General features: G+C 46.4%; 5 protein-coding genes across 10 annotated transcripts in view; 3 read left to right on the top strand and 2 right to left on the bottom strand.

Moving 5' to 3' along the window:
* Positions 1–20,265, top strand: part of igl (IQ calmodulin-binding domain containing protein igloo) — a 175,171-nt gene extending 154,906 nt beyond the window's left edge. The window contains exons 3-5 of the mRNA XM_077628586.1: positions 12,375–12,572; positions 16,265–16,376; positions 20,085–20,265. Coding sequence (XP_077484712.1) covers positions 12,375–12,572; positions 16,265–16,366 — 300 coding nt within the window. The 3' untranslated portion in view covers positions 16,367–16,376; positions 20,085–20,265. The remainder of the gene's footprint in view (positions 1–12,374; positions 12,573–16,264; positions 16,377–20,084) is intronic.
* Positions 20,266–25,181: 4,916 nt separating this feature from the next.
* On the bottom strand, positions 25,182–52,183 carry Nnp-1 (Ribosomal RNA processing protein 1 homolog Nnp-1). Its single transcript, XM_077669174.1, has 10 exons — positions 51,925–52,183; positions 51,757–51,836; positions 51,495–51,638; positions 47,966–48,160; positions 46,763–46,827; positions 44,454–44,679; positions 38,795–38,892; positions 34,285–35,920; positions 32,950–33,043; positions 25,182–25,429 (listed from the first exon to the last, which is right to left on the bottom strand). Exons 1-10 carry the CDS (start codon positions 52,046–52,048, stop codon positions 25,266–25,268), a joined length of 2,826 nt encoding a protein of 941 aa, XP_077525300.1. The 5' UTR covers positions 52,049–52,183; the 3' UTR covers positions 25,182–25,265.
* Positions 52,184–52,388: 205 nt separating this feature from the next.
* On the top strand, positions 52,389–94,941 carry LOC144136653 (uncharacterized). Of its 5 annotated transcripts, XR_013315651.1 has the most exons (13): positions 52,603–52,865; positions 53,182–53,224; positions 61,118–61,264; positions 63,448–63,554; positions 66,734–66,860; positions 70,093–70,207; positions 71,754–71,962; positions 74,029–74,127; positions 85,201–85,439; positions 87,414–87,524; positions 90,759–91,016; positions 93,306–93,395; positions 94,171–94,941. XR_013315651.1 is itself a non-coding variant. In XM_077669169.1 (12 exons), exons 1-11 carry the CDS (start codon positions 52,722–52,724, stop codon positions 90,984–90,986), a joined length of 1,569 nt encoding a protein of 522 aa, XP_077525295.1. In that variant the 5' UTR covers positions 52,389–52,721; the 3' UTR covers positions 90,987–91,016; positions 94,171–94,941. The 5 variants fall into 5 exon arrangements, 4 of the variants coding, with proteins under 4 accessions (XP_077525295.1, XP_077525299.1, XP_077525298.1 ...); XM_077669169.1 differs by lacking the exon at positions 93,306–93,395 and having other exon boundaries at positions 52,389–52,865; XM_077669171.1 differs by lacking the exon at positions 93,306–93,395 and having other exon boundaries at positions 90,759–90,986.
* Positions 94,942–98,345: 3,404 nt separating this feature from the next.
* Pex3 (peroxisomal biogenesis factor 3) lies at positions 98,346–101,648 on the bottom strand. Its single transcript, XM_077669168.1, has one exon. It carries the CDS (start codon positions 101,508–101,510, stop codon positions 100,380–100,382), a length of 1,131 nt encoding a protein of 376 aa, XP_077525294.1. The 5' UTR covers positions 101,511–101,648; the 3' UTR covers positions 98,346–100,379.
* An 8,727-nt stretch (positions 101,649–110,375) lies between these two features.
* LOC144136651 (uncharacterized) lies at positions 110,376–124,050 on the top strand. 2 transcript variants are annotated; one of them, XM_077669167.1, is made up of 5 exons: positions 110,376–110,420; positions 110,719–110,922; positions 112,632–112,796; positions 118,867–118,918; positions 122,148–124,050. In XM_077669167.1, the coding sequence occupies exons 3-5, from the start codon at positions 112,641–112,643 to the stop codon at positions 122,636–122,638; spliced, it is 699 nt and encodes a 232-aa protein (XP_077525293.1). In that variant the 5' UTR covers positions 110,376–110,420; positions 110,719–110,922; positions 112,632–112,640; the 3' UTR covers positions 122,639–124,050. The 2 variants fall into 2 exon arrangements, with proteins under 2 accessions (XP_077525293.1, XP_077525292.1); XM_077669166.1 differs by lacking the exon at positions 110,376–110,420 and having other exon boundaries at positions 110,820–110,923; positions 112,660–112,796.
* Positions 124,051–143,750: the final 19,700 nt, after the last annotated feature.

Raw genomic sequence — 143,750 nt, 5'->3', positions numbered from 1 at the left:
AATTCAATGAACGTAGAATCACTGTTTGTACAATACTGTGAGAAACTGACGCACGTTTGCAAGCACGTTTTCAAATTTTTACATTATGTACCGTACATATGATACGCAGAGCATCGCAGACTCAAAAAGTTTTCCACGGACAACCCTGCTTTTGCTAAGCCACGCGCACTATCTGCTCATTCCATTAATAACCGCTCCTCCTTCGATGAAAGGAATGAGAAATTATAAGGCTTGTCTTCGGTCATTACAGACATTTCATGAATGGCGTCATGACTTGCAGCCGTCAATTTCACTCCTAAACACGAGTGAAAGTCACCAGTAATGTTTCTGACTTCGTTAAAACCTTACGCAAAGAGCCGCTTTAGGCTTGGCATCGCAGTTTCGCCTTGGTGCTTTCTCTTTTTGTTAGTTTAATATTTTTTCATTTCCTTGTAAAACAATTACATGAAACCAGAAGAGGCAGCTGCAGCAGTTATAACTCGGTCATCAACTAAAAATGTTTTTAAAAAAACACATGCAGAGTTGCCCTTTATACGGAGAAAAGTTAGAAGTTGTTCTCTGGTTTTAAGTTCAAGAGTTCAAGAGTTGAAATTTCAGTCTGGTATTGCCGGGTTCTGGTTAGAGCACACCACAACTGCGGCAGGAATTGCTTTTCCCTGTGTTTCCTCGCGGCTCAAAGTTCAGCTCAGTTCGAGTGTCCGCAACAAAGAAGAGGATCAGTGCTATCGCTATTGTTTGAAGCTCTCGAGTCTCCCATCTGGACTTCGGATTGCGCCAGTCTTCAAAACAACCGGCATCTCGAATATCCTTCGAAGCGTGTCGTTTCTTCGAAGCGTAATGCGTAGCTGCTGCGTTGCAATCCTGTGTTGATATAACAGGGCGCTGGCGTCAAAAGTCTTGTCTGTGCGTGATTTAAAACCAGCGCTCAGTAATTGCTCCTGTTGTTACTGTTGCTCTTTGTCTTCGTTTCTATGGGAAATTTTTCGAAGAAACCCAGTCCTCTTACGAGCGCAATTTCGTCTTCCAAAGCCTGGAGGGATTTTAGAGACGAAGATAACATGTTTTTGAATATAACTGCCATCACCATCAGAGTTACGTTAATGGTGATGATGGCGATGATTACGACGATTGTAATGGCGTGTCCTCCGTGGTGTGGCATAAAGAGTTTAAGTATTTAAAATTTCAACCACACAGTCATACCGTAGAGAATAATATGGTAATTTTTTTATTTATTTAACATTAAAGAACTCAAAAACAGCCAGCACACATATAGACTCAGAAAAAGTTTTTGAGAGGCATGCAGAAGCATACTGTGCCGTAATTTCACTATTTTTCACCAACCTTACAGACAAAACGGTAAACTCGCCCGAAAAACTTAAATGGACGCTTAGGAGAAATTTAAGTTGGCCGATATTTTTACTGAGAACAATAAATTCTCCCTTTAACTATACTAGCCATAATTGCTTGGCCAACACAAGAACCACTTTCCGCGAAAACAGTCTCATGATGAGTGTCCCCTAGTCTCCTCCTCAATGCGGCTATGAATGCATCTTTCTCTCAAAAAGTGAAAAAAAGAAATCAATATTTCCCCTCTAGAACAAAAACAACCAGCCTGCCGGGTTACCTTTTCATATGGCCAAATGTTGTGATCTTCCGAACCTGCGTTATTTAAGCAACGCGTAAAGTACATACGAATCACGTATTGAGAAATTTCAGTTCATTAGCTTCCGGTAGAGGGAGGAGAATAAAAAACTTCGTCATAAAAACCACCGCAGATGCGCCAAGCGAGACACGGCGCAACTTCCCGCCCGGAAGGGCTATTCGAATTCGGGTCACGCTCGTGACAAATCTTCGTAATGCGAGCCACCGGCAGCCCCACTTTGCCGAGGATTTTCAGCCAACCAACGTCACTTCGACCAAAACAGCCGTCGCCACTCTCTTTTGTATTATACACGCGTGTGGGGAGCTGCCAGCCGAGGCCAATAATTCCTCCGTGACAGCCAAAGTAGGCCTGCTCCGGCTCAGTAGAATTAATGAAACGACGGCGGACCGTGCGGCTCCGCTATTGGCTTTGCGGAGCACAACTCGGGAGCTGGTTAAGTCGAGTGACTCTTCGGTGTTAGAGCGCCGAATGCGGGTCACATTCGCAGGTACAGCGCGTCCGGATGTGTCGGTTACCTTTCGCGCGTGGCTGACTGTGATCGATTTTATCCAGTCGCACAGTTTCGGTACAGCCCAGCTGAGATAGTTCACACGGGGCTATTCTTCGTGCAACGTCAGCCAGTGTAATGACAGAAACAGCTACCTTTTTCAGCGACAGCAATATGAGAAGCTTTTTCTGGAACAAAATGGCGCCGTCATTGTTGTGATTTCTCATAATCGAAAACTACCATCAGCGCACGTTAAACATTCCCATGTGGTCGAAATTATTCCGGAGCCCTCCACTACGGCACATTTTTCTTCCTCTCTTCTTTCACTCCTTCGTTTATCCATTCGCTTACGCCGCGGTTCGGGTGTCCCGAGATGTGAGACTGACACTGCGCCATTTCCCTTCCCCAAAAACCAATTTTAATTTTTTTTTTCAATAAAATTTTCTCTACCTCATTTTCTTCATCATCTCCCTCTTATTTTTCTACTTCTTCAGCTCCTTCACCTTCTTTCTCAACTTTCTTCCCCAAATTTCCGGGAAAAAGAAGAAGCTTAGCGGAATTTCATGGCCTTTCTTCTTTCCACTGTGAAGTATTATTTATCTTGTTCTTTTCGACGTTCTTTCTATTATCAATAATCAGTCGTGACCGAGCTTAGGTCACTTGCAATGACAGAACGCCCGGTATTTTTAGTTTTGCGTACGCTAAGGGCTACATTTCCGCATTTATTTATACTTCTACGAATGGTTGTGCGCTCGTTTCTTTATTATTGCGTATAGTCGCCATCCCCGGGTGAAGAATAGTTTGATCGTTTCGATTGCTTCATTCTTGCTGTTTTTTTTCTTCAACATGTTCAATGCCGTTACCGGCGTGTTTTTTCACTGGTGTCATTTCTTGCTGCAATTACGTTTGCTTGACCAAGAGGCAGCCATTAGCTCCGGCTATTAGCTCAGTCGATTTTCGCATAAAATGATACATGTTACCAAATATAAAACACCAAACTATAAAATTTGAAGCAAAAAAAATGTATCCCTGCCCGGAACGAAAATTAAAGTGCAAACATAAAGAAATGCAAAGACAAAGTCCATCAGGGAATCCCAATTCCTATTCTTAATTTTGCTAATGACCTGATTCTTCTTTACGTCTCCGCGATAAAACTTAGCTTCTTAATAATGGGCCACAATGTGTAATTTCCGGAAGCGGAAATGCGTCGCCACTGATGGGGCCTCTACCGCAATGTGGTGCACTGCTGAAAAAAAGCATACGCCGAGACTTTTATTTTAATCCAGCATCTTTTAATTCTATTCCTTCAACAAAAAAAAAGTGCAGCTCAGCTACCAAAACTCACCGAACACTTCTCGTATATGTGTCAATGTCTTAGAACCATAAATTCGAGTAAATCAAACTCGATACGCCTCTCTTGTGTGACAAAATTTTCTCGCCAAGCGAACAGCAAGCTCGACGACGTGTGGGGAGAGGCACTTCGTCAACAAGGCGGTAACTTTTGAATCTCCGTGCATCACTGAGATTCAGGTCTGAAGTGTTGACACAGCTGGCAAAGTGAGCGCATTTGACGAGCTCATCAACCGTAGGCCAGCACAAAGCTGTACACATACAAGCTCCCGAAAGTGCTCGAACACGCGCGCATACATATATGCAAGCAAGCCAGCACACTCGCGGTCGTCGTCTTGCATTTCGGTGCTCGCGCGAGACTCCATCGCGGCGCTGAATACAGGATTCGACACTCAGCCGCCCTGCGTGAGAAGGAACCGACGCAAACTCGTAATGCGCGAGTGCATTTGCGCGGCACCTCTTCCCCTATTTTCCTCCTTCCCCATATCGGGAACGTGCGCGCGATGCCACCGACAGAAGTGGCGCCGTGGCAGCGGCTAAATGAGCCGGAAGTGGGCCATTCAGATCGCGCACTTTCGGAGACGGCGACCGAGGGAGCGATACGCCGTGCCCTACACGACGCCCTCGTTTGCCGGCTTCCCCGTAGACAAAGCCACTGTGTGCGCGCGCGCCCCCTTTTGCGATCTGTAATTGCGCCGCTATATAAGCTTTCGAAAGACGGCGTCTTCGTCCCGGGTAGCTCGCTGCATGCCCTCTGCAGTGGATCCTGCGACCTCGAGCTTCGTCGCTTGGGAGGCGGGAGAACAGTGTTCCACTTTTAACGCGACAGCGTTAAGGGCCCCTGTCGTAGAAAAGCCGGTGTCGTCGGCGTCGGCGGCGTTGGCCGTGAGCGAAAAATCCCTCCTTCTCCTCCTCGCAATGTACGCCACTGCCCCAACAGATAGCGCGCGACGACAGCGCCTCCCGCTCGTCTCGTTCGGGCGCAGTGGGGCCGTGCGGGCACGCAGGAATCACGCGCTGAGCGGCGAACAACGCAGCGCACATCCAAAGCGCGTTCACCACGAAGCTTGCGGCTTGCTGCCCGTTCGTTCGGCGCGGAAGCTATGCTGGCGTTCGTGGCATCGGGTTTGTCGAGAACGATGTGCCGACGAACTACGACTGCAACTTGAGTCCCGCGCGTTTCGGCAAGACGGCTGGCATCGCTTCTACGTGGTTTGCCGCTCCGCGCGTCCGTTTCAGCGTATGTAGCAGAGCGATTTGTCTAACGGGCAAGGCGTCGCGCCGAACGGGCGATGGCGTTCCGTGGACTCGCTGGCAGTGCTGCAACACGCTGTCGCGTTCCACTCTTAAAGGCGAAGCTTAAGCGTCCTCCAATTTTTTGTTACTTTTTTGTATTTTGTTTTTCGGAATACTCGCGCCAATCTGGGTACTTTGCAATAGAAAAAGTTTCAACCAGACGCGTCACTCTGTGCTCGCCTGGTCCATCTACGTTACACGACTCCTTTTGTATGCAAAGCGGAACAGTCCCAGGCCGCAACTCTTTGCCGAGAGAAAGGTGCTGTTCGCGGGGTTCGGGAGATCGATGGCACTGCAGAGCACTGCCGCAGATGAATCGGATTTCACGAAGAGCACGCGAGTCTGAAAGTGGGGGAAAAAAGTGACTCCGCTCCTGTTAGAAACCCAGCTACGCGGAGCTGATTAAATCAACCTCTAACGACGTTCAGCGACTTGAAAGGCCCGTCAGACAGGCGATGCAATCGCCGGCGTGGCTTTGCAAAATTAGGTTGCCCGGTATGGCAGTGTCTTTCTTTTGGACCAACTCCTGTACATGTGCCAATAGTTCGAGGTTTTTTCTTGGAGCCATAGGTGCCGTGTAGTGAAGTTCACGGGTTGTCAAGCAATAATGGCTACAAAGGTTCCGCTAACCCGGTACGGCTGGTTTTAACACCGAGAGCAGAAAACCAAAGGATTGATAAAATTTCAAGCCAAAAAGAACATGATAGAAAAATGTGAAGATTTTTTTTTTCATCCTCACGTAACCTAATAGCATTGGCGTATCAGCCTTCGCGAGCCTCCTGGCGTAGGAGCTAAGCGTGAGGGCTTGTAAAGACAACTGAAGGCCCACACTTTCTTTCTTCTCCCCAAAATCAATACATATTTTATCTTACGTTAATCGGCTGTAAAAAACAGATATGAAGCACTCTTTTTTGTTGTCACACCCTGCCCCGCACGCACGTACAGTTACTTAGTAATTCCGCTTCTTATTCCTTCATTCATAGCCACACGTTATTTCAGACCACCTATCTCAACTAACATTTCTCTTAACCAAATATACGGCTTGCTGAAGAAATGGTGCCAACATTAGAGTTCCAACTGGTCACAAGAATATGAACACGGATGTAGTTTAAGCTCGTTTGCCTTAAATAAAGAGGACAGCAGCCGCACTAAGATTAAGCTCCAATCTTGTGTCCACTATCGTCCCACATGCGGAAACATGCTTCCACGAAACGAACTGAACTGAAGAAAGTCAGCCGCTGCACATTCACTGCATCCAGAAAAAGTGAAGCGCGCGCCAATGAAGCAATTGATTCTTCACAAATGAACACCGAAGATGGTGGACGCTTAACCTCGTACGGCACCTCCTTCCCGGTTCGTGGGTTCCTTAATGGTTTTGCCATGGGCAGTTGACCACAGCACTCTACTGCACGACGCAGCTACACCTAAAAAAAAGCTATTCTAAATATGAAAAACAGTTTCCGCCTCCTTCTCCTTAGTGATGTGTCGACCCTGAAGGAAGAATAAAGCACTTTTCACACAACTGAATCTATGAAGCCACATGGCCTGTGTTTGGGAGGATGTGGGAAGGAAGTTGAGTTTTGAGCCAGTGCGAGGAAGCGATTTCTGTTTATCGTAATCATCATTATCGTCATGGGCTTGTCTACGTCTCCTGCGGGATAAAGGCCTCTTAAAATTATTTCCAATTAGTCCTGTCCAGCTAGAGCGGTGGCCACAGTAGCAGCAAAGCTATCCAATCTCTCCACAAGACTTTCAGTTGCCTCTGGGTACGTTTTTATGAACTTGAAATCTACTCTGATACCCTAAGAGACAGACTTCCTGTTTATAGACAAGCAAGAGATTCCCATATACTCATCGGCAGTTTTTTTTATTTTTTTTATTTATAAAACATACAATTACATTGGTTAAACAGTACGTTTTACACGAGGAGGCCCCCAAGAAAAACTGCCGGGGGGGGCTCCTAACGATAAACGCATTACTAGGTAATACAAAATGCAGCAGTGGTAAAATTGCCATATTGACTGAAATTTTATACTGTCAATCGCAAACAAATAGCCAAACGCAGTGAAAAAAAAAACACTTTAATTAGTTAATTAGGCATCAGTCAATATCCTCATGAAATTCTGTTTAATGCGAGTCTGATATGAATGTAAAGCATGTGATGATTTGTTTAAACGGCTAAGTGTTCCTTAGGGATATGTCAGCAAATTTAGTGGTAAATTTGCCATATTTTGTTCTAACCTTATGTTATAACCTCTTTATGTAATCGTAACGAAGAAATTAGGCTTAGTACCTATTTATTAAATTGAAGATCGCCTGAAATGAGCTCTTCGTGACCATTCGTTGTGCGCTCCTTGCATTCCTCTAATCCTACACACAAAGAAAAATGTTCTCGAATCTCCAATGTTCGGTTCACCAGCTGATTAAATTTCAGGGTGTGGGCGAGCAAAAGAGGGCAGCTTATTTCCTTCTTATAAATATTCATGGATCGCCTCCACCAACTCGCAACTTTGTCGTCCGACCAGAGGCAAAAACTTTTTTGATCACAAGTCCGAAAGTCTTTTCCTCGATTGGTACGCCATCGCCCGATGAGGACATCCTCCCGCTGGCGAATCTCTTCCTTTTTATTTTCTTTTTTGCCGCCTTGAACGAGAACATTCCACGAATGTCATCTGTGTTCTTCGCATTCTCTCGCACCCCTGCCACCTTCTTTTTTTTTTCCCCTCTTTTTCCTTCTTTCAACGAACGAACCAATAACGTCAGGTTTAGACAAGCGCCCTTGATTTGCTTTTTAGCGAGGCCAATTTTGAAAACATAAGCCTCAGAATTGAGAAAAGCTCGTTCCTTCGCACCAGGTCCGACGTGAAAAGGATCCCTCTCTCCTTTGCCGCCGAGATGAAGAAATTCACGCAGTCGCCTAGCCGTTGAGGCCACACGCCAGCGGCCACGCCGAGAAAGGTTTCTTTCTTTTTTCTTTTCTTTTTTCGATGTCGCGGTCGAAAGAACACGCTCGACAAGAAATGGGAGATAGCTTTTTGTTCTGGGCTTTCGGAGGATCGCCCACCCGAACCGCGTCTGTTGTTTTGTTTTTAGAACCCCAAGCGCCCTCGACAAGGACCGGCTCCACGCCCCTAGTCTGTCAAGTCAAGCGGACGTTTATATTATTCGCTCGGGCCGAAGGCCGTGTCCGGTTTATCGAACGATCCGGGGAACAGGGAACCCGGCATTTTTGCTTAACTTATTACGTTGTTCCTCGGCACCCTGGGCCTCGAAGCTCTCCTAGCGGATTTTCGAAGTTTTTACGAACAACATGCAGACACCGCAGTGGATTAATGGCTTACGGCGGTTTGATTCCCCGCACAATTTAACGTGCTCCATCACTGGCTGTGGTGGGTGCGTTTGTTGTAGCCGAAAGCAACGCGAAAAGAATACACGTGTGTGCATAGAGAGAGTGTTTCGTTTTATTCAGTGCAGATTTGGCCTAAAAGTAAAGATTAATAAAGTAAGCTCAAGCATTCTACACCACTAAGCACTTATTATTATAAAATAAGTGATTAATTACCTTTAGTTACTGAATTTAATTTACGAACATCTTTATTGATATACTGAGATGAGACAGCAAATAACAGGCTGCAACAGCGGGGAAAGACCGGGTGTATAAATAGTTCTGTTTCGTATTAAAATGTCAACTACAAGCTTAGAGTCTGTCCTTCCGTTCTTCTATGTGTCCGTGTCCTTTTGCGCAACCACGAATGCCTACGGCCAGCTTTGTCACAAATGTATCCTCAACTCAACGCAACCACTGATGTATTCCTTAGATTGCAATAATTAACGTCCCGACCGCGAGCGTGCCATTGAAACGAGGTTCGAAACAGGACAATTTCGAGTTAATTCTCAATAAACCATTATCTTAAGAAATCGCCTAAAGTCGTCGGTGGCCGAGAACCATGCTGTCGAACTGGAACTAAACTGAAATGAAAAAACAAAAAAGGAAGATTTATTTTTGGGCGCACTGGACTTTATCTATTACGTCACATCTTTTTTTCTTTTGTGGCCGAATCAGGCGAATCAACATACCCATGTTATTTTTGGTGCAAGTAAACTCGCTTCTTATACAATTTTATTGGTGCATTCGCTTTACTGCTCTACGTAATACAGGCCCGAACAGTATGATATTATTACTGAGAGGATTGAGCCCTTACAATGAGCTACCGCCCAGCGAGGCGCCTGTATTGCTGTGGTTTCTACGGTATCTCGATGAAAGGCAAGCCAGCCCCCTGACGAGAGACCTTCCTCGTGAATTACATAGATCGATATGTACCAAAGGCTTCAGAAACTTATACGGGTGCACATACAAAGGATGCGTTCTCCAAGCACTTGGTCGGATTTGGTGGAAGATTCGAAGTGAAGGGGAAACCTGAGTCATCGTTTTTCCACAGCTTAGTCCCGAGATGACGGGCACACAGAGGACTCTTTGCAGCCGCGGTGATATTAACTTGAATGCCACGCAGTAAAAAAAAAAAAGGGAATGTCAGTTCAGTTCGATTAAAACGTTCGTTCTTTCTCTAAAAAACAACAACTTAAAAGCTGAAAACAAATGCGACCACTGCCAGTAATGAAAAAATGCCTGTCCTATATCATATATACAACGTGCTTCACCTAAGACTTTCTGCCATTTTTAAAACTAGGGTTTTTTTTTGGTTAGAGGTGCGCTTTTTTCGGCATAGTAATGTCAGCGTGTAGCACATCAGGATGCAGACAAGACGTGCTAACCAGCTGGCTAGTTAACTAGTATCGAATAGTTAACCTTTTAACTATTACTGTTAGGCTCCCTAATTATTGAGAGGCATGTGGCTCACCGTAAGTAATATTCATATCAGTTTTTAGAATTTGGAAAACGCGGTTACCCTCGGCGCTGTGGTCCAACAAATTTTGGCTATTTCGACGAGTTAGTGCACTGCAGAGGTTACTTTGCCTCCAGGCTTCTCGAAACCGCATGTATTTTGGTGCGATGTAGCCAAAATTTGTTGGGGCACAGCGGCGAGGATAACTGCGTTTTCCAAATTCTAAAAAACTAATATGAAAATTACTTACGATGGGCTACACGCCTGTGAATAATTAAGGGGCCTAACAGTCATAGTTAGAAAGTTAACTATTTAATATTAGTTAACCGGCCTGCCAGTTAGCACGTGTTAGCGTATTCTGATATACTACACTGCTGACAATGCTATGCCGAAAAAAAGTGCTCTTCTAACTCAAAAAGGCCTATTTTCGAAATTTTCTGGTGAAAGCCCTAAGTAGAACACCCTGTACATCATGTGACGTGGACAAGACCATCTGCATCACAGAAGTCGGTTCTGCGCCCAGCACCAGCGAAGTAAACTGCCTGCTGGGAAAAAAAAAGGAAAATCCAGAAAAGAATGCACCCCCACAAGAGCAAAAAAACTCTGCTGGAGAAAATCTTTAGTATCAGCAGGACATATCTAGCGGGGCGTAAAAAATTCAGACTGATGCATTCGCGGTCCACTACTCTCAAGGCAACGGCCCCCGGTCGTGGGACATCCTGATAGCATGCAAATAAAGATGCGATCACAAACAAAACGGATCTGCAAGACTGCGAAAGCCCACTAACGACCGTACACAGCGAAAAAGCGGCCGAGCGTCCCGACTGGAAACTGCGTGCATGAGGAGCACGCCAAATTGGGCTCGAAAAGAATGAGGTGCTGCCATACAAGCTCCGACTGCGTATCGCGTCCCAGCGACACGGCGAGCCCATTTCTTTTGGGGGCTGTTTCTCTTAACTGCTTGCAGCTCAGAAATAAACAAAGGACCCGTCGAGCATTGTTTGCAAGGCGAACGAACAAAGCGGGGGACTAAGCATGTACAGCCCGCTCTCTTGTTGGCTCGCGCTCCTGTCGCCGTTGCTCACCGTGGCTCGGAAAAGCAAAGGATGATTGCGCCCCATTTCAGCTTGGCCCAGAGGATAGTGCTGCTAGTGCCAGCAGCGCTGGCGCACCAGCAACAATACCGAGTCCTGTCACTCTTTTTTTTTGTCGCTCTTTCCGGGAATTACTTATGTCATCGGTCTTCCCCTTCCCAAACTATCCGTTTTCCCCATAATTTAGTTTAGGCCGCGGCACAGCCTTCGCGGAAAAATAGTTGTACATCCTTGGTCACTCAAAAGCGGTTTTGCTTGGTGAGCCAAAATGCTACAAATGTATATTTACAAATTCTCCATAGAGATCTTTTCACATGTGCAATTTTGAGCGCAGCCATATTACCACTGGACTGCGCCAGCAGCGTTCTCATTGGCGGATTTCAAAGAGGCATCTACTGCGCGTACGCAGCACAATACAACGCGCACGCACGCTTAATCAAGCTGTGAACAGTGAAAAGGTCTATATACCCCGCCGCGAATTAGGCGTTTCACGTCCCGCGAGCCGCAAAAAAAAATATATAATAATTCACAGGGACACCTAATTACGTTACAGGTTGGCAATTTGATAGCATTGTAAGCGGTTGATGCCTGTTACCGGAAATGACGTCACTTCCGGTCTGGTGACGTCACTTGCCTCGGCCAATCAGAATCATCGGGTCTAGTGACGTTACTTCCATCCAGCCAATGGGGAGATTATACGACACATGCCACATTTTGTTTTTTTGATGAGGCTTCAAACGTTATTGCAATAAAAAAAAGAAAGAGGAGGATGTACGAGGATATTATGACTTCCAGAGAGCCACTTGGCGTCTGCAGAAACTTGAGAGAGGCGGCAGGGCTCGGCGTAAGCCGCTGTATTGGCGTCTTCCAGGTATGTATTCCGTTAAGGTGATGTTGCCTGTTCTATACCGTAGCAGACTATGGAGTAACGCGCGCCAGGCGCCCACCCCGCCCCCATCATGAAACACGTTTTCCTGCGAATCTGGCGAAATACAGCGTCTTACAAAGCGCCCTTGAGGGAAAGCGATGAGAATGGCGAAAAAACACACAAATGAGAAAAAAGCGCCAAGTGCAGAACACAGGGAAGAAAGACAAATAGAAGGACAAAGTAGAAATAAAATGGTGTCCGGCTGTATCAACCAATTTTAAATTCTACTAGGTATGAGTTAACGCTTAATGCTAAGGGAGCTAGATGGAGACCGTCATCTCGTCTCGTATCTCAGAAAGGTTCCACTAAATTTTGGCTGTCGAGCGTCTTGGTCTCTGAAAAACTCCTTTACAGCCCCTCTCTTCACTTTTCACTGTACCTTGCAATGTAAGCGATTTCCGTACCTTCTTTTACCTTACTCTACCTTCCTCTGCCATTCGTTGCTCTCACTTCACGCGTCTGCACTTCACGCTTCCCCGCTGCTTTACCTTTGTTTGCTTTAATTTACCTTGCTCACTTGTGTCCGCATTCACTCAAAGGACGCCTTGCAAAACTACTGTGTGTTTACGACAAAATTTTCACGATTGCAAATTTTTCACGAAGTCTTTCCGGACGTCTAAACGGCCGCATATTTTCACATAACCCCTCTTTCTCTTTCTCTCTTTCTTTATCACTTTGTTGATTGCGTCCACCACGATGGTGACCGCACCAGTTAGCCGATATCGACCTGGCGGACCCGAGCCTAAACCAGGCGGCCAGCAAGATCCAGGCGACGTTCCGAGGCCACCGAGTCCGCAAGAGTCCGCTGCACCAGCCCAAGGACCAGGCGGACCAGGCAGACCACCAGCAGCAGAAGCAGCATCAGGGGGAAGCCAAGTACCAGCAGGATGACGCCAAGGAGCTGCCTGACGTGAGGATGCGCCTTTCTGCCATTTTTTTTTTCCCCGCTATTGACGCAGCCTCAGCTAAGCCCCCTTTCCCAACGTTTATGTTTCTGATGCCGAAATGAAGAGAATGTGCCCGAATGAGACGTATTCTGGCATTAATGGCACCAGGGCCTGTCATGGCCTATCGCCCATTTTCACGAAACCGACGCCACTTTGCGGCGTCACCGCTGTGAGGAACTATAGAAGAAGGATCGGCGCGAGCGAAACCACGTCGTTTGGCTGCGTTGCGTGAATGGTTCGATAGCACATACAGACGTTGTTGCCAGAATTTTGCCGTAAAACTATCTCTTAGGAGAGCTGTCGCATTGATCTTTTTCGCGCCATCGAGACAGAAGAGCCGCTAAGTGCCACTTCGTGATTTTTATGGCACCAACGATGCAGAGAGAGCATACGAACAGGAAATTTCCACGCTGTGGTTGGAACGCTTGCAGGACCTGACAGCGAATTTCTTATCAGGAACCGAGCGTATATCTGTAAAAAGATGATTTGCATGGGCTACAAATGCTTATGTAAATACGAAGAGCTATTTGTTGGAAAACATCGCTGAGCACATATGACTAACGGGGACATATCAAGTGCGAATAGTTTTCTGCATGACAGCCTCTGTATTAGCAGGCCTTATTACAGAATGTTTGTATGTATGATATGGAGCTTTCTTATTCACGAAGAGGGTGGAGGGAGGAGTACGACATAACTCATGAGCTCAGTAAAACCACCCAGTATAACCAGTGTACCACCCCGTTAACTATTACTCATAGACCACCAATCTGAAGATGACTGCAAGACCAACCACAAATGCTAGTTTTGTGCGAACGCTTATCACGCTACGTATCTTACACTAATACAGCATAGCATGCCGCGATACGTGATTTGCTACTGCAACCCGCTTCCGCGACCCACCAGTGGGCACGCGCTGATTGGTGTCGCCGCGGCAGGCGTGCGCCCAGCTGGTCGGACACACGGCGCCATCTGGCGCCCTCAAGTCGATGTGCGCACGCGCAGGAGCGCCCCGCGGAAGCGGATCGCGTTATGCTATAACTCTCTAATGTCTGCGCATTCCTTAAACGAAAAAGAGTTCTTAGTGTCAATACACAGACAGGGCATAAAAGACGATATACGTTCCTAAGTTTGAACAATAACCGACGGAGTTCTTCCAAATATTGCTCCCTCGCGTGGCGGTAATCAGCAAGCAATCTTAATTGAACACAACCAAGAGGAAATAAACGCAGGTGACTGGTCTCTATTGACTGAGACCCGCAGTGCCAAGGAACATATCACTACATTTGAAAGCATCAAAGAAGAAAAAAGAAATCGAACAATCGCAGGTGCAATGAACGATTCTAGAATTTTTTTTTTATTTAATTGCAGCCGCACACGGTCCCTAATTAGCAGGTGCTGACGAGCACTCCGTTGCGCCACGTGCCGCTGTCAGAAAAAGCGACCAGAGCTGCAGGCTAATGAGGATTTCATTACTGCTCCTTCTATTCTTGCGGCCCGTCACTCGATCGCGCTCCTCTGCATCACCTCCACGTGACAAAGAGCCCTCTCCACCAGTGCAAACTATGCGCCCTCTCCAACTAGTCCGTTCTTGGAGGCGCAGTCGAAGCAGGTACCTTCGATCACACGTGATGGGTAAGAAATGTGGCTGCGCGCTGAAGAAGGAAAGAGAAGGCTGAACAATGAATTCGGTGCTCCTCACACAAACAGGGAGGGCACATCGCCGTCGCTCACGCTTCGTCGAGTCTACCGATGAGCTCTGAGCCCATGAAAAAGCCGAGTGGCTAGAGACTACCATTCTCCCCTCACAAAAAAAAAAGAAAAAATAAAGAGCTCAGTTTACTCCTGTGAATAGAGCAAGTGGAGCAATCAAACGTGAGAACACAGCAAGCAAAGAGGGCAGCAGTAAGGTTTAATTCGAGGCTTAAAATTGCAATAGAGAAGAAACGCGATTAAAGCAGCGCTTGCAGTTTGGTCTGTTAGTGTTCCATAATTGAAGCGAGCGCAAAGAAAGGAAGAGCAAAAATAAAGGTAGAAAAAAATTTACCCGTAGTCTCCCTACGTCTTTTTTTCTGTCTCCGATGAGCATACTTCACGAAATGGATGAGTGAAACTCTGCAGTTAGCTGTCGCTTGAATCTTGGTCTAACAAGGGCGAACAGTTTTAACTGGAAGCAAGGCTCTGTATTGACATTAATACATAATTAAAAAGGCTATTATGAAAAATGCACAGTGAACTGATTTAAGAACAACAAACGACAATGTAGTTAGCTAATAAAATCATGAAACCGACTTGCTTTCTTTCTTTATCATGAGGCAAAACAGCATTAGTGCCGGGCGTTCGATTATTGAGGGACAATACATCTTGAAGCTAGAGCCAGGAATTCGGGACAGCACCCAGCCAGTACCGGTAAGCCTATCGCGTTCTGTTCAGCAGCGATTCGGTCATTCTTTGTTTTTCTTACGTCAGTGATGACGTCAACGCGCTATTTTTGATGGATGGATGGATGGATGGATGGATGGATGGATGGATGGATGGATGGATGGATGGATGGATGGATGGATGGATGGATGGATGGATGGATGGATGGATGGATGGGTGGGTGGATGGATGGATGGATGGATGGATGGATGGATGGATGGATGGATGGATGGATGGATGGATGGATGGATGGATAATGCTGAACCCTTTAAATCGGGCGGTGGTTCAAGCCACCTAGCCAATATTCAACGCCATGCGCCACGTGGTGATAGTCAAGGGAACTAGAAACGCTTGGCCCGAATTCCTGGTGATGAGGCAAGTTTCCGAGAAGGCCTAAATGAATTAGCTTAACGTGCAAGGCGCAATGAAAACCACGCAGTCAAGAGACACCATTAGAGCGCTTGTGCTGTATCCTGTCGTACTCTTCGCGCCTTTTCACATTAATAACGTGCACCAACTCGCACATAAGTCTGCCATGTTGAATTAATCGATGAAAGAAACTGACTACGACTGTCTGCATAATTACGTGCAAGCGAGAGTAGTTTCACAGTACTTTAAACGCCTCAGAGGTGGAACGCCAGTATCCTAAGATGCTCAACAAAGAAAACGGTACCGCCACAATGGGCAAGTGGTTATGGGTAAACTGAACACGCCAGACAGCATAGTAGATGGGCTCGACCGAAAAGTATACTTTGAAGCCCCACGGTTCTAGGTGAAAAAAATGGAAAAAATCAAACGACCGAGTAAGTCTAAAGGTACATATAATAACGTAACCATATTTATTTGGAGCCCGATTTCGATGACAGCAGAGAGATGCTGCCGTAAAGACAGGTTGGAAAAGTCAGAGGGCCCCAAACAACTAAGTTAGCTTCACAGTCATTGCGCGAAACAAAAATGTAACAAAAAAATTGCAGACACAAGTGATGACAATATGATGACAAAAAATAGACCCACGCCCACGAATAGAAGATACTGCTACAAAACTAGCCCCAATTGCAGGGAAGAAACATGCACATCTTTAGTTCAGGAAGAAATGCTTTCGAAGCTGTTTGCAAGTTGATAGCTGTAGATTGGATTTTTTTTTCAAGAACAAATTCAGGTCGACTGCGTAGTCGCAGCGCTCAAACGGAGCGTTGTGTTGCGCAGAGCTTACGTGGAACTTTGCCTCTTTCCGCAGGAGCTTAAGGACATGGACCTGAACGATCCGGACCTGGCCAAGGCAGCTGTCAAGATACAGGCCACGTTCCGCGGTTACAAGACGCGCAACCAAAACGAATGACCACAACCAGGTGAATGCAGCTCTGTTACGTCAGCATCCACTCACTCTGGCCCAGCTGCAGCCATGGTGAACGTACACCAACTCGCCCAATTTTCGGTACTGCCCAGTTACAGCATGCGAACCGTGTCAAAGTCTACTGAATACATATAGCAACACTGATTGCGTAGCTATAGAAACTAGCGCATTTTCACGACTGAAAAAGCACGAGCCTCATGTTTTCGGACTCAAAAGCGCTTCCACTGGGCTAGAGCAGGACCTACGAGGTTGGTCAAAGGTATCCAGGCCACAGCGTCTGCTTTCGAAATGTAGATGTCTGGAAGGTGAGGATGAGTGTGACCTTCACCCTGAAGGCGTTGAGCTTCACATGCACAGTAAGGAGGTACTCACGTGACGTCGCGGGCCCCATTTTGTCGTACAGACCGCAGCTTCGGCTGTGCAGGTCGGTGCAAGCAGACACGCGCAACGGTCTTTCGCCGGGCTGCTCGTATAACAAAATGGCCACTGTAACGTCGCCGATTAAGCGGACCCTGAGGCCTAGGGACTTTTGAACAACCCGTTCATTGACGCGATCGGCGACTCGCTTATCTGAGAAAACGCAGCTGTCATCGCGAGCTAAGGCATCCTCACCATGTTTGATAAGATAGCTCAGTGACTACGGCGTAGAGCTGCTGCGTGCATATGTGTATGGTGCGATGAATTTGCACCTGTGCTCGAATAAGCAGCGCCCTTGTTGGCAAGAGCACCTACTCTCTGATCAGCTGATAGTCGATCGTACTACGAGCTTTAAAGAGAAGCGCCGGGTCCATTCACTACGACATTCTACATAAGCAGCGCTACCGCCCTCAAGCTCAAGAGGCAAGCTCAAGAGGCCTGCCTCGTTCGGGCGCATTAATGAGCGTCGCTTACGCTTTTGAATGCTGCCCCCCATACTTCAGTGCATGTTGACGCTTCGATGCCAGCTAGCTGCTCTACGGTAAGCACGGTAACTGCGGTAACTGCTACCGTACGGCAAATGTGGCTGGACAAGCCTGCCAACGGTACAAACGTCAGCGCGTTACCGTATTTACCGCACGGCTGACCGGCTACGGTAAAACTGTCTAGTGACACCCAGTCGTAGACGCAAAGGCTCTACGCCTCTCCTGGGAAATAAAATCGAGAGAGTCATTTAAAAGGTGGAAAGCTTTGTAAAGTAAACAGAAAGGAGTTCACAGATGGACAAAATTCACGTGGACACTTGATTACCTTGTCTGGTGACAATGCGTCATAGCATTAGAATAACTTTCTGACGGGCTAGTTGGTACATCTCTATTAAACAGCGTGCGCTAACAGGACGTACACAGGAAACTTGGAGACAGAGGAAAAAAGCGCAATTTCCAACTTTAATGACAGGAAAGGATGTCAGACGCTCTTTTATATCTGCTGGGGTGAGGGTGTGCGAAATGAATGACAGAGGCAAACAACTTCAAACCATGGTGAGCTTTGTTACGCCACGTGTTTTTTTTTTTGTTTTTTTGTTTTGTTTTTTGTTTTCCGCTGTTTGCCTCTGTCATTCATTTCACACACCCTCACCCCAGCAGATATTAAAGAGCGTCTGGCATCCTTTCCTGTCATTAAAGTTGGAAGTTGCGCTTCTTTCCTCTGTCTCCAAGTTTCCTGTGTACGTCCTGTTAGCGCACGCTGTTAGTTGCATTAGAAGTTGATGTCTTTACCAAAAGTGATGTCACACCAGGTCTAGTGAAGTCATCACTTCCCTTCAGCCAATGGGAAGTTTCCGCTATGGTGATGTCACTTCCCTCCAGCCAATGGGGATACATTTCTTCCCCGATGAAGCTTTAATACTATCGCATTAAAAATTACTTCTAAGCAAAAGGAAGTTTTTTTACTTCGGCTGTTTAATAAAGTTTCTAGCTAGGAAAAACGTGAAAAGGCTTAGAGAATCGGGCGCCGGCGGCAAGCCACTCCGGGAGCACAAAAGGAAGACAGCGTCAAGGGTAGAATGCAGAGCGTAGCGTAACTGAGAGCGAGAAAAGGTAAAATAAAAACTCCATTGTCCAGCCATACAAAGCGAAGCTGCGAACGCCAACATACACAGCTGCATGAGGTAGCTTAATTAGCTTTGTTTGGGAATTAGCACGAAAAACAATCGAGACAAACTTTGCTATTCCCGCTTTACTAAATGCTAATTTCCTGTTGCATATGTTTCTCTCAGTATACATGCATGACACTTGTATTTGTTCTTACGTGTCGATAGGCTGCGAAAACCTTGGCACGACGGAAGTCCCGGAGAAAAGCAACAAACCAAAAGAGCACTAAATTTTCTTTGCGGCCTGCAGCTGGGTTGCAAGCGCTGTCCGTGAAGAGAAGTGCACAGGGAACAGCTAGACACCATAGCCAAATGCTCCATCTGCATGTAAACTTGGAGAATAATCAGATCTTTTCATATAACTTTCGTGTTGCGTGAAATTTTCGCAGCCAAATTTAGATCGTGTTGTCTACCTGTCTTGATCAAAGAGCATACGGGAACAGCCAACCCAAGCTTCAACCCCCGGCACCCTTTCCGCCCGTTTTTTTTTTTCTTTCAGAAATCCACTTTCGACCCTATGGCATCGATGCCTTTGCTTTCATTACATCGGCTCGCATTACATCCAAGCTCGCGAAACCGGAGATTGACGCGAGCGCACCAGCTGGATCCTGGGAGCGTTCGTGTACTGGCGTCGCTTTTTGTGTTATTTTTTCGCAATATCAGTTCGTGGCCGCTCGAATCACGTATCAGGAACCTAATTATCTGCGCCTCCGGCGCAGCTTGTGGGCCGCATCCGATAGAACGCAGCATGGACATAGCGCATTGCTGCGGCCGCTTTTCCCGTCAGATCGATTATGCACTCCTCCCCCCTCCCCCCCCCCCCCGCCTCTTTCTCTTTATTCTATTACGAGGCTTTGTTGCCAGGCGTGCTCCACGTTGAGGCGCACGTGTGCTTGATATTTCGCAGTATATTTATTACGCCCTGTTTATCTCTCTTGCTTTCTCTCGTACACACCATCCACCTCCCAGTTTAAGGGTGAGACTCTAAGAAAAAAAGGCACTGCTGGAGTTTTGCTTGCGACTTTTTCCTTTGTCGTATAATCCAACAGAAACTAAATATACGATGTGTCTCAACTGTCTAAACAACAGTACAAACAGTAAATAATGGCAGCTTTGAGAGATGCGTATCCTAAAAACAGGATGCGTTGTGAGATAGGGGGTTGCTTTATCTTTTTTATTTTAAACCCTTGTCTGTGAACGTTTTGCAATGTTGTGCCAAGCTGCAGTATCCTTCCCACATTTTAGAAATCCTCTCTTGCGGTATACAAAAGAAAAAAAATAATTAGTGCCGTCACACCAGCCTAATTCTCTACTTCTGTAACAATTTAAAAAGATTCGGCAGTATGATTGGATGATTGGACTGGGTGTAAATGTTCGCAGTTTCCAGCTTCCACAATTAACCTACCCACTCCCTTGCAGATTCTTACAAAAGTGCAATGAAAAATTTCCATCTGCAGATATTTTTAAAAATACAAACCTCCGAGCCGTTTCTGTAACCATAAGTTTTTCACCAAAGCTCGTTGCTATTCGTTCCGGTTCGGGTGGCTTCTGCGCAACAATTTAGCAACTTCAGAACCCGCTGCATACGGTGGTAACTTATTTCTTCGTTCTTCTGCCTTCTCCCACTTTTCCTAGGATGAAGACCATCATCGAGACTTCATGGAAGCCTGCCCATATATAAATATTTATGACATAGCATGCGACTCTGAAACAATGTTCGACTTCATCTAACTCCGATGCAGGCAACAAGTAAGGAGGGTGTGGACGAAGGAGAAGAAAACAAGACGAAAAGAAAATCAAAGATTTTCCTCAGCGAGTGTCTGCGTAGCACTGCATACATTCTTCCCTCCTCCCAGGAATATGTACTGCTTTGTGTTCGCGCACTTGTCTCCGGGGATCCCGTCTATAACCTCGCGAATCATTCGGACGAAACAAATATATATATATATATATATATATATATATATATATATATATATATATATATATATATATATATATATATATATATATATATATATATATATATATATATATATATATATATATATATATATATCGCAGGAGACAGAGCCCAGCGCGTCTACTGACATTTATCAAAAACGCTGAGCAATCTTCCTTGCAAAGTGAGCATTCCGATTCCACAATGTCGCAGCCTATCTCGAAGACACAAACAGTTAATCACTCATTTGTTTCAGCGCATAATGGAAGCACAAGCATAGCTATCCTTCCTCGTTTGTTTACTTATTAATTTATCCTAGCGGAACAGTAATAAATGTATATGATTGAGCGCATAAACAGAAAAAAAAAATCAACTTAAGAGTACAATGAAAGCACGCACGCATGGCTTAATGAGAAAGAGAAAATAGGTACACAAAACAAAAAATTTGCGAATAAAAAGCAAGTAAGGAGTCACCAAAGGTATGAAAACACATAAATGCTGTTAAAACTGCAGCGTGGCTGGACAATTAACGAGTCCCGTGTGGAGTGGTTGTTTAGGCAACCTACGCAGGCAAACGCTCCAGCCTGATATGACAAGAATGAGAGGCAAATTTTAAAATACTGAAGAAAGTTTAATAAGCAGTTGATCCACGCACTAAGACATGTGGTTTGTGTAATTATATTTCCCCGCAGGAAGAGGCAAAGCGCTAAAGCACATTAATGCTGGACATATACCAAATTTAGGCAGGTAAATTTCCGATACTTGAAGCTGTGACCCTGTTTAGTGTAGGGTAAAATTTCCCTGTACAGTGCACCATACATATACACGCACAAAGAAATTATGGCGACGCTGGAGACTCTACGATTAGCAGAAGCAAAATTATAAAAATATCAAAGGGACAAACCATGATTGGCTCACACGAGAGTGTTTGGCAGTCAAGCAAGCGCAGTGTACAATATCCAAGACTACGACCAATCACGGACTCTTCTAACATGTGAACAAGGCAGAAGTTTACTGTCAGAAGTGTCTCACAGATAGGGCTGTAGAACTCCATAACTGATCAAAATATTGCAAAAATTGCTCATAATCAATACAATTATTAGTAAAATGGTAATTAAAAGAAAACTGACAGGGAACAGAGTAAATTTTTATCAAAGTCGAGTATGCTAAAAATTATTGCATCCGACAGTCATTTTACACACATTATAAATGTAGCACAGCCTTTAAAGAGCAAAACACATCGAGAGAACACCACCCCCGATTTACTGATCGAAGCTGCAGTATCGTCGCATTCTGTTCCCACAGACTATAAAAAGACCGGCGAGTCTTCGACCACATGAAGTGTATGGAGGCTTTTAACTGTGGAAGAATTTCAGCTGTGCGGTGGAACAAGATAAAAGTCATCGCGACGGGCAAAGTTCCCCTCGTCTTCAAGCTATCTCCTTAAAGCGAATGAAAACAGCCGACGCATTTCCCGCCATAGATCAGGTAACTCTTAAATGTGAAGTGGGCAGAATTCTTAGGTCGCCGTTTTCATCCTTTGAACCATATCATGCGAGCTTTCCGAAATGTAACTGAGCGTGTCATTTTTCCTTCCGGTTTTAAAAACCCTGCCTCAGATACGAGATGGCAAACTAATATAAACCAACCTCTTTTTTAAGCAGGCATCCAACAAGTATACGACCGGACATTTTATGTCTAGGCCAGCAGTCACAAAGACGACCACGTGGGAGTCATGTGCCTGTTTTTCATATATGCTGCAAATCATGCTGAATTCCCGCGCACTCGATATAGCAGCCATATGCGCACATCCTTCACAAACCTACCATGACAAATGCGTTAACACGTTACGTTGCATCATGCTGACAACTTTTGGCGCTCAGAAGGCCAGACATGAATAAGTGTTGAGTCATGAGCTTGTAGAAGAGTATTCCTTGTCTCGAGCTTTTGAGGAGAGTAAAAACGCAATTCATGTCACTTATCATAGCACAATAAGAAGAGCGTGCATTATAAGCCTTACTATTTCATCAATTTCCTTTCTAGCTTCAAAAATGCTTCCTTAACACTAGCCCTGTCTCGGAGAGTTAGCGCTAGAGAAAAAAAATACAAAACAACCTGACAAGGAAGGGGTCGCGATCCCAGCTGATTCAACACAAATGTCAGTTACCAAGTTTAAGAAGTCATGGGCCATGTCCGAGCGTTGGCAGAATATGAATGTAATCTGTACTATAATATATGGTACAAATGAAACACGGACAGGAAAATTTTAAATTCGGAAAGCAGGATAAAAATGTTTCAGAGGGGTCAAATACTCGCTTGTGTGTCACTTCAAAAGAGCACTACCACTTTTCAGCTACCATTTTCGCGTTTGTGTGTTGGCGCTTGAAATTTTCCATTCACACTTTATTTGTCCTCGATGGCACAAGACAGTCAAGGTGAAGGTTTACTTACCACATTTTCATATTTCGCAAACACTACAAAAATTGCCCCCACAAGTTTACCAGGCAGAATGAAGAATGAGAAATGGGTGCGCACCTCAATTGCATTAAGAGTTAGCTCTGCAGGATAAATACAAACTCAATGTCAGTCTCATGACGTCAGGTACATCTCCAACTTTGCAAACAAAGCGCATTCTAGTGGTATGCAAATACGAAATGCAAGTTAAAAAACGCTGTTTAGTATAAGGAGCCAAAGCATGTAGTCGGCACTTAAACTTTACAGCCCTGTCTTCTGGGTTAGTGGCTGGGCATTTGAGAAAAGCCTATTTGCTGCTTTTTGTCATGCTTGTTTGCACTCTTAGGACATTCTGCAAGATTTCATCATGGTGTTATCAAAGAAAAACGAACAGAAAAAAAGAGACGCGCATTAGATGAACGGGAGGACATGCAGGGTGTTGTTGACTGGATGGTTGTAGCTTTGCTGGTGAGAGGGCCTGTGGCTCCCCGATATTTGTTTGTTGTTTCTTCGAGTCTCGCCTTCATATGGTTCCATCAAGTCAGCATTGTGAAAGGACAAGCAGAGGTGACACCTGAACAACAAGGAACATGAATATATGCGTGTGGCCTATGATGAAAGAAAAAGAATATGATATATATATATATATATGCTACATATAATAAAGAAAAAAATGATGTCTTCATTCTTTAATAAAAGTATTATTACCGACTATACCCAGAAATGAGTTTCTTATTCAACATCTGTGCCAAGTGTTAGTGCAACTCGCCACCAAAAATACTGAGAAGTACTTGGAAGATTGCTTATCATCACCACGAAATTCATACCCATCAGCCGAGGCAAGTCATCTGCAGGGCAAAGACGTACTACTCCTGGTGACCTTTAGTGCCATCCGCAGCCACCATGGCTCAGGAAACTTCCTAACGTAGTCATTTCACCCAGCCTGCATTCCCTCCAGAGGTTTCAGTTTTCAACTGATATTCACTAGCTGTCACGGTAACAGACAACCAGCTGTCTGTTCTACACGTATGGTCTTGTAGCAGGCAAAATCTCATTTCAGAGCAGCAACTGATCATTTTGTAGCAGGTGCTAACATTTATGCTTATAATGCCAAGTAAAATTAGAAATGAAGGTGCCTCCGAATAAAGCTTCTGGTGGTAGGTTACATGTACTGCTTAGGTATGGTGCACAATCTGTAATAAAAAGAAAACAACACAACATTTTAGGGAAACAAAAGAAAAGCGATAATCTATTTGAGCTTTCTTTTTTCTTTTTGCTGGTTGCATGCGCTCAGTGCGCCGGCACCTGGCACCGTCAGTGGTTCTCCGTGGAAGTGGATCGCGCTATGCTAAATTACTCTGTTGTGGGGTAACAATACATGCAAATTAACATTTTGCCTGTTTGGCGACAAAAATATTCACAAAAATTACGAACTAAACCATATAAACGAGGGCTTTTTCACATCAGCCTACATGTCTCGGTCCCGGAGAGTGTGACGGTAATAGTGGCAATGGGTTAGACAACATATATGCGGACCACAGGGAGCATGAAAAAACACCCAAGTACTTTGTTTTTGTCTTTCATAAGATCTGATAGGTGGGACTACTGCGACTCTGTTGATGCTTGCCGAGCAACAAAAGAAACCTTCTTTGGTTGGAAATTTGGAGCTAAGCTGCAAAATTTTTGTGCGACTGATTCAAACTCATGACGTTGGCGATGGCGTCAAGGTCGGCATGTTTCCTTCATTTAACTTCTCTAGTATAGTTTTTGTTTTAATCTTTTTGTGCACTGCTGGCGATGGCGCTCCTTGATTTTTTTCACCCATTTCACGCTTATCAGGTCAATCCTTGAGGCCTTAGGCTAGGGTGGCTTAGGCTGTTTAACTGGTGCCCAGTTCGGTCGTGGCTAGTAGGCGCAAAACATGTAGGAAAAGGAATCATGAATGGAGCCGTTAAGCTCATACTTGGCATAATAATACTTATCCCGCAACGTATTTTTCACAACAGTCTTTTAACGAAAACGTCTCAGAACATGCATCAAATAGATTAAGGGATAACAGGGCTCAGCAAAAGACCTACAAGACCAGTAATGCTAGAACAAAGCATAGCATCAAATGTGTCATGAATTACTCTCAAGGCACATGAGTAGAGCTTGTTCTAACCAAAATTTCAAGAATGACGATGGAAACTGAGTTCCCGTTTACCAGAGGTGAACAGAAGGTTATAAGCTTCCCAGAACAATACCGTCATATAAGACCCTTCAGGCTCAGTGTTCTAATCTTCATAAGCCACCTAAAGATAATAAAAGGAACAAACAATTACAAAAGACAAAGGCAATTACACAATGCATTGTTTTTTATTCAATGCTTAGAACAACATGACATATCATGGTAATTAACGGAGCACTTGAAGTTCACATCCTCAAAAGAAATCAGATGCCCTAGAACGCTTTTTGGAACATGAACTTGCAGGTGCGTTTGACGAAAGCGACAGTCGTGCCTTGAGAACTCCCTGAACTGGCCTCTTAGAAGCATCGAATGGTATCTCAGGGCTGTTCTTCAATATTTCGAAATACTCCCTAGGATCTGGAAAGAATAAACAGGTAGCAGGGTCAGCTCAAGCTCGAGATTCCATTAAAGTGGTAAAGCAAACCACATTGAAATCTCCTTTGAAAGTGTCTCACCAAAGTCATGGCAAGCTTTAAATACTACTCTGTACATATTCAGGATAACACGGCAGCATTAACTTTAATATTTTTAGCTGAGACTCGTTCTATCTGACTACTGCCAAATGAATTCTGGCCCCTTGAGTTGAAAATGCATTCTGGCATTCTGCGTTAGGGTAAGGAAGGTTTAAGAAAAAAGCTCGATTCACTTGAATGAGATTAATAAATGAACACAAGGACAAACATGCACTACAAAACAATGTGCAAAATTTATACATACGGTATATACTCGCGTAATGAACCCACTATTTTTTTTTCCAGAAAACCTGACATCAATTTGGGGGGGAGGGGTCATTACGCGGGAAAAAAGGTTTAAACAGATTTTTCTGGATTGTTTGAGATTTCACATACCTCCGTCCTTCCTCCTGTCATAAACAAATGCACGTGGTCAGACGCATTGGTGCCGCTGGTTTTTAACATCTTTCACTTTGATGCAACATGGCAATTTTGCAGTAGCCGGCAGCACCGGCCAATTGCAGCGGGATAGCATGAACATACTTAACACTGGCCCTGAAGATCAGGCATGCGTTTTTGAAGGGAAAGCTTCATGGGGCTAGCTTTGGCACCTTTCACGTACGTGGAGTTTGTTTACCCTTCAGCAGAGCCACAGGTGTTCCGCCCCCCAGTTTCAAAACCAATCTTCAATTTTCTTCGAAACCAAAGGAAAGGAGTATAACTGGCTCCTTGGGACAGTGGACACCTCAGTGGCACTTTAGCCTAAGCGGTAGTGACAGATGTGCAGATGTGCGCTGTATGCGTCGGCATTCACAACATTGTAGCAGAAACACAGCAGCACTAAAATTCTAGAGGGTCCCACAGCGTTCATTGTGTCAATTGCTGTTGGCGTTGACAACGTTCCAGACTCTGGTGATTTTGAGGAAAGGAAGGTGCATAACTGGCTCCCTGGCCTCATCCTGCTTTGAGGTACCTCGGGGTGGTGAGAGAGAGATGGGGCTGCATGCATTAGCGCTGACAATGTGGCACTGCAGCAAAAGGCCGCAGCACTCATTGGGTGACCAACCTCTCACAATCAACCATTAATTTAACTGCCACCTGCCAGGGAAACAGGGTGGGCGCACTGCCTATCCAGTGTGCGAAACGGAACGCACTCAACATTACAGACACCAAGCCACGTCTAGTTGCCCGATACACCACAGCTTTTGCTCTCTAACCAGTGTTACGTCTCGCCTACCTACGACGCGCGGTATAGCCGGCGCGGATGCAACGGACGCCGCGGCTTCGTTCATCGCGGCCGCAACGCCTCCCGCCAAGCGCGTCCAGGCATGTTTCAGTGCCACGTGTCGTCGTGCGTGCGTGTGTGTGTGTGTGCATGTTTTGCCCACGCTTGTCAAAGCGCGGCAGCCGGGGAGAGGAGCTCCTCAACTGGGAGGCGAGGAGGTCTGACCGGCGCCGGCCTGGCGGACGCGCCCGTCACGCCTGAACATGTTCATGCGTCGCCGTCTTGTGCGACTCATCCCAAGCCGCTCCTTCTTGCCCTCGACTCCGAGGGTATATAAAGAGAGCTGCCCCGGACGCCAACGAGAGCCTTCGATTCCTTCCTTCGAGTAATGTGGTCGCCCTGACCGGCTGCTCTTTTGCGATGCCAGAATAAACAAGTTGTTCTGTTGCCAGTCGACTCATCCTTTGCCGGGACCTTCGGATGTTTCCAGCTTTGCCCCAGGCCGCCAGGCCAACGCTACCCTTGGGGCTTGCAACCCAAATGCAACAACTGGTTGCCAGCGGTGAGATCCCGACAACGGAGGCCAGCAGCGAAGATATGCGGTCAACTGTATGCTGAGCAGCACAACGACCATCCGGGAGCAGTGCAACGAGCCCTGTGTGATGACTGGTTGCCTGCAGCGGAACGACTGCGCTGAATTCGTGGCTGCGAGGTTTGGTGAGTGCGGGACTTTCTTCTTCTGAGTTTTGCCAGGCTTTTGTTAGTGTCAGAAACAGAGCTGGTAATTGTGGTTGTCGTTGCTGCCGGGTTAGTTTGCGGCAAGACAATAGTAGGCAGTAGAGAAAGCAGCATTCGGAGCAGCCATGGATTTGAAGTCGTTGCGCAAACCGAAATTGCTGGAGCTTGCAAGAGAGTTGGGTCTTGATGTCTCAGACAAACTCAGAAAACCAGAACTGCTAAGGGCGATTCTTGAGTTGGAGGCTGAGGATGACGAGCTGTCGGAATGCCTTGAGACCATTGAGGAGAGGGAACAAAAAGAGAAAGAGGAGCGCGAACGTAAAGAACAAAAAGAGAAAGACGAGCGCGAACGTAAAGAACAAAAAGAGAAAGAGGAGCGAGAACGTAAAGAACAAAAAGAGAAAGAGAAAGAAGAGCGCGACCGTCAACACGCTTTGGAAATGAAGCGTCTCGAGGTAGAGATGGAACGCGCTCGTAATGGAAGTCAGGCACACGGTGCAGGAGAACGGGTATCGTTCAAAATGACTGACCTGATGCGGCCGTTTAAGCTTGGAGAGGACATTGGTTTGGTCCTGGTTAACTTTGAGCGAACGTGCGAGAAGCAGGGGTTCTCTCGGGAAACGTGGCCACAGCGCTTGCTCACTTTGTTACCCGCCGAGGCGGCCGACGTAGTCGCTCGCTTGAAGAGAGAGGAGGCAGAGGATTTCGACCAAGTGAAATCAAGTCTGCTAAAAAAGTACAGGCTGTCAGCGGAGGCGTTCCGTCGGAAGTTTCGGGAAAATGAAAAAGGCAGAAATGAGTCATATACAGAGTTTGCCTACAGGCTTATGTCAAACATGCAGGAGTGGCTCAAAGAAGAGAAAGCGTTTGGTGACCACGAGAAAATTCTGCAGTGTTTCGGGCTGGAACAGTTTTATAGTCGGTTACCTGAGAACGTGCGGTACTGGGTCTTGGATAGGCCAGACGTTAGTACAGTGGCTAAAGCCGCCGAGCTAGCCGAGGAGTTTGTGACGCGTCGGGCTCGCGGAGCTAAGGACGGTCAAAAGGGTGAATTTGGCTCCAAGTCTGAGAGGCCGAAGTTCACACCCATGAGAGCAAGGGGGGACACACGTAGTGCGGATGCGAGTGAAAGCAGTCCGACCGAACGTAAGGAGACGGCGGCAGCCGAAGCCGAACGCAGAAAGCGGTTCGAGGCGAGGCAAGCGCGCGTGTGTTATACGTGCCAGAAGCCGGGTCACTTTTCGGCGCAGTGTCCAGAAACAAAAACAAAAGTCGTTTTTTTGTCATTATGTAGCACTGACGAGAACATGAAGCTTCTCGAGCCTTACATGCGAGACTTCCTCGTGAACGGGAAAGAGTGCCGAGTGCTTCGTGATTCCGCAGCTACAATGGATGTAGTTCACCCCTCTTACGTAGAACCCGATATGTTCACGGGCGAGTGCGCATGGATCAAGCAAGCCGTGGAAGCTCATAGCGTGTGTCTGCCCGTAGCAAAAGTGCTTATTGAAGGACCTTTCGGAGCACTTGAGACTGAGGCCGTAGTGTCATCTAGGCTGCCCCCCCAGTATCCGTACCTATTTTCGAACAGGTCCGATCACCTCCTGCGTGAGAAGGGGCTTTTGTTTGGTGAGGCTAGCGTTCAGGCCTTAACCAGACCGAGAGTTCGGGAGCTCGCTGCAAAGGCGGTAGTTGCGGGGCCGACGTTGTCGAACAATGAGAAAGGGTCGGAGGCGCAGCAAGCTGATATTCCGAGCACGTCAGAACTGGATAAAATTGAGCCTGTAGCGTTGAAGGCACCAGGTACTGGAGAGGAAATGCCCGACAAGGGAAAGTTAGAAGAGCTTCCGGTCGAGCTTCCGGGACTAGGCTCAGTGACGAACAGGGAAGACACTGATCAGGTCATTAGTGACTTAATCATTAAAGCACCGCTGTCAGCTGAGCAGAGAACCGAACTACACCAACTCTTACAAGAGTTTCAAGGTCAGTTCTCTGAGAGGCCTGGTAGGACTTCTGTCCTTACTCATGATATAGAACTTACCTCGCCAGAGCCAGTACGATCCAAGGCGTACCGGGTGTCACCCCGCCAGCGCGATATTATGGAGGCTGAGGTAAAGAAAATGCTACAGCTCGGTGTTATTGAGGCGGGTGAGAGTGATTATACCTCCCCCTTGATTTTAGTTGAGGTACCGGGCAAGGAACCTCGTCCTTGCGTCGACTACCGCAGGCTTAATTCCATCACTAAGGATCAAATTTATCCGATCCCTAACATCGAGGAGCGCCTTGAGAAAGTTAGTAGCGCTCAGTTTGTTTCCACCCTAGATCTTGTCAGGGGTTATTGGCAGGTTCCACTTACAGAAGAGGCTAGTAGGTATGCGGCGTTCATTTCACCAATGGGAACATTCCGTCCTAAAGTTTTGAGTTTTGGTTTGAAGAACGCGCCATACTGCTTTTCAAGCCTCATGGACAAAGTGTTGCGGGGACAGGAAGAATTCGCTTTACCGTATTTAGACGACGTAGCGATATTCTCTGCATCCTGGTCTGAGCATATGGCACACTTGCGGGCAGTGCCAACCCGCCTGCGCGAAGCGGGCTTGACAATCAAGGCTCCCAAGTGCCAATTAGCACAGGCCGAGGCTGTCTACCTCGGTCACGTGATTGGACAGGGTCGTCGCCGCCCCTCTGAAATAAAGGTGGCCGCTGTGCGAGACTTCCCGCAACCGCGCACGAAGACCGATATTCGGTCGTTCTTAGGTGTCGCCGGCTACTATCAGAGGTACATCCCCAGGTACTCCGATATCGCGGCTCCCCTGACGGATGCTCTAAGAAAAACAGAGCCCCAAACAGTCGTCTGGAGCGAGACAAAGGAAAGAGCTTTTAGCGCCCTAAAGAGCGCCCTAACAAGCCAGCCTGTGCTACGATCGCCAGACTACACGAAAGGGTTCGTTGTTCAGTGCGATGCTAGTGAGCGAGGCATGGGCGTTGTATTGTGCCAAAGGGACAATGGAGAAGTGGAACACCCCGTCCTGTATGCTAGTCGTAAGCTGACCTGTCGTGAGCAGGCGTACAGCGCCACCGAGAAAGAGTGTGCGTGTCTCGTGTGGGCCGTTCAGAAATTGTCATGCTACCTAGCCGGCTCGAGGTTTATCATTGAGACGGATCACTGCCCTCTCCAATGGCTGCAGACCATCTCTCCCAAAAATGGCCGCCTCCTGCGCTGGAGCCTCGCTTTGCAACAATATTCCTTTGAGGTGCGTTACAAAAAGGGGAGTCTCAACGGTAACGCCGATGGCTTAAGTCGAAGCCCCTAACGTAGGAATCCGCCTCAAAGTTGTTGGTTACTGATGTTTTCTTCCTGAGGCAGGATTTTTAACATATTGCTTTTGTTTAGTGTTTCAAAGTGATTATGTGCTTTCTAGTGCAATTTTCCAATTTGTGGACGCGTTCTGAGTGCTGCTTGACTACTGTAAGGAACTAGGCAGTAGTATAAAAGGGGAAAGAGCCTGGCAGAGCTTAGTGAGGGTTGTCTCGTGCTTGCTGACTGAGCGGTTGCGTTTCGGCGTAGTTCTAACGCTTGCTGGGAACGAGCACAAAAATGGCAACTCTCCCGAAGTGACTTTACAGTGTCCTATGTGATCCTGAACCCGAGAACGAGGCCTTCTCTGTGCGCTGCGCTCAAGCAACGTCGAGGGACGATCGGTTTCGATTACGAGCATCATCGAGCGACATCCCTCTGGACAGCGGATGCAGTCCCCTGACCATCGGGATCTCCTTCTCCCGGCGGGGCGGTCTGTTACGTCTCGCCTACCTACGACGCGCGGTATAGCCGGCGCGGATGCAACGGACGCCGCGGCTTCGTTCATCGCGGCCGCAACGCCTCCCGCCAAGCGCGTCCAGGCATGTTTCAGTGCCACGTGTCGTCGTGCGTGCGTGTGTGTGTGTGTGCATGTTTTGCCCACGCTTGTCAAAGCGCGGCAGCCGGGGAGAGGAGCTCCTCAACTGGGAGGCGAGGAGGTCTGACCGGCGCCGGCCTGGCGGACGCGCCCGTCACGCCTGAACATGTTCATGCGTCGCCGTCTTGTGCGACTCATCCCAAGCCGCTCCTTCTTGCCCTCGACTCCGAGGGTATATAAAGAGAGCTGCCCCGGACGCCAACGAGAGCCTTCGATTCCTTCCTTCGAGTAATGTGGTCGCCCTGACCGGCTGCTCTTTTGCGATGCCAGAATAAACAAGTTGTTCTGTTGCCAGTCGACTCATCCTTTGCCGGGACCTTCGGATGTTTCCAGCTTTGCCCCAGGCCACCAGGCCAACGCTACCCTTGGGGCTTGCAACCCAAATGCAACACCAGGTTTAGTAGTAGCTGAACCGCAGCTAATTTTTTTACGCCAGGCTAAAAAAACACACAGGACGGTGACGAGTATGTAATGCGAATGTTTAAGCCTTAGCTTACAGCATTCAACGTCTTGGCGCTCTGCCAAGTTCGTGGAGTGCACCGCCGGCCCTCACCCACCCCACTGGGGTAGCATAAGATCTCCTCAAAAGATAAACAAGTGGTGATGTTATTGGCGGCGGGCATCATCTTGGCGCACTGCCAACGCCTGCGCTGGGGACAGTGAAAAAACTTCTTCCGAACCCGCTACAAAAAGTCAAAGGCTGAAAAAAAAAAAAGGTTCATTCTGGCCGACAAAGTGGTTGGTGGGTTCATTATGCGAGTGGGTTCATTATGCGAGTATATATGGTACATATGAAAAGTATGAACTAAGTAGTATAGTCAACCAGCAACACAAGTGCATGCTCAAAACCCAGACTTCTCTGATCACATCAGAAAGCCAAGGATCATACACCCTAAAAACGCTATACAGCCCAAAAAACCCCAGAACCCAGAAAAACCCCGAACAGAGATGCCATGATGACTCTTTCAAGGGACCGGGCTAACGTTCAAGAAATAAAACTGCAGCCCTTGTCAAACTATCATGAAAAAAAAACAAACATCCCAAGAGTGTGATGCTGGACATTATAGCATCCCATCTTTATGCCACGGCGGCTCAGTGGTTATGGTGCTCACCTGCTGACCCAAAAGGCGCAGGTTCAATCTCTGTCATGGTGGTCGCATTTCGAAGGAGGTAAAATGCTGGAGGTTCGTGTGCTGTGCGATATCAGTGCACGTCAAGAACCCAAGTGGTCGAAATTATTTGCGGAGACCTCCATTACAGCATCCCTCACAGCCCAAGCTACTTTGGGACGTTAAAAGCCTATAAACCATAAACCACTAGCTTTCTGGAGTGAAACCAATCACCACATATGCAGCAGTGCATAATAAGGTAGCAGGCAGTCTCAAGCCCTGAGCTGCCTACTAATGTTGCTGATACATCCTGGATTGCAGGCACACGCAATCTATGAAAGTGCGGAGAAGGCTCAGCATAGCGACTGTTCTAAGTGCAGCTCACAATTTAAGAGGCACTCACCCTGTGCTTTGTTTTTGGACAGTGCAAAGATGACTCTTTTTTCTTCCTGAGAAGATGGTGAAGGCTTTACAGGTGGTGATGAGAACTTCCGGGACTGAAAGATATATTTAGATACTAAAGTACACATTACAGCGAGCATGCAAGATTCTGTAATGTACATAGCAACAAACAGTGCACTGCAAAAGGCAAGCTGGCACTATATAATAGCAGTGTAAAGGAGTTAGATGTAGAAATACAAGAATAACAGAAAAAATGCATGTTCACAAGGGCAAAGCCTCACAGTCCCAAGGTCTTCAAGAAGTTGGCTTCTCCTGGCAGCTTTTAAGCTTGGTGGCGAAGCCTCAAAAAGCGCCATTTCATTGTTTTTTGTATGCATTTGCATCCGAAAGTTGGCCTCGCGAACCTAGATGTCGCACGTGCCGCAATGTCATTATTTTGCAGGAAGTACGCCGCCACGACTAAATGCTCTTTACTGTAGCCTCTTCTTTAAAAATGCACAGCCATCTATGGAAGGCAAAATGGGACCGCAATTTCACTTTACTATATCTGAGTTGACAACAGCTAGGTTCTACTGTATGCATAAAAAGATGCCTGTGCACTGTGCGAGGTCAATGTAGAGGTCGAAATTAATCCTGGGCCCACCACTAGGATCTCTTCCTTCTTTCACTCCTGCTTTGTCCTTTCCCTAATGGGACTGGTGAGGTGTCCACCAGGGGTGAGCTACACTTTTCCTTTTCTCATAACCAATTTATTATTATTCATACTGCAGGGTAAAAAAGATGAGCAAGAATGTATGTTCTGATAAAAAACTGAAGGTCTGTCCATTATGCAACACTTACAGTATACAGAAAAAATTTATCCTCACTGCACATCACTATGTCACCTGCACTAAAGATGCAGTGTTTCACAAGGGAACTACAAGGTGCTTCATCCAAGCTGCCAACATCCACCCCGATATTTCTCTCATGGCTTGCAGAGACCAGTGAACCAGCAGCAGATGTCTATAGCTACACAAATACACCCCATCTTTTTTATTGGTGCAAGCTGAATGTATACAGATTCAAATTCAAAACTTTATTTCCAACGACTCGTTGGGGGTCATCAGGCAAAAAAGCTGCCCAGATGCTCAGAGTATAATCAAATCAATAAAACCTTCGCATATTAGCAAAACTTAAAATCAAATGCAAGTGTAGTGCAAGAAGCAAATTGTCAATTCACATGTGAAAGTGAGACAAAGTATAACAACAAAACCAAATACTATTCCAGGAGTGCTACAAAAACAAAGCATAAATAGGTAAGTAACGTAAAAAGCACACAGTGACAATGTCAGAATACCTTAGATAACTCTGCCTTTGTCGCAGAGACACACTTGCGAAGAAAGTATGCTGCTGGTTGCTTGGCCTTAGGAGTGCACGGCAACTTCACAGGCAGTGTTTTGGCGCTCTGTTCTCCATTTGGATGCACGGTATTTCGCAGTGGTGACTGAGGAAATTTTACACAAGCAACTTCTACAGCTTTCATCCCCTCACTCTCTTCTTTTACAGCTCCCATGCTTGGTGACCTAGCACCTCCAATTGACAGGCGCTTTTTCAGAGGCAGAGATCCTGGCTTGTCTACTGGAGAGAGCTGTAAGCCAGGTGCCTTTTCTGTCCCCTCCAGTGATTCACCAGCACAAGCCACTCCACTGGCAGGTGTGGCTGGCATAGAGGTTTGCTTAGCTTCTCCCAAGCCTGGTTTAAGTGGTGTGACCTGCCACCCTTTGGTCTCAGCAGAAAGCCTCCTCTGCTTCTTTTCCTTTCTTGCCTGCCTTCTCCCGAGTAGCTTCTGCTGTTTCTGTTCCAAAGAAACCTGAGCCTGGCCACTGGTTGGTGATTGTCCATTTTCAGAGATTTTCTTTTTGGTGACTGGCAGTTTTTGGGCAGGTTTCGGAGACTGCTGCTGTACTAGGCTGCCTGTGCTGTACTTCTGTTTCTTCTCTTCTAAGGATGTCTGAGCTTGGCCATCAATTGGTGACTTTTGGCTACCAACAGGTTTCAGAGACTGCTGCTGCACAGGGGTGCTTGGGCTTTTCACGTTGCTTTTCACATTAAGTGACTTTTTGCGTGGTGCTTTTCCAAGGATCAGCCGGTCAGCCTTCTTGGCAAGAAAGACTGTTTTCTTTGTTTCTTTCAAGGGTGAGACACCTTCAACAGGACTGGCCGTTTTCTGAGACTCACATTCGCTGAAGCCTGTGCTTTTATTAAATTCGCTGACCTGCTTTCCACAGTTTTTCAACTTTTTTTCTTCCGGAATCTTGGCTTCATCAACTGAGCTGCTCTGTGAGGCTTTACGCTTTCGTTTTCGCCTTTTCTTTTGGGAAGGAGGTGCACATGACTCTGCAACCTCCTGAAGAGCATTTTTATTGTTTTTCACTTTTTCATCATCTTGTGCAGAAGATCTTTGCTTGCGCCTCCTGTTTGCACCCTTAACATCAAGCATTTTGTCATCATCTTCCACACTTTTTTTATTCCGCTCTTGCAGTGGAGATGAACTTTTCTTATGATTCTTTCTTATGCTTTTTACCTGAAGTATTCCTTCATCCTCTCCAGAAGAATTTTCAAATTCGCTACCTGTGTCAGTCTCCTCTTCATCAGAACCCAATTCTTCCGATTGCTTTTTCAACCTTTTTGCTTTCAGATGCTTTTTCCTGTTATCTGCCTCATCACCCAATTCTTGGTCACCATCACTGTTATCCCCATTGAAGATGAACTCGTATGCCCCACTGGTGCTATCAAAACCAAAGCTGGGCTTTGTCTTTTCCCGCTCTTTCCTAAGCCTAACCACTTCTTCTCGGTCCTCTTCAAGCTCCTCCTCAAGTTCTTCCTCAAGCTTGTTGGCAGCAGCTTCAATGTCATCCTCAGTTATAGCATCCCCAACATCAACTTCCTCCACAGGGGGCCTGACCAAGCCCTCTTTGATAACAGCACGGAACCTGCGGAAACAACACAACATGTTCAGGAATGCACACCACAGCAAAATCAACATCCAGCTACAGACACAAGTAAATAGGAGCCCCTCATGGGCATATCTAACAAGACTAGCTCTAAGCTTCTTTAATTTGTCAAATAAGGTGCCACTAGTGGAACAAATCTAGCCTTGTGCAAGCCTATGTAGGCAACAAACTCGATGTGACAATGCACAGACACCCTTCAAGGTAACCATTGTGAAGCTGATTTGTTTGATAAGCTGCACAGTTTAGAGATCTCCATTCAGTTCACACAGACGCAATGCTAAAACAAAAACGAGAGAAAGGAAACAATAGTCAACATGGACCATGAAACCTGTATGCACTAGTTTACATAAATGCAGTCGCCGACCAATTTTTTGGACTCGGCGGGACCTGGAAAATGGTCCGAATAATCAAATAGCCCGAAAAATCCGTTAACTTAAAAAAAAAAAAATAACTTTTCTGCGAAAAACCGGCTTTAAAAATTGTGAAAATCGGCACTCCCCATGTTAAGCCTACATGCGATAACACCAGACTGTATGTGAGCCATAGTGAAGTATTCTACAGAGCATCGATGGGCCAGTGAGTGGTAATCTAGGAATCCTGCGGCCGGTATGCCGCGAACGAATGCACGCGCCGCGTGAAGCAAGAACAGTCAGCTTGCATGGGGCAACGACGCTCGCGAAGACCGAGACAACAAGAGAGGTAACCCATGGGAAGACACAAGCAGAAGCCAGCGCCTTCAAGTGCACTCCCCCACCACGTTTGCTGCCCTGCACAGCAAGCAGGTGGCATCGTCCAAGCCATGGCAGACGCTGCAGCTGCCCCGCTGTACCATTTTCAATACGACTGCGCGCTCTTCGTAGGCCATCTAGATGGCAACGAAAAGCATCCCATTATCTCGAATGGCAACGATGGAGAACAAATAGCCAAGCCTATCCAAGCCAGTCTGTCCGATTCATTCCATCAGCACCAGCCGACTCCATTTAAATCTAAGATGGCAAATTCCAGGCCACAGAAACGAGTTGGTTGTGACAGCGATGCCCACGTGTCTATACTAGGTTTTCTGTTGAAAAACGATCTGCACGGTATTGTTGGTGCCTATTTTAGACCGAAAAATTGAACTTTTAGACCCCACGTTCGAAATATCAGTCATGAAAATGAACACGTTCCTATGAGGTGCGCGACGGTCACAGAGCGAAGTCCGAAATATCGAGCAAGTCCGAATTATTGGAGTCCGAAAAATCGGACGGCTACTGTACCAAAACTATCGTATTTACACGACTGTAAGTCGACCCTCCCATATTGCATGTAAGAAAAAAAAAAAGGCCATGCCCATGGGGACAATCCACAATAAAAATGCATTAGTCGCTGGACTACTGGTCCACACTTGCGCCATTGTCCTCATTAGTATAGCCATCGTCATCACTGCTGCAGTCCCACAGCTCATTGTTCTAACGTTGTTGTGCAGCGAAATCCTGCACTTAGCTAATAACCACAGCATGCCGTCGTCCTGAAAAATCCCACGCTTCACAAACAAGTGCACCACAACAATGCATGGAACAGCTGAAAATATTGCCTCGCTCCAGCCGCTACACCTGCATCGCCTGTCCCAAAACTTCGAACGTACGGCACAGTGCGTAGACAGTTTCTTCAGCGCAAAGAATGACAGCCATTTTCAATGCAGTCGTGAACGAGCGCCGAACGCTTGCTAGACCCGGAGCACTAAAGACGCGTAACGAAGCACGACAGTAAAAACTGGTAAAACGTGGCCGGCAGTAAAGTCAAATGGGTCAAATAGTGCCAAAGAGAAACTATGCATGAGCAACATCAGCTCTTCCATCAGCTGCCGACACTCCCCAGAAGCGAAGCTGTTTCAAGTGACTGTGCTGCCGCGAATGAAATAGCGGCCTTTCCTCCAACAATCGACACCCCCATAATCGCCGAGTGCGCAGTTAAAAGTAAAAAAAAGGAATGAAAATTCGTCCGAACAAGAGCGCAGAATACGTGTATGCTACTCAGTAGAGCCGTAGAGCAAACATAAAATTGCACCAACGGCATAGCATTCCTGATAACTGGTTTTCCTCACCTTTACTGATGGTTCCATGTGTTGGTTTCGATTGTAAGTTAACTCCCAGTTTCAGATTTTCAAATTAAAAAGAGTAGGTCGACTTACAATAGTGTAAATACGGTACACTATAGCGTTCCAGATCAACAAATGGCCAACAGACTTTCCTGACTGTTCCACTGAGTAAAGACAATGCAGAAAAGAGGAAAAAAGAAGCTAACTGCACACATGCAGCGATTCATGTGTGCAAGCTTTCCAGCCTGGCAAGGGTAACGGTGAAGTAGGTACTGGATGCAATTTGCAATTACACACACGGGTTCTTGTAACCTGGCAGCAGTTTTCAAGTGAAAATGAGGTTATTAATCTTTTTCACCTAACATAAGTCAAATTTTCTTACGAAATAGCAACCACGACAGAAAAGGGCAAAACCCACAATTGAATGAAGGACTGCACATGATGTGCACGATTTCTGAAATTTCCTCTTGGAATGCTCAATAAATGCTCCCTTGCGAACTCTTCTTCATTTATGCTTGTCTCATTGTCAGCGTACTCTTGCTGCCAGTGTTCTGTTCTAAACGACATTTCGGCCACTTCTGTTCAGCTGGAAAGATTCACTAGGTCCTGTTAAAGGTTTACAATATTAGTACATTGCATAGTTAAATCCAAGCTAAGCCAAAAGAAATGATAACCCTAAAGGCTGTTCCGAGCAACCTACAGGCAGACAGAATATGTTAGGAAAATTAATGCTGCTAGGAATGTGACAAAACTACAAAAACTAAAAACCTACTCACTTCTTTACCATTCGGGTAATTACTGCACGATTGAGCGGCTTCAACGTGCTTGCCTTGAGTGTGTTGAAAAGCTTGTCAGCAATCATGCTGTAGTCAAACTGCAAATCGACAAAACAGAACATTAGAAAGACCTTCAGTAAAAACTAATAAATCTTCTGTGGGGAAAAAAAGTAAGACACATCTGATCTTCTGTCAAGGTGGAGCATTGCTTTCAACACCACAGCTCTTCACTGCCAAGTGAATGCACAGGTGAGCTTGCGCTACAATACTGCCGACAAAAAACTTACAACTCCCAATTTTTTGGAGATGTTTGATTACTCTAATTTCTTCGTTGACTCCGCCACAAGCCCCATAGAGTTAATCTATAACGGCAACTGAAATCTTGGGTGCAGTACAAATGACTGCTCGTTTGGTTCTTTTACAGACCTCACTCACATCCACTGCAGCACTGCGACCAACATTTAAACCACTGTTAAAACGTATTTACTCGAATGTAACGTTTCTTTTAGGTTTTTGTTTCTTGTATTCTACCCTGACATTATTATAGTATACCGTGATTTGACTGCCCTAAAGCAGTGCTGCGGTGCTACCATTTTGAAGCAAACGCAACTCTGTTTTAGCAACAAAGGTACCATGGAAGCCAAATCCCAATCCATCCAAAGTTAAACGTCATCTTTGTGCTCATTGGGATCCCATGCCTGTCATGTCAAGGCGTCGTTTTGCAGTGCGCTTGTTTCGACAGTTACTGCTTGCTGCACTCCGCACAATGGCAACATGTGCTAAGTATGGTACTCGTTTTAAGAGGAAAGTAACCCTGACAGCTGAAGAGCTCAGAAATTTTGAGGCAGCTAGACGACTAGGTGTAAACAAGTCAACCATCCACAGGAGGCAGTTGCAGCTGAAGGTGCTTTTTAAATGTGAGCCTGACCACAAAGGCTTCCCTGGCCCTCACCGTGGCCGTCACATCGAACTAAAGAAAAATCAGGGTGTCTACCAAGTCGACGTTTCCAAATTCCCCGAGTTTTCCAGGTTTTCCCCGAGTGCATTTTTAAAATTCCCTGAGTGACACAGTACTTTGTTTTATGCGAAAACAAGCTGACACAAAGACGTCTGATGGTATCTCTCTCCAGTAAGCATGTTAAAAAATACAAACGAGGATTTCATCCTATTTGAATAGTAAGGAGTAGTGTTTATTTCCTTTAAAAAAAAAGGGGAGAGATTAGCAAAATGCATAACAAATCGAATATCTTCGAAAAAATGTTAAAACAAACTGCAAATCCAATTGAACATTTTCAAATACGAACTAAAAGGAAGATGCATGCGGAAACAAATATTTTCAAATGTGAGATATTTCTATCTACTGATAGTAACCACAATGGTGTGGCACCTGAACTTTAGCGTCACAAGTGCGATTCTCTCTCGGCAAGTCTACTCAGACCAACTGCAGATTATAGAAACCTTAGTTTGTAGAAGTGAAGGAGCGACAAACCTCAAAGTAACACTGGAAAGTCAACCCCAAGTTCGTGCACAACGCTTCAGTGTTATTTCACTGCTTTAGAGAGTTTATTTTCGTTTGGATGAGGGACACTTGCATCTTGGCATCAGCCAACACTGTTTTCTCAGCTCAAGCACTTCCACAGAAGCGGTGGCACGGTTCCTTTCCCGTTTCTTCCTCTGTCCATTGGCCCTTTCTGCTCTCGTCCTCTCCAGCTCCTCTTTCCACCGTGCATCCGCCCCACAGACCATTTGGAGCATCCTCTTGGTCAGCTGAACGTTGGCAACTCCTCCTGCTGACATTACGACGTCATACACGATTCGCTGTGCGGCCAAAGATTGCTCCTTATGATTTCCAACAAGGCATTCCTCGTTAATAGAAAATCCTCGCTCGACAGACGCATTTCTGTGTGAAAGAAACAGAATCACCATCACAAATGTGAACAGTTCTTTGTTCGAACCACAGATGCCTGCCCAAAGGTATTCCAGCCGATGCATGCTCCTATTGAAATTTTTCAATGCCGCTTGCGTCGAGGCTAGGGAGCATACATGCTTGTAGGACCACACCGCCCGGTCGGCTTCTGTTCCTGTCATCCATTGGTGCTCCATTAGAACTTCAAGTGCGTCATTTAGACGCCATTCCCCGAGATCGGGAATCAGCGCACACGCGGGATCCAGAGATGACGATCCCCTCACCAGCTTAAACCTCAACGGCAACCTCTCCGCAATCTCTTTGGTGCAGTTCTTGACGAAAGTGGCGCAGTCCCTTCTGAACCCTAGGATAGCAGAATATGAAAGTTTCGGGGCCTTTCGGAGCGCATTCTTCGTAGCAAACCCAAGGCCAACCTTGGGCGTTGCAACTATGTTCGCAGTAAAGTCCACGTCCTCCTTGATCAACTTCAACGGACTGTCCGCCGCCATTATTACTTACTTCTTTCTCTACTATTCTACTCATTAGTGATCATAGAAGGTTCTTCAATGCTGCGCCAAGAAATGGAAGCATAGGTGAATTGGTCTGAAACTGAGCCAGGAACGGCTGCAGTTCCTCCGTAATGCCAAGCATAAAGGTTAGCTTTGCAGACAGCAGGGGATCATGAATGGCTGTTTCGACCACGCAGTAACTGCAACTGGTCAGTCGGTAGTTCTTGTTTCGACACAACGTACACTTTTGGGTACGGCAGAATCTCAATCGCTCTTGAAATTACACAAACATTTTCAAGCCACCGCACAGCGCAAAACTTCATAGGGTAAATGTTTCTCCCGGTTATGCATGCGTTGGGCAGGTACACATTTGAATAAGTTGTACAAAGCACGAAGAAATTCCACGAGTTGCCAACCTGTTGCTGCGTGTCCAGTTTTGAAAGCACCGTTCACACATGAAGGCCACAACTACCAACTTCGAGAATACGACGGCCATCGCTGGATTCACAAAGTTCTTGTTTGATCTCACAGAGAAAGTTTATATTTACATTTGGCCCATCCATTGAGATCTGAAGAATTTTTGATCGGGAGAGTCCATCTGTGGAAGTTTTAAAAGCGGACATGAATTCTTCCGCCCGCGTGTGCCCCAGAAAGCATGACGGCAAGTAGCACGTTTTCACTTTCTACTCTGCAACCGACCAAAACCGAACCAGCATGTCCATTTGCTCTTTTTGTGCAACTTTGATTAACGATTCGTCAAACACCACAACAAGGTGGGAGACATGGCTTACTTCCGATATGTTGAAGAAAGGTGTGAGGCCATAGACAATAGCAGGGTATATACTACCTTGTCTTTGCCAAGCTGCATTTTCTTGGCTGTAGCTGATGATGGGAACATCAAAGGGAACAGAGAAGCCGACGCCGCGGCAGCACGAAGTGATGTGTACGTCATAACAGCGCTGAGGCACCACATGACTTCAGCATTTATGGCCTCTAAGTCACGCTGAAAAATATCCTTTGCTGTACGATCGGGTTGGACGTCCATCGCAGTAGTTGAAGCACTTGAAGGATGCGCAAAAACTGACGCCACTGGCCCGGCATTGGTCACAATGGTGGTTGGTGGTGTCAAAAATGAGGCTACAGAGGGTGTCCCGGCATTGGTCACAACGGTGGCCGGCGGTGTTAAAAATGAGGCTACAAAGGGTGTCCCGGCTCCGGTAATGGCCAGTCGGTGCTTCTCACTTTCAACGTGACTTGTCACCGCTCTTCTTCCTATGTTGCCTATCGTGTTCTAAGCTGTTGTATTCGCCTTCGATTTGCCCATTCTTACCCTCGCATAAAGTTTCAAGAGACAAATAGCTCTTGTTTTTCAGATATCATAGCAATTTCCCAGGTCTTAAGCCTGACGAGGCAGCGCTCCGACGCAGTTGTACTGGCTTGGTTTTGGCTCGTCTTGTATTAGAGTGGCTACAGCAGTGTCTGCACATGTCCGTCGCGTACGTGCAATTAAAAGGGTTTTGAACGACTCGCGTATGCGTGTATTTCAGCATTTAGTATACATTTATCAACTATTTTTGTTATTTTTGCAAAATCCAAAGTAGCGATTGTGGCGCCACACATCCGTGGCGTAAGACACGAGAACCATTTCAATGGCCATTGAGATTTGCCGTGTAGCAGCGACGAGTTCGATGGCGATTGAGAATCTCGAAGACCCTCGACTCGAGGGTAATTGAAACTGGCCGTGTGACAGGTGTATAAGATGTCCCATTCCGTCCACGGCGCGCCCCGCGCGCATACAACTTTGGCGTGAACGTAGTGCGCAAAAGCCATAGTAGCTAAAACGCAACTGCACACAACGCCAATAAAAGGTTTTGTTTTCTGAAATGCCACTAAAAAACCTCTTAAGTGTTTAAGCAACAACATGTTTTCAAAAACATATTTCTTTTTAAAAGTGCACCTCTTAAGCACGAAATACTGGTTTTTGCGATGTGCAATACTTGACCAATAGAAAAGCAAGCCATCTCTTATTTTAGGCAAACTTAACATTTACATGTGTTTTTGTTCATATGGTGAAATTTATAGACAGAATATTGAATGTTAGGACATTCTTGATTATCGAACAACGTTATTTCTGCAATATTTTTTGGCCAAAAGTTGTGTTTCTGTAGTCGGTAGCTCTCCGTCCCATGATGCTTAGAGCGCCCATGATGGCTGAGGTGGTCTCGACGAAGCTCCATGCAAACTCTCATAGACGGGGCGCGCCAGTTTTCCTTCTAGGTAATATAGTGAGAAACTCTATGGTACACCATGTTCCGATATTCTAGAAACCATGGGCTACATCACAAGGCCTAGGTGATGATGCTACTTATAATGAAAAAATCGTATTCACAGGACTCATAAGAGAGCAGCATATGTTGGCCAGACCGGCAAATATTCAAATGAAAGGTTAAAAGAGCAGTTGAACAACACAATTTTGAATCATCTAGATCTTCGCTGCAAGCACTGCAGCAGATAAAGGTCAGACGAAAAAATCCACTTTCTTGTGCTGCACTGCTGATGCCAGAATCCATGAAGGTGTTCGATATTGAGAAGACAAAAAATAAATCTTGCACTGGCATTCTCTCCATCTTACTAGCGGCGATAAAGCCACAAATTCACTCCAGTATCAAAATAAAGGCGCTTTTGTTTAATGCTTGAAAATCTGCACTTATTTCGAGTGAGCAAAAAACAAACTTCGAAATGTTATTCCCGCCATCTGTGTCAGTATCGTTCTTTCACTCTACTCTGTCCAATTTCTTTTTTAATACGTTGGCCTTAGAACCCTATTAGCGCAAAAAGTGGCCGGCATTGCTGGCATGTGAAGCCTTGGGAGAAAGGAGGAACAGTGGAGAGAGATTCAGTGGGAGGCAACGGGTAGTGAGAGAAACCATATTTACTAATCAGTGTCAAGGGGTTGGGAGAGAGTGGTTAGGAAGTGTGGCATGGCACACTCAGGCAGGTGGGGAAGGGGTTCAGCGTGTCATGCAATGACTTACAAACTGGATCACTACACCCATCACCATCTAGGGGGAACACTAATGCTACCACATGCCCTGCTGAATGAATCGCACTGATCGTGTCTGACTTCTTTTTTCCCTGTTGTCACACACAGGATACCAACAAAAAATGCAGTCGTTCAACGAGTGTAACACGCTTGCTATTACTCTGCCCTTTGCACCCACAGAAAGAACCAAACACAACTCACAGGAACGGCAGGAAGATCCTGGGAAGACTCTCCTTTCTCAAGCACCCTCCCGTGCTCATCGTACATGTCTTCGTCCTCTTCTTCTTGCTCAGAATCATCGCTATCTGCCTCACGGCAACCTTTGAGTTTTACAGTGGTGGGATCTACACCCAGCTCCGCTGCCTCTCGATCCAAGTCCAGCAAGAGAAAGAACACATTCTTGCATACCGCATCCACAAGTGTCTGCCTGCGCAAGCAAAGTCTCTTATCAGATATTTCACTGTGCAAAGTGAGAACATTAAAGAAACACTGAGGACAAACTGAAGTTAGCCAGTATCGACAGATAACTGCATTCTAATGCAGTTAACAGAGCTTTTATAAGCTTGAAAAGGTATACAATAAAGTACAGGCGTCATCATCACCAGCCAATTTCGGAAGGAAACTGTGTGCGTTGACAAAGTTCTTTGTTTGCGGATCCCAGAGGCTAGGCTATATCACCATTCACTAATGGCGATCCAAGTAATTTTCGGTGCAGACCCACAAAAATTGAATAGTCTCGGTAAAATTTTGAAAAGCAATTTTCTCAGCAATTTGTATGTCCTTTTGGCTGCACAAATATTAGCAGACCCAGAAAAAACCACCGAACTGATTTTTACTAAAAACAAACAGTGGGTGGAGTTGTCGTCAGCGTAGGAACACCAAGTTTTGAGTTCCGCTCTCTTTTGTTTTGTTTTTTTCTCCCGCTAGTCAGTGCATTTTGGAGCAGCATTGCGCAATTTTAACAAGCGTCATGCTTTTGGCGTAGCTTAGAGCATAAATACGCAACTGTACCAAACTGGCGCAATAGGCGCAGCTGTTGCACCCCTGGTACATTCATATCTTGGTTTTGAATATAACACAAGGTGCACTCGGAAGCATTACTTGATCTACCCTGCAGAATTTCAGAGTCTTTGTTCTCGGTTCGCGGAATTTAAAACTTTCCGCCAGAGAAAGGTAGGAGCCTTAGCGATAACCTTCAGACTGATTCCTCGTGTGTGCACCACTGTTGCTTTTCTCGGCGTTGATCACTTGCAAATGATAGCCTCCAAAAAGCAGCAAATTGGTTTAGCACTAACAAACTAGCGCTAAATGTTAAAAAACAAAGTTCATTGCTTTCACCTCCCGTCGTAAATCTACCCCCGTAGAATGTAGTCTGCATCTCGGTGGATTACCAATTGAACGGGTTCAAAGCTACAAATATTTAGGAGTAACTCTTGATGAGAATCTACACTGGGCACCTCATATAGAAAACTTTTGCAAAAAGTTAACCTCTGGGTGCTATGCACTAATTAAAGCACAAAAACATTTTGACAAGAACACACTACGAATGATATATTTCAGCGTTTTCCATAACCATTTAATATACTGCATTGAATCCTGGGGTTTCACCTTCGCATCTTACTTAGCAAAAGTTAGCACTCTCCAGAAAAGGGCTGTCAGAATAATATCATATGCACCGAGAGCAATACCATCCAAACCTCTTTTTGATGAATTAAACATAATGCCCTTCACCAATGTACGTGAGTACAAAACGGCCATTTTAGTCCGCCAGATAATTAGCACGAACTCTCCACATCCTTCTTCCATATTCATCTCTCCCAAACGTGACACTAGGCAGGCACAGCACAATAATTTTAATTTACCCATAGCTCACAACATATACGGGCGGCGCTCAATTTCTTTTATCGGGGCTAAAATATGGAATACCGTGCCGTGTTACATGAAATACACGTCCAACTTTGTTTCTAAACTAAAACGCCACTACCTTAACAAGCAATCTGATGCACCAAGCTAAACACGTGTTGTTGCTCATAGCAATGCTCCATATAGTGATTGTTTAACTCTGACAATGTTTGTAATGGATCCATCACTAGCCATAGCGGCTAAGGATCCAGATGACTACACAGCATTTTGTGTATCAATTTCTGCGTGAATAAACGTTCTGATTCTGATTCTGGGCAGCAAGTTTGTGGTGCTTCTGACATTCACAGTTTCACATCACTCAGGCCATCAATAAGGCAAACATCGAAAGTAGTGTATCGGTACACACAATGTACCATACTTATCTTTGCTCTAATGCCTACATACGAACGCCATGATGCAATTTTTCCACCACCCATGTGCTCTGATTAGCTACTGGGGCACCTGTGAGTAAAAACCCATGCAGGACTTGCTTGCCGGTGCTTGAACATGAAGATGATAGACACCCAAGAAGCAGAATTTTTCTGCAGCAGCCACTGTACTAACAGTCACACGAAATAAAGAAATCAAGCTTCTCAGCCTTGACTTACTCATTTGACTGCGTCAAAATCTCCAAGAAAGGCTGCAGAAAAAGCATGGCTTGCTCTGGTGTCAACTGAAATGAGAAAACATGAAAGCAGGCATTGCAAAAACCAACCAAATAAGAAAAACCAGTGATGGTCTACGTAGCTGCACATGAGCTGCAAGGGACGCTACAGACAAAAGGGCTCCGGATTAATTTCAGCCATCTGGAGAAGAGGGCTCCGGATTAATTTCAGCCATCTGAAGTTCAGACACTGCACTGACATTGCACAGTACATACGCATTTTTGTGTTGTCATGCTATGTTTTCTGCAAGCAGGGCAGCCAGGTTAAAAAACACTTGTGAGAAAAGCTGGCATTTTTATTCAAGGTTTTTGTCAGTTTTTAGCTGACTATAATGACAAAAACATTTTTTTAAGTGCCTTCTGGGCTTCTTCTCGGGATATAATTAAAAAGGCCTTACAAATACGTTTTTTTTTTTCAAGATTTTTGTGATATGAAAGCTGCATCCTCCGCTAACCCCTTATACGACAAAGGGACACAAGTCCCACTTGCTTCAAGTGCCGGCAATTGGGAAACGGTGCACCGAAGTACAATATTTTTACGAATACTACTAAACTATCAAACAAACCATTCAGCACATTTTTATCTATCGCTAATAGGGTTCCTTGGTGTTCTGTATGTTTTCAAAGCGCGGGTGCACAGTTCGAAGATAGCCATCTTGGCAGGAAAAAAAACATTTTGAAAAATTGTTGAACTTTTCAGCATTTTCCATCAATCAACTGCCTCATAATATTTCTTGATGCAATTTTCAATTCCAATCCACACTGTCAGTCCAAAAGAGTGAGCTACAGATAAGTACCAAATTTTAAGGTATTTTTGCAAAGTTATCGGCGCAACTATATATACCTTCTTTTTCTATTAAACGTCTGTTTGAAATGGCTTGAAAGCGATGTCATTCAATTCCTAGAGACATCCTAAGTGCAATTTTACCATTTGTATGCAAGTGAGACATGCACAGAACTTGTGCCTTATAGAGGGTTAAGAAATCATCTGTTGTGCTGCAGTTTATGTGTGTGTCTTGTACAAAAGTTGCAGCAGTTCCAACCAAACCAACAGGTTCATTATTTTGTTTTCTATAAATTCAGCGCTACTTTTTTCAGACAAGCACACAGTCAGACATGACAGGACATGCACTGTTTCGTTCCTCACCTCTCCACCATGCGCTCTGGCAAGCTCTTGAAGAAAGACATCCACCACATGCAGTCTGAGACCAAGGGGAATTTCCTGACTGTTTGGACACAAAGCCGTTGTCTTTAGAGTGTTGCAGAATTTAGTGATGTTTTCGTTTTTCCACCCGCCACTGTAAGCAAGGACGACACCTTGCCTGAAGCAGCGTCGCACCAGCTGGAAACAAAATCAGGAAGGCATATGACAAGTTGCATCACTCCAAAGAAGACAGAAGAAAGATAGACAGCAAAGCTCGACGTTTTGAACACGCAAGCCACGCACCCCAATACCCATCTACAAACCCACCTCCCGTGAATGTGGACTTGCCTGTGTGCGTTTATACAAGCCGCGAGCCAGCACACTTGCTGTATAGGTTTTCATGTACCACAATGAAACTTGTGTTCATGGAACGCAGTTGTATTTAGAGTTTGTGAGGCTCTTTTGCGGCGGAGCTGCTCGAAAGGAAACTCACTCACGCGTGCTTGAATCAAATTTGCCGTCCACAGCAGTTTTTCAGTTGGGCAGAGCATGCGGTCCAGCCCCTTCCAGCCACTACAGTGAATATAAATATACTGCAAAGACAACGCATTATTTTTGCAAGCAAGCCAGTGTCCTGTGCCATGATAGCTTGCATGCAATGCCTGCCAAAAGAAAAAGTTCATTAACTTCCACAGAAAATGAATATGTTATAAAGCACATAGTTGCCTTTCAGAACATTTTTGAAAAGCATGCCTGTTCTAAGACCTAAATGAAGCTATAAACAACAAGGCACAGACCATGCCCTCAGACCTTTTCAAGAAGTATGTACTCAAGCTACACTAGCTGCCATTTTGGCATGCACAGAGCACTGCAGAAGGCCATGCGCACATTTTAATCGGCTTATCGCCACCTGCACCACTGAAGCTACACATTGTACATCACAAAGGCTGCCTCTCACGCTCGACAGAGGTCTGTCTGGTTGGGAAAAGAATTTAATTTAAATCAGAAAGAAGGACAACAAGAAAGATTAAAAAGACATGTCAAGAACCTACTCAGCTGTGACACTCACATTGAAGAGCTGCAGCTTGCAGTTTTAGGCCCTCATTTAGTCAGCTGAATGTAGGAGGGGGGAATGGCTCCTAGGGAGCTGTTAACATTTCCCTCGGCGTTGAAATATGCCATGACTCAAGTTTAGAGCCTTCTGCTGAGGCGGGGCTCACAATTAGTTCCAAGAAGTTTGAGTGGCACCCTGTCATGGCCAGCCAACGTGACGTCATGGCAAGAACTCCCCCGATCCCACGCCGATTGCTCCGACTGCTTCGTCTCGCGGAGTAGGTTCAGGTTTGCTTTAACGTTTGATGTTCATCACTTGCGACTAAAAAGCACGTAGACAATGGTGATAGAATCTCAGGCAAGCAAAACTACATTGAATCACGATCACTGTCGCTTTAAAAATACAGAAACGGAGTATGTCGCAGTGAGAGCCCATGTGTTTGAGCGCTCGCTACGACGGGTGCCTGCTGTGCCGTCGTGCTTCGAAAATGAGTGGCTGCATGCAGTAATGTCAGTTTTCTCCTATGTGCATTTTTTTTATTCCAGTTATGGGTGTGTGGCAAATTTATGGTTGGTAGGTTTACGACGCGAATAAGTTTGTTCCATGCCGATGGAGGGTCATGAATGTTGCTTTGTGCGCTTTAGGCACATTTGACACGGTGACACCTGACAACGGGGTTGTTTATTAAAACCAGGCTGTCAGTTAAAGCTGTAAGAGAGGTTATGTTTGACGCGCATTTTTGAGTATAATCACAAGCATGTACACACTACTATTCTGCGCAATTTAGCGAAGGCGACATACATGCATGATCGTGTTTCACTCGTTGACGGCCAGAAATTTTATTGTTGCTACTGTAGAATGATCAACCTTTCCAGCATTCGGTTCATCTCCCCATGCTGTCACACAGCAATAATGCTGTCTTGATGATATAGACAGCTTTAGTGTAGCCGGACAGCCATACGGCAAATATGGTAGTGCTTCCCCGTTGCTACCTTTGCCAAGTTTTCTAAGCCACATTTGCCGTACGGTAGCAGTTACCGTAGGTACCGTGTTTACCGCACAGTGGTGCTAAAACTCTCTAATACTAACTTGTCAATGTTTCTCTCTTCAGTCATCTTGCCACTAAGCAGCATCAATTGCCATGTGGACAAGGCGTGCGAGACAAATCGCTGGCTTGCATCACTTGGAGGCACACAAAGGTTGACGGATTGAATAGCTTCCGGCAACAGCTTCCTGTACTTATAGCCTGATTATAAAACACTCGCTGACAAACAGCACGGAAAATCGTCGGTAGAGAACACAACTAGAATCTTGTAAACCAGTACACAAAGTCATCCTCTTTAAGATGCTTGCTGCACACAACAGCCAAAGCTGACGGTTGCTTCCCCATTCTTAACTTAATCATCCAAGCTTTCGCATTTTTGACGACTATGGGTAGAAGTGGAAGCCAACACCGGCTTCTTTCCGTGGTCTGCAAAGCGGCACCGAGCAGTAAGTCGCCATGGTTACGAATTGGTGCGCAAAAACAAACAAAAACAACTGGCACACTAGCATCCCGACTGATGGAGTCCTTGCCGTGATGTCACGCTGCGGCAATCGCAGCGCCGCCAGTGTTCCTTTTCAGGGCTAATAGCACCCTCGAAGTCAATCTTGAAGTCACATGCCTTGCAGTAGCCCTGTTTACATGAATGTGAGAACTATCAACTTTCTAGGGCATCACATTCATGTGGCAATACTATAGGGGGGCGTAGGTCGAAAAAGGCAAGTCATCTTCCACAGTAAATGGAAACAGGTTTGAAGGTGCCCCTCCCCCCCCTGTGGCAGCTAGGCAATACCGCCTCAGCAGTGTAACAAGGCAGACTGCACTCAAGGTAGGGGCGGCTTTGCCAATGAACAACGCCCAGCACTTTGAGCAGGGGATTTTTGTGCACCACGCCTTCAGCCTTGGTCACTTGGACGGGGGAGGAGGAGGCGCCAGATGGTGGAAGTGTATTTGTGTGCAGTTTGTACCCCTTCCTTCTGAGAATACCGGCAGTGGTTCCACTGGCGCCTTTTACATAAGTAATGCAAACGCGCTACTACTGAACACACTACTAAGCACAACCTGCCACACAGTCATCATCATCATCAACCTGACTACACCCACTGCAGGGCAAAGGCCTCTCCAATGTCTCTCCAATTAACCCTGTCCTTCGCCAGCTGCGCCCACCATATGCCTGCAAACTTCTCCCAACTTCTTCTTCTGCAACTTCTGCAAACTTCTGCAACTTCTCCCACGTGACCCCACATAGCACGCCGTCTCGGCGCTCCCCATTGGTCAGTAGGAGAGCGAACACACCGACGCTGCGACTGAATACCAACCGGAGGGAACTCGATCGCAAGCCGTCTGCGACTAGACCGACGGCCCTCCCCAGTCGCAGACCGACAGAATTCGCAGCATCGCAGGAGAAAATCGCATGCATGTGAAACGGTCCTTACCATCATAAACTTCTCGAGACGAAACCTATCGATGGCGAACCACTCGTGAGCCATGGTCTTGAAAAACGTGTCCAGGAAGAGCAGCGACTGATCCTGATGGGCGAAGCAATGTACCAGGCCAGCAATGCTGCTCGCTAGTTCTTGCTGTGAACGTAAGGAAGTGAGCACAGTAAGGAAGCTAGAAGGGTTTACAGAGCTTTGATGAGACATCCCTATGAAACCATAAACCCAAGCAGCGGCTCCAACAAACGGATTACAACACCTGAACAAACGGCTTGTCGGACATCCACATACAGAAGAAAAGGCCTTTCCAAAGCTTCATCAGCGACTCTTCGGTGAACACTGAAAATAGTGTCGTTAATGTCGTTAATGTAGCGACCAATAAGAAAAGCAACGGTAATTCAAAGAATTCAGTACTGCGACTGCTTACCCGTGTCTTGACGGCCAGACTTCGCGCGTATCCATCTTGTTAGTTTTCTAAGTGCGCGATCTCTGGTAACTTTCTCGTTTGCTGCTAAGTGATGAGCGAAATGAACTTCTTGCGATACTGGCATTTTAAGTTACCACATCAAGCACATGCACGTCAAAAACAGCGTCTCGTGGTTTCTACGCGCTACCGCGCTTCTGGCGCTACCATGTGCGTAAAACCTCGCACCTCGCCACGGACGGAGGAAGGAAAGGAGAGAAATAATCAAATACGAAAGCACAAAAAGCGACCAGTAGTTTTTGTCGATGTCGCTCTGACAGTTCCCAAAACTTCTTTGAACAAGAAGAAATAACAATAAAGTTGCCCATTATTTTAAAATTTATGAAATTCACGTCGTAAAGCAAAATGTTTGAAATATTTTTTTCATTTAAGGTCAAAAAGTGTTTCATCATCATCATCATCTTGACTACTGCAAGCACTGGCGTGAGTCTATTGCACTGGGCACTCGCCATTGGAACGCAGCCATGTCTCTTCAATTAACCTGTCCTGTGCCTGCTGCGGCCACCCTATCCCCGCAAACTTGTTAATCTCATCCGCCCACCAAGCTTGCAGCCGCCCCTTCTACGCTTAGAATCCTGTTTGTTACCATCATTACAGTGCCTAGAATATACTGGCCCAACATGTTGCCGTACATACGAAACTTGCAAATTGAATCCAATCCAACTCAATCCAATTCGTTTCTATTGCCTTGCTTCATGTCAACAGCAGCAAATGGGAAGTGATGCCATCTAAAGCCAAAGATGTTCAGCGTTTGGGGCTGGTTATTCGTAACGCTACTGACCCTGATACTGTGCTGGCCTCTTACTGTTGCCCGTGTTAGCCCCGTCAACGATTCCTTCTGCAAAAAGAGCTTTAATTCACTTGAAACCGATTGCTCGTTTATGGTAAGCATCTGCGATGTTGGCTCTTGATCTGTATTGATGCGCCGTTGGGCAGTCAGAGAAAACAGCGTAAAGTCGCGAAGTTTTTTCTCATAGTCCTTTCCAACGTCCCGCGCACGTTACCCGAAACCATATTGGTTGCGCATCTTCCGTACACAAGCTGTTGCTGCGCTGTTGGTGCTTACTGCGTAGAGTCTCGCGCTAACTGCGTCAGCATTATGCGTTACTGCGTCTTTTTTTTTTTTCTCTCCCTATCAGTATGAGGCTCGTACTACATCGTGTGTCATTCTTCTTCCCCCCCCCCCTTTTTTTTTCTCAGCAACACCAGCCGCCTGGATCATGCATCATTCACCACACCGACAGTGAGTAACGCCTTCACTATTACAGTCTCTGCTTGTAGACGCGTTTACGAAGACGCACCTCTATTTAGCCTAGATTGCCGATCTTGACACCAAAGGCAGGCTCGTAGGTATTTCGCGCGGTATTTCACGCTAAGTAAAGTTTGTGAACCATTGGCAAAAAGTTTGGGAACTCGCTGTGCCGATTCCAAAAAGCGGACCCATGTGACCAAGCGCTGGCATGTCCGGTCTGCATGTGTTCAGTACGAGCTGACTGCACAATAAACAAATGAACTGGTTTTTATGACTTGGTGGGAGTGTTGGAGATTTAAGGCACTTTTGTCTCGCAAGCAGGAATCGACTGACTTAGCAGACTTTGTGTACCACTTCCTGATTGATGCAGGATTGCTGAGCAGCGCACACCTTTTAAAGGGGCACAGAAGTGAATTGCACTTGTTGCTGTATGTTTTAGAGTGACTGCGAACTGGGTTGAACAGGCACTAATTGACTGTTTACCCAAGCTCCAGAATATTGCTTATACAGCGCAGAAATAAGGAGAAATTCTTCAATGCTTATAACTTAATTTGGGCGTCTTGTGTGCTGGTGCCGTGCCTTGTAATATCTTGTGTGCCATTGCTTGGTTTTTTGCTCATTGTGCCTGGCAATATGGGCATAAACATTATTATCATACTGTTTTCAGTGATATCTTACACCAAAAAGTCCTTTTGTTTTTGCAAGCAGTTTGGCAAGAAGTGAAACTGTGATGTTGCAGTGATGTCAACAGCTGTTTTGCGAAATGGAAAGGGTGAGAGAGAGCAGCACGAAGAATCTATGGCTTTAGAGCCTAATGGGGAGTCTGGGGATAATACTAGGGTTTGTACAGCCTTAAAACAGGGAATGATTTGAGAGAGGAGAATACAGGGCATTTCGAATGTATGTATAAAGACATCAAGGAGTTCAGCGTAAATCGGGAAATAATTATCTTGGCCAATATGAATGCTCATTTGAAATTCTTTGATGGAGCTACACGTGGAGCAGGAAAGATGTTAGGATAATTTAGCAAGGCGCATGATCTAGTAATGGTCAGTACAGAAATTAAATGTGAGGGGAAAATTACATGGGGAAGAAATAACTCTCACTCAACTATTGACTATTGCGTAATGTCCCGCAAACTGTATGACAGGTTAGGGGGCATGCAAATTGATGAAGAAGGTACGAAAAGCCTGGGGAGCGATCACAGAAAAATTAAGACTGCACTTGTTAATTCAATGTCAGCAATAGTAACTCAATTGAGGGGAGGTGAACATAACCTCAACGATGCACAGCTGCAGGAAGTGTCCAAGCACATTGAAGACATAGTATCCGAGCAGCCGAATAGGAAATGGACATATGATGACCTAGTGGGGATTTTTCAAACGGAGCAGGAGAGAGCCAAATCAAAAAGGGAAGAAGGAAGGGAAAACATAAAACAAAAAGCTGATGGGATAGGGAAGTTAAGGCAGCCATAGCATGATACCTAGAGGCATCTAGGGAGCACAGGTTAGCATAAAAGGGAGGCCACATCAGGTGAAGTGGATTCAAAATGGAATAAATACCAAAAGGGAGGCATCGGCATTAATTCAAGCAAAAATAGGAAAAGCAGAGGTCCAGTGGATGATGGAGATAAATAAAAAGATAGAAATGCTGCAAAGAGGTTTTGGGAGCACATAAGGTCTCAGGGGAAGAAGAGAGGGGGGCTCCAATACTCACTGACCACACAGGAGGGGAAACGAGTAGAGGGAGAGGAAGCGCAGGAATATATAAGAGAAACAATCGAGGCAACATTTGCGCTGCCTCAGGTGAACGAACGAAATAGAAAATAGCAATGACTGCAACAGGGCAGGGGAGGAAGAGCTCAGGAAGAAGACAGCAAAGGAATGGGACAGAATAGAAAGCTCTGGCTCCCATGAGAACAGCGACAGGACCAAATGGCATACCTTTGAGATTAGTTAACATACCAGACCAAAAAAGCAAATTGAAATTACGACAAATCAGTGTTCAGATAATAGGGGGAGGAGGCATACCAAAAGATTTTAGATTGAGCAGGATGACACTAATATGCAAAGATAAGGGAAACAAGAACATTAAATCCTACTCACCAATTATGGTTACATCAGTTACATAAAAGCTAGCAATACAGATGGTAAAAATGAGAATGGAAGAATGGACAGAATATGAGGAGATCTTTAGAGAACTGCAGAACGGTTTCCGAAAGGACAGAAGATTGGAGGCCAACCTATTCGTTGTACCTCAGTGTATAGAGATAACAAAGGCAAGTCTCAGGCCTCTATGGATACCATGGGGGCATATGAGAATGTGAATCAGGAGAAGCTTTGGGACCAATTGAAGGGACATGGCTTAGATGGAAATCTCGTTGAGTTTCTATAGTGTGTATATTCAGATAATGAGGCGGTGGTAACATGAGAGGGAGAAAATACAAAACCAGCTAAAATTAAAAGTGGGCTGAGACAAGGCTGCCCACTATCGCCTCTTCTTTTCATGATATACGTGAGTCAAATAGAAAAGAGGTTAGCGTAGAGTAAGGTAGGAGTTGATGCGGGTTATATGCTGGAAGGCCAGGGCGTATATCAATTGCTATACAGCGTTCCATACATAGCAGGCAACGCTGCGGAGGCTTCGGATGTAGTGTGTCCGCGAAACCATATTACTCCGGCACCACGTATCATTTGTTCTTCTCGAATCCTCAGTGAGTGTGCAAACAAAGTGCTAGCACTGAAAATCATGGTTAACACTGCGAGGCACTCAGTGTTCAGGCCCTCTGGCTATAGTTTTCGCCGAGTGGGGACTACTTTTTAGGCACGGATGGAATAAGAGTGATTCGCCATACGAGCCACATACCATACCGCCACATGTCATTCTTACTTCTATAAGTCTCGATGAATCGCAGGACGAAAGCATGGCAAGAGGTAAAACGAAGTGCAGAAGATTGCCATTCACGGTACTTCAGATTTGCCGCAACAAAACATGTCTGTGGTCACTGTGGTTGTATGGTGAACAATTTCTTAGTTGCAGACTTAGCCTGCGTGAGCAGATGTGCTAGCTTTGGCAGCGCTTCTGTTTATTTGTTCATGAATTTATTAGATATACAGAAATGTTTGCTTAGCCTCGTTCCCATGGTGCCTACTTACATCTAAAAGCGCTACTTTCATAAGTGTTGCTTAATGCCATTTTTGAAACTTTATTCGCCACTTATACTTTAGCCAGAACTTAAGTCAGAACTTAAGTTTCATTCTTGAATATGTCGGTAAGATTGCAAGGAAAAATATCTGCAAGGAAAAATGCAAGGAAAAAATATCTGGAAGAGCAAGAAAGGATTCTAACGGGCAAAGGGAAAAGGAACGCTGACATTATGAAGCATGAGCACTATGGAACTATGATAGGTATGAGGTTGTTAGAGGTGTATGGAAATGAATTATGGTACCAGGCCTCACGTTCAGAAATGCAGTCCCGTGCATGAAAGCGGAAGTGCAATCAAGCCTAGAACTCGGACAAAGTGTAGGCAGGTTAGCCTTGGGTGCATATGGGAACACTACAAATGAGGGAATTCAGGGAGACATGGGTTGGATGTCGTTCGAAGTTCGAGAGGCTATCAGTGACCTGAAATATGATCAGAGACTGACCAAATGGAGGAAACAAGGTGGGCAGAAAAGGTGTACAAGTATCTATACATGAATGGTATCAACACAAAATGGACGAAAAGGACCCAAAAGCCAAGTGTGAAGTGCCTACAATTGAGGGATGGTGCTCATCAAAATACGAATGTTAAAACAGAGGTAAAGGAGGTAAAAAAGATGTGGAAGGAAAGAAGCAAGGAAAATATAGGACACAAAAACAGGACATAAAGAAAGAGTATTTATTTGATAACTCGTGGGGCATTTCATTGCTTTTCGGAGATAGGACAGGGGTTTTGAGAATGAAAACCTACAGGTCAAATTTGAAGAAGTGGATATATTAAACACTACCTGTTGTAAACTTGGAAGCGCAAAAAACCTGACGACGGACAGAGTAAGGGAACACAAAAAACAGGTTCACGAGCGCTACTACCAACTGTTTATTCATGCTGAGGTACAGAAGTTATATAGGAACAGAATTGTCGAGCATGCGCGTGGAAAAGGCACACAAACCGCACAATCACACAAACCGCACATCAGACATGCGCACAAGTTAATCAAAAAAAGAATCTAAAAAGGCACATTCCGATGAATAAACGTGTACAGACGTGTCACTGACACAACGATCGGACAGCTTTCGGATATAATAAGCATCTAGAACGAGCCTAGCCTTATCATTGCCGCTCTTGCCTCATTGCCTAGCCTTATCATTGCCGAAGCCAAGCCAGGGTGAAAACAAAATTCATTGCCTTTTGCAGCAGCCTACATTTGTCGTCCTTGGCAACTGCCATCAATGCCAGCTCAAAGAATTCCCTGGATGTTTTCTTCTCGGCAAAAACGCACAAACCGGATATGCCATTTAGAACTATTGTTAGCGAGAAGGGCTCGTGGCAACACAACGTCAGCCGTTTCTTGCTCAGCAAGCTTAAACACATTCCCGTTGATGACCCCTTTCTGATTAAGAAGTCACAAGAAGTTGCCAATTTTGTGCAGACCAACGATCGGATGGATTTAGCCTTTTCCATTGATATACAAGACTTGTTTTATTCTGTTCCACATGCTGAGCTGTTAGCTTCGGTCAGAGAAAGCATTGAAGGCTCGGGGGCTGTGGCCTTCCAGAACTCAGCTGCAATTTCGGTAGATAATTTTTAAGATTACTAGAATACTACTTGCAGGTAACTTTAATCTCTCATGACAACCAGTTTTTTCTGCAGCGTAAAGGTATCTGTATAGGCTCGTGTGTAGCTCCGATTTTATGTGACATATTTTTATCTTCAATTGACCGCCTTCTTGCACAGACTTTTCAAGGGGGGCCAGTTTTTAAAGTTTTTAGATATGTTGATGACTTTTTAATTATTTTAAGACCAGGGAACTCTACATCCCTTGACCATATTGTTTCATTGGTTTTAAATACTTTTAATCGACTTGGGAAAGGTTTAGTTTTTACCCATGAACTACCTGACAGTCAGGCGTTGCGTTTTTTAGACCTCAAGCTTATGTTCTGCCGAGACCATATTTGCTGGATGTACTCCCCCCGAGCCAACAAAGAGCTCCTCAGCTACGACTCGGCTCATTCCAAGGTGGTTAAACGAGGTATTGCGTCGCTTTGCCTGGAGTCTGCGCTTCAAAAATCTTGCCCTCATAAAATTCAACAGTGTCAATGATCAGGTTGAGCGACTTCTATCTGCTGGCTTCCCTGGCCCGGTCATTTCAGCTGTTGCTGAAACCCTCCTGCAGAAGCACAAAGGCGCCCAAAAAAGGTCTGAGCCCCCTTCTTCGACGCCGGTGGTGGTCCCTTACGTACACCAACTCACGCACAACCTAAAAAAAGTGGCGGGCAGGCACCGTGTGCCTTTGGTGTTCTCAGCACCCAATAAGCTATCTAAGCTATGCCCCCGCATCATGGGTTGTGCCGGCAGGGGCTGCAACAAAAAACATGGGATCGCCTACACCAAATGTGCAATAGGAGTGGTGTACTGCATTCCCCTCTCATGTGGGGCTTCATACGTTGGCCAAACTGGCCGCTGTATTAATGACCGGCTACGGGAGCATGCCAAAAACATAGAAAACAAAGACACTAGTGCTAATATCGTGCGTCACATTGCTTCGTGCACGTGTAGGGCAAGGTTGGAGAAAACCACGGTTCTAGGCAAGAGCGACAATGATAAGGCTAGGCTCGTTCTAGAGGCTTATTATATCCGAAAGCTGTCCGATCGTTGTGTCAGTGACACGTCTGTACATGTTTATTCATCGGAATGTGCCTTTTTAGATTCTTTTTTTGATTAACTTGTGCGCATGTCTGATGTGCGGTTTGTGTGATTGTGCGGTTTGTGTGCCTTTTCCACGCGCATGCTCGACAATTCTGTTCCTATATAACTTCTGTACCTCAGCATGAATAAACAGTTGGTAGTAGCGCTCGTGAACCTGTTTTTTGTGTTCCCTTACTCTGTCCGTCGTCCGGTTTTTTGCGCTTCCAAGTTTACAACATGCATCACCAACTAGCCCGGCAGCTTGCTCTCCTGAAGCACTACCTGTAGAACTGAAACTGAGACCATAGAGCACTTAGTGTTGAGGTGCACAGAACTTTGTCCTGCCCTTCCGGAAAGAGTTTTGAGGTGCACAGAACTTTGTCCTGCCCTTCCCGAAAGAACCGAGAGGGTGCTGGGATTTGCTGGGGAGGACAGAAGAATGGATAAGAAAGCTATGGCTTTAGCAAAGGGGATGTTAGAGATTGGTGGAGGAGGGAGGGATAAATTTGAAGAGAAAAAAGATAGTCAAATTAGACATTTTAAAAGCGAAATAGGACAAAAGTTTAACAAAGGAAGAAATCTTTGGCTAAGTGGCGCAAGCTATCACCCGATACCAAGGGTAAAGCCATTATCATTCATCTATCCATCCATCCAGCGAGTGCGAGAAATACAAACGGAAGACCAAACAACATTTCACAGCTTTGGTACTGCTATATGATCAGTCTATATGATGTAGTCATACTTTCTGTCCGCATATGGGTCCATCAGGATGCAAGGGGAGCTGTCGTGCTGCAGCAGAAGAGTAGTGCTCACCTTCTTTACAGGTGTTTTGGGCCCATGAGATGCATATTTCATTCTTGGTGGAATGTCTCCAAGATCAGGGCTTTCTGATTAATTTTCTTCATGAACTCAAGCATGGTTGCAGGCTCTTCTTGCTTCTTTCTTGTGCATGATGATGCTAAAGATAAAAATTCTTCTTTTATATGTAGCTATGTTTTTTATGGTTTAGCTTACTGGTAAACAATAATTATTAGGAGCTGGTTTTAAAGTGATCCTAGGTACAACTGGGTTAGGCGTTAGCACATATTTCTAAGCAAGGCTACCAACTTTTACCAATAATAAGTATGAGAAGGGCAAATGTTTATGGTGCTGTTTAAAAGCAAAGTGTTTAAAAAATTGCTGCTCAAACCAGTAGCGCACTCAGTTGGTTCAGCATATCTCTCACTATCCTTGCCAGTTTCATATGGTACTAGAGAAAGCTCCGGGTCAATTGCTTTAAATGACGTTATTGCATTCAGTTTGTGACTTTTCAACCATGGCAGTTGGTCTCATGCTACCACTGTACAGTAAAGATTGATCAGTGGAATACATATGTTCTTTCCTTCAATCAGGAGAACTCTCTGTCATTGCTGAAAGCGGTGGAAACACTAATTTTCATTTTGTAGAGGGAGGGGAATTAATCCTCGAGACATTAGTAAACATTGACTACCAGGTGGAATTTGCCTTTAACCAGTAAATTAAATTATTTACTGGCTATAGCCAAATTTCACATGGTAACTAAATGTTTCCTCTTGTGCAGTTTCAGATTTGATTTAGGTGACAACGAAGTCACAAGTAGCATTGAGATTATGTGAGGTGTACAAAAACTGAAATATAATCACAGCTTTTCTCCAACTATTATGCTAGCCTACCCCATGAGTGGCATTGATAGTGAGTAAGCAAAAAGCTGATTTATGGCAGTTTTATATGCCTCACATATGTTAGTAGCATCACAGCCACTTTTCATCTGCTGAAAACGAACTTGAGACTGTCATAAGAAATTTAGTTGTAAATTATTAACGGGGCGTTGTTGAGCTGCGACGCAGTGATCCATGTCAGTATCTCGGGTGTCATAAAAAAAAAATGTGTGACAAATATTCCGTGTCCACACTCCTTTAACACATTGGTGCATCATACACATTTCCATCAATTTGTGAATTTTGCCATTTGTTTCTCAGGTTGTCGTACATACAACTTTTCCTCCTGGAACATGGACGAAGAGAAGGTGGTCACTTCTCTGGAAGATTTGGATTACCAAATCTTCCTCTCAACTTACCAAAATGATGAACTTGCATTAAACGTTTCCTTCAGCAGCAGTTCCGAAGGTATGCTGCATTTTTACCTCTCAGAGTCTCTGTCTTTCAACTCTTGCTGCAGAGGGGTGATGCTGAAGAGTTGGCTACTGAAACATTGAAATGATAAAATAATCTCCTTGCAAAGCAGTAATTTAGGTCTAGTTGTACTGTAACCATTGAAACTGCTGAATGAATTGAGCAGCTTGCTTTTGGCTGTGTTCATCATTGTATGTTTAGTTAGATTCAAGTATTGGTGATTGCACTAAGTTGTTAATGACATTCTGCGATGAATATGTAGTACTTTCCTTTTTTTCTTCTGTCTAAGCGATTTCTCTGGCATAGGTTGTTTGGGAAAGCATATAGTGATTCAAGACTTCCTTAAAGGGATGCAGACGCCAATTTTAGTTCTGTCTTCATTCTTTGTAATGATATGCTAGTAGGCATGTGCAAATAGTGTTTTTTTTTTGTTTCGAAGCAAATAGTAATTTTTTCTAACTATTTCAGAGTGAATATTGCGAGTACTTCTGGCACACAGAAAAGGTTGAATGGCAAAATAGGCATAAGGCATAAAAAAATGTTTTGATGTTATTAATACTTGTTTATTCATTCTCATTCTGGCCATTGGAATTTGCTGGTATAAGAGTTGGAGTGAATTAAAATGAAGAAGCGAGAATTATATCCTAGTGTTCTTACGCCTTACTTGACCAGAAGTCTACTGATACGTCACAGCGAACAGACACTGTTTGACTGCTGAAATCCAAACCAGAACTGTGGGAGAGAAGAAATTCATTAGAACCGTTTAGCCTTGCAGAAATGTGTCACTCATGTCGGCAGTGAGAATTGCATTCCACATTTTATAATGTGCTCAAAGCACGCTCTGGCCCAAATGGAGTAAACCCCAATGGATGGAAAGAAGGAATTAACTGAAGAGGGAGTAAATCCTCTTGGGGAAAAGGGTGAAAATTATGGAGTTTCTTTTTCTTTGTAGAAATCTACCCGAAGAGCCCCAAGGGCAAACTCATTTTGTTTAGCTTCACCATGGAGCTTGTTGCATTTTCAGTACATCCTCTTTGAAGCCTGTGAAATGAGGCATACTCTAGAAAAGCAAAGCTGGCAACAAAATGTGAATTAAAGGACATCGAAACACAAGCCCCCAAGTGGGCTTAAAGGGAGAGTTTGCTGTTGGTGATGAGTATAAAAATATTGGCATATTCTGGTATCACCACATGGTGGCAATAACAAGTGCAGAACTCATAGTCTCGGCAGGAATTGTTTTTAAATTAGCGAGGAAAGTCAGGTCTGAGGTAGCAACACACTATGTTCTCTTGTTACAGCTAACATGGCAGACACCTGGAGTGAATATACTGCATTTTATTGTGCCACCACTATACTTGCCAATGCCAATGCTGCTGGCATTGGCAGTGCTGTTGCTAGCAAAAGTGGTTGCTGGTGTCTGTTGTATATATCGGCAGTTTTATTTGATCGATAGCTCTTTAAGACCATCTTAGCGTTCTAAATTGTAGTTTTAACAAAAGCTGTGTGTCGTGGTTAATGTCATGCTCATTACTGCCATTGCACATCACCTAGGTGGCATGCTAGTTGTCGTGTCCATAGAGTTGCATAGAGTTGTTATGCTGACTCTTTATCGTGTTCTCGATGTCAGGGTTTTGCAGACGCCGTCCACCATTCAGAAAGACTACCAAATAGAAACATTAGGTTTTAAATTGTTCTGCTGTGTTCCTCAGTACTACTGCTGGGTATTTGTTTATTTGGGAAAAGAGCGTTCGATTTGTGCAAAAAAAAAAAAGTCTATAAACGTTGGTTGACTGCCTCGTAAGGCAAGGTCAAGGAGCAAGAGCATTTGCATTATTGACACCATTTTGTGCCCACCATGTTCTTCCTAAAGCCTGCTTCCAATGCTAGTATGTGTTTTTTGAATGTGGCTTTTGCAACGACTGCTGGCAGACAAGACACAGAAGAGCCGTTAGCCTGGCTATGAGTGGGGCTTTCTGATTGAGCAAGATTAGAAGAACGTAGTGGACATTCGAGGGACTTGTCGCTGCTTCGCGACAAACCTGATGGTGTGACAGCTGTCATAGTGTGAGTGATGTTGCACATATTGTTGGCTGCATTGGGACCTAGCTGAATGTCCTGCATATGCTGAATGTGTGGCTGCGTTCATATCTTTGATGCTTAAAATGTTGGTGTTACAGATGTACGTGGCTTTTACTTTAACCTTTTTGAACACAAGTATCCTGGTGTAAGTGAGAAGTACAACACTTGCCGCTTGTTTGACCTCAGAGAGTCTAAGATCGAGTTGGTAAGTGTGCCTTTACAGTTTTTCCTGAAGATCTTTGAGAAAGTGCTTACATATACATTCAAGCCTCGTTATGATGAATACAAATATTACAAATTATTGGCTGTATCGAACTCTTCCTGAGTATTTGTAACAAACACATGCAATTCTAACTTTATGTATCAAATGCGATTTTTCTTAAAATGAATATGTAGAACTGCCGAGTTCCATGCCCGCTTGGATGGTAGGCAGCAGGCTATGCCTCACTACACCATGGCTGTTGGTGGTGCAGTAAGTGTTTGCGCTGCAGTTCACGCTTTATCTCACACTTTCAACAACACCACAGAAGATACAGCCGCTTGAACAGTTGGTAGCCAGGCGGTCGGCACCCAGGCCTCTTGCACCTGTTGATAACGCCCCAGAACTAGTGCCATGATTGGTTTTATCCTTCCAGTAGCCATCCCATGCTCACATTGACTGTCATGGAGACTAGAAGGGCGACACTCGATTTCACCTTAGCAACCAAGGCACCATGCAGCATAAAATGCTCCCAATACCTTGTGTTGCTGGGATAATACCCTATAGCAAGACATTTTCAAAGCTCCTTCTTTGAAGAAGTGAATGGGGGACAGATTGTGCCTACAACACCTACATACATTTAAAGCGAAAGCTTTACTGACCTAGTGGCACCGATTTCGCCGTAGGCTGCACTTTGACCTTGAACGTCCTTGCTGCGCCGCTGCCATAGCAACGCGTCACGTGACTTTACCGCGCCGTCGAGCTGAGTCTTCACCGTCACTGTGCTGGGGTTCCAGCGGCTGCTGCCTGACCACGTGATCCAGCTGAGCAGACGTGGCTTGGCGTCTGTAATGTTGGGTGCGTTCCGCACACTGGAAAGGCAGCGCGCCTTCTGCCACCCTGGCAGGTGGCAGTTAATGGTTGATCGCGAGAGGTTGGTCACCCAATGAATGCTGTGGCCTATTGCTGCAGTGCCGCATGTCTGCCACAATGTTGTCAGTGCTAATGCATGCAGGCCACATCTCTCTCTCACCACGCCATGTACCTCAAAGGGCAATGGAGGTGTGCACTCACCCAGGGAGTCAGTTATGCACCCTTCCTTTCCTTAAAATCGTCGGAGTCTAGAATGTTGTCAACGCCAACTACCAGTGAACACAACGAACGCCGCCCTAACCCCTGTGTGGTCTGGGATCGCAACGCGGCCTGTGAAGGGACAAAGGCGAGCACTCGGTTTCAGCGAGGGCTGAGTGTAGTCATAGCTGTCTTGTAGTTCAGGGTCGGTTCAAGGTCAAAACAAATGCAGGCACACAGTGCATATGCCTTTCCCTTTCCTTAAAATCATCGGCGTCTAGAATGTTGTCAACGCCAAAGCCAATGAACACAGTAAACTCGACTGCTTTCGCTTTGTATATCCTGGATTAGCTGAGCTAATCCACATTCATTTTTCTTTTAAACCGATTTTCTGCGCAGCAGGCGAAAATTCTTGCACTCCCCAGAGGGCGCTGCATCTTGATACTTTGGTACTTTTCTTGATATTTTTCTGTAAAGGGCTTCACCCTACAGTGGAAAGCAGCGGGGCTGATTTATCCAAGGCATTGGGGTTTAAGGACAGTGAAGGGAAAGTAGATTTTAAGTGGGTAGAAGTAACCAAGCAAAGGTTATCTGATTGGTGGCTAAAATCTAGAGAAGAGTAAAATTTCATAAGTCATGGCTAGGTGGCTTGAGCCACCGCCCGATTTAAAGGGTTCAGCCGTATCCATCCATCCATCCATCCATCCACCGTCCGTCCGTCCGTCCGTCCATCCAACCATCCATCCACCCATCCATCCATCCACCCATCCATCCATCCATACATCCACCCATCCACCCATCCACCCATCCACCCATCCATCCACCCATCCATCCAGCCATCCGTCCGTCCGTCCGTCCGTCCGTCCGTCCGTCCGTCCGTCCGTCCATCCATCCATCCATCCATCCATCCATCCATCCATCCATCCATCCATCCATCCATCTATCCATCGGTATTTAAATACCTATACAGAAAGAGAGTTGACTCACAAAGGCTGAAAAGAACTAGGAAGCTAACCAGTAAGTATGCCAGATACGAGGCCGGAGAAAGACAGAGCATTTATCGACAGGTTATAAACGCGGAAGGTAAAAATTGGATAAATTCAATAGAAAAGAAGCAAAGTGTAGAACTATATCGATACTGGAAACAGCAGATCAGGAAGGAAGCGTTTTATGATAGCTCAAGAGGCAGTGCGCTACTCTTTGATGCTAGGTCAGGATGTCTTAAGACTTGCAGCTATAAAAAGAAGTTTAACGAAGAAGATGACACATGTGCTGGGTGTGGTAAATCTGTAGAAACAATAGAACACCTCATACTAAAATGTGATGGTATCCATCCCGATGCCGATGCTGGCACAGTCACTCTTCCTGGGGCCCTAGGGTTTAGAGATAACAATAGTAATGTAAATAAATCTGCGGTAGAAATTAGCAAAAGTGATTGGAAGATTGGTGGCTCAAAAGCAGAGAGGTGACATAAGGTTAAAAGTGTAGGAAGACATATTTAAAGAAAATGGCAAATTTTAATAACTTACAACACAGTTAAACAGAAATAAACGAAAAAAATGCTGAGCATGGTGGCAACTGCCATCACCCCATTTCAAAGGGGACGCTCCTGCCTTCCATCTACCCATCCAAATAAAACAAATCAATGTCCATCTAGGCAGCTCACTGGGAATAGGTTGTAGATGCAGGCTGTTGCTGTTTCTTTATCGAGGCTTTTATCATTCAGAAGTCTTGCAGGTTTTAAATGCAAAAGCACTGTTTGGGACCCCTCCCCGTGCTTTCGTCAGTTATTTTTTGGCATCATCATCGGCGCAGTCCAGTTTGCGAATGCACAAGTGGTTGGTTTTTTATGTGGTTTAAATAGTGCCCGGAAAATCTGTCGCGGCCTGTTTTGCTGAATAGAGCGCACAAGGACATTAATTTCCTTTCTTTTTTTTCTTTTTTTTTTCATTGAACACTCTTCAGGTGAACCATGAACACAGGTTCAGGTGTTCACACCTGTGTTCAGGTGAACACAGCGCTCGTGCTGTGTGTTCTGTTTTCCTCCGTCGTCTTGTTTTCGCGCTCCTTTTCTCATGGATCAATACCGACTCGCACAACATTCCACCCTTCAGGTGAACGTCTTTTATGACTGCTACTTCAAAATCAAAGGAGACCATAAGGACACGAAGTATTTTTTAGCAACATCATGGGGGCTGCCTACAAACCGCGTGGCGAAGTTCTTTGTAGGACTTGGAAATGGTGAGTCTTCTGATTACACTGTCTTTTTGTCAACATGTCATTTGCACGTGCATGCACTTGACCCATGTAGTGGTGTCCATTGTCATTTTATGCCTTTTAAAGTAGCACTGTTAGTGGTACTTCGTAAACACATATGCATAAGTTTTTCTCGTGGTTATGCGCATCATGGTGCATGGTGTGTCCAGGTGTAATTCGTACTCTATGCAGTCTGCTCTCGGTGGCAGTGAAATGGTTCACACAAGCAATTTTTTTTGTTTTCCAGAGAAGGGTGCAACTAATTAGGTGTGCTTCATGACCTTGTCACAGAATTCTCTCCTTCTTGTGCAAAATATCAAACTAATGTGTGTGTAGAGTTTGGTCATTGCTATGCTTGCTTTCTTTGAGCCGCCGCGGGGGCTGAGTGGTTATGGTGCTCAGCTGCTGGCCCGAAAGACACGGGTTCAATCCCGGCCGCGGCGGTCGAATTTCGATGGAGGCGAAATTCCAGAGGCCCGTGTACTGTGCGATGTCAGTGCATGTTAAAGAACCCCAGGTGGTCGAAATTTCTGGAGCCCTTCACTACGGCATCTCTCATAGCCTGAGTCGCTTTGGGACGTTAAACCCCCATAAACTAAACTAAACTAAACTGCTTGCTCTTTTTTTTCCCCCGCTTTCCAAGCTTTGCATGGAATGTGCTTTCTGTCATTGCGGGTCTTCTGTCCTTTTCTCTCTGCAACTCTTCTTAATCTAAATCCCATTTATAGGACAGTGGTGGCCTGGAGTCTTCCTAAACTTCACTGTCTGTGAGTTTGCTTCTTCTATGCTTCACATCTTTTCTTTGCATACCTTTCATACTATATGTGCCATGTATATATGTGCACTATATGTGGACATGTGTACGAAATCTGCAGAATGCTTGTAATCTTTCTTGCTCGCTTCTGTGATAGTGGCATCTGCTGATGCCAGAGCAGTTTCTCTCTTGTACGTTGTAGATGATTTTGTTGTTTAAGTATGAGGCAATGCCCACTGTGTACAATATTATTTTTTTAAAGTCCCTTGAGTGGGCACATTTGTTGTGGAGCTTTTTCCTCCTTTGTCATCTGAGCCTCAACAAAGATGGGAGTGGCAGCTGCAACCATCACGTGACCAATGCCATTGCACGCTTTTTGTAGGCTGCACTTGTAATTCTGCCATGCCATTAAACAGGACTCTTTCGATTGCTTGATTTGTATAGTGGAGTTTGCATTCCAGAATAAAGCTAGACAAAAGGCTTAAATTTTTACAGTGCGTAATCTGTGTTGCTCTGAAAATTTTAGTAGTTTGCTTAAGTTGGACCTCCATTTATTGCTACTTTGAGTTAACCTTGGTTTAAAGCATTTGAGAAACAGTTGTCATTTGAATCTGAATAGCCATAGGCTTACAGCCATTCACCATTTTAAACTCGTAATAACATTCCGTTTCTCTCAGCATTTAGTACGTAAGCTCTAGAAAGTGCCATGATTGTGATGGCACGTGAAGTGTCTTATATCAAGGGCACATTTTGTGTCCAAACTGGGATGTAGATGCACGAATGGGCAGAGCAAAGGGAAAACATGAAAGTTATAAATGTAGCTATTCTAGGCCATTCTTTGGAATGCTGTTGATGTCAAGCAAGGCACTCATTGGTTGCAGATAAGGGCTTCCCATCAGGCCAAAAGAAATTTTATCTCTTAGCTAGCAACCCTCTCCTCAAGTTTGAGTTTGCAGTAATACTTACTAAGGTATCCTTTGTAACTCATCTTTGCCAATACCTCTCACTGCAAGCCATGGCAAGTTTGCAGCAGTGGGCTGTTGTGGACAGCAGAGCCTACTGTAGATTTGCCTACCCCCACGCTTTCAGTGACACTTGACAGTAACAAGAGTAGGAAGGTTAAACTTACACCAAATTATCTCTAGCAAATGCATTATTAGGTGATGCATTGGGAAACGCTCAAGAATAATGCTGAACTCTTGCGAGGCACTGAGTGCTGCCATTATGTGGCTACCATGGAATGAGGCCTTACTGCAAGTACTGATCCAAGTCAGTATGTGCAGTAGTCCTTCATAGCAGTATTCATGCGGAGTTGGCACAAACTCCCAGTGTGGCCCTTTAAACTAGGACACCTTAAGTCACCATTATGGCCTCTCTCTAGGCCCACAAGGTAATGCAGTGCATTATTTGTTGAAGTGCTTCAGACTGGCTTCAGACTGCCAGGCTTTCTTTGATGGAATGATACATAATGTCAGCACCACATTTTACTATTTTAGAAGGACATTAGTGCCCAGACAAGGGCGCAGAACATTGAAAAAGGAGGTTTTCTGTCTCATTCTCACATTTTTCACACAGACGGGAATACTCTGCATTGTCACTTGAGTGCTCTGGGCAGTGGTGACAGGTGGGACTAGTGGGTGACTAAATAAATAGCAGGCTCTGGTCTGGGCTTTATCTGGCCTACCCCACCTGATTTTTAGAACACAGCGCTTAAGTGCCCATTTGTGGGTTGAGCAGCGTCCCTTGCCGTCGTCATTGGCGTAGCCAGGCGCCAAGCATCAACCCAAACGTGAATGCCATGCAGGCGCCTAGAGTGCCGCCGCTCGCTGAGAAGTGGTGCCAGAGTGGCACGCGCCGTAGAGCGCTATCATCCGACCATCGATCCCATAATTGGAAACACAGAGCTGCATGAGCGGAGATCTGTCTGCGGCATTTTCTGTGAAACGTGCCCTATCGTTACCAACACGCCGCCTCCTGCGGCCTTTAGCGAGACAGTCGAGCCACACTCTGCTTTGTTTGCGGCAGCTTCTGTGAAATGCGCTGCATGAGACAGAATGTCAGCACCAGCCACGCCTCTTGCAGCGTTCTCTTCCTAATATATAAACCGCCTACCTATTTAGCCACAATACATATTAGTCTCAGGCAGTTTTTTCTGAACATTGAGAGACCAACCAGTGGAAGTGCTTCATCTGAAACTGCTGCTAAACGAAGGAGCAACCATTCATGGGTTAAGCGGCATCCCTCACCGTCGCTGTAGCTGCGTTCAAATTTCCCATTAGGGAGCATCATAATTATCTGTGAATTTTTTTAGCTGTATTTAAATGAGGATGCAGTGTAAATATACTACATAGTACCTCTTCGCTCCACTATTTCCTGACAGAGGCGACACTAGGAGAGAGCCCTTTGTTTGCACTTCTTGTAAGGCTAACACCCTACGCTCTTTCCCCACCTTTGTGTATACAGGACGAGAGAATGTGTGTGATTGGAATAGCACAGTCATGGTCCTGGAACCAGCTCTATCCAAGAAATCTGTGATTGCTCAGTTTAGTCTTGCCAGCAGCTCCCTTAACATCAGCAGGTAAGTGCATCATTTCTCCATAAAACTGCCTCCCTTCTTTTCACCTGTTGCAGTATTTACGAAGAATCGTTTATGTGCTGTAAATTTACTCTCTGTGATATATCTTACCTGCCTTTATAATCTGTTCTTTTGGTGCCTGCAGAGAGTAGCCATAGGCTTGGTGGCACAGGACTCTTAACTAGTTCTCTTAACCCTTAACTAGTGCCTCTTAATCCTTTAAAATGATATGCACTCAACTGTACACATAACAGACTTGCAGCCTTTGCTGAAAGCTTGCTGTACGTTGGTATAATTTCTCTGTTTTAGACTAATTCAGCACCTTTGTTATTGCAACTGAAGTTTTTTTGCTGTTAGTGCAAGTAGTAGTACCGCATTTACTGATATAATTTGTGCACCCTCAACTTTTTGCCCGGATTTTTTAAAAATGCATCGACTTATATTTGGAGGCGACTTGTTTTTGGTCAATAAGGGCTTGGCCTGGCTTGCGCTTGAGGTCACATTTAGTTGCTCGTATTTAGTGTTGCAACAGGCTCATGATGTATTAAACCCTTATTGTTCAAATAAATTCCAGGCCTTTTGTTTAGCTGGTTAGTTTAGAGTGCTGCATTGCTTAATGCACTTGTTAATTTTATCTAATGTATTGCCCGTTGAACCGTCTGTGTCAAGATGCTACTCATAGATGTATTAATGCATGCATCATTGTACGTGGGCCACCATGTGTTGGCACTCCCAGAACATGTGTTGGCACTCCCAGAACATGTGTGTGTTTGTGTGTGCTTGGCAGCATATGCAAGTTGGTCCCCCAGGCAGGCCAACAGTCTAAAGTTTAACATATGTTTTATGGAGGACGAACTCGGCAAATGGGATGGTTGAGCCACTAAAGGATTTAACAGTGGGAGCTCTGACACGAACACAGCAAGGATGTCAGACGATGTGATTGAGCTTCTGCACATGGCAGCAGGTGGTGCTAGTCTGTCCTGTCCAGTAATTAAAGACTGTGAAAAAAGAAACTAAAAAGTGACATCTCTTCCTTTCACCTTTGTCCTCTTATGCTGCACACTGAGAGGAGAGGATTTTTTCTTTTTGCTGCTGTGGTTGTTTGTGTTTTTTAGGGGGGGAGTGGTAGCAGCAGAAGAAAGTAGAGCACGAGTCTCCACTGTATTACTGAGTGGAAGTTTCCTTATTGTGATTTCACATGCCGACAGCGCCAATTCCTAGCCTGTATGATACATTCCAATGGGAAGAGGCAGCATCAAAGGTAATGAGGCAGGGTCGACCCAACTAGAGTCGGAGTGGAACAAGTGGAATTTCTGAATGTTTTTGCATTTTTCCTCTTTTTTTTGTTCTTGTCAGGGTCTTCAGTGTGCAAAGTATATTTCATGTTTATACTGCCTCTTTCAGGCATGAGGAGTGCCAAAGAGGGAAAGGCAGCATTCTTAAAACTTTGTTGCTAGTTTATTTTCAGGAGCTTGACTGTTCATAGCATTTCATGTCCTCTCTGCTCCAAGGTCATGTGTTGTTGGCTCTTTGTTCCGTCCTCAACCAGATACACCGTCACTCTTGTAAAGGAAGGGTCGGAAAGCAGCGTGGCTGATAGGCAAACCATTCAGGCCAAGCCTGGTGAGAGCTTAGCGGGCATTGTGTCCTTCGAGAATGTGGCCCCTGGCACGTATCACCTTCGCATCCACCCCGATCATCCGGATCGGTTTCCAAATTGCTCTGTAACCGTGACAGACAGTTTCACAATTCCAAAAGGTGAGTGCACTCTGCAAAACGCATTGCAGTCATTTATTTCACTACTTGTGAAACCTCATTACTATATTGAACTCAGAAAAAGGAGATGAAAAAAAGTTTGATGAATCCCATAATTGTAATTGTAAAACTGTATTTAGGAAAAAGATAAAGGTGGATTGTATTTTCAGTTTCTGTAAAAATTGGGAATTCAGCAAAAATTGTCCTGCAGCATAGTGGCTCATTGCCCCTCTTTTTGTTCTTATCTTGTCACTGTTGTTGTATCCTTTTAAAGCGTAGATTGACTATTCTCCAGTGATTCTGCAGTTTGGTGGTCACCTGTGGCTGGCAGATTAACTTTGTGGTGTGTTCTTTGTCCTCTTTCTTTTTCATGTTCTTATGCACCATGACTGCCATTGTCATGTGTCCACGATGCATTATTTGTTTCTCGTCCGATGCATAATTTGTTTCTCAGTCTGAAGTGCAACATCCAGATTCTTTCTTTGTTCTGTACCCTCCCATTTCATCCTTTAGTGACTGGCTCTACTGCGATGCTATACTGAGTGCCATGCACTCATAATGTTATAACGCAAAAGAGGAACTCAGTCCTTATGTTTGTGTCCTGTCAAAAAAATCTGTCTCATGCTATACAAGAATATGGGGCGGTTTGTAGCATCCCATTTGATGCTATATATGAAAACGCTAGCATCTATATACAGTCGTGCCCTGCTACAACAAAATTCACAGGGCGCGCGAAAAATTTCGTTGAAGCAGAAATTTCGTGGTGAAATCAGCCTAAAAAACTTAAGATCTGACTGCACTGTTCAAAAATATCATTTATTTCCAAAAAAATTCCGTCATCTTGGCTTATGTCCTTTTAGTGACATGAGCGTCGTGGTGCAAGTTTTACACTCGGCCAACAACTGCATCGCGATGTCGTCGTCATGCGCACTAATGAAAGCACGAATGGTGTCGAATGCATCCATCACATGCAATGCAGAGAGCAGAGCTGGTGCATCTTCCGCTGCAACGTCTCCCCGTTTTCCTGCCGCTGGATGCCGCGCTGATAATTCGTGCCTTCCTTTCAAGAGAAAGGAACTTCCGCTTCCTAGACAAAGTCGCCATGCTCGTGTCAATTGCAGCGCATAAGCATGAGTGAAAAAAACTAGGTCGAATACGCTGCTGCTGTAGCCAGGCTGCTGCGTCCTTTGGCGACAGATTGGTTGCGGCCCTGGCTCGGAAGAAAACGGGAGCTTGCACCCGTGCCTTGTCGCAAGGCAGCCAGCCCGATTGTCATCACCACCAAGCAATGGCGGTCTTCATGTGCGTTTGAATGAGTGGATCAATTGGTTCCAGCGAAAGTTTAGTGAAACAAAGCATCGTGAACCTACGGAAGTACACAGATGGGTGGCAATATGCTTGTTTTATTGTAAGATAGATTTTTAAACCCAGCTTCGCATAGCAAAAATTTCGTTGAAGCGGAAACGCGCCCCTAAAATGGTTCGTTGTGATGAGAAATTTGTTCCATTACTTCCTATGGAGAGCTGACAGGGAATTGGAAATCTTTCATTGAAGCGACGTTCGTTGTAGCGGGGTTCGACTGTATGTAGCTCGTTACACACATGAGAGAAGCCGTGTGTGCTTGTGTGTGTGTGTGTGTGTGTGTGTGTGTGTGTGTGTGTGTGTGCGTGTGCGTGTGCGTGTGTGTGTGTGTGTTTGTGTGTGAGAGAGAGAATGTGTGCTGTAGTGTAATTTGCAGTCACATTTAACACTTTCAGTACCGGGTATTTGTGGGAGTGACACACCCCCAGTGCTGATTTTTTTGTTTTGTTTTTTCTCTACAAAATCATAGAATGAACACAGCCATTTATTTTTGGTTATGCTTATTTTTGTGTCCCCAGGTGTTGCTGATAAAAAAAATACTAATATGTAAAATGAGGAAAACACGCAAGAAGGCCACTGTTCTCCATATCTCTGTAGTGTTTGATCTGGCATGTTGTACCGTTTAGGCTTTAGCTGTTTGTCACGTGTCACGCCATTGCAGGAACACTCCCGCTTATTTCAATGCTGTCATCCTGTATTGTGTCCAGGTGTCCACTTGAAAGATGTCCGTGCCATCTACCTGATTTGTGGACTGGTCCTGCTTATTGTCATAGTAACTGCATCGATCATCTACGTATACCTCAAGAGTGAGTCCCCACGCTATCTGAACCTGCTCTAGCAGAACAATATGAAAAGAAAAAAAATACAGCTGCTTTAAAGGGGCTGCGAAACACTGCTTCAACGGATGCGGCAATACTTCAGATGGATTCTCTATGTCACACAGATGCTGACTCAAAAAGAATTACAGGGCTGAGTGGTTATGGCACTCGGCTCCTGGCCCGAAAGACGCGGGTTCAACCCCGGCCGCAGCAGTCGAATTTCGATGGAGGCAAAATTCTAGAGGCCCGTGTGATGTGCGATGTCAGTGCACATTAGAGAACCCCGGGTGGTCGAAATGTCCGGAGCCCTTCACTATGGCGTCTCTCATAGCCTGAGTCGCTTTGGGATGTTAAACCCCCATAAACCTAAACCTCAAAAAGAATTACAGGAATTGATGCATATGAACGGGAGTTATTCAGTAAAGAAATTTCAAAATACAAGCAAACAAGATGCTGCCCTCAACTTGATTTTTGTGGGGCTTCCCCTTCCCATTTCACTCTCCCAATGACGACACTGGGCGGGACCAATCAAAACAGCCTACCTGAGCACGTCGCGGAAGTTTGCACACCATGGTTGCCTAATCGCTGTAACTCGTTCTTGCCAAAGCTGGCAGCGTCGTTTTCATGGTTACTGCACCCACGTGAATGTCCAGCTGACCCAGCGATGCTTCATCCTCACGTCGACGGCGCAGAAGGGAACACTGATCAGTGACGTTCCCTGACTTATGGATCCGAACTCGAGTGTGAGATATTGCGACAGAGTGACAGCCTGCGCAAGATTACTAGATGCTTTTAGCATAGTACGTACCGCTACAGTTTACCGCGTACCATGGCCCACCACTAGGAACGCGCTGATGGGTCACAGCGAGCAAGGTATGCGCACTGTTGACGGGAACGTAGCGCCATCAGGCGCCACCGCCCGGTGATCCTCCACAAGCTGACGATGTGCGCTGCTAACTGTGAAACTAATGGCTTTTTTCTTTGCATCATACCTTGGGACCGAAATGAACGCTTGTAGAGTGCAATGGCTCGATCGGATCGATTCCGCAAAGCCGTTCTCAGATACATAGAAAGTAGCCATAAGGGCTGTGTGCTAGGTCTTAGGATGCGTACAGAGAGGAGCAAAATCCTTCGAAGCAAAAAAATAGCGAGAGCCTCTGGTGGTGTAATTTTGTTTTACTTGCTTTACAGCGCTTTTATCTAAGGCAAACAAGCTGGTTTTGTTATATAACGCAAAACCTTGACTAAGCGTATCTCTGTTTATTAACACAATTTGCAGTATATTTACTGTTTGTCAAATCCTCAAGCTCCCGCCCAATGATGTCATATCCACTGCTAAAAACTGCCACTGTATGGTGACACCGTCAGCGCCATGAATTTGTTTTTATGGACTAATTAAAATATTAAAATTGAGAGTATACGCAGTATGACCAATGCTAATAGCATTACTATAACTCATTCTATGCAACCAACAGGCAAAACAATGCACTGATCATGTGTTTCGGGGCCCCTTTAATGCTGCGAGTCTGAATGAAAAAATACTCATGTGGCACTACATTTTAAGGCTGGAACCAACAACAAGGTCACATTCCGCACAGACTGCATTAGTGTTGCATCAGTTGTCGTGTTTTGTTTGGTTTTTTCCAGCAATAAATTTTGTTGCCTAAGTTATGCGCTTCAGCTACGTGCACATGTTTTACTCGCAGTTGAATTGAAGTGCATGGAATGCTGGGAATTAATGTCCTAAACTTCCATTTTTGCCTCCGATGTAAGACCGGTGTGTCTGCACACCATCTGTATTTCTTAATGGGCACATCCGTGTATGTACTATGTAATGTACACATGCAGATAATATAGACAGCGAACTGATTTCATGACCACCCTGTAGTTGTATTACCTTTTGGGAAACTCGGTTCATCATTAGGGGTGTGCGAATATTCGAAATTTCGAATACGAATCGAATATGTTTCATGTTCGGTTCATATTCGTATTCGAGAAATGATGTTCGAAAATTCCCGAATACTCGGCAGCAATCGTATACCGCGCCGACTTTCGTAAATTTGATTGCTGCAAAAGCGCAATATCTGGGAAAATTATCTGAATATAGAATTTAAAGTGCTAGGAAAACAATATAAAGGCCCTGTTCTCTTTCTTCTCCATCGTTTATCGCGTGGACCGATCGCATTCCGATGCCGCTAGGCTTGACCTTTTGCGCAATTCCGCAAGTGGGCTTTCCCACATACCATACGTGCTGCGAACAAGATGGGGGACGACCCGCTTCTAACAATTGCAACGCGAAAGCGCGTTTATTTTTTGATCCTTCCGTAATAGGTTATCTTATTAATGCCCACACCCATGGCATTCGTTTTGTCACCTTAACTCTCTGAGCGTGACCGCCGCCATCTTGTTTTGGTGAACTACGCTGTGCGGGAAAGCCTACTTGCGGAATTTCGCGTGAGGCTCCCGAAGGGGCGAGTCGAGGTGTCATAACAGGGCAAGCGATACTGTAAAAATCCCGCCTATTTATTGCATGGTGCACTGTAACCCATGCACCTCTTAAGTGGGCGTAACGGCAGGCGCGACAACGTTCGGAGGGCCCCTGTCACTAGGTGGAAAAAATAACCTGGCCGCGTAGTTTTGGTTTCTGAGCTTCACCACTCGCCCGTGGCAATGGCAACTGTCGGCCCGCGCATTCGCCTGTAGTCCAATCTCGGCACCTTGCCGCTTTCAGACGCTGACTGACGCGTTGCTGGTCAATTTTTTTTTTCCTTTTCAGAAGCAGTTTCACCATTCCGACGTCAATGTGCGTTCCCATCTCGCTTACGTTCGCGATGTCTTCCAGCATGCCGAAATTCAGTGCTCGTCACGTAATTACAGGTGTTTGCACGATAGAGCCGCCTCATAAGACAATCGCATTTTTTGGTAGTTTTTTTTTTTCGGGGCCGCGGCGCGGGGCATTTTATAAATCGACCTTCGGATAACCCGGGCATTTCTGTCGGTTCTTTGAACTCCGAATTAATGAGGTTTTACTAGCTATCATGTTATTTTTGTTTCCAGTCTTGTCATGTTATGGATTTCATTTTGCCTGACCACATTGCAGGTTGGATACTGTTATGCTGTTCAATTAAGTAGTATACATTTCTGCGCACATCATAGTTTTTTTTTTATACAGTGCTCAGGCAGTCTAGTTTCATTTATTTCAGCTGCAAAGGCCGTACACTATTTTGAAAAAAATATGAGAAGCAATGTTTGCTTGTTTGTCTTTTCTGAATTTATTTTTTGTGCTGACCAGATATTCGATTCGATATTCGAAGCCGTTTTTTCTTCATATTCGTATTTGATTCGTATTCGAAAATTTCAATATTTGCGCACCCCTATTCATCATAAGTTATGTAAATACTTTTTATAACTGCCACACCTTATCAAGTGTTGTTCGCTGTTGTTCGTGACGTTTTTGGTAGCTTTTACAATTTTTACTCTGCGTTAACTTTCTAAACTTGTTCAATATCGCCTTTTGCCCAAGTAAACCGGGTTATTCGGAAGTCGGTAGCAGAAAAGGAATAGCATAATTTCTCGACTGCTAAAGTCCACCATCACCATAGTTACCACCACAAACATCATCATCAGTGTCTTCAGCTGCAGGACAAGGGACTCTCCCAGTAACCTCCAGTTGTTTCAATCCAGTCTAATCCAATCCGGTACGTTTTATTGGCTTCATAAGAGCAAAAAATTTACGAAACTGTGCTTGGACCCGTAGCCAGGGGCTAGCTCCTGCTTCACACAGGCTGTGGCAATGTTATTACATCAAATTTGCTGAACTTGTCATTGCATATTGCTCTTGGTCATTCATGATTATGTGTTCTTCCTCTCATTATCCACTCTGGCACCAGTTAGTTCTGAGGCCAGCTAAGGAACGAAGCGCCCAAGCTGTTTGCCTACCTCGAGAGCTCACCAGCATTCGATGCTCGCGCTTGCCAGAGCTATGCGTTCCAAGCTCGCTCTCACCAGCACAGGAGGCGCGGTGCCACGATGATGATGGTCGCTACATGGGCCTCTCCCTAGAGGGAACTCCGAACGATTACAACACAAAAGAGCACAAGAACTCAACGGGAGAGGACGCACAATGCAGTTATGTACAAGGCACGTGGTGGTCCTGTCCTGATGCATTCGGCAGAGCAAAAACGTCCGGGAAGTAGTCAAGAGTCGAAGGTCTGGTTGGGGCCACCGGCAGCACAGTCAGGTCTCGGGCGGACAACCAAGACTGAGGTGCGGAGGTCAAGCAATTTCCACAGGGCAGTAGGGCTGAGATCTAAGAAGCCTGGTGTGAGAGAATGCAAAGGCGAATGGTACTGCTCACATGGAAAGTGTCACGCTCGGAGGAGGTACTGGAAGAATCACTGTTGCTTGCTGGCGAAGGGTTTGGGTGGCAGATGTGCTTGGCAAACCAGCTGTAGGCATGCAGTCTGGCGCGAGAGTCCAGGGTGAAATGGGTGGGACTTAGCGGGACCGAGGGGTAAAACGCCAGTGATGAGAAGGAGAGCACGGGTGACACATTTGAAGTGTCTGGGCTTGCAACAGACTGGAGCGCGGCAGACTGCGCGAGACTGTGGCCGCTGGAGGCACGCTGGGTGCGGAAGGGTGTGGGCGAGTTGGCGCATACACAGACGCAGGAATGTGAGACAAGCTAGCACTGATGTCTTGACAGAGGTGTCTAAGAGCAGGGGAAGCGCATGGGGTTCCAGGGGCGAAGACACTTTGGATGTAGTGTTCACAGGGGAACGTGTGTGTGCCCAGGAATTCATAACACCGGTGGTCATGACAGGGAGCGGCACTGCGGAACCAGCGCTTGCAAGTGGGCACAGGACCTCAGCTGGCAAGGTGTCGCGAGAGGTCGATGTTTGCCGAAGGTTGGTCGACGGACGGTGTGCTGGTGGGCGTTGAGCCACTTGGGCCAGTGGAAGAAAGTTCATCTGCATGGGTTGTGGAGGCAGAAGCTGCAAAAGTGTCTGATGGGGCTTTGGAGGGCGGTACATTGCAGTAAGATGAGACCACCCCTCGCAGCTGGTCGTACAGGCAATCAACTGGTGCTGCACCGTGAAGCCAGTCCAGGCAAGCGTAGCATTGGCCCTGGGAGGTCACATAGTGAATGAAGAAACGAGCTTCGACCTGCACGAGCCAAGAGACGCAGGACTCAGGATGGAAGGTTGGAAGAAGATCAACGCCCGCGTGCACTGTAGTCTTAATTGCGTGAGCATCATGATTGGCAGGTGTCGGGCTTGAGTCAGTACCGGGAAGGCCTTGAGGCGACGAGCACTGGTGCTGTTGCGTCCGAAACGGCTCCAAAGGCACGGTGTCAGGGAATGGAGGTGAGGGGAACACCTGCGTGACGCCGTAAAAGCGGAGTACGCACCTTTGAGAGCGTGGTAGTTGAGTGCCACAGCTGGTAGAAGTACAAGGCGAGGGAAAACGCTGGGCGGTAAGGAGTCACAGATCAGGAGAGCCTGCGCTGCCTGTGATGCAACGCCACCGATGTAGAAGGTCGCTTCCGCCTGGTAGAACCAGACGCCTGGTTGGGGTTCATAGAAAAGCGGAATAATTACCATGTACTGGCGAGTTCCACCATTCGGATCCAGTGCCATGGCATGGTGTACGTGGCAGAAGGTCGGGCAGCGAAGGACAAGAATTCAGAAGCAGGCTGCGCTGTTTCAATTGCGGGTGCTTTGGTGCGGTCTGTGGTCACCAGAAATGTAGGCGCGGTGGCGGCCACATTTATTTCACTGGACGACGGACACCGGTGCGGCAAGGCCTGGCCACCTGAGGAACAAAGCATCCTAGCTGTTTTCCAAGCCCGAGAGCTCACCAGCGTTCGATGCTCGCGCTTGCCAGCGCAGGAGGCGCGGTGCCGCAATGATGATGGTTGCTACAATGTCTTACCCGTGTTCACTTCTTTCTTTTTCATATTTTTGCCTAAGTAAAATATTTTCGACTGACTTCTGCAATCTAATCCACGCTTCTTTCTTTCCAATTCTTAATGTAAACCTGTTGGCTTTCTTTCCATGTCTCATTGCACTGTTAATTTTTTCGCTAAGTGCTTTTGTTTGGTTTTTTGTTTGCTTTGTAGCCGTTAGGATTCCTGCAGTCCACACTTAGTGCGCATACTTTACAAGAGTCAACATTTTATTGAAAATCACATTTGGTGCATAGCTCACGAGTGCGTGCTGAGAAAATCGCGCACAGGTGCTCATTTCCCAGATACTTTATTGACACAGTAAAAAATGCACATCAATGTTCCCAACGTAATTTACTGCCCTGCACCCAGTAACTGGCGATCTAGCAAAGGGGGCATTTTCTGTGACCCCTCTTCAAAATTATTTTTAGTCAGAGAGGGCTTTTTCTTTAACTGCTTTGTTGCTACTAGGAGTACAGTCAAGCCCAGTTATAACAAACAGCATGATTTATCGGCATTTGTTTGATGCGTGAACTAGTTCGTTATAACCAAAGCTGCTTATAACGAACTTCATTGCCATTGCCTCACATCATTGTTCCCAACGTAATTTACTGCCCTGCACACAGTAACTGGCGATCTAGCAAAGGGGGCATTTTCTGTGACCCCTCTTCAAAATTATTTTTAGTCAGAGAGGGCTTTTTCTTTAACTGTTTTGTTGCTACTAGGAGTACAATCAAGCCCAGTTATAACAAACAGCATGATTTATCGGCATTTGTTTGATGCGTGAATTAGTTCGTTATAACCAAAGCTGCTTATAACGAACTTCATTACCATTGCCATTGCCTAAGGCCTTCTTGAAGGCTGGCAGTAATTCTGAAATAAATAAATAAATATAATGCAAGATTGAACATCTGAGTGAAAACAGCGGCTTGCAGACGCAACAGCCAGCAGCATTCTGTTATTCTCTTGCTTTCTCTTTAATAGCTCACTTGTTTTTTTTAAATATTACTGAGCATGTTCCTGGCAATCTTGAAGTGCACTGCGACATCGGATTTCTTCGCACTGTGCTCGACGTGCTGAATAATTTTAACTTTTTTGGAAAGCGGCAGGACTTGCCACTGCTTTGTCTTCATCTTGACCACATGACATATTTGCAGGGTGAATGCAGAAAGCAGCAGGTGTGGAATTGGTAGCAGTGTATGAACAGCCAGAATCGTGGGAGCCGCAGTAAAGCTAGAGCGTGCAATACGTAGAAAGCATGGAGAAGAAAAAGAAAAGATGGTTACGAGTGTGTAACGTGTACGTTCAAGCATTAGCTTTGGTGTAAAAGTGAATCATTTTTCAGTAACACGCTGTACCACAACTGGTCCCACAGCGTGTTGGCGCACTGCCAAGTTCTCCAAGTGAGCCATCGCAGCCGCAACACTTGGCAGGACATAGAACACTCTATACTGCTACAGCGGCGGCAACAACTTGGCTGACTGCCTAGGTTGCCGGCGGAGCCGTGTGTGCCTTGCGCACACCACTGTTCATGCATTAGCATTAGAACCCCTATGATGGGAAAAACTGTCCGGTGTCGTTCTCTGAAGCCTCCAAGAAAGCACGAGCAGGGAAAAAAAAACCTTAACCTCGAGCGGGATTCGAACCCATGGCAGCGCAAACAGATCAGCTCTGCTTGTCGCTACTTAAGTCCACTTGGCCATCACCCGAACCTTTCGCCCTGTGTGTTAAACTGCCAGCCTACCACGCTGTGCTTTGGATACTGTCATCTTCATCAACTTTCATCCGTGCTTCTTGCGCCGTGCTTTGGATTCTATGTCATCAACTTTCATCCGCTTCCAAAAGCTATGCAGGCAGCCACAGACATGTTGAACAAGTATAGTCATGGACAAAAGTTTGCGATTGATGCTGATTCGTGGAAAAAAGTTATGCGGCGCAGTTAGGCACAGCAGGTGACTGAAATGCATAGAAACGCGAGGAGACATGCGTGCTCCATTTGATGAAAAAGTTCCATCTGACTGGCTACCTGGGCAACGCAGAAATAAAATTTTTTCCGCGAGTCCACGTCCCGCAAGCTTTTGTCATGACTGTACATGCTTAAGTGCATGCAGCTTACGGGGCTCATCGGATAAATCGGAAATAATAAGAATCCAAAGAACAATGACCAAGAGGTATATCAACAAAGACTGAAGCATCGAAGTACGCATCGAGGGTAAACTAGTGTGAGAGGTGCAGATGGTCAAAATACTCGGATTGTGAATTCAATACATTAGGAAATATATCGCGCTATCAAAGAACTGACCAACACAACGGCACAAGTAAAAAGAATGATCAGTAGAATATCTAACAGATAAAGAGGGATGAAGGAAGAAGACAAAAAAAATAGTACAGGCCCTCATCTTAATCAAAACAACATACAGTGCACCCTATCTGAACTTAAGCACACAGGGGAACCAACTGGAGGTGTTGTTAAGGAAAGCCTACAAGTGTGCACTAAGATTAACTCAGTACACATCAACGGACAAGGTACCTAAATTAGTCATTAGCAATGCGGCTAGATTACATGTTGAGGCACACTTAGCCACTCAAAGACAAAGGCTCAGACTAACACTGACGGGCAGACATCTACTGAGCAATCTTGGCTACCTGGACGCTGCTGTGGAAGAAGAAATGACATAAGACATCCGTAGGGACATAGACTAGCTCACACTCTCACCAATACCCAAAAACATGCATCCAGAAATATGCAGAGATAGACGTCAAGTCAGATCCAAGGCATAAGGAAACCCTCGTGAAGACATCAGACATGCTGTACAAAGATGCAGCAATATATCAAGATTACGCGAGAGAAGTTGGTAGCATAGTAGACAGCATAGGTAGACAAATCTACATTTCATCAGTCAGAGCCAATAGCAGTCTCAAGGCAGAGGAGACAGCAAATGCACTAGCCATAACCTCGAAAACGGAAAACTTTATGAAGCAAATTGTGACTGACTCGCTTCAAGCATGTAGAAGATACAGCAAGGGCAGAATCTCAACTGTCATATTTCAGATCCTAAAGAACAGTGGGAAGAGCCTTGGGAGAGTCACACTGATGTGGACACCAGGACACGAGTCGCTTCAAGAAAACCAGGAAGCAAACGACAATGTGTGAGCCCGCGCCATCGGAGCAGGCCAAGTCAGGGACGAAAGGTTGCAAACAGTTCCTGTACAGTGTAGCACAATCCTCGAACACTACAGAGAGGCTAAACTACCTTACCTGCCGCCGCACAAGAAACTTACCAAGGAACAGTCGGTAACATGGAGACAGTTGCAGACCAATATACCTACTCACAACTCAGTCTGGCTTACAAAATCCACCCAACTGTTGATAGTAATAAATGACCACTATGCAAGGACTACCTCTCGCTATTCCACACAGCATGTTCATGCCCCAACACAAGTGCAGCCCCGAATAATCATAACCCTGCTCCTCAACAGTGAGAGGCCACGCTGACTAGCACGAACCTTGAAGACCAGCTCCGGCTGATTGATAGGGCGGAGGGACAGACAGCACAAGCCGCTGGGCCCTGGACTGAAGGCCGCACCCATCGGGAAACAACAACCTTTTATTTTCTCAGTATTGTTTCTCGCACTCACTGACTCGTAACGCAAGGGCATATGGGTGCTTGGACCTCCTCCCCCCTCCCCCCCAATAAAAAAAAAAGGATGCAAGGAAATGTCATTTGATGAGCATGAAATAAGTCACATGGAACGGGGTGAGATTTGAATGACTACAGCAGGGTAACAAGGAACTTGAATTGTCATCGGTGTGAATGCATTCAGTTCGTCGGGGCAAAGCACTTGCAGAATCAACGCCTGCATGCTAACTCATTCCCCTCCATCAATTGCATTGATTGCTCTTTTTTTTTTTTTTGAGGAACGGGCCAAGAGCAGTGCTCTGAAAGCTGGAGCACGCGGCTCCGGAGACATCGCATTGGTTTTGCAAGCCACTTTTCCCTTCTCCCGTGTTGCCCGACACCACTTCTGTGCGGTTCCTCCTCTTTCTTAAATTGTGATAGCCCCATAGCTGCTGGCGCATAGTAGGTCACAAGGAAGGGGTGAACTGACAAATAGAAGGAGGACGAATGCAGGTCGGGGCAATGGTGCAGAGTCCAAAGAGGCCCCCCTTGCACCATTTGGCCCTCCGGTGAGGCATGACCACTCATAGCTCTCAGGAGCCAGAGCCTTTGACGTGGCCTGCGCATCTTCGCGCATAGGTTCAGATTGATTGAACGCGTTTAAGAGTTCAATATATACAATGTGTAGTTCATTGTAGAAGCTATATTTCAATAATGAAATGATAATCAGCTTTGGCTGTTCGATATAAACCATAATTCGTTCTACCTGGGTTTGTTATAATCAGATTTGACTGTATGGGCGGTTTGGCAAAAGGCCATAAAATTTAGAAACTGTGACATAAGACCATACTTTTTCTGTTCTTGCCGACTGTTATGTCAGCAATAGTATTTATTATATTATGGCTGTAGCAGTTTATGCTAGTTTGGTTGCACCAGCTGTCTTTACGGCCAGAGCGGATGGGAAGTCCATATCACCTGTGACAATGCCAGATCCCAGGCATAAATTTTCTGAGTTGCTGTAGCAGTCAGTGAGAGGTCCAAATTTTTCTTGCTGCAAATGCACTGCAAGAGTTGGCGCAGAGAGTTTTACCATGAGTGCGGCAGTTTGCGTCGCCAGCCTTATACCGGTGATGAAAAACCTGTTGTTTTTGGCTAGGCGTTGCCACATACAAATAATATTATAGCATCCCAAAAGAATTGAAAATAAATTGCTTCAGCCCATGTCAAACATTGCCACATACGTTGAGCACTTCCAATTCATTATGGCCACAAACATGGCAAGTACCTCAACCATGGCAGTGTTAAACAAAACCCACTCCCACATGCAGCCACTGTGTAAAGTTTGGGAATGAACTGGCCAGCGGTTTAGATGGTCGAAGCATTATCACCGTTATTAGTGATGGCACTATGGCCTAGCTAACCTCATCAAACCAGACCACCAAGTAAGAAATGTGAAAATTTTAAATTTGTGTTCTTGTTGTCCAAATCTCACAGGACTGGCACTACCACCATGTGGATCTGCCACTGTGTTCCTGCTATATTCCTACGACTCGGATTTCCACTTTGAAGCAGTGAAGGCACTGCAACAATTTCTTTCCAAAGTCCCTGGCCTGCGCGTAATCATCGATGTGGCTGAAGCAAATGAAATGGGAGCTCCGCACCACTGGCTGCCTACTCAGATGCGTCACGCTGACCACATTCTTCTCGTTATATCAGCTGGCGTCTATGACAAGGTATGTGCGTGCAAACGCTTTGAATTGATGTTTTATAATGGCAGTATTGTTTCTTATTTATTCATATCATATTGTATTTATATTGTGTATGTTTATTATTCCATGAGATTTTTGGTTTGCATATATCTTACCTTTGTGTTTTGGGTTTGGAATTTCGTGCAGTGACTGTGTGCATTTATGAAGCTTGTATTTTGTTAGTGATGTGCCAATATTTAATTTTTTTAATATGAATTGAATACGAATATGAAGAAAAAATTGCTTCAAATTTCGAATCCAATATCAAGTATCTGCTCAGTCTGGAAAAAAAAATTCATAAAAAGTCAGCAAATGTTTTTTTTTTCCTAAATATTTTCTTCCTTTCCAGTCAAAATAAAAAAAAATGTAGGGCATATTATACTCTCGTGTAAAACTAATAACACAGTGATGCTGTTCAAGTTTGGTTCGACTAAGTTAGCTGTGATTATACTCGTCATTTCCGTCTGTTGTTGTCTATAGTACCCCCCCCCCCCCCAAGATCAACGAACACTCAAGTCATCAGTACATACAAGTGTTTATTTCAGTACCACCATTCATTTGTCGTCCTGGTCATCTGCACTGTTACGCAACACCCCCGAGGGCATCTGCGTTTTTTGTATTAGTTGTAGTCCGCTCCGACAGGGGGCGTCAGGCGTCCGTAGGTGACCTCATTACTGCGAACACAGCCACCGCTGCGCTTGTCGAACATACCGCTGCACACGGCTAATGGAACAACCTCTGGCTTAAACAGCATCGCTGTTAAAATCTAGACTGGCTCAGCATCATATGAAAGAAAACCTGACATGCACAGAAATGTATGCATTTGATTAGGCAGCTTAACAGTATGCAACCTACACTGTGGTCACGTAAAACGAGTAACAAAACGAAATCCATGAAAGACACAGGACTGGCAACTAAAAATAACATGGTGAGAAGTAAAGCCTCATTAATTTGGATTTCAAGGGACTGGAAAAAATAACCCACTTATCCAAACATCATTATTAAATGCTCTCACACTGTGAAAATAAAAAATCTGCCGAAAATGCGGTGAAGCATTGTGAGGATGCTTCATCACACAAACAGATTTTAAGAGACAGGAAGAGAGCAGAGTGGGTGAGAGAACAAACGCGGATTAATGACATCCTAGCCGAAATCAAGCAGAAATGGGCATGGGCAGGACATGTGATGCGAAGGAAAGGTAACCGATGGTCAGTAAGGGCAACATACCAGATTTCAATACAAGGCAGCTAGCTGTATGATTGGTGGCGGCAGATGATCAGGTGAACAGACGAGATTAGGAAATTTGCAGGTATAAGGTGTCCGCAGCTGTCTTAGGGCGGGGTTAATTGGAGAGACATCGGAGCGGCCTTTGTTCTGCTGTGGGTATAGTTAGGCTGATGATGATGTGTGGGGAGTAACGCCACAAAACAGCATGAGGGCTGTGAGGGACACCATAGAGAAAGGTTTCTGGATTGATTTCAACTACTTGGGGTCTTTAATGTGAACTGATATTGCACAGCACACAGGCATTTCTGCATTTTGCCTGCATCAAAATACAGCTGCCATATATGGGATTTGATCCTGCAACGTTGGGCTTAGCAGCCAAAGCCAATGGCACTAAGCCACTATAGTGGGTCGCAGGCAGTCATATTGAGAGATGCATCATTTGACAATGCAATGCTTTATGCTAACAGATGCATGGTTAAATTTAACTTGGCAGCATCAAGATATTTGCATGTTCACTTGATTACAGATGATACCACCGTTGTGCAGCTGGTCTGTCAGCAATGAATTTCAGTTATGTTAACTTTGTGTCATTCAGAGCAATCAGCTAAAGCCAGAGTTTATTGAAGAGAATATTACCCGAACTCATGTCTCTGGTGGAGCTGGTAAAGTAGCAGAGTCACTTGATGCATGCAATTGGTTTCACTCGGTGATCTTGGTAATTTCTTGCTACAGGTGGAGAAACACCGGAAGCCTACCCGCGAGCATCACCCATGGGGTGATCTTGTCACACCTGCTGTCTTCGACATTGTGCGTCTCGATGAGCTTCAGAAGAAACTAGTCAAGGTGGGATGTTGTGGATTGGTGTCCGGGTCGTTTTAGTGCAGCATAGAGCTGCCGCAGAACTGTCCAGCTGCCATTATATTTTGGGCAGTATTTGCATCTTGTAAAACGGAAAGTTGAGCTAGTTGATACTGGTTCTGCATGGTTCGAGTACAAACAGATGACCGAGAAAGGAGGATAACACAAGCAGCCCTACTACTGACAACTGAAAACTTTATAGCAGGAACTCATGCATTTACACGAAAGAAACGAGATAAAAAGATGTTAACAGAGCCCCCCTCCCAATGCTGTGTGTGATAGAAGACCTCGACTGTCTGTCAATAACAACTAAAATAACGTGCCAAGAAATGCCTTTTCACTGGCTTGCAGTGACAAGGAAGGCTTTGCCACACATGTTTCTTCGTTTTTGCTGATCAGCTATGCTTTAATTAATTCACGACACACCTGATTGTGATGCCTGAAGATGACGATGGATCAAGCAATGGTGAACAACGCTTGCAATCCTTGCAATGCTATGAGAGATTTGATGAAGGTGTTTTCTTGAGTGATCTGAAGCACTCTCTTCGGTTTACATTGAGGCACCTTTTAGTCTGTCCAAGGTAGTTTTTGCCACAAGAGAACGGTACCTCGCAGACGACCGTTGCATCCAAGCATTCAGAATTTTCCGCATTTGTCTTATTAGCTCAAGTTAGAATGTGCTGTAGCATTTAGTTTTCAAGTAGAATTTGCGCCTTCCATTGGGCTATTGAAGGAAAGACTAGGGCAACACTAATGACTGCCTCACTGGAGTAGATGCTTGCGGTAAAACTAACTGCGCAGCTCTTTAAGAACTCAGAATTGCCATGGATGAAATTTATAACATGGCAGCAGGCACTTAACACCCATTAGATGAGCAGCAAGCCTGTTCGCTTGTCTCCTGCCTTCACTCTGTTCTTTATGACCGCAAAACTTGAAGTGCACAAGCAAAAATGTCACCGTAGTCCGTATTCAGCATTCGCTTTAGAAATAAAACGGCATATGATCAGTGTGCTGAAGGCGCGGCAATACTAGGCTGATTTCAGTTGGAAGACTATCGGCAAGTGCATTTCCTGCATTGTTATTGCCCTTGTCACACTATGCCAATGCCGGCAGCGTGCCGATGGTCAACCTGAGGCAATGTCAGCGGCATTTCACTAGAGATCAGAGCAGTCGGCGCCAGTCAGCCAGCACAATGCCTCAATATCCGCGCCAACTAATAGCCATCGCCATCTCTACTTTGCCCCGCCCACAGGTGCACTGCACGACTGCATCAGTTCCTGTGGTATTTTTTCGATGTCTACTGCCCGCTTTTACCTGCTGCTTTTTTAGTAATTACCTCATATGTTCGCTAACTCAGTGCTTCAAGATAATATTACACAATTCCGCATGGCTGAATGTGCACAATATTCCTCTAGGAATGCACTGATGGTGATGATGGTACTCCAACACTACTGTTGTTTACATAGCTGCGTGAGCAAATATTGCTCATCTGCATGGCATAAAATGGAAGCTGTGCACTCCTTATGTTAACATGCTTTTTCCTTCTGGCACTGGTTATAGCCTTACTTGTTTTGCGCCGTGCAATAAACCTGCAAGCGGCGCCGATGTATGCAAATGCATATCTGGGAAACGCTTGATAGCCAGGTTGTTGACACCGTGGAACTCCTCGCTAATTGTACCTACTTTCTCCGATACGACCAGTGCTTGATTTTAAATCTGTTTATGCAGAAGTGTGTTTGGTGACTGTTTCTATTACTTAAAGCAGCCTAATTTCCTAACTGCAAGTGACGCCAACAACAGTTGCCAACCACTTGCAGCTGTTTCAGTATTGCTCACCAGACTGGTTTACGTGGGTGCTTCCCGCTAATTTTATGCGTGTCCAGAGATGTAAGCAATCATTGACTTCAGGTCGCTGTCGTCAGAACTGCACCAGATGGCCATTTGCATTCACTAAAACTTGTGAATTCACTCTCTGCAATTGTCAAATCATACTCACGAATCCTGTGGGGGCTGCCGCGGTGGCTCAGTGGTTATGGCGCTCGGCTGCTGAACCGAAAGACACGGGTTCGATCCCGGCTGCGGCGGTCGAGTTTCGGTGGAGGCGAAATTCTAGAAGCCTGCATACTGTGCGAGGTCAGTGCACGTTAAAGAACCCCAGGTGGTTGAAATTTCCGGAGCCCTTCACTGCGGCGTCTCTAATAGCCTGAGTCTCTTTGTGACGTTAAACCCCCCATAAACCCACGAATCCTGTGGACTCACTAGGTCTGCTTGTCACGGAAGAGAGCTGGCATCGATTTCAGGTCACTTTTGCCGGAACTGCACTGGATCGCCATTTGCATTTACTAAAACTTGCTCTCCACAGTCGCAGAAATCGCCCTCGCAAATTGTGCGGACTTGCTAGGTCTACTCATTGTGGAGGGGGGCCAGCATCGACTATTTCGAAGTGTGAAAATAGGAAATGCTTTTCACAAGCATGCATATATTTCGAGGCGGAGGTGGAGACACCTGCTTCTTGCTATGCTACTGCTCTCTTGGTTTTCCTCACCACCTCCAAGTCAAGGAACCAACAAGACTCTCTCGGTCATACCTCTGTAGCCGGAATGGCATGCTGGCATGTAACAAATGCTTGACGTAGTCCCACGCACACAAATTGCATTACCTGAATGCACCGAAGCACAGTAAAAATCGAATTTCACCGTCAAATTAGCAGCATATGGGCTTCCTTGTTGGTCGCTACAACACCCAGTTCCTCGGATGGTGCACTTTTGCAGACTGTGGCACCATAGCGCAGCAACCGTGAGCAGCATAAAAAGCTCACCTATAGCTTTAAGAATTTTTGTGATCGGAAAGCATCGAAGGACCCTGCTGTTAGCTAATTTTTGTTCGATGGGGCAGTGAAGGCACATGCACTGATAGCATGTCAAATTCAAGCTTTCCCTGCTGAACTGTACAGTATACAGGTGGTTTCAGAAGGCATTAGGTGCAGTTAAGAGTGTCTGCACATCCTTGAGGAGATTAGTTAAACATCACTTGTTATAAAGATCAGTCATTCAGTTTTCTTTTTGCCCACTAGATGTCAGTGCAACTTTTAACTGGCTTCAAACCACTGCGACACAGCAGTTGTAGTTTCCATGCAGCTTCAGTATTTTCCTGCCATGTAGCTACAACTAAGAGTCACTTGTTCATTGCACAATATGTGGCTTGGTACCGCCCCCACAGGTGGTGATGTATGGGACTTCCGAGGCAAGGGTGCCAACACCTCTTCTCACTCGGGGAGTGACCTTCAAGCTTCCCAAGCACACAAGCCGACTCCTGCACCACCTGTTTGGGCAGCAGTGCCACTCAGCCTTGCATTGCAAAGTGCGGCACCCACAGTGGCCTGTCCCTGGCAGCGAACAGGCCTTCCGGAAGGCGCTGGAGAGGCTTGAGCTTGAAAGCACCATCTAAGTGTGCTGCTTTTTTTTTTGCCCTCTTGAGGCAAGCAGACATATTTTTCTTCAGAACAGCTGGCATAGTTTTGTTAACGACTGTGCCTTTAGTAAACTCGGGCCACCGCGGTGGCTCAGTGGTTATGGAGCACGGCTGCTGACCCGAAAGACGCGGGTTTGATCCTTGCCATGGCGGTCAAATTTCGTTGGAGGCGAAATTCTAGAGGCCCGTGTACTGTGCGATGTCAGTGCACGTTAAAGAACCCCAGGTGGTCGAAATTTCCGGAGCCCTTCACTATGGCGTCCCTCATAGCCTGAGTCTCTTTGGGATGTTAAACACCCATAAACCTAAACCTAAACCTTTAGTAAACTCATAATTGTGAGAAGCATGTTTTGAAGGCCCATTGCAGTGGCTCAGTGACCGTGGTGTTCGGTTGCTGAGCCCCAGGTTAAAGGATAAATGCCAGCTGCCATGGCTGCACTTTGATGGACGTGAAATGCAAGAATGCACTTGTGCTGTGCAGTATCAGTGCATGTTAAAGAACCCTAGGTGGTAGACATTAATTCAGAGCCCTCCAGACTAGGCAGTGAGGCTTGAAGTCTCTCTGTTCCTGATACTGTCCTGATGATTTCGGTAAATAAACCTGCGAGCAGCAGCATTGAACCAGCTGCTAATAAAGCAAACCCTCGGAGAACTTTCTGTGCCCATAGATTTTTGAAGCCATTGGGCTAAATTGGCAGGTTTAGCAGTGGTGATAGACACACCCTCTCAGCTTAATTCGCTGGTTTTGCTGCATTGCATGGGAGAAAACTACGTAACAGGACACTTCAAGAGTAGTCAGCAAATGCACACCTGCTGTGTGTTTTTAGATCTTTATTCAGTGCTATTTTCTTTTTTTTTTTTTTTTCAAATCGTAACAGTTTTAACACAGCTTGCACCAAAGACAAAATGATTTCCTTCAGGCAGTGTGGAAAACCATCATCGGTGAACCTGCTGTTCTGTTGTTCATAAAGTGTATGCTGTGGGTGAGGGCAATGCACTGCCATCATGCATTGCTCATCCACAGCTTTCAAAGCGCTGAGCACATCAGTGGCCTAGTCATTTGGGCACACGCCTCACCCGCGGGAGGTGCGGAATTCGATCCCCAGTGCCGCGAGGTACCCCACCTGTGATAAAGTAGATACAAGCTTTCTCCTAGCCTGGTTCTTGGCTTCTTTGGCATGAAATGTTTGGGACATGGGTCTTTGAACCCACCTTGAGTATCTGAAAAAAAGCTTGTCTCATGGTGCTCTTTGGACACATATGCCATTGCACCATAAAAATTCATCATCATCATCATCATCATCTTTCCAAGTGCAAGCCTTGTATTGCCGCAACGAACCAATTTTCGGTTTGCTTCCCAGCGTAGTTAGCACTCACTTTAAGAACCATGAAAAGTGGATTCACCAATGCAGAGGTTCGTTCTACTTTCTGTGAAATGGGTCTTTGACACCCATTTCACATGCAAACTGAATACTAGCATTCATTTGCTTTTGGAGCTATCAAGGTGTGATTGCCTCTTATGTGCAGTGCACTTGTCAGTGTGATGCACATCGACTACAACATTGATGACAGCAGTTCATTTGCGGGTGAAAAGTTATGGCATTCAAAACAAGGTTTGCTACATGTATTGCACCTTTCAAGCGGCCTGCTTTCCAGGAGAATAAAGGTACAGATGCAGCGTAAGAGACTTATACTGCTGAGGCCCATTGCAACTGTGCTTGACCAAATGTACTTAAAAATGTTAAATATGTTATGTTCTGTTGTGTTGGGTTGGGTTGGGTTTCACATCCTGCAGTTGCACATAAGCTTAAGAAACGCCTTGATGGAGGGCTGCGGATTGATCTAGACCATGTGGCGTTGCAAGCACCATCTTTTTGATGATTACATTATGTAGGGATAAACATCCCAGAGCTTCTTATGGGCTGTGAGAGACGCAGTAGTGGAGGGCTCCGGATGAATTTAGACCACCTGAGGTTCTTATAATGTGCACTGACATCATGCAACACGCTGGCATCTTTTCCATTTTGGCTCGATTGAAATGCGGCCCGATGGCCTAGATTCGATCCAGTGTCCTTCGGCCAAGCAGCCGATCTTTCTGTTAATGTTTGTGAATGCGAGTATATAGGATATGGTTAAACTGTTTGTTAAAGGGTTAGGTAGACCAAATTCTTAGGTTCTCTTTTTCTATTTCCGATAATAGTAGGCAGGACCTCAGGAACAAGGGAACTGCAGAAGACATGCCACAGTGTGACTTAATTAATGCATAACAGCACTTCTTTATGATTCAATTTTCAGCTTCGGTTTCCACAGGCTGTGACATAGAAAGATGGCACACGGAACCACCATAACTACGTGCTCTCTGAGAACACACTTTTGTCATCTGCTGTGAGTGTACATTACATCTGGAGGCTCTCTGTGCTGTATTCTGAAATTGAAACCTCGGGCAAAAAGCAATGGCATTAAAACTTATTTAAGGCACACTGGATTATGTTTTTTAGTTCTGTCATTCCCGAGACCCTGCGCACCATCATCAGGAATTGAAACGAAACCTAAAGTTTTGATGTCTGTACTAAGGTTTTGGTTAAGCTGAGTGTTTTAGCCATGGAGTGCATCTGCCGAAACTGATAGGGTTGTGGCAGGGCTGGCACAATACGGCTAACTATCATTCCACAGAGCCACATGGCCTCTGGCAACCAACTGCAGGCGTTTCGTACTTACGCATACTCTCAGTGCCAGTATAAAATAGTTTTTTTTTTCTTGCATAGCACATAAAATTTTTGATAGCATGCGTAGAAAAGCATGTCTAAAATCTCCAGTCTGAAGCAGTATTGCTAGGACAAACGATGTTAGTTACAACAGGATCCTGTAGGCTTGCATTGTTGACACACGCTCTTCTGTTGTGGAGGATGATTTTTCTTCTCGGTATAATTTTATGCCTCACCTATGCCCAAAGAACGAGTCTAAAAAAGTTCCTTTATGGAAATGCATGAAAGTGAGTGAGGTGCCTTCATTTGTTTTTGTGGGTAGGATATTGTAAGCATGATGTTTTAATCATTCAGAGATGCTAATATCATAAACTAAACAGATGGATCATTGGCATCATGTAAAGGCAGCTTGTTGGTTTTTTGAGACGTCATCTCTTTTGTTTTCTTCCTTTCAGAGTAACTTGTCAAGAAACGCCCACCTGCTCAATGCTTTTGCCCACCAAATGGTACCAGCCGCAGGTATCGGCAATATCGAGCCAGGTACAGCCGTTGAACGAAGCGGGCCTTTTGCTTGGCAACATATGGTCAACTTTACGGAGACCCTTCTCCTGCAGAAATGGATTCCACTTGCTTGCAAAGCATACGTTACATTTCCTGCCATTGCAGTACTTTGCCCGTCCTGTGTTTTGTGTGTCTTTTTCTCGTCCTCGTTCCGTTGCACTGTGTCAGTCTGTGTCATAGAAAATATGAACCAACTAGCCTGCACCAGAATCCTCTTAGGCAGTACTTCTGGTCCGGACATCAAAAAGACACGAGTCCTCAAAGTTGAAAGATTAGAGCAAACTGTGTTGTCACGAGTTCAGCAAAGGCAACCAGAAAATGGAGGACCTACACTTCCTGGAATCTCTTGCGCTCTGGCGACATAATACATATGCACAAAAATTATGGTGGGGCAAGAAAAAAGATTGAAAAATAAAATGTCCCAGCCTGTGTCACTAAATATAACAGGCTTAATACATATACATAGCTCGCAAGTCAGCTTTTTTTTTTTGTTATTGGAAGAACAGCGGGTGCTGGCTGAAATGCATGTTTTTACAGACCTCACAGTGGCCTTGTACCATGGAAACATCCATGTGCTCATACAGAATACTTGTTTTGTGTGTTTTTATATTTTTGTATGACGTGCCATGAATGTGGAACAAAGATAATAAATTTTTCAACCAGTAGCTGTAGCATGTTATCATCAATGGGCGCCTTTAGATCTTCACATACAAGTGCAAGATACCATACCAGCTCAGGGGGGGGTATATTTATTAGACTCTTCTTTTGCTCTAACAAAGTCTAACTTTTTGTTGGAACACATCCTTGCTCACTGCATCCACAAGTGTCTGCCAGTGCAAAATAGCCTGGTCGCGTAGTTTCGGTTTCTGTGCTTTGACATCAGTATAGGCCTTGTGCACTGGGGTAAAGGCGTTGCTGATCCAGAACAAGTGCACCACCTCGCGTGTGGCGCGCCTGAAAAGCCCTTGTGCGCTTCTTGGTGTGAGGTGGCGGAAGGAGCCATAAAATGTCTGCTTCTTGAAAGTGTCAGTGCATTAGAACCGAGCTGCTTTCGACCGCTTTTGTGCCTTGTGCCATGCACATGCATACACTGTGTGTTTTACAAAATAAACTAAATAAAAGCAAAGCAAAGAATGCCACTACCCATTCTTGACCGAGCAATCTTTTCGTGCACCGGAATCTTGGGCGTGTCCCAGCCTTCATGTGTGAGCGCTTCTGCTCTTAAGTGCTCCATTTTAGTAGTTTGGCTTGATACCTGGGCAATATGCCACTTCTAATGGAAGGAAATAAACACACACTCCTGCACCTGGCTTTGCTTCGAGTAGCAGTGCGCCGATGACAGGCTAGACTTCCCCTCAGAAGCGACTGGAAGGCATTCCACGGGGTGGGCAGACCACACTCTCTATCAGAAACACTGGTTGTATTTGCAGATCTGCCCTGAGGCACCCAGCCAGGCGTGTATGCAACTGTAGTTGATGTCATTAAGGCGCGAAAGGAACAAAGACAAGAGAGGCTTGTTCCTTTCGTGCCGTCCTGACATCAACTACAGCTATGAACCAACTAGCCCACACCAAAGTACTTCTTGAGCATGTATGCAACAGCTGTGCTCTGAAAGCTCTGTCAGAATCCACCAGCTGGGTCAGCCACCACCTTTTTCTTTCACATTCTTTTTTCTTTCCCGCACACTTGAGAGGTGTCATGCTTGAGAAACATCTTTAAATGCACAGTTTCTGAAAGAACAGCAGGCAGGGCTGGCTAAGCTCTTCAGGGCGTGCTGTTGTGTGGTTTTCGGACCACTGAAAATGTTGACGCGTATTTTAAAAACAACAGTTCGGTGTACGGTCACAGATTGTACAAGGCCAGGAATGTGTACGATGTGCACGAAGAAGTTCTGCAGCAGAATCCTCAGACAGCTTCAGAAATTGTGCAGCTGTAATGACAGGCATTGTGAATGGCATCAGGCTGGAGGCGAGTTTCTTCACAGTGTGTGCAATTTGGTTTCAGACACTGTTGATGGGAAAAATTAAGAAGACCCCTAAATTTTTTTAAATAATGCCGGTACAAGTGGCATTGCAATGAAGGGCACCCTGTAGTTCTGTGAGAATACTGTGTGGAACATTCTTGGCCCCATAAATGGCCTTCTAAGTTCTAGCAAGTACAGTCTTGGCCAAAAGTCTTTCATGGCACCTCTGAAGCTCGAAAAGCCCATAGGGTGACGACTTCCCTTCTGGAGACTAGTAAGTTTGGGTGTGCCATAACTGCCAATCTGCACACCTTATTTAGCAGAGAACCTTGTAGTCCTAAAGACTCGCCAAGGCTATACTACTCGAGAGTTGGGGGAGAAACTTTAGAAAGAATGACAAGGTGAATATAGTTCAGCAAAACATGGTCAAGCAAACCTCACGTGTTCATTGGCTTAGGAGCAATATAGCATTATACATCTAGTGCAAAACTTGCCACATTCCGTTGTCACTTGCAGCTTGTTCATCCTCGAGGAATGTTGCTTACAAGCCATATGTAGTGCACTGAGTTCCTTCGTCTAGTTCTCAGAAACAGTGAAGTGAGATATAAGCAATGGATATATGACTAAAGCAGTGCAGTTTGCTATCCACATTACCTGAGTGACTTCAGTGAACGTTGGAGGCAATGAACTAGTGGCCCTTCCAGCTCATTATGTCAGGCTTTGAATATATGCAGTGACACTTTGACTGCTTTTTCTCACTCCTGCGAGTGATAACCTACATATAGGCCTATCATCCTCAGCACTTGGTTCACTAAATTAACTAGGTACTGCAAAAAATGCATTGAGCTTCTGGGAACCAAACCAATCTCCATAATTCAAAGCCTAGCATCCCACGCCACCACTGCTGCAGTTTGAAAACATTAGCATATATAATCGAGATGACAGCAGTACTCTCTTCTCTGGTGCATATAACCTTGCTGAAGTACAGTAGCAAAGCAAGAACAAAATGGCCTGCCTTAGCACCAGCCCATGGCTAGTTCACACCAAATATCTTAATAAATGCCCTCATGCCAGTGTTTGTGTTGCAGAAGCTCAAGGAGGGACCAGCTGGTGCTGGCATTTCATCAGCTGTGTGAAGATCTCGTATGCCAAGCATGAATTCCGTATGCTATGTAGGAAAAAGTCAACTTCTGAAATCTGCCCATGAAATGGAAGTACTAGTACTGCTTTCTCTCCTGCGACAATGCCAGTGTGCAATCGTTACAATAGTCACCAGCCCAGTTACATCTGCCACAGTGGACACAAGCCTCTTCCACTGGTCATCTAGTGCAGCCTTCCTGTACACATAAATTTCTTAAACTTGATCTCCATCCTACTTTGCCATCCCCTGCCTATGTTTTCCTTCTCTGGGGATCTATTCTGTTACCCTAAGCAACCATCGGTTATCTGCTCTCTGCATTACATGCCCTGCCCATTTCCTTTCAGGAAGTTGAAATCTGGGTTAGTTTGAACATAGTCTTGAAAAATAAACCAGTCAAAAGACGAGGACTGAGAAAAGAAAAGGCACACATGGCAGCTGGACTAACAACTGTGCTTTATTGAAAAGGTCTCCCAAGAAAACTAGTAGAGCATGTGCAGCTCGACGGCCAATGCACAAAACACAATGTTTGGGCGATACCCAAGGCGCTAGTGCCGGTGGGAAAGGAAACTTATTTCCTTCTGCATCAACGTGATAGATGAGGTGCTAATGCAGTTACCTCCCTGCATATTTATGTGGTAGTGCGAGGCGTGTTGTGCTGTGCCTCGTCCTTTGTGAGTCCTCGTCTTTTGGCTGGTTTATTTTCAAGACCATTTCCTTTGCCCATGCCCATTTCTGCTAGGATACCCTTATAAAAAAAAAAGCCCATTACCTGCAAAGCAGTGGGTTCCGTAACCCACTCATCACGCCCATCAGTTTGCTTTCCACAGCTTGCTGTGCCTCCAAATTTCAGCCCCACTGGCAAGATACAACTTTAATGTTCTTTCCTCTTGTATGATAGCGTCAAGGAAAGTTTCATGACCTGAGACTATGCACCAAATGCACTCCACCCCATTCTTATTCTGAAATAATGCACAATACTCTATTTTATTTCAATCCCTGCCACATAGGAGCAGGGGACATACCTGTCCTCTTACACACGAACTCATTACATGCTCACATCACTTGCAAGACACAGCAACGAGTCTTGCAATTCCATGCACACAGAAGCAAGAGAACACAGTGCTGTTTCTGAGCACTGCTGAGAGGATAACTGCTCCTGCAAAGCAGATTTGTTTTGGAGTGTGTGCATAATAGAATTTCTGCATTGCTTTTCAATCGGCTTTCAGGTTCTCGAGACGAAATCCATTTCTAGTAAACTAGCTTTTCACTTCAAGGCAGGTTATATACAGTTAGTACTACAGATGCATGTTAGGATTGTTGTGCAACATGTTTTTAATACATGGTTTACATAATATAATGGAGGGTGTTGCAAACAAGCATCATTAGTGCAGTTAAAGTAGAGCATTAAGCTAGGTTTTCACAGCACAAACTCTTCAGCCTTCAGCATTTTGAAGAAAACTTGCTGCTAAAATAGAAAGTACAAGCGTGTACAAAGGACCTTGAGCACAGTGTTTTGTAAAACATATGCCTTATCACGATACTTCATGCAACATGCTCCATTTGCAGCATATTTTCACACAAAACTAACCGAGAAAGTATCACAGCACCATAAAAACAAGCTATAAGCAATCCAACAGCATTTCCCATATTCCAGATATGCAGTAACAGGAAAAGGTGAGCACAAGGTTAAAAATTGTTTAGTGTATTGGACAATCTTTGCTCATGTTCATGTCAATTTTTTGTCACCTTCGAACTCTGGCTTTAGTACACTACAATGTGCAGTATCAATATAAGGTGTATTGACAGCTTTTATAAATGCACTTGAAGTGGGTCACACTCAGAAATCAGCCTCATGACAGAAAATTTTGGGTTCTGCACAAACTCTTGACTTTCCAAATAGCGTTGAACAACCCACAACACAAGTGAACCAACTAATATTGGCTTATGAAGGGGTGCAAAGAAAGCTGCCACATGCCATATTAGATGATATTCGCTCTTGTTCCCCAGTACACCAGGCTAAACACAACTATACACAAGTCCACCACTTACTGATTATTTGGCTTTCACACTATCCCACTCTCCGTTAACTGATTCATGTTAGTTGGTTGCAAGAATAACATTGCCATTTAAACTTCAGAATAGTTTGGCAACTTTGGTGAACTATTTTATTGAAAAATAGGGTTGCCTCATTCCCTTTTGTATTTCTTGTCCATTTAGTCATTAAATGGCAATGAGGCATGAGTCTGATCGAATGCCTGTGTGTTAGCACTAAGCATAATACAAACAGTTCCAGGACAGATACGTCATGCCTAGTGCACATAACACACTGGCCTGATACTAATATCTGTCAGCTGAACACAAACTACCAATCATACTCTCATTTCAGATCACAAGCCTCAGTCTGGACAACACACACAGCCAACGAACACTGATGCACAGATCTTGGGTCTTGCATCGCGTGGCAATCATTCATTCACGTGACATTATTGATAACACTCATAGCCACAAAGTAGGAGTGAGCACCACTTATAACACAGCTTTTGCACAACTGCGCACTAGAAATTATGAAAGCCAGGACAGATTGATGCGTCTTTGAATCCCCATAGATTACAGGGAAAAAATTTCCTGCTTTACCTCAACAAACTCGCAGAGGAAAACAGCCAATACGAAGTACAAGTTGTAGAAAGCTCTTTAAATGTGACTGCTAACCTTTACATTTGTTTTTTTCCATGCTTCCTGGTATGCCAACATGCATGAGAAACAGATGATGCTGCACACGAGTTTTTGTGGAACAGTTTGGAATGCTATGATGCAAGCTATGTCAGACATGAGATGTTGATTTAACTAGGACAAGTGTTTGGTGAACTGCATGCTGCAGAATGACAGGTCCACAAGATGAACTGAACGCTTGTACACGCTCGTCCCAGTGTGTCAACATCCCACTATCACTTGTGCATCATACTATCAAAGCTCGCATCAGAGCACATCTTAAACGTCAATCACGACAATGGTGCAAGGTTGTGGTTGATCCTGTCCGCGTCTTCCGTCTGGCAAAAGGCTTCGTATACATTAGCGAGCATGCTGCGAAGGAGCTCTGCTTGCAGAATGGTTTTGAGGAAGGCGTCTTGCCTTGCGGACACGAGGCTGTTCCTGAGCACTGGAAGCAGTTTGGCCATAGCAAAAGCCGTCGTTGCCTCAGGAGCAGCCGAAGCAGCGGCTTGATCACCGCTGACACATTCGTCCTGAGCCGCTCGCATGTTTCGGAAGCAGGTGTCGACATCGTCCGTGAGTTTCGCGCATCCTTGGTCGATGCACATTCCGAGAACCTTGGCAAAGTCGTCCGTTTCGAGGATGTCCCTTGTCTCGAGGATCATTACGTTCAGAACCCGGACGTCATCTGTGTCACCTTCGACCTCGAGCGGTGGGAGCAGGAATCGTAGGAAACCTGGAAGCGGTTTCTTAGAGTCGCGCGAGATGTGCTTTTTGACGAAATCGAAACCAACGGCGAAGTCAGCGGGGCCAACGCGCTCCTTGAGGCTGATGTGACCAAACGCGGCCACCACCGCGTCCCGAACGAGGCGCACCAGCTCGTGCACGCCGTTCTCGAAGAAGTGCTGGACCAGGGACAGATACCGCTGGTGAATGTCCTGGTTGGTCAGCGCAGGCAGGACGCCGCCCGAGTTCTGCTGGGCACGCTGGGAGTTGACGTAGACGTAGCCACCGACTACACCGAGTTGCACGCGGAGCAGCGAAGCGAGCAGACTTTCCGCGTACACGCTCGACAGCGCGAATGTAAGAATACGCACCTTGATTTCTTCCCACAGCTCAACCCTGTTAGCGGGTCGCGTCTTGAGCTTTTCGAGCAGGCTGTCCGTCTCGAGTATGGCGAGCAGAGGCTCCCGAATCTTGGTTAACAAGGAGAGGATCGTGCTGTCCGATGTCTGCAGGATGCCTTCGAAATGATGCTGGTGCTTGATTTGGTCGATGTAACTCTGCGTTTGTTTCGTTTCCCAGTCATAGAGTTTCCGCTGCAAGTACCGATTTAGAAGGTAGGCGCCTCCAACCAGGCCAACGCTGAAAAATATTTTCTTCTTGTGCTGGCGCACAATATTGTACAGCCGGCTGAACATGGCCGGGCCCGTTTCACTTCCTCGAACTCCTTTTTGCAAACTTTTTCCGTGCTGACGCAGTCCTCGCGCTGCTGCCCTGACAGCGCAACAGCGCCATTATGCGCACCGTTGCCAGACTTGTTGCAGAGGTCTATGCACTATGCTATGGCTTTGGTCGGCTATCCGAGCCACGTCCTGATACGAGCTCATACCCAAAACCATGGAGCATGCCATGGATAGGCACCCGTGTTACAGAGTGCCTACCCGTGTGCTGTGATCTACGGCACCTCCATCTCTCTTCTTTCACTATCACCTTCCTCCCGCTCGACTACTGAGCCGGAGTTCCCGGGTTCGAACCCGGCCGCAGCGGCCGCGTTTCGATGGAGCCGAAACGCGAAGGCGCCCGTGTGCTGTGCGATGTCAGTGCAAGACATTAAATATCCCCATGTGCTCGAAATTACTCCGGAGCCCTCCACTTCGACACCTCTACCTCTCCTTTCACTCCCACCTTCCTCCCTTCCCACGGTTCAGGCCGTTCAGGAGTCCACTACAATTACTGCGCCATTTCCTTTCCTCAAAAACTAATTTTCAAGGAAATTAAAAAGATGCCCTGACGACACATTGTGTGAAGCCGGATATAATAATAATTTGTTTTTAGGGAAAGGAAATGGCGCAGTATCTGTCTCATATATCGTTGGACACCTGAACCGCGCCGTACGGGAAGAGATAAAGGAGGGAGTGAAAGAAGAAAGGTGCCGTAGTGGAGGGTTCCGGAATAATTTCGACCACCTGGGGATCTTTAACGTGCACTGACATTGCATAGCGCAGCTGGCGCCTTAGCGTTTTGCCTCCATAAAAACGCAGCCACCGCGGTCGGGTTCGAACCCGGGAACTACGGATCAGTAGCCGAGCCACCGCGGCGGAGAGCCGGAAACTGCGGGCGCGACAGTTTACTTTTCTTCGCCGCTCCGCTCGTGCCGCCGGCCTGCGCGATTGCGCGCGCGTTTCAAACCCAGCGAAGGAGCCGACCTAAAGAGAATCTAGCGCAAGTGGCGCTTGGTTTCTGGCCGGAAATTTTCAGCCCCAGATGCAAATGTTGTGAGGGCATAGCGGACATGATCCATATGATAAGGACGTGTCCAGCTTTGGAGAACCGGTCAGAACAAATGAATCCTGGGAGGCACTGATTCTCAAACAGGAAGAAAAGGGACAACGTGAACTCATCCGTCTCGCCCAGGCCGCTGCTGAGATCCAGGAAATCCCGGCCGACGGCTAAGGAGGAGGACATGGCTAGGCCCGAGCTGCGCCTCGGATCCCCGCCACACGACAGCCTGTGCTGCCTTGCGATCTAAAAAGAAAGCCTGGCTTTCAACCGTCTCAACCTCCTCCACGGCAAACGACAGCTTTAGTGATGGCGAGACCACGCACTAGCCTCACCATCTGGCAGTGGAACTGTCGAGGCTTTGGTTCGAAGCGGGGGCTGCTTCACCAGTTCCTAGCTCGGGAAGACGGCCCGGCATGCTCGCTCTGCAAGAGCCCTCCAATCCCCTCACCCTACACAGCTACGTGCCCATATCATCCTCTTTTCTCCTACTCCCCCTCGGGTTGCATTATTTTGTATGCCGTGCACTCACTATACTATCTCCACTTCTTAGTCGTCCCCGAAATAGATCATCTCCTCATCGAACTCGTGCTGCAGCGCACTCGGGATACTAGTCTCTTCATCCTCAACGTATACAGCAACACAAAGTGCCTGCGGCACGACTTCGACCGACGTACTATTCACGCTTGCCAAGCGAGACGCATACAAATGCCCCCTCTTGATTGTAGGGGACTTCAACGCCCCGCACACGGCCTGGGGCTACACAGCCAACACCCCCAGGGGCGCAGGGTATGGCTCGCAGCTCAGCAGGCCGGCTTAATTCTCCCTTCTCACAGACCCCACCACCCCTACTCGCACCGGGAACAGCGTCTGCGCAGACGCTACTCCTGACCTCACCTTCACCCACCGCCTCCCTCACGCTGCGTGGTGTAACACCCAGGATAATTTGGGTATATATTGATCACTACATTATCAAGATTCTCCTACAAGCAGGCCCAACACGTAGACCCTCTCGATCGTGATGCTACCATCACGAAGTGGAACGTACTCGTTCCGCGCCTCCCGAGCAGCCCGCACTCTACACACCATCTCAGACATATATAGCTAATTGGTGCGACCAACTCCAGCGTGACGTCCGTGCCATGACTCGCCAACTCCGAGGAGTCTGCCCTGCAGATGCGGTGGATCCCCATTTCCTGCACCTATGGGAGGCCAAGGCGGGTCTCGAACATAGGTGGCGGCGTCAGCACTGTAATAGAACACTCAGACGCCGGCTGGCCCGGCTCAACAAGGAGATTGAGGCGCATGCTGCAACTCTGTCTCACCAAATTGGGAATCCCTCTGTAACAGGCTGGACGACATGAGCCTGCCCCAGACCTGGAACCTATTCCGCCATCTCATTGATTCTACTCAGTCCAAGATACACCAGAATTACAACCTCATAGAGCTCATATATACACATCCGAGGCCTCCCCGCAGGAACTTCTCGAGGAGCTTCATGATCTCTACTTCCCCGCATATCCCTCCGCAAACCACCCTGACTACACAGGCTCCCCCAATGACCTTCTCGACCATCTGATCACCCCTCAGTGAAAAGACGCCAAAGTCTTTATTCCCAAATACGGCAAACCACTCCTCCCCGCTAACCTCCGTCCCATCTCTCTTACGTCGTGTGTGGGCAAGCTCATGGAGCACGTTCTCCAGACCCGGCTCAGACGGTATTTGGAGAACAACAACCTTACGCCTTCGTGCATGTTTGGTTTCTGCCCGGGCTTATCCACTCAGGACGTCTTTCTACAACTCAAGTACCACATCCTTGACTCCACACCAAGGCTACCCGACACCAAGGCTATCCTCGGCATCGACCTAACAAAAGCTTTCGACAACCTTACCCACGCAGCCATCCTAGAAGGCCTCCACGCCCTAGGCGTAGGCCTGCGGATGTGCAATTACGTCCACGATGTCCTCTCCAAACGAGCAGCCACACTTGCCATGGGCTACCACCGGCTGTCCGGTGTCTCACTGGGAGCGCGGGGAACTCCTCAGGGTGCTGTACTGTCTCCTATCCTCTTTAATATAGCCCTTCTCCAACTCCCCCACCATCTCGCCCAAATACCCGACATACATTTCTGCCTCTATGCTGACGACATCACTGTTTGGGCTAATCGAGGCAATGATGCCGACATGGAACACAACCTACAGTCGGCCCTCAACATCATCGACTCATTTGCTCGCGCGCGCGGCCTAGCCTGCTCCCTTTTTAAACCAGAACACTTCTTCTACCGCCCCAGGCCGCACGACCCCACCAACCCTCCCATCTCACTCACTTTAGGAAACCACCCCATTCATTCCCTTGGTCTCCAAGATTTGCATCCTGGGCCTTATCCTTCACTCCCATGGCATGCATGGCAACGCCATCCAAACTCTCTAGACCTAAGCCCAGCAAGCCACCTGTCTCATTCAACGCGTGGCGAACCGGCGCGCACGTCTGCGAGAGCGGAACACTCTCCGCCTCATCACGAGCCGCAGGGCTTACTCATTCCCCTACCTCCCCCTAAAGCAGAAGGAACGGGACCGCATCAATGCGCTCCTCAGGAGTTGCATGAAGGTCGCCCTCCACCTACCCCCCAGCACCTCTACTACCCAGCTCCTCAACCTCGGTACCCACAACACGTTTGAGGAGCTGGCAGAAGCCACCCTAACAGCACAGCTGACTCGCCTGTCGAGTACCGTGGCAGGCCGCACTCTACTCTGTCAGCTAGGCATCACCCCGATCACCCATCCTACCGAAGGGGTTGCCCTACCTCCAGACCTACGCTCCCATCTCATTATCCTTCCAATCCCTAAGAACACGCTCCCCGAGCACGACGGAGAACGCAGGACAGCCCGGGCCAAAGCCCTGCACAAGCTCTACGGCAACAGTTCCGAGGTAGCCTACGTGGATGCGGCAGCGTACTCGTCGGGCTCCCACATGGTTCTCGCCGTCGCTAATAATCAGGTCCGACTAATCACATCAGGATCTATCACCACAGGCTCATTGGAAATTGCAGAGGAAGTGGCCATTGCACTCGCTCTCATCTCCACCTCTGCCGCCAAAATTCTCTCGGACTCAAAATCTGCCCTATCCAATTTCGCCAAAGGCCTGGCATCCCACACCGCGGCTTGGCTTCCACGCTTCTTGCACCCCACTTACCCCGTAACCCTTATCTGGACCCCCGCACACGCAGGCCTGCCGGGTAATGAGGAGGTCCGCTCCCTCGCCCGAGGTCTCACTTTTCGGGCCGGAGTTGGACCTCCTCCACCACCCCAGCAGCGTCTGCTTACGTGCAAAGATATTCTTACCTACTACCGAGATACCCTTGCGCGTTTGCGCACCGTGGGCTCCCTCCCTAACCTTAACCCAGGCCTCCCACTGGCGCAGACTCCAGACCCAAAGAGCTCCCTACCCTATTCTCCTTTATGCCCACTACCCCGATCAATTCCTTTCTTCTTGTAAGCTCTGCGAGAAACTGGGAGACTTCCTTCACGTCCTCCTCACATGTCCTACCTTCCCACACCCTCCATCCCCAACCACAGCGGAGTCATACTGGGAGACTCTCCTGGCCGGCTCCGCTGCTGCTGACCAGCGCCGGATAATTACCGACGCACTGAAGCGGATAGCCCTCCAAGGGCTGTCCTTTGCTCTGTAAAGGCAGCCCCCTAAGAGTTGTCTCGTGCCATGTTAGGGGGTTCGCCCCCCTCTGTATTTGGCAATATATGTTTCCACCACCACCCCGTCAACATTTTGATGGGTGCTAATAAATGTTATTTCTCTCTCTCTCTGGCCCTTGTTCATGTACGGGAGACTATAATAACTTAGAAACATTCATATGAGACATTCTGTTGATTCCAGTTATTGCTCTGGGCCGCGTCATCCCCGCTCTTGTTCGAACGAAACAACCAGGCTTTGGTCATTATAGCATCATCGAAGGCGCTTGTTGCAACTGCAGTAAGCGCGGGAAGGAACCTTCGGCTTTAGTTGTTGTGATGGCCCACCAGGGTATGCTGTGTTCTTCACCGCTTTTGCCTGCATCGCTTTGCGACGCTGGTGGTGTGTGTCCCTGGGGCTCCTTGCAGGCTGCACTTGGCAAAATATACTGGTATACTTGCATCCTGTTCAATGTCGTAGTTTCACGTTTATCGCAGGGCTAGAAGGTTACTCTCAGCAGATTAGGTGAAGGAACAAAATTTTAGCGCAGTGAAATTGTGTATAATCACATAGCTGCTGCCAAAATATAGCAGAAAAAAATATAACCAAGTCCAGCATACACTTTCCCTGTCTAGGTTCTCTTTTTTTCTTATATAAACTGCGTCACATGGTGCCACATCAATAGAAATTCACTTGTTATGCTGTGCCATGTATCATCTTTCATCCTTTTTTTTTTTCACTGTGTTTCAGTTGTCGTACATGGCTACCCTGGAAGCTTCCCATTGCTTTCTTATTCTTAATTGACACTCTGCAACACTTTGAATGTTGAGAACATAATGATTTTGGTGTGGAAAGCTGTCAAACATGCTCATGAAGTTGTGAAGTGAAAAAAATCTTTCTGCTAGAATGCTAGAATAAATTTAGAACTTCATGAATGAGATTACTAAGCAGAGTTTTTGACGCTGGGTTGTTTTGCATGCTATTGGAGTTGTAAAAGTGGCTTACATATTTGCCACACTTTAATCATGCTCTCTGACGGATAGCGCAACCCTCTTAGTTTTATGCTGAATGAGTGTCCACGCGTCTGCTTCTGGCCGAGTCGTGAACGATGCTACCATGCATGGTCAGACCCCAGATTAGTGGTCAACCTGCCGTTTAATGCTGCTCTTGATGCTGGCAAAATCTGCCTTCATTGCGTGCGTTTGGCCAGCTGGCCATGCCAACAGTGCCTTGTGCTGCAGCAGTGAGGACAGGAAATATCCTGTAGTGTACAGTTTTTAGTCGAGTACTGTATTTAGCTTCATAGCATGTTTTCGTGCGTGTGGCCGTGCCAGGAATGCTTTCTGATACAGCAATAAGAAAAGGCAAATATACTAAGAAGTTTTAGTTCTTGTCCTGGAATGGCAAACTTATGCTCGTAATGTGTTCATAATGGTGGACGCATGCCAACAGTGACTTGTAATTCACAACTCCAAGAGCTCCAAATAGAGGGGACAGAAACAGAGAGGGCTGACTGTGCCTATGGTAGGACTGCAGGGGAGGATTTATGGGACGGGGGTGATTCCTCCCTCCAAAGTCTGAAATTTTACATAGGGAAACCATACTGAATCCCACTTTTCTCAAAGAAAAAAGTCCAAGAATTAAATGTTTCAAATGGGACTGCCCCCTTCAAGAATGACCCATAATTCCACCCCTGTAGCACTCCAATATAGCATGTTTCACATCCACAGATCTAGTTTGGTGCATTGTATGTATGACCATAGCTTTTCAGACTGCTTCTTGAAGTTTAGGAGTATCCCTTGTCAGCAGTATAAGTTTCACAGTCGGGCATCATCAATGCTGTGTTTCATGTTTAACGAGCACAGCTGCAGCTGTTCACACCAGTTATAGCTTCGTCAAATACTAGCTTGTAATGTCACTGCGTAGTATCACACTCTACTTATGATCCACAATACAGACAATGAAAGTCAATTTACTATGCCTAATAAATGCTTCAAATCAATTTTCCTCAACATAACCACAATTCAGTGCACATGTGCAACCTCATTTCAAAAAGTACTTTTTCCCGAAAATTACACTATCATAGCTAGGACATGGGCATAATAAACACGTGTGAGACAAGACCTCCAAATTCAGTTAGAGCTTTATTACAATGTGAAAGCTTAGATGTAAAAATTAAGCTTTCATACAATTACATGAACGGTGGCAAGCGAAATCCAGAAACTATATGCAGTAGAAACATTTTCGCTGTGATAAAGTGCGAAAATGCTCTACCTTTTTCGCACTTCTTGGCCATGACCTCAGCCAGAAAAGCAGTACGTTTCAAAAGCTGCTACAAGAAACGGATCTAAAAATAGCGCACAACCAAAATACAGCTATAGACTTGACTTCGATATGAACGAATACAATTAAGCCCGGCACGTCCCAGAGGCAAACAGCGCGCTAAACACTTAAAACGTTAAATGCCTCAAACGGGCATGCAGCTGTAAAGCAAGTTTCTATATACAAAGAACGAAGCGATAGCAGCTAGCTGCTTCTTTTACTACATCGCTCTCCGCCCATGTCGTACTCCCCCGCCGTTCACACTGGCAGGCGTTGCACTGGCGCAATATATAGCGAAAGACCAAAATGGCAGTTAAAGCATAATCAGCACCAGTTACGATCACTGGAGCGTTGCAAGAGTTAACACGTACGCTTCTCCTAACAACCCTGCCGATGGAATCGGGAGCGCGAATATGGCGCGCGCAACGCACAGGCACGCACACTGCACGCACAATTAAGACACAGGAAGAATGAGTGGGATTGGGGAGGAAGGGTGTCCCCTGTGGGGAAGGACATTTTCAAAGGTAGCTGAAAAGTGTGCATCTGGGCACGCCACATGTGTTACAATCGGGGAAGCTGGGGTGCAAGCACGAGACGGTGGGGCGCAATAAAGCACCCCGTCTGTCATCGTCGTCATGTGGCGCTGGATAAGGGCGACAAGGTACTGTGGGGTGGTGGCATTGTCGTGCGCCTGAATTTGTCGACCGCTCTGCAGCGCACTGTTGAACGAACAGCGCGAATACCCCTCAGTGAACAGCGGCCAGCAGTGCACATGTAGACGGAACGCCCGTGAGATCGTTATCGCCGAGCGCGTTGAAATCCGTAATGCACGCAACAACGAGTGTTTAGCACTCATGAGTGAACGGCGTGAAGGTCAGCCTGCGGGCACGGCCATAAACAGAATTAAACTCGAGCAGTTAGCGAAAGTACGCTTACACCGCACCTCTGAAGGGCGGTTCACATGGTACGCGCCGCGGCCCGCTGCTGCCACCCGGATTATAATTATAGCAACTATGACGCCGTTGCTAAGGTAGAGAAAAGCCACGTGATTTTCTTACCCCAGAGAGGGCGTTCTACGCTTGGCATCATTTGACAAGCAAATATCTGGACAGCAGTAAGGGGGCAAATCAGCAATTATCAGTTACGAAAAAGGTTAAGGAAACAGAGAGAGCTCTGTGGAAAACAGGGATGCCGACGAAATCGGCACTGGGAACATACCGGACCTTTAAACAGGAAATTGTCAAAGAAAATATCTATGATAATTGTAGGGGAAGCTTTTTGTTGTTTGAGGCCAGGACTGGAGTTTTGCGGACTAAGACGTATAGAGTCAAGTACCAGGAGATAGACACTTTGTGCATTGCGTGCGGAGAGGAGGAGGAAACGGCGGAACACTTGATACTTTTCTGTAAAGGGCTTCACCCTACAGTGTAAAGCAGCGGGGCTGACTTACCCAAGGCATTGGGGTTTAGGGATAGTGAAAAGAAAGTGGATTTTAAGAGGTTAGAAGTAACCAAGCGAAGGTTATCTGATTGGTGGCTAAAAGCAAGACAGGAATAAAATTTCACAAGATATGGCTAGGTGGCTTGAGCCACCGCCCGATGCAAAGGGTTCAGCCATATCCATCCATCCATTCATTAGTGTTCCTTTACATCATTGTACATGATTCATATACAGGAACACTAGGCATCATTAGCGTTCGAGCATATCTAGGAACACTAGGCATCATTAGGGTGCCTCGATGCCCGCGCTTCCGCTTTCAAAAAGCGGCGCTGGCATCGAGGCGCCCTCCATGCATCATCCGCCATGAATAATAATAATTGTTTTTTTTTTGGGGGGGGGGGGGGGGAGGAAATGGCGCAGTATCTGTCTCATATATCGTTGGACACCTGAACCGCGCCGTAAGGGAAGGGTAAAGGAGGGAGTGAAAGAAGAAAGGAAGAGAGGTGCCGTAGTGGAGGGCTCCGGAATAATTTCGACCACCTGGGGATCTTTAACGTGCACTGACATCGCACAGCACACGGGCGCCTTAGCGTTTTTCCTCCATAAAAACGCAGCCGCCACGGTCGGGTTCGAACCCGGGAACTCCGGATCAGTAGTCTAACGCCCTAACCACTGAGCCACCGCGGCGGGCTCCATGCATGGCAGGGCCTCCTCGCTCTCCATGCCCGAAGCCAGCTCAAGCTAAACCAAAGCCATCCAAAAGCACTGTAACCCCATCGATCTGATAGGTGGGGGCGTCAGCCACATAAGCGCCGGAGCGAAGCTCATATGCCTCAGCAGCTGACAACTGCCAGGCATAATCTGAAGCTACAGAGACAGCGGTAAGCGGCTACTCGTTGGAGAATACGGGTAAAATAACATAGCACTGCGTGAATGGCAAGCGTTGCGAGAAAGAATTTTAAGACGGACAGAAGCAGATGTGTGCTGCACAGCCATCAGGAATAGTGGAATATTGAGAACGCGAAACTATAAAGCTTCTCGCTGCGCTAGTTGGTTGTTAGTCGTGATTTACGCAGTGCGTAAAGGACGGCGAATAGCAACTGCGAAGATGAACACACGGTGCTGAACTTGTTGCTAGGTTTTTCTGAGCGACATTCCAGAATAAATGTTTACTTTGCCAGTGATACTGGTTGAGAACTGACGTAGGCATGCAGCCCCATTTTTCGTGGTTCTCGGCTTCGACAGTCACGTGAAATTGCGGTTTTTAGTGCGAACTCCAGACGTACCAACCCTCGAGCATGAATGTTGTCATCAAAGTCGCGCGACCCCCAGCCAGGCGGGGGGTGGGGGTGGGGGGGGAGGAGGGGGGGAAGCGATCGGGTAAGTTCGGGAGAGCGTCGCGCAAGCTGCAGCCAGTAGGAGGAAGCTCAGGTAAGGTCGGAAGAGCGTCGCGCCAGCAGTAGCCAATGGGAGGCAACTGGCCGGTGACAGTTAAATTAATTATTGGTCGCGAGAGGCTGCTCGGGAAGAATCCCTACCGGTGGCTGCGGTAGAAACGGCCATCTGCCAGTGCAGTGGTGCATTGCTTTTAATCGCTGCGCCACTACACTGGTTGTGGTATGAGGACTCGCCGCTGGGCATTAACCCACTAAAGCTGTCATCTCATAACCTTAAGAGGCCCGTGTACTGTGCAATGTCTGTGCACGTTAAAGAACCCCATGTGGTCAAAATTTCCGGAGCCCTTCACTACGGCGTCCCTCATAGCCTGAGTGGCTTTGGGACGTAAAACCCCATAAAACCAAACCAAAACCTTAAGGCATGCAGAGCTTAACTGTTCCCTCCAATTGAAGAATGTTTATTTGCTGATATGGCAGCAGTCTCCAAAACATGGTGCACAAGCACTTCAAAAAAAAGGCCAATTGAAATTTCCAAAAACACGCACAACTGGGATCATCTGGAACCCAACTGATTTCAACTAATCTTCAGTTGAGTTTTGAATTAGCTATTTTTAGCTGGGCTGACCCAGTGATAGGAAGGCTGAAATTAAATTTTTTCTTAGATAACAAAGCCTTTAATGCAAGGTTTAGTGCTGCTTAATCATTTCCAGCTTTGCCGACGGAACGTTGCCCCTCAGGGTGACCGACCGCGGGAGTAACACGCGCTAGAGTTGAGTAAAGACCACCCGCTGAGAAGGCGTCGGGGCCCGCGTCACGGCGCCATTTAGTCATGGTGCCGTTCTGCAGGCGACTTAACAAAGTTGTTTCCTCCTCCTCCTTTCTGACTTCAAAAAGTAGTTTTATATGCGCAGTTGATGAGAAAGAAAGCTTTAGTGGTCTATAAATGTGGCACTTTGCGGGTCGTCATATGTAAACTCATTATAATGGATATGGGATGGAATGCAATGCTAATAATGTGTTTTAGCAGGGCACAGTGCACAATGCATGTCTGTATAATTCACTGTCAGGAGGGAACAGGTGCAAGTACAGTTATCACCCTGCACAGGTGACTGATAACAACATATTAATATGCTAGAGCGACATATGGCGTTGAGTCTATTACCTCTTTGAGACTCATGGTGGTTATGCCACAGGTTTCACTGATGACCGTACCTGCACAAAGCCTTTTCACCAGCCCCGAAGAACTACGGTGTCACCAATTAGGACCAGTGTGCACTACCAGGCCAAGCATGCCAGGCTCAGCACCTGAAGGATGCAGCGGAAAAAGTTCGACTTGTCAGCAGCCAAATCCTTCCAAGGTTAGATCATGTGCTGCTTTCAAAACTTTAAGGTTGTGTCTTTCGTCATCTGAGCAACACACTGATCTTCTAGAACAGTACTAGAAGAGAGCTCATAAGTGAGCATACATTGAGGATCTTTTATGTTGTACTTCATTTCTTTTGCATTACAACTGTGTAGCTGCCATTGTTGTTGCTTGGGGGCTTGTGAGTTTCTCAAGCTATCGTTATTGCAGCTTTTTCTGCTCTGCCTCCACATCTTGTATATCTAATGGGTTTTAATAAACCGTTTTTTAATATCAGTGGTAGCTGAAGAGTTCTTCAATACGTTTTTACTGGTCATGAAGCTTCCGAAGAAGCTAAGGGCGCAGTGGTGAGGCAGGGGGCAACAAAGCAGCGCCAGCACTTCAGGGCTATGGCACTAGCTACTGCTATAGAAAACGCTTGTACACCTTTCTAACAGTTTCTTACGTCTAGTGGGTGAAAATAGCTAAGCCTCATGTGCAGTATATGTACCATATACACGCATGTAATGGCCGCAGGTTTTTTCCAAAATTTGGGGTCAAAATCGGGGATGTGGCCATTACACGGAGAAAAAGACAAAAATATTTTCAGTGGTCCTTTATTAAACTAAAATACTCGCATGTGATGGCAGAAGAGGGAAAAAAAATCTTGTCCCTTTCATGAGCTTGCAAGATCGTTAACCTGCGTTCTCCTCCTTCGAACACGTCCCTGTCCCAGATCGGGTCATCCTCCTGCCTTTTGGTTATACAGTTTTTTCTAAAGTAGCAAGCATACAATTGTAAACACATAGAAAAGAACAGAAGTAATTGAGAGCAATAGATACATTTGTTATAAGCCTCAGTATACAACGTTAGCTAAATTGGTACGGAAACGCAGGTTGTCATGAATGCTGGCTGTTGATCCGGGTAGGTGGTTGCAATCTGCTGATGCATGGAAAGTGAACAACTCTGAACAAGCTTTTGTTTGGTATGATGTTATGCAGACTTTGTGAGCATGATTAAGCCATGGTGAGATGAATGACAGCAGATATGATTTCATCTCTTAGAATGGGGCAGTTGTAAAAAATTTATGAAATAAGCATAACCATGAGAATTCCGATCAGAGGCTAAATGCGGTAGAATTAGGCAACCAAGCATTCTTGCAGCGGTACTTACAGTAGTACTTGAGGCAAGCAAGTATGTAGCCGATTTCAAATAATGATTTATTCTCGCAGCGGCACACATATTTGAAAAATATAGACAAGTTTAAAATAAACAAGGATGCATGCACCAAATGCCAGTCAATCATTCATTTTCAGCATACAGTCCTTATAAAATGTAGACTTGTTACCGAAGCCAGAAAACCTCACACTTGTCGCTCTTCCCTCTTGCATGAAAGTGACAGCTATAGGCATGCTATTTTCCCTAGTTTGCTTTAGCACACTGTTATCCTTGAATAACACTTCACTTGCAAAGTCACTGTTTGCTCAGTTGAGCTGTGCTACCCTTTTCGGCAGTGCCGAGGTGCAGCATACAGCCTCCTCCATTCTGTGCGCCATGCCTACATCTTTTCTTGTACTCACTTTTATACCTTTACAACAATAAAAGCAAACCTCAGGCACATGCAGCTCGCGAGTCCAGAGCATAATCCTAATACTGAAATAAGTTAGCATGTAATGAAGTGCGCAGTTGCTGCTGCCTTGCTACTCACTAGCTGTTGTTTACCAGCCCTGTTCAAGATACTCAAGCACAGGATTGACTCAATTTCCCACTGTGTCATGAAGAGGTGACAGTTTTCGACAGCATTCTTCGCGGTACTGGCACGTTAGTGATAGAGATATCAATTTCGACTTTGACAAACTCACCAAGGGACCTCCGATTATGGGCTAGAGCAACCAGGGGAGCATCCATCCGTCCTGCATTTGGAACTGGACCAGCGAGTTTCGCCTGCTTTTGCATTGTGAAGAGACGACACCGTGGATGATAGAATGACGTCACGCATGTGTAAGTGCTTCTTGTTGGCGAGGATGTTTCAAGAGTCGAAATAGACATCCCCAGTTTCCTGCCCTGGCATAGTCCATTACAAAACTCCGTGCCATTTGTAGCCACCCGGCAAGGCGAACGACGACTCATTTTCGTCCGCTTTCCTGCAGCTGACGAAGCAGCTCGGCTCCTTGGAAATCTTCAACATTTGTCATCGCAGTCCCGAGTAGCGTTCTACGTGCAGTAACTATACAGGCTACATGTCAGACCATCACAATTCCAGTGTGTCTGATCATTCTCAATGGTCCGCACCATGGTCACCTCTGGCAAACACTTCAGTTCTAGGATGTTATTAATGCAAAGCACAGTGGAGCTGAGCTAGTTGGATTTGTAGCCAGTCGTATAACGTTTCCTTTGAGTAACCTAAACCAGTCCTGTTCCAACAGAAGTCTTTAATTGAATGACCTCTGTTCATAAGCTTAGTTAGCAGAATGGAAACAGACTGTGTGCAAACTGTCCTTATGTATACATCTTTATAAAGCTGCCTATTTCAATTTGATTTTTATTTGCATTAGCAAATAAACCTTTAAACCGTGCAAAATAAGAAAATATAAACCAAAATAAAATTTAATATTTACATTAAACATGGTATAAATAACAAAACTTATACTCAGTCTTTCCCCCACTCCGAAAATATGTTCCGGAGTCCCTGCGCATGGGGATTCATGTTTGCTAATGCCTTACTCGTCATTCCAAAGAAAGAGACTGGCAACAAAAATGTGGTGCCTCTTTTTAAGCATCTGTATATCGAGAATGCTCCTGTTTTTAGGCAGCATTTGTTTCTCCACTTCTTTTTTTTTACATTGTGAAGTAACTCCTGTGAATGAATGTTCGTTTTGGTGGTGTGATCATTGCATTCAGTACGTTTTCTCTCTTGTCAGAAAGAGCCCACCTGTATCATTGTAACAGATAGCTAGCGGGTGCAATAGAGAGTGTCCAAGGATTTTTTTTTTGCACCAAGAGGCCAGCCACAGTTTGGAACAGCTTTTATTTGAACCTCAACTAGAGCACTCTGTTTGCCTGGAGTCAGGGAACATTGCGTGGTTCGTGGGTGGGCACACTTTCTGGCAGTGTATGTTTAATGTTAGACACGGCAGTGAACAAAAAGATATATTTCATTTTTTCAGATTTAGCATTTTTTAGCACACTAAAATTTGTGTAGGAGGTTGGTGGGATGAAAATACCAGACTTTTTACACAATAGTAACCAATGTTTATCATCATATTCAATGACAGTTTGTTCCCACAGCAAATTTACTGAACTGCTTTCTGCACTGCGTGAAAGTGTCTGCTATTGTATGTTTTTATATTACAAAATGAGGAAATAACTTCAAAAATGCCTTTTCACGATAGCCTAATGCATCAGTGCTTTACTCACAAGCCTTTTCCTGCGATCACTGCTTGATCGTGCCAAAGCATGGAGTCCAGGAAGCTGTCAGTGAATGTCTTGCCTAGCATCCCCACTCTTGTAGCAGCTTCTTGACTGTATGCTAGGTTCTGCTGGCTTTTTCTTCATTCAGATGATGCACGACGATTATCCAAATATATTCAATTGAAATAATCTTGATAGAATGGGTTGACTACTCCATTAAGTCCACCATCTTCTTCATTCAATCTTTCACAAGCATAGAAGAGTGCTTCAGGTCATAATTCTTTTGAAACACATATTAAAATCTCAGATTCTTGCGTGCGTGTGGAAGCATAGCCTTTTCAAGAATGCCCTAATCAACCTCTTTGCTTACAATACCTTGAATACTCATGAAGGCAAACTCTACGAGCGGAGAGTTAACCCTGTGCCATTACGTTCTCGCCTCTATGGTTTAGCATGTAAGGTGGCTGTGAGGTCCATATAAATTCCATTTGAGGTGACATATACAATGCAATCCCATAATTCCTCCGTGACAAGAACTTCGACTCATCTAATTAAATCACTCTTTTCCATTCGTAACCTATCCACACAGGGTGTTCCTTTACCTACACTATCCTGGAAACCCAGTTCTTTTCACAGATGTGTAGGGTTTGATGTGGGCGTGTGTCGTTTCGTTCAGCGCATTGCACATGACGTTTCGCAGTCCATGGAGTTATTGCAGAGCCAGATAATAGCGTAAAATCTTCTGAAATGTCGAAGAGAGTCAGTCTAGAGTTTTTTAGGCTCGAGCGAACAGTGTCCTTCTCAAAAACTTTGTTGTCCGTTCTGGCATGTCTCCTGCAATGATTGAGAAACCGAACCTTCTCTGAATCTATATCTCTTCAAAACTTGTGAAGGCGTGGACTGCACTACTCTGAAATGCAGTGAAATCTGTTTGTTTCTTCACATAGTTGCTGCCACATATAACTGCTATTTGAGGAGTCCTGATGGTGTTATGCTAACTCACGCTCCACCCATTGCTTGTAAAATATGCATTAATACATGTAACCACACAATATGTCACCTGAAAATGACAGCAAGTTAATAATAATTTGCAACAGACCGAAAATGAATGCAGTGAGAAGCGCCCATGAAAGGACAAAAATGGAAAATGAACTGAAGGCAAATAGTTACACCCCCAAAAACTCCAGACGGAAGAAAGGGCATGATTGCATCGTGGGATATTCAGAAATAGCAGATAGGTCTTTTATGTTCATGGTGTTTTGAATCTATGTGAAAAAATTGAAAATATCTTATCTGTTTCTTCACTACTCTAACTGGTACATACTGCAGTGGCGGGAATCAGAGGATGAACGAGTCACCCAGAGGTTGTTTTTGTGGCAGTCTAATGGCTGCCTTTCTTTCCATCATGAGAGCTTCCTCATTGTCCTTGTCAATATCATTGGCTTGCCTATTATTGCAGTGCATTTTGCACATCTGGGAAACTATTCAAACACGGGGATTGAGTTTATGATGTAACACTGCACTGAGTGCACAGGTGCACATAGAAGCTTCTGAAATGTGGAAACCTCACAAGGGCCTATTTTTTTGGAGCCTGGATGCACAATCTCAAATAGAGCAGCCGCCTCGGTGGCTGAGTGGTTATGGCGCTCGTCTGCTGGCCTGAAAGACGTGGGTTCGATCCCGGCCGTGGCGGTCGAATTTCGATGGAGGCGAAATTCAAAAGGCTCGTGTACTGCATAGTGTTTCAACCTCTTTGACTTTGTTGCATGCTAAGTCGCTTTGGAACGATAAACTCCCATAAACCATAATAATAATAATAATAATAATAATAATAATAATAATAATAATAATAATAATAATAATAATTGGTTTTTGGGGGAAAGGAAATGGCACAGTATCTGTCTTATATATCTTGGACACCTGAACGGTGCTGTAAGGGAAGGGATAAAGGAGGGAGTGAAAAAAGAAAGGAAGAAAGATGTGCCGTAGTGGAGGGCTCTGGAACATGCACCGACATAGCACAGCACATGGGCGCCTTAGCGTTTTGCCTCCATAAAAACGCAGCCGCCGCGGTCGGGTTCGAACCCGGGAACTCCGGATCAGTAGCCTAGTGCCCTAACCACTGTGCAACCACGGCGGGTATAAACCATAAACCACAATCTCAAATAGAGAACTACATTCTAAAGACGCAAGTGCAGGGGCACCTCCAACCATGCATGCATCTATCGTTTTCATAGCATTTAACAACATTAACTAGTGGGCAACTTTGTTTAATGTGATAATGAACAGGGCAATCGCACTTAGACGAGTAATGAAGATGTACCACAGCATAGACTACCAACTGACAGTTATTTGGATTTGCACTCATACAAAATACACGCCACTATCTTCATGATGCTGCCATGCATATATATGATTCCTGGAGATGCTAATGTGTGTTTATTAAAGAGATTAGCATTCCAAATAAACTGTCGGCTGTGAGTCAGCACCATGGTGCATCTTTTGTTTGTTCTTTGTCCTTGCACCATTGCATTTCATCACACGGTGTACATCTTTACAGGGTGTAGAAATTAAATAGGCAATCTCTATTTAGTTTGAATTCAGTCAGCATTCTTCTGCATAGTGTTTCAACCTCTTCTTTGATTTTGTTGCATGCTTTATTTTTTTATTTACAGGCTTGGAACATGGTCGTTCGCAAGACGCTTGTAATAGGAGCTGCAGCAACAGGTGTGCTTATGTTACTTTAATTATAGTGTTTCTTAATTTATGCAGAGTATGCTGGCTGCACCCACATATGGCTCGACCTTGCCTACTAGCTTGCTATTAAGCTGTAGATTTCACATATGACAACCTCTACTGGGTTTGACTGACCGTACTTCAAGCAGTTGTTCATCACATCAGTCAGCAAACCTCAAAAGAAAGGCTGTCTTCTATGGTTGGCCTGCTATACTTGAAAACAGCTTTTTTTTTCCTTTATTTGTTTCTTAGAACATCTCTAAGGGAAGGCCGAAGCTAAAGGCGTAACAACGCCTGACGGGGCCTCGGCCCCCCAATACAAATTCATCACACAAAAAATGAATAACCATGTACATCATGAGCCGCTAGTTTGATAGGTCAGACATATACAACATTGCGCATTTGAAAAAGGTCACGGTGTCGCTTTTCTGTGGCTGACAGATCGCAGTGGCATTGTTGGTAGTCACCTAGCTGACAGTGTTGCTGTACCAGCTCATGGGAGTGCACGAAATGTGTGCATATCATTGGCATGTTCTGACACTACAAGGCAGTGTCGTGTGCTTGCCTACAACATGACTTTGGCTTCATGGATTACTACGGGAAACTCTGGACATTACCGACACAACTACGACCCTTCAGCTGCCCAATTAATTTCTGATAAATGTTCCAAAATTGCCTTTTTTTCATCATCTTCATCATCATCAGTCTGACTGTGCTCGCTGCAGGGCAAAGGCCTCGCCCATGTCTCTCCAATTAACCCTGTCCTTTGCCAGCTGTGCCCACCGTATGGCCGAAACTTCCTTTTTTTTGCCTTTTTTTTAAAGGCAGGGAACTTTCTGCCTTTTTTTAAGTTGTAAATTTTTTCTATAATTCTGAAAATATATATTAATATATTACTTAATTGATTTCTGTTTAGAATTAATACAAAAATTGAAAAAAAGAACAAATTGTTGAGAGTGGCTTAATTTCTTTAAGTGCATGCCATAGTAATGGGTTAGAAAGTGCAGAAATGCGGCACATTTATTTGATCCAATGCATTGTAATACACTGCAAAGTGTATAGATGTTGCTTTGTCTTAACACAAACAAGGTTTCATCATTAGTAGTTAACATGCACTACCCAGTGCATGACAGTTGTCGTCGTTGCCATTGCTCTCGTCGTAATCTGAAGCTATCTCCAGCTTGCAAACGAAGTCGAGAGTCACTGTTGGAAACAAATTCTACATCGTAAGCAATGCCGCTGTCAGAACTGCTTCAAGAAGCAGCTCTTTTTCTCGGGACATCGCCACCACCGGCATTCTTCATGTGTTACGCCATTGTGAAATGACTGTTGTCAAGCTTAGAACACATGCTAAAGGCACGAAATGAATTTTTTCGTGGACAACTACTGCCCTCTAGTGTTGAAAATTGCAAGCTACATCATTGCTGGGTGTAACTTCTCTTTGGCGGTGGGAGGAGCGCAGCATCGGGCTGGGCGAGTGTGGTCGTCCTTGGTGATATTGGTGCCGTCTCCCGCGGCGGGTACAACTCGAGTTTGGCGGTTAAAGGCTTGCGGTCCTTCACACTTGCGAGTCGTGAACGGTGTGAGACCGTCTGCGACTTTTGCCCAACAAGCAGGATGACCTGATGTTCACATTAGCAGGTGCAGCCTGTGGGTTGCTTTCTTGGTTGGCCTCATTTAGAACAAGAGTTGACCGACCTGACTGTTATTGCCAACGAGAAGCCAGATGTGGAACAAGCTTCCATTCACTTCCAAGGTGCTGCTCTTTGGTTTAGCGGTTGTTGCCTTGTGCGGTTTGCAAGGCTGAAAAATTGAGTAGTATGCAACTACCCTGTGACTGTTGCTTTTCAACCACTGCAACGATTTCCAACTGTCACTTTTCGAGCAAAAAGGTCACACTACCTCTGCAACTAGCAGGTGTGAATCGACCTTTACTGCAACTCAATCTACTGCCCGGCCTCTCCCACTGCGATGCAACACAGCTCTTTAAAAATGGCATTTAAAAATGGTTATTCCCATCTAATTGTGATGGCAGACTCCATCGTGTGAGCACTGTACCTGTCAAGAAATGAACACCCTTTTACTTTGACACTGCCTCTGCTTTAAATCAACAGGTGTCTCTTTAGGCACCACTGTGCTCGTTGGACTCGCACCTCCTAGTGGCGGTCAAGATTCTGGTGCTGTAGCCTGAACCTTGGTCAACTAAGAACACCATGAAGGCACTCCACAAGTTCTTAAAAGCCACAAGCCTGAGCTCCAGGCTCGACAGATGATGGGTGTCCTTTTGTTTTGTAGGCGAAAGGAGAAAATAGGCACGCTGCTTGCAACGAACTGAACTTTCCTTGTCAATTCCCCTTCAGCACCTTTATCCCCCTGCCCAGGTGCAGGGTAGTCAACCGGGCTGACCTTCCTACATTCCCTTTCTTCTGTCCATCTCGTAATCAGCATCACTAGCCGAGCCCAGTCCCTACACGTCACTTCTTTCGCATGCACACATGGTGCTTATCTGGGCAGAGAATGCCATTTAATGGTAGGGGTTCAGTGAAAATAACTGCTATTTCCGAGAACAGCATTTCAAAGAATTTCACAGTAAATTTGTATGAAAATGTGTACAAAAGAAGCTACCCTAATCAGTAGAGATCGCACGTGGCAATTGAGGTTCAGTATGAGTTGTGAAGAAATGGCAGTACTGTTTTCATATAGTGGCAGCAGCAGTGGCAGGTATATAACGCTCACTCAGGTGCTGCTGAGTCATACAAAAACTGATACAATTGCTGCAGTGCTGTCTTACTCCAGTTCTTACGTCAGCCTTCCCCAGGTGCTGTAAAGAAAGCGTGTAGACAGATAGCTATATCGCTGTCCTTGGTCGCCTCACATGACATTGTAGTAGAAATGCTGTTGTAACTTATTTGCTAGGTGCAGGTGGTAATCCATGTTTACTAATGCTTTGCACAGCATTCTAAAGCAAAGCACATGCAAAAGAAATTTGGATTGTCTACCCTACAAGAGATACATAAAAAGGAGCATGGATTGATTACATGCGAAGGTGATGATATTCAGTTAAAATCAAGAGGACGAGGTGTACTTATAGGCTGAGCATGTTATTGGTGACGTAGTAACAGACAAGATTAATTGGAGATTGCCGGGAAAGCCACTTTAGCCTTGCAGCGGATCTAACCTGGCTCCTAGTTGTAATGATGATCCCTCTTCATGCTTGCAGCTGGAGCAGCGGCTGCTGCGCTCGCAGCACCTGCTGTGCTGCCCGCTGTTGGGTTCGGCTCGGTGGGAGTTTCAGCGGGCTCTATTGCAGCTGGAATTCAGTCAACAATGGGTGGTGTCATTGTCAAGGGCAGCTTGTTCTCGCTGTGCCAAAGCTGGGGTGCCGTGGGTCTGCCAGCTACAGTGCAGGCAGTGAGTGCCGCTACTGGAGCCGGGCTCTGCGGTGCCGCTGCCGCTGTGGACGCAGCAGGTGCAGTTTGTTCCATGGCAGCCAAAGCAGGAGAGTGCCTTGCAATAGCTGGAACCAGCGTGGCAACTCTGCCATCAGCTGTGTGGCCCGTCGCTGTGAAGACTGGCACGTGGGCGGGCAACGCGGGCTATTCTGCTGCATCAGCGGTGAAGGCCGGCGCATTGGCAGCAGGGTCATGCCTAGGCATTGAATGCATTGGGGCTGGTGCTAAGCTGGAAAAACCTCCGGCATCACGGCTTTAGAAGATGATGAGCAGGTTGTTAGTGCTCAAAACCGCTGAAGACTTGTCCAGTGTGTAATGCTTTGCAGTTCTTGCCAACGCTACAGCAAAATTGGGAAGCATACCTATTTGTTTTTTTTTTTCACAAGGGCGTGACAGTTTCAAACCTGAATACATAACTTGATGTGGACATGGCTGAGGGCTTAGTTAATGACACGATGGGACACCTGATATATATACCCTTAAAGTATGACACAGAAGGCCATGAATTCTGAATCTGGTTCAAATTTAGACACGGGGTGTGGACGATGTACGACAGTTAAGATATGTTCCTGTCACAGACCCATCAGATGGCCAGTGCACGGCCCTCTAGAATTTCGCCCCCATCGAAATTCAACCGCTGCGGCTGGTATCAAGGGCCGCCTGATGGTTTGTGACAGTAACAGTTAAGACATGTACCTGTCACAGTGTTCCTGTCACAGACCATCAGGCAGCCCTTGAACCGGGCTGCAGTGGTCGAATTTCGATGGAGCCAAAAATTTTAGAGGCCTGTGTACCGAGCGATGTCAGTGCACATTAAAGAACCCCAGGTGGTCAAAATTTCCGGAGCCCTTCACTAAGGTGTCCTTTGTGGCCTGAGTTGCTTTGGGACGTTAAACCCCCATAAACCAAACCGAACTTATCAGGTGGCCCGTCAACATTGCACACAAGACAGCACTTTGATGAGCTTTCACTGAGTTTAGGGCATTACACAGCAGAGCATAAGCACCTTGGAGCTTTCCTTATGCGGGATCATATCTTAGAAGTGAGGAAATCGACCAACTCAGCCCCTTGTTTGCACATTTTCTGGAAAAGTTCTTATGACAACCTATGGAATGAGAATGGCCCGAACAGCACAGCAGAAATGAAATTTTTTATGAGCCCCTGGTTACTTCACTCACATTTGAGAAAAAATTTTTTTTCTCAGTATGGCTTATAGGCCATGCTGTGGCCTTCCTTCCAAATCGATTAATAAATTCGTATTATAATTAACAATGCACTCTTGGAAGGTGCATGCATGGGAGACTCCCAAACCTGGGTGGGGCTGTTGTTGTTGCTTTTATTATTATGGTTTTTGTTATTTTATTTTGATTTGTTTTTACATTTAAGATTTTCACTGCTTTTGCGTCGAATGGATGACACTGTTTTTGCTACGATTGAGTGATGCTGCTATTGCTAAGATTTTGTTTGGTTTATCTTTCTATTATAACCTAGTGCTTTGTGCAATCTTTACATAAACTAGGGGTTTAAGCAAATTGTAGATAAGCCTTCTGCATTTTGTTTTTATTCTTGTAATTTGCATAATACTTGTTACTGGGTTGTGAGCGATAGAACGGTGAATGAGGGTTATAAATGTTGCCCTTTTGTTCCAATAAACAGTTGGTAGTGTGCGCATGTGTTGCCTTTTTCTTCCTTCGGTTGTCTTCATTTGCGCCGAAGTTTTTTCAGTCATGCATCAACTCGCAACCCACAGCTGGCCGTCATTAAGTGACAGCGTACTTCTGCGTGGCGCACTCTGTGCAGCTCGCAGACGTCGAGCTGAGCGAAACAATTCCCAGCCCTGCTTGAAAGGAGTGTTTGTCTTACCCATCTGCTAAAAGCGCAGATCAGAGCTTGGAGAGTAACGTCGGGTGTGCTCTAAACGTGCATTCAAAGTTGGCGCTGCAGGTGGCACAGAGATTCTGGGGCCGTTATATTTTTACGGCAGCAGCAAGGCGGCGCTTCACAAACTTCGGTTTCGTTTTTCTTTTTTTTTTTGCTACCATGGCTTGTTTGCACTAAAACAAGCTAATTTAAAACGAAATAAAAAAAATTGTTCCTTCAGCGGGAATCGAACCCTGGTCTTCCACGTGTGAAGAGGGTTCACTAATCACTACGCCACGCAGCGCGCAAGTTCTGCGCCCTTAAAAAGGCACCTAGGGAAGCATAACGTTCGCAGCGATTCTAGCGGAAATTACCCTTTTTTTGCCTCAATTTTCGGCTTTCGTTTGACACACTCTCTCTTCTAGTTCACTCTAGTCACGGCGAGCAAGGAGCGACGGGCGATGGCAGGCGGTAAGCAGTAGCGGAACGCGCTATGCTAAATGTGTCTGATATCTTGCGCAGGCTGTCACACCATCGCAGTATCTCGCGCTCGAGTTCAGATCCATAAGGGAACGTCACTGATCAGTGTTCCCTTCTGCGCCGTCGACGTGATGAAGCATCGCTGGGTGAGCTGGGCGTTCACATGGTTGTTGTAACCATGCAAACGGCGCTGCCAGCCTTGGCATGAACGATTTCAATTCAATTCTTAATTTTTTACAAAGAACAGGCAACCATGGGATGCAAGCTTCCGCCACGTGCTCAGATAGGCTGTTTTGATTGGTCGCACTGAGTGTCGTCATTGGGAAGTGAAATCGGAATGGGAAGCTGCGCGAAAATGAAGTTGAGGGCAGCATTTTGTTTGCTTGTATTTTGAAATTTCTTCAGTGAATAACTCCCGTTCGTATGCATCGATTCTCGTAATTCTTTTTGAGTCAGCATCTGTGTGACCTAAAGGATCCATCTAAGTGTAACCAGCATCCGTTCAAGCTCACTTCAATGCTAACGATATGGGAGCGCTATTTTTTAATCAAATGCATTTATGTCTAATTATTATTCCCCTTATCTTCCAAAGCTGTTTCTGCAGCAAAACGGTAACTACAGCATCGTTTAGTAAAACATTCCACAGTGTCTAGAGGAGAAAGAAGTGAAAACCAGACAGCATTTCCTTGGTGCGCCAACTTAGTGACATAGATCTCTATTTCTTGTTTTGGAAATGCTCCTTTTTCTGGACAAGATGTGGCAGTGCTTTTCTGTTCAACAGGAATTTCAAATGTAGCCGGCATTAGCACCACCGTGAAAATAGCGCCAGACACTTTAGAAAAAAAATGTGAAAAAAGATATGTGCACAATCGTATGCCTTGCTGCAGAGGGTTAAAATGAATTTAACTATTCTAGTTAAGTAACTTTCGTAAAACTGTTTGAAACATTGCCATTAGCGGCAATCAGTAAAGTTCGAAGATTTTCGAAACAGATTTTTGCCAACGTGGCTGCACAAGGAATGCTTGATGATCGGGGCGCGTAAAACTGCAACCAGCCTGCCCATGTGTGATAGGCCGCGGTTCCAGTCTTGTGTGCCCGAACTGGCAGAATTTCTTGCGCAATCGTGCCGAATATCACATTTTCAAAAATACTAATGTAATTGCGAAGGTAACCACAGTATGCAAAAAGAAGAGCTCTCTGGGGGTGAATTCGGCCTGAATGGAAAAGATGAGTGGCCCGAAAGTCTAAACAGTCCAACCTCATCAGAAGCATGCGATACATAAGAAGAGGTTTAAAAGCAACGCTATTTTAAGATATCTCCTCAAGGCAAATGATTTTTGGGGTCACAAGGATTTCCTTCATTAGATGACTTGTACGCACATACCGTTTAATAAATCTGCAGTTTTTAATTAACGAGAGCTGATGCAAGAGATAAAGCTATAGTTGATCTCAGTTTGTTCCACAGTATTATCCTGCGATAGAGCGATTGTAGAACATCTGAGGAATTTTCATCCTCGAGCCATCCAGCAAAGTACAAACTGAAGACATCCTCATGAGGACATTTAGCCACTCAAAAAGGTACCCATAATGTCTTGTTCGGGATGAGGACGTTCTTATCATTTGAGGACGTCCTCAGGATTTTTCTGGGCATAAAGAGGAGACTAACGCATGCATTCCGGCAGTATTCTCTTCCAGTAGTGCAAAATATGTTGTGTCCAGCATACACAATAAACGGGCATGAAAAATGACATTTCAAAATGCATTAGCCTGGCTGGCGCCATTGCATTAATTCGTAAGTAGGATGAGGAATCGAACTTTTTCCTTCGAGTTGGTGAACGTGCATACCGACTGTTGCGTCAGTCAGGGAAAATCGAAAAAAAAATTTCTCGGCCTCACCACGTGATTCTTCATTTAAATTTTACACAGAGGTGGCATTTGGCGGTCATTTTTGCACTGTATTGCGTTTGGATGGGGTACTTCCCTGATTCGGTCAAAGTTAATCGGAAATCTCCATCGTATGCGGCGACGGCGAATCAAAACTGCGACTGTACCTTGCAGGGAGGCTGCGGAGACTCTTGAAACCTAAGGTGCGGGTAGGGAGCAGTCGCGTGCAAACAACGTTTTCTGTGCCCAGTTTTGATGAAATTGTTGAGAAAGGAGCCCGCCGCGTGGCTCAGTGGTTAGGACGCCCGGTTACTGAGCCGGAGTTCCCGGGTTCGAACCCGGCCGCGGCGGCCGCATTTCAGTGAAGGCGAAACGCAAAATGCGCTCGTGTGTTGTGCGATGTCGGTGCACGTTAAAAGATCCCCGAGTGGTCGAAATTATTCCGGAGCCCTCTACCACGGCACGTTTTTTCTTTCACTCCCACCTTCCTTCCCTTCCCTTATGGTGCGGTTCCAGTGTCCACCGAGATATATGTGAGACAATTACTGCGCCATTTTCTTTCCTCAAAAACTAATTGTAAATTTTTTGTCGAAAAAGCACTTTCAAAGCAACTGCACGACCGCTTTCTCCGCGCGCTCCCCCCCCCACCCCCCCCCCCCCTTCCATACGAAGCTTAAAACAAGTGGCCGTCAAATACCAGAGTGGCTGATCGGGCGAGTTGGTTTGCCATGACGGGACATATAGCGCTAAGACACCAGGACGAACAAAGAAAGAGACCACGAGCGCTCGTGGTGTCTCTTTTTTTGTTCGTCCTGGTGTCTTAGCGCTATATGTTCCGTCATGTCAAATACCACCTGTGTGCGAAATTCGAGCCCGAACAAGCAAGCAGTTAGGCCAAGATATTTTTCAGATTTTCTGCGATAGACGCAGACAGTACAGTAAAAATTTCACCTTTTGTCGTATTACCTCAACGTTCCCCGGGAATGACCCTTCCTTGGCGCTGCATTGAAAGTCCCTTATATTAACGCGATAGCCTTAAGGGTCCCGTTCCGCAGAAAATCTGGTGTCGCGGCATTGTGGGCGAGAAATGAAATGGTCCACGTGACTTTGTGACGTCATCACAACCTGCCCACAGGATTGTGAGCTGCCCACCATGGCAGGTCGGAGTTCAATTGATGGCAGTTCAGACGATATGCATACTGATCTGCGAAATGCGCAGCGCCATCTCTTGGCGCTCCGAGAACTAGGCTCACCGTGCTGGTTCGGTATACAGAAAACGAAACCGCTGCCCAGCCTTCGGAATAATTTCGACCACCTGGGGATCTTTAACGTGCACTGACATATCGCACAACGCTAAGGCGCCCGTGTGCTGTGCGATGTCAGTGCAAGTTTCAATTTCCTGTTTCAAATTTAACTACTGCAAAAATTACCGGCCGCGGTGGCTCAGTGGTTAGGGTGCTCGACTACTGATCCGGAGTTCCCGGGTTCGAACCCGACCGCGGCGGCTGCGTCTTTATGGAGGAAAAACGCTAAGGCGCCCGTGTGCTGTGCGATGTCAGTGCACGTTAAAGATCCCCAGGTGGTCGAAATTATTCCGGAGCCCTCCACTACGGCACCTCTTTCTTCTTTCACTCCCTCCTGTATCCCTTCCCTTACGACGCGGTTCAGGTGTCCACCAATGTGTGAGTAAGACACTGCGCCATTTCGTTTCCCCGAAAAACCAATTATTATTATCATTATTGCCCAGCCCTGGGTTAAAACGGCTGCGCTCCGTTTAAAATGTGAAATGCCGATGCACTGTTGCGCTACGTTGTGAGCTCTGCAAGGACAGTACGATGCGTGCGGGGACCAGGTACGTTTCAGCATCTTTCAGTTTTCAATTTTTTTAGCTCTGTGCCAGCGTTTTAATAACACTAAATGCCCCACGAGGTATCATGTGGCAACACACTGACCAGTACACGCACAGCTTTCGCTTTCTGCGCTAATTTTTCACAAAGCTTTACAGGTGATTTGCGTTCGAACTAGGTTACGGATCAGAGTCTTTATTCTCTGTGATCAAAAGTAGGAGTCGATTTTGTGCATTTACTAACTCTCCGATAGCTCATAATCGGTCGGACGTGAACGTATCGACGCGTACTTCGGCAATGTAATAGCGGCAAATTTTTTCAGCAGGCTAGGCCTGTGTTGCTCAATCATGTAGTCCAGTCGCGAAGAAGCGCATTGATTAATTTGCCCGCAAATCGTGGCCATAGGCACTAAGTGCGCTCCATCTACGAACCTTGATCGCTCGTGCCGTGGCGAACTAAGTGCACTCAAAGAACCGAACGCCGATTACTGTTTAGTTTTCTAGGTGTTCGCTCGAGTTTAGTTACTTTTGAAGGGATAGAAAGCTCTCTCTTTGCCGTGGAGCTGTTGCAAGGTCCCAACAACTGCTTTCCTTTAATGTCGTGCGATCGCCCCCGCATGTGATGCGCATTAATGCGTCTGGGTGATGTGATACACACTATGTATAAAAACTGGGATGTGAATGTGTTATTTGTGCAGGATATCCACTTGTTAATATGGACTGCTAAGAGCGGAATATTCACTTCATGACACAGTTTCAGTGAGGCATACGCCTGCTTGAGTCAATGCTAGCAACAGCTTTGAAGCGGTGACGTTGAAAATCTCGGATATGCATTGTTCATTGGAGTTAAGGGAATGGCAGTACCCAGCTGGACGATGGTCTTGTGCGATTTTATCGCAGGGCACGTAGCTGCTAGCGTCAGCGCGCATGATAGTACGCAGCGCCATAGAAGTTGGTCAACACATTTGCGCAATCAGTGAAAAATAACCGCTCGCTACCCTACCGGATGAATTTCCCTCCACTTGAAAATAAAAGTGATGGTAATATGCGTGACACTTGAACCGGTACTCAAATGCGCGTATTAAAACGACAACGGCAGTCTGACTTTTCAACCAACTTCCCCGTGCCGATTCTTGCCATCATCAGCGCCAAATTTCAAGCGAAGCTGAGGACGCGGTAGGAGCATGCTGGCGCTGAGTAAAAGGACCTACACTTGCATGGTAAAAGGTGAGCAGAGCAAGCAGCACAGCAACTGAGGCATTGGCTTTTGAAATTCCGCTCGTGAGATTCACGACAGCTACACTGGTATCAAATTATACGCACAGTAGACGACGCACCAGGTCGACGAGCTCGACCGAACCAAGATGGAAACGGGAAGCCGTGGGCACGCTGTTGCCAGACGGCCAAGCAGTTTCGCATATTGTCTATTCGAGAGGTTGCTCGGGATCGAACAGCAACCTTGGCCACACAAGGCCCACCGCTGGGAGCACCTGCCATCGCAGGGCAGTGGCGCATCGCTTAACCGCTGCAACACTGCCAGGACTCCAATGGATCGCGGAATGTAAGGTAGAGAATGACCAGTTCCACTTATATGGGCATTAAATCCATTACTCTTAAGGCGGGGCTACAGTGTCCCCACCGTTATTTTTCAGTGTCTCGGGAAGAGTAAACATAGCCGTTCACCAAGGTAGATGTACACTGGTAGCGAAGGCTCCATAGACGCCCATTGGTCCAAAAAATGGCGGCTCGTGGGCACTCCAGCGCCCCCTGGATTTTGAGGGGCAAACTACGCAAACGTGACGTAGAATGACGTCACGCATACGTATGCTTTTGGCGCGAATTATAAAGCGGTCTTTCTGTAGAATCCGCGTTTTCGAGCCAGTACCTCTCGAAGGTTGCTGCCTTTCAGCGCGCCCCAACCTTTGCCAGTCAAATGTGCTCGAGTTCCTGCTAGTTATGGCCTTGTTAATGTGCAATTGGGAACGCAATGAAAGTGACTGGTAAAGGAGGGGCAGCATAGAAAGGCAGCAACACTTCCAGACACTGGCGAAGCATGCATGATTCGTAGTGCAAACAAGGCGGCCACTGTGGCCGGGTTAGCCGGGTATCGAAACAAGGCCTGCAAAGACGCGCTGTAATGCACCGCACACTCATGAATAGGGGGCAGGTCAAGAGTGTTGCAAAAATACAAAATTTGCCAGGTTTTAATAAAATGACTTACCTCTTTCATAAAACAAGGTGCTAATATATTTTTTCTTTTCTATTGGCAGATTACATTCCAATTTTGTAGCTTTATCATTTCTTTATATGAGTGTTTTTCCCCCCATCCTCTGGTTGTGCTGCAGTCGCGCTAAACCACTTTTCGGCCCAGCCTTCGCCACCACTTTAAATCCGCCTTGCGTTCACCACTGCGAAGATGAGATCTTCGGTTTCTTGTCCTTCATCCAAAAGCTGCGCATCAGCAATTGCATAAATAACGAATGGGGTTTACGGGAACAAATTTGCGGCAATGCATAACACCAAACAGCAGTAGGCGTACTTTTTATCTCAGAGTGTCCGCAGCGGTGGCCTAGTGGCTTGAGCATCCGCCTCGCGTGCGGAAGGTGCAGGGTTCGATGCCCGGTGCCGCCGGGTACACACCGGTGATACAATGAGTACTATTAACGTCCCCTGGCCTGGAGCTCAGCGTATTCGGGGTGAAATGCTTGGGCAATTGGTCTCTGACCACACCTTCAGTAAACAAAAATACATTGATCCATGGCGCTCTTTGGCCGCAGATAACCTATCATCTTTTTAGCTCAGTGTATCAGACTCGAAGCTAAAGTCTTTGGGGACAGGCACTTCGATCCTTCGCGCTATCGTGAAATTACTGCTCGCAGGGAAAGATGCTGCCGGTGACCAAGGATTCCAACAGTAAAGTAGCCGCATGCGTTTTATCGATTTACATGACTTAGCCAGGGTCAGTTTATTTTATTAAAGTCGATGCCTACTAATTTCATGAGCATTTGGTCGCAGAGATATTCAGAGCCAGACGTATAGAAAGAAGGTTGATCAACGCAGCAAAAAAATCGCACCGGGATCGTTATAGCGAAGGTTGAAGTGCGCTGGAACTTCAACATCATAAGCTGTCGTGTCATCGCGAGTGACCCCACCTATACTAGCTGTATCGCAGTATAAACACAAACACTTCGGCACCGATGGCCGTAGTTTAAATGTTGCGCGCATACGCTCTAGTCTCCCTCGCTAATGAATCAGTATTTTCGTTCTGTTTCTTGATTGCGTAGCAGGCACTTGCTAATGTTTTCTGCGCGGGCCTTCCGAAGAGGGCAGCCGAAGGACTTTGCGAAGTCGGGAAACGAATGCACAAATAGGCTGTTGCGCACGCGTTGTTCACTCTCGGACGACGAGGGCCGCTTGGCGCACAAGTTGCGCAAGTAGAACAGCAGGTAGAAGACTTGGCTGCGCGTGAGCGTCCACTTGCTCCAGAAGGCCCTGACGACGTGTCCCGACCCTGTGGGACCGGAAATGGTTCGCGTCACAATGCGCAGCGCGAGCCACGGATATCGGAGGTCGCTGATCGGGTCCGAGTCGGTCGTGAAGCAGTTAAACCTGCGGGCTACCAGGCCTTCAGTCCCATTTTCCGGCTTCACGCCTCTGTAAAGAGTGGTCAAGATGGCGTCAGCAAGCTGGAGGCCGAGCACGTGGTCGTTGAGGAAGCGGGCTCCGGGCCCGCACTCTAGGTTCGCCTCCAAGTAAACGCTGGGGGCGAACACTACGTACCCGTGGGAGACGGTCACGTAATGATGAAAGTTCCTCATGAGCCACAGGCTTCCAAGCGACCTACCAACATCTATGACCTTGTTCTTCAGTTGGAAGCTGCGAAGTGCGAATGCGTTCGCCACGTAGTCGTTGCCAAAGGCTGGAAGGCAATTCGCGTAGGGACGAACCAGGTTCTTGGGCATGACGGGAGTAAGGGAGGAGAGTGCCTCGCGAAGTCTTTCTTCTGCGGCCGTCCCTCGGAAGAGCTCCTTCATCTCGGCCGCAGTGCTAGCCACGACAGCGCGATAGAGTGCTTCCAGAGCGGCGTCCTTTTCCAGAGTAGCAAGCTGCTCCACGGCGGCCATGTCCCAGAGGTGGAAGAGGGTCTGTATAGACGCGACGCAGACCGCACTGCGTTGTACGGCGCTTTCGAGCCTGTTGCTCTCCAGTTCGGCCGCAAACAGCGCGACACTGGTGAGTACAACTAGGAAGGCCACCAAGTTTGCCCGTCGCTTGACGTTGGCGTAAACGGACATCTGATTGGCGAAGATCGTCGGATTTTCTATGTGCACGGCAACAGAGCCACTGCAACCGCAGACTGAATCAACGGAAACTTTCCATTGGTCGAATTCTTGGTTTGGAAGCAGCCTGGAAAACAGTCCCCAGGTGCCATTTAGAGGCTTCTCGTCGGATGGCTTGGCAGCTTCGAGCAGAAGGTTTCTTAGCTCGATAAAAACGTTTTTGTCGAACGTAGCGTTCAGGCTAGTCTTCAGCGATGGCGTTACTGCGTGAATAAATGCGTCCAAGGCTAACTCGGCACCGTGATAATCGAGCTGCACTCCATCGTGGGAAATAAAGTAAAGGCGGTATCCGCCGCTTTTGGCGCGTCTCGTGTAGAGCACGACGAACGCGAAATGTAAATTGTACGTGAGGTGTGTGGCTCCGAGGATAGCGATCGGATCGAGCGCCGCTGCGCCCACTCCAAACCAAGAGGTGAAAGCGTCCAAGACGTCGCGAGCCACGCGCTGCGGAGTCATGGCGCCGCGAAGCAGGTTCACAACGCACGTTTTGTGCACAACCTGCAGAGCTCGGGAGGCGAGCCCGCTGGGCCTACCCTGGAGGGTTGGATGCACAACAGCTCTCACGAAGTTCACCGTGACCGGTCCGTGGCTCTCGGCGACCCGAGCACCGCCGGAGCAGGCGTAGCGATCGAAGTCGGTGCAGGCACTGACGCTCCTGTTGACGTACCTGGCCAGTTCTCTCACAGTGGAGTGGGCGCAGGACATAAGGCCGCCGACATCGGGCTGCGTCGGAAGGATATTGGGGTCTCCCTGTTGTGGCCAAAGAAACGCCGCAGCGATAAAAATCAAGATCAAGAACGTTAAGGCGACGAGTAAGCTTTGAAGGTACGGATCCAGCCTTGAACACAGCATGTAATTTCTCCCTGGTTGCCGTGGCAGTGAGCCGTTCCTGATGATTGCGGTAACGACGACGACGAAGAACGAGGTAAAAGGGCACGTGACCAGCAACAGCGACGTGCCTTGATAAAATTACTCTATACTGTCTCTCAAAATTCAATATTCACCGAAATATTCTAAAGCTAATCGTTTTTTCTATTATTTCATCACTAGTAGTTCTCTGACCACGGATGCCCTTGCGCCATAAAAATTCATGATCCTCATTTCGTCGCTAGTTTTTAGGAAACTGGATACGAGCTATTTCTTTTTCTGTGGCTAACATTAACGATACCCGGGAAGACTGGCGAAGACAAATCAGCGCTTTTAACTATCCTGTCAACCCCGCCCCCTTCATTTCTTAAAAAAAAGTAAAAAAAATGTTAGTACCAGCATGCTGACGAAGAGCACAAGAGCTGTCACCTCTGCCTTTGCACAAAAGGCTCAGAAATGAGATACTGAATCTACGATCGAATGAAGATACTTCGGTCACTGCACACTGACGATGTCTCAATAGTAAAAAAGCGTTTAGCTGATTATAGTTTAGTCCGCGAAGTGGCGTTCACTCTTTTCTGGGCCGTAGACGGAAATGCAGCCACCGAAGCAATAACAGGTGGTCACCGGGCGAAAATTCTGTAGCGATAGCTACATTACGGCAGCATTTCGAGCCTTCAGCGTGGCGGTGGCTCGTGACCGTGGCGGCGCCGCCACCGCCTCGTAGTTGGTCACGTGACCAGCCACGTGGTGCGGAGTAGCTGCGGCTGCCGGTGGCGCGGCGCGCCGGCGAAACCGAGCTGCAACAGCTGTGCGCATGCGCCGTGTCAAATGGTGACAAAGATGAAGGAACGCCCAGCGAGCAAATGCTTCATTGGCATTCTACCCTATACCTTGGCCAATCCCCCCCACGTGGGTATGTGCCATATTACTTGAGGAGGAGAAGAAGAAGAAGAAGAAACGGAGCGGAGAAACACTGACTGCAATTCGACTGAGCAAGTTCCACTCGGCCAGCTGTAGCTATCGCGTCACTCCAGGTTTAACCAGAGCTAAACCACAGCCAATTTTTTTATTAAGCTTCCCATATTGTCAGTGGCAATAACCAGGAAATAAATTGGCTCTTAATTAGAGAAAGCGAGCCTTCAGTGTGTATCGGGATGATAACATCCATCAATCATATCCTCGAAAAACGTGAAAGCTCTCAGCAACTTACTTCACTTAGCAATGAAATGACCGTACCCGATGCGGTTCGAGTGTGATGTCAGCATGCAGTTCGATGGCCGGCTGCGGCAGGCTGCAATTTTGATTGAAGGGAAGTGCAGAAATACCGCCCTGTGCTGGTCGTTCGGCGTTCCGCACTACAGAACCGGGTGGCTGCAGTTTTGTACTGGCCCATGTACAAAGCTGCAGGCGGGACTTCTCAGTCGTGAGGGCCACTCGGGAACTTGTGCCGAAAAGTCTTGCAGGGTCTTACCGTTTATCCTCTCAGGGCAAAAAAGGGAAAAAGAAGTGGTAGGGGTTAAACCTAGTAGACATGCGAAAGCAGGTGTTCATTCTCTAATTGGAGGTGACAGTTAAGCTCTGTCTTAAGACTATGACGCGATAGCTTTAGTGGGTCAATGCCCATATATGCAGTATTGGTCACTCTACCTAACATTTAGAGATGGCGGCGAGTCCTCATACCACTGCACTGGCAGGTGGCTGTTTCTGTCACAGCCACTGGTAGGGATTGTGTGACCCATGTTATGTGTTGCTCTTCCCGAGCAACCTCTCTCGACCAGTCGTTAACTGCCACTTGCCTCCCATTGGCTACAGCTTGGGCGACGCTCTTCTGAACTAACCCGAGCTTCCTCCGATTGGCTGCAGCTTGCGCGACGCTGCTCCAAACTTACCCGACCTTAGTCGAGTAACTCGGCTAAGGTCGGGTTAGTTCCGAACACAAGACAAAACAAGATGACAATAAGGCTCTTTCTCGGGGTTGGTACGTCTGAAGTAATTATTTCGGACTGAAATGGGGGGAGGGGACCAAACACTTTAGTAAGTCAAGAAGGCAGCGGCAGATACCCTTCAAAGGACGCTTTCCAGCCAATGGAGTCGAGCGATTACCATGACGTCGTGGTTAATCCCATTTCATTGATGCACCTGACAATAACCTGCGATTTCACGCTAGGAGGTTAACTGCGTACGACGTGAGAACTGGTCGACGCCATTGGCTGGACGGCGTCCTTTGAGGGGCATTCGCCGCTGCGTTCTTGAGTTGTATCCGACTATAAGCGTCCTGGGGGACTCTGGCGGAAATGTCCAAGGGGACACCATTTGTGAGCAGCGTACCCAATCAGTATGGATAGCTTTGAACAGTGAATGAATGCACGCAGGCACCTTTGCACCAACATTTAATGGCTCTGATGATAATTCTGTGTCAGTTACAACCATAGCTTTTCTGCATCCTTGCGCAGTGTTGAAGCCATTTAAACTTTTTAATTCCATTAGAGTTGTCATAATCTGTTTTTTCAAATTGAAATTTTATCATTAACAGCCCACTTAAAGATTTCCCGACTATTTTGTTTCCTTCTTATTCAGTGTGTGGGAATTAGCGCGGTTGCTTTTGCGCGGCCGCTGCCAGCGTCTCTCCTTTTGTAGGGTACAGCGACCTCCGACAGTCGTACCTTGCGTTGACTGTCGACACTATCGCAAAACGGCCTGAACGGTCGCCGCTAGAGAGATCACAGCAGCGCCGTGGAAACTTTTGCCCCTGAAGCGGCGGCGCACATTGCTCTTGTCTCTTGGTGTGCGCAGCGCAGTTTTGCCCCTCGCGCGTTCCTGGGCGGGGCGACTGGGATCTTGGAGGCGTGCTTCTTTGCGGCGAGTTGCGCTCCTCCCCGCGGAGGCACAGTACGCCGCAACGGTGCCCCAAGGTGCTCGTGCTCCTTGGCTCTAGCGGAGCTCGAGCCCGCACTGTGGTTGGTGGCCTGTGCACACTGATAAACCACAAGTGCCAAGCGCGGCAATCGTAGGGCGGGGAAAATTGGAAGCACGTGCCGTACATACCGCGATAGAGGCCGCGTATACATGTCCTCTTGCTTGCCTCGAAGTGATGAAATGCCGCTGGTAATACTTGACTCCAAAGACACAGAAAAATAGCCGCAGTTAAGGAAAGTTCGTAGCCTGCGGCAAGTGTGTGAACTAAGCGAATTTTCTCTGACGCTTTCATAAGGTATATGTGCCGTCAAGTCGTGGTTTGATGCTTTCTCGATGCTTAAAGCAAACTTGTTACGGCTGGTTTTCATCACTCTTTTCGGGGCAAGCTTCGTCACGGTAACGCTTCGCGTCCAAAGCTCTGCGAGCTTTTTGCTTTCGTTCTTATTTATCTATAGCATGTCATGCAAAAGCCATTGGCTAGTCGCGGGTCCGCGCGAAAACATGTTTCAAATTCAAGCTGCAGCAGATCAGCAAACAAATTATACATCACAAATAGCCCATTTCATGCCGAGCACAATCACTAAAATGAAAAACAAATCAGAATATCACTGTTTTTTTCCTAGCAACTAAGAAATTGAGAAATGCACAAATTGTATGTCAGCCTGCGTAAACGAAGCGTCAACTACATTGCCTTAACTAACCACTTTATAAAGGCTGCCTACTGCCAGAAATAATAAGGTATACCCGCCTGTAAGCTGTGTACTATCGAAGGTTGTCAACATATACTTTTTCGCTGATGCCATAAAATTGGGAGCTCCTTTATGTGTACTGTTAGTGAACTCAAAACTAATGCCACATTAAATTCCACAAGCCTTTTTTCATACAGAATATGCGATTATAAGATTTTCCCGTGTAGTTTGTAAACTTGTGTGCCACACTCTAGCAGTTTCACCTCCCTTACTGCATTTGCAGACTGGTTTCTGGTAGGTCAGAGTACTGGCTCTTGTGTTGGTAAATTTGGTACGTCGTACGCTTTTTATTTACCCATCGGAAAAGACTTCAGTACACTACTGTATGAAAGGAAGTTGCCTCCGATTTACAGTTTTCCTCCTCTTAAATCAAAAGGCCATGATTTATACGCTTGAAAACTTTTCGCGAAGTTCCCTAACCGTTTTTGATTCAGTGCCTTCGATATACGATATGTGCTCGATTTGGCTTCAGAATCGAGCGTCCGCGTGCCCGCAATACGGAGGCAAAGTTATTCCTAAGCAGTGAGACCGTCCCAAAATATAAATCTGGGAGTCCTGCAGCTTTCTTATTCATTCGGCCGCCGGAAAGAGGCACTGAAGCGAATAAAAGGCTATGTGCCCAGTCGTTCGGGGCGAAATGCATTCGGTAAAGCGTTCCGAGAAACTACGGAGAAATATATGGTCGGAGATGCTGCTAGAGGCTTTTTGTAGTGTATCGTAAAGCTACATGATGAAAAAAAAAAGACTCCAAGGGAAATGCGACATTTCTATTCCGCCATTATAAATACTTCGTTAGCCTCTATGTCACAACCGCAAGACATGGCTCTCACACGAACTATGACAAGTATATGAAAGCAGAACAAAAAACAACAACGTGATTTCCTTCAAACCGGTACGATTAACTCAATAATAATAATAATAATAATAATAATAATAATAATAATAATAATAATAATAATAATAATAATAATAATAATAATAATAATTGGTTTTTTGGGGAAAGGAAATGGCGCAGTATCTGTCTCATATATCTTTGGACACCTGAACCGCACCGTAAGGGAAGGGATAAAGGAGGGAGTGAAAGAAGAAAGGAAGAATATGTGCCGTAGTTGAGGGCTCCAGAATAATTTTGACCACCTGGGGATCTTTAACGTGCACTGACATCGTACAGCGTGCACTGACATCGTTTGAAGGAAATCACGTTCAGTTTTTTTTTTGTTCTGCTTGCATATACTTGTCATAGTTCGTGTGAGAGCCATGTCTTGCGGTTGTTACATAGAGGCGGACATCGCCATTCTCTGCTTGTGGTACTCTCACACAAGTCTGTGCTTTCCATTGAGCGTAAATATGGAAGCTATATGTGTGTATGCTGGTTCCTCGTTCGTATCCGCACGTGTTGTGTACTGCCTCGAGTGAATTCCTCCCTTACCCACTTCAGTCCTTCCGCGCGTTTTGGGTCCAAGTTTGCAAATTTTACGGCCGAATTACACCCGACCATGCACCGGGCGACGCAGTTTAGCCTAACGGCGTGGAACAGGCCTCCTGAGGTAAAATGGCTGACCCTGCATCATTCGTGAGGGGTTACGATCCCGACGGCATGATCTGGACGACAGTTTCAATATCAGAAGGTGACAACTCTGCTGCTATTCGGAAATTTCGGCACCAATCTCTCAACGAAGCGGTCGCACGCCGCTCGATCATTCAAGCCAAGCTGGCGGCGTCCATCGCTGCCCTGGCCTCCGGCACACCGGCTGGCAAGACGCAGCCTCCAGCCTCGCGCGCTGCAGGAAGCAAAGGCAAGGCCCTTCCCAACTGGAAGCCTCGCCCGCTCCCAAGACCGGGCCCAGACGACTTCGTGGTCGTGCTCAAGCCAGGCAAACATATGTCACTGCACCAAGCCTTTTCAGAGAATCGCTACGGCGCCGCCATTGCGGCCTACCTTGGGCCCGAGGTAGCAAGGTCTGTTACGGTTCTGCCATCCCGTGAACAAAACCTCATTGGGATTTAAACCCGGAACCCGGCGGCGGCTGATCGTCTCCTCGGGGACATCTCCATTAACACCGAGCATGGGAAGATTCCACTCCGCGGATACCTTCGACAAGACAGAGGCGATGTATGCCACGGCGCCATCAACGTCAGCAACTCGGACACTACTCAATTGTTTCGGCAGCAGGCGCACTGGAGGGCAGGCACCATCGCCGAGGTTAGGAAATTCGGCTCTTCGAACAAAGCTCGGATCACCTTCGCCGGGAGGAAGAAACCGCGTTTTGTGCGCTACGATAACATGCTCATCCCTGTGCAAAACAACTACCGGGCGATCCCGGTCTGCGGCCTGTGTGGGGCCGTTGGGCACCGAGTGGATGCTTGTCCCAACACGCAGCCGAACACGTGCGGTCTCTGTGGGCAACAAGCTCCGCTTCAGGAAGGGGGGGGGGGGGGGGGGGGGAGGCCTCACGAGTGTGTGCCGTGGTGCTCGGTTTGTGCGGTGCACACGCCACAAACTCGCGGGAGTGTGCGGCGAAATTTCGCAAGCACAATATGGCCGCCCGGAACGGCGAAAAACCAAAGAAAATAGCTGCCAAGAAGAAGAGCCGCCATCTTGGCCGCCCCGGTGAGTTACCAAACCGGGACAACAACACCGAGAAGCCGGTAACACCCACCCGTTGACGCAGCCGCGCCACCACACGGCGACACTGGAAAGCAGTCGACAGCGCCACCACACAAGTCCGGGGCCTTGGCCAACGCCGTGAAACATGGCACGCAAGTGAGCGGTACAGACAGGGCTGCCTCCTCCTCCCCTCCCTCCTTCCCCCCTGCGGCACGCAGTGCCGAGCAAACCAAAATAGCAGCTCTTGAGGGCAAAATTTAGATGCTGCTCCAGAAAATTGCGCCCCTAGAATCGCAATCAAAACAGCCTATCACTTCCCCCTCTCGCCCCGCTACCGAGGCAATGGAGAGTTAGCCCGCGGCAGCGAACGCAACACTGAACGCGGAAGCTGCGCTTGAGGGCCTTCTAGTGGCCCGCATGGGCGATCGTTTCAACGCCCTAGAAAGTCAAATTTTTGCGGAAATCACTGCAATCGCCAAAATGACCGAAACTGTACTCACAATCGTCGCACAGCACATCGCACAATCTTCGCGTGGCGTCCGACGAGTCGGCGGTATTAATCAAAGACGTGTCTGGCCGCTATCCCAAAATGTCGCGTCGCGCAATGGAAAGTTTAGTAGAAGACAATGACAGCTGCTCGCTCTCCGGTATAGAGGATAGCCCCCTCACCGCGAGTGCTGGCTCCGGAGCAGCGTCCCTACTATCGCCCTCTCACTTAACTGACCATGGCGGACAGGCCTCAAATTATAATAGGCACTCTCCTCATGCCAATTCGGCCACCCCCATCCAAATTACCCAGTGGAACTGCCGCGGATTCCGTTCCCGTGCCAAGCGGGAGAACCTCCGGCTTTTCCTGTCAACATTCTATTCACTTCCTGCGGTGGTTGACCTCCAGGAGCCAGGGAGCGGAGCAACCCTTACAAATTACGTTACGTTCCAGCAGGACACCTCTTCCTGTATCTGTGTGCACAAAAATTATACAGCCAACTTGGTTGATTTGGACCTCAATGCTGCATACTCCAATGTGATGGTCACTCTTCTTCCGCTTAAGAAAAAAAAAACGCACCCTTGCATGTACTTATTATCTATTGTTCTCCCAAGATAAAAAATGTAACTTTCGCAGCCCTCTTCAGTCGCGCCCTGAAGGCTGGGGGGCAGGGACACCCTGGTGATCGTGTGCGACTTCAACGCTCATAGCACACTGTGGGGGTACGTGCGTGAAGAGAAGCGCGGCCGCGAGCTAGCGGAACTTGCGTCCACGCTGGGTCTGGCCATTCACACCTACCCTGCACATCCAACGCGAGTGGGTAACTCCGTGACTCGGGACACGTGTCCGGACCTTACCTTCACCAAAAACATAAGACACGCAGAATGGGCCAACACGGAGGAAACCCTCGGCAGTGACTACTGCATACTCGACACCAGCGTCAGAACCAAACCACTGGCAAGATCTCACGCCCGCCTACCCGACTGGACAAGGTTCCGGCAAACCTGCACTAACTCGGCCCCTATTCAAGAACAAGGCTACCACGCGTGGTCACAAGAATTGGTTACACACCTTCGTTCGGTAGAAACTCGAGTTCAACTATCGGAGGCCACGGCGGATCTGGACAACCACCTCCTGCACCTCTAGGAGGCGTGGCATAGCCTCGTCCGCAGATGGCGCCGCCAAAAACTTAATCGGAAACTCAAAATTCGCATCACCGAGCTCACCAAGCGAGCGGCTGAGTACGCGGCCCAGCTCGCCGACTTGAATTGGGTGGACCGGTGCAACACGGCCGCTGGCATATGTCTAGCCGGAACACTTGGCGTCTCTTTCGCGCCTTGATCGATCCGACTAAAACCAGAGCCGGGACACAAAAACATCTCCAATGGGCTATCCATAGCTTCGGCGGAGATACCTCAAAATTAGCATGCAAACTACGCGATCAATACATCTGCATCCAAAGGGACCCCCGAGGGCCAGCGTACTCGTATGCAGGTTCCAAGAACGCGGAACTGGATCAACCGTTCCGGCTCCACGACCTGAAGGCGGCCTTGTGTAAAATGAAACGAGGAACGGCGCCGGGAAGAGACAAAATAACTGTGAAATTACTTGCCAACCTTACCGACCCGGCCTACGAGGCGCTCCTCGCATACATAAACTCAATCTGGCTAGGTGAAGCACCCCTCCCAATCGAATGGAAGACTTCCCTGATCACCTTCATTCCTAAAACCGGCAGAACCATAAACACAGACAACCTCCGCCCCATCTCCCTCACGTCTTGTGCGGGAAAGCTGATGGAAGACTATGGTGCGAGACAGGCTGTCCGAGTTTTTGGAAAACCGAAATGTATTCGCAGACACCATGTTCGGGTTCCGCCCGCACCGGTCCGCGCAGGATGTCCTGCTTCAATTAGACCAAGAAATTCTGAATCCCGTCCGATACCCCTTTAATGACAAGGTAGTACTCGCCCTCGATTTGAAGGGGGCTTCGACAGTGTAACACACGACATAATTTTGACGCACCTCTCCCAAACCAACTGTGGACACAACACGTTTCACTACATTAGGCAATTTCCGCCCAGGAATCGTATATCAGGATACAAGATAAAGAACACGGCCCCTACCGATTAAGTACGAGAGGGCGCGGTCCTCTCACATCTACTATTCAATTTGGCAATGATAAAACTTCCGGCTCAGTTGGAAAGTGTCTGAGGCATACAGCACGCGCTATATGCCGACGACGTCACCATCTGGGCAAAGCACGGATCGGTAGGAGACATTGAAGCCAACCTGCAGCAAGCGGCGGAGATTGTGGACGCTTACGCCCGCCTTTGCGGCCTTGAATGCTCCCCGGTCAAATCGGAATTTGTGCACATTCGACCCTCGCCGAAGTGCACTACCAAAATCTGTCCCTAGCGAGCGGACCCATCCCAAAACACGCTGAGATCAGACGACTGGGTCTCTTTATCAATATAAACACCGCCGTGTCGACACAACACTGACCAAATTGCGCAAGGTGGGGGACCAGGTGACCCGCATGATCCGCCGGGCTTCCAATAACCGCGGAGGGTTACGTTGCAAAGATGCCTTGCGGCTGGCGCACGCATTCGTAACCAGTCGAGTCTTGCACTCGACTCCTTACCTCCACCTCCGCAAATGTGACGAGAAAGCCCTTGAGGTGGTTCTCCGTAAGATTTACAAGCGTGTTCTCGACCTCCCGGTCTCCACGTCCAACCAGCGCCTCGCCTGGGGATGGTCAACACCTTCGTGGAGCTCCGAGAAGCACACTTGGCAAACCACTACACAAGACTCTCAAAGACGCTGTCGGGTCGCCGCCTGCTTGCCCGACTTCACACCCACCATCCAACACTGACGGAAGAGCGCGTGCGCATCCCCGAAATCTGGAGATACGCCCTGCACGTACGCCCTCTTCCGGCCAACATGACACGAGACGACCATAGTGGCCGGCGCCTCGCGCGGGCGGAAGCCTTGGCGCGCTACTGTGGAAACAAATACAGAGTATTTTACGCGGACGCCACCGGCCCACACCATGGGTGCTGGTACACGGCCGCAGTCGTCCACCAAAACACCGCAGTGAACAGCCTTACGGTCAACGTACAAGACATTACTCATGCGGAAGAGGTGGCAATCGCGCTCGCCGCCGCCGATCAGGACTCGCCGGTCATCATTACCGACTCGCGAGGGGCCTGCAGGAACATCGAAAGGGGCTTTATTCCCTATTTGGCATACTGAATACTTCAGCATAGTAATTATCTCGGGGCTCCCGCGTTCCGCACAATAGTATGGACTCCCGCGCACACGGGTCTCGACGG

The sequence above is a fragment of the Amblyomma americanum genome, chromosome 6, assembly GCF_052857255.1.
Source record: "Amblyomma americanum isolate KBUSLIRL-KWMA chromosome 6, ASM5285725v1, whole genome shotgun sequence".
Taxonomy (NCBI): domain Eukaryota; kingdom Metazoa; phylum Arthropoda; class Arachnida; order Ixodida; family Ixodidae; genus Amblyomma; species Amblyomma americanum.
Note: the sequence above shows the minus strand (reverse complement) of the source record. Positions and strands in the feature narration are given on the sequence as shown.

Bases quoted from the DNA above. Each gene is read 5' to 3' on its own strand.
- Pex3 (XM_077669168.1), bottom strand. From the start codon at position 101,510: ATGTTCAGCCGGCTGTACAATATTGTGCGCCAGCACAAGAAGAAAATA.
- LOC144136651 (XM_077669167.1), top strand. From the start codon at position 112,641: ATGACCGTACCTGCACAAAGCCTTTTCACCAGCCCCGAAGAACTACGG. The intron at 112,797-118,866 runs GTTAGATCATGT...TTTTATTTACAG, and splicing joins AGCAGCCAAATCCTTCCAAG to GCTTGGAACATGGTCGTTCG. The intron at 118,919-122,147 runs GTGTGCTTATGT...TCATGCTTGCAG, and splicing joins AATAGGAGCTGCAGCAACAG to CTGGAGCAGCGGCTGCTGCG.
- Nnp-1 (XM_077669174.1), bottom strand. From the start codon at position 52,048: ATGCCAGTATCGCAAGAAGTTCATTTCGCTCATCACTTAGCAGCAAAC. The intron at 48,161-51,494 runs GTAAGGACCGTT...TTTTGTTTCCAG, and splicing joins GTCTCGAGAAGTTTATGATG to CTGGTGCGACGCTGCTTCAG. The intron at 44,680-46,762 runs GTAAGTCAAGGC...TTGCTTGCGCAG, and splicing joins ATTTTGACGCAGTCAAATGA to GCAGACACTTGTGGATGCGG.
- LOC144136653 (XM_077669169.1), top strand. From the start codon at position 52,722: ATGTTCAGCGTTTGGGGCTGGTTATTCGTAACGCTACTGACCCTGATA. The intron at 61,265-63,447 runs GTATGCTGCATT...TTGGTGTTACAG, and splicing joins CTTCAGCAGCAGTTCCGAAG to ATGTACGTGGCTTTTACTTT. The intron at 66,861-70,092 runs GTGAGTCTTCTG...TTGTGTATACAG, and splicing joins CTTTGTAGGACTTGGAAATG to GACGAGAGAATGTGTGTGAT.